Genomic DNA, 121812 nt, shown 5'->3' on the forward strand with positions numbered 1-121812 from the left:
ATGATGAGTGAAGTTTCTGTTGCATTGATCTCTTCTAGTGCTTTTTGTTCTTTACGTCTGTGTTTTGTCTGTGACTGGAGTCAACATATAGATTTTCCTTTTTCAACAACAGATATAATCACATTTCCTTCAGCTGGACTATGTAACATTAGTTTTATGAGATTCAGAGCAGTTATGAGAAACAGAGTCTTTGCTTTGAGAAGAGCATGAAAGGGGCATATTATGAGAATCCTATCTTTCACATCAATCAGACAATTTGTTTTAAATGATTGAACATTTTCTAATATTTCATTTTAAGTTTCTGGTTCCACAGATTACTTTAGAAACAATTACGCAACAGAATATAATAAGTAGTTTTCACAATAAACAATGGATGCATTGCATGGGAAATGCATATGAACTGTGGCTTTGCAGGAATCCAGAGTATCCTGAAAGAACAAACACATGCACAGGGAGAACATGCAAACTCCATGCAGAAAGAATCACAGCTGACCTTATTGTCCAAAGACTGGTCACATGGTTTCAGAGTATTTGTCTATGGGGCTCTGATGTTAGAAGCAAATAAAAAACAGATTAATTTTTAAACCAGTTTTGATGTCATTTTCATCATTAGAGCCCCACAAACAAAAACACTGCTCTACAAATAACAGTTTTCAATTCTCAAATAGCTTTCTTCTGTACACCAGCTGCTTTAAGTAGTACAGTTGTGCCTCCAACCAGCAGACAATAAATGATTCAGTAATACTTTAAAATGGATTTATATTTATTGAAGCAGTGCTAAAATGTCTTTGGACAAAAAAGTAAAAATTTCAATCCATTACTGGACTTTCTAAACATGATGATTTCCAGGTTTTTACTATGAATGATCAGATAAAAACACAGGTAACGCAATCCATACTCTACAGCTTAAAGGTTTTCTTTTTGTTGGTTAGTTTGCTTGTATCAGAAATAGCAAGAGGTTTCAAATAACTCATTATAACTATAATGGTAGGGCATTACTTTTAAGTCAGCATGCGTCATCTGCCATCATCATCTATGAGCTTTTCATTTTTATTTACTCCACCAAAAGATGTGTTGTGGTTATACAATCAGAAGCTTAACCAAAAACTGCTTTTAAATTCTTTCCCCGCATGGTAGAAAAAACATTATTTTCACATCTGAAGTCTACAAGCCCCCTGATTGGACCACTCTATTCATCCAGCTGTTGTGAATCACAGACATGCAGACAGAAACACACAATTTGTGACAGACGGACACTCAGACAACATCACTTGAGCTTGTATTTATATGTAAACACTCCTCTTGTGCAAATATTAACTTGCACTCCTGTATGAAATGGATAGCATTCACTTTGCAGCAGATAATACATGAGCCTGTACAGCCCCAGATTGCTTACAGGTCAGTTCAGTTTGTATTCTGAATCAGATTACAGTATTTAATTTGTTGATTTGATAAATAGAAAGAAATCTACCTGTAAAAATATGCAGCAGGATGAACGTACTCATCTAAGAAAATGGGTTTCGGCCTTTTTAATCCAAACACATATTGTTTGTGCTTGTCTCGCTCCAAGTTTACCACAGTTCTGGCAGTGGTGCATACACACCTCTGTGCATATGCTAAACGAACTTTAGCTGTGGAACCAATGAAACAATCCGCTTCACTCTCGGCTTGTCTTGGCACCGTCACATATAAACTCTAAACTGTTATCCGACATTTTTTAAATTCTAACATTTCTGATAATCACAGCAGCCGTGACTTCAGCTGGAACGTTCAGTGTAAACAAGCTCAGGAAATGAAGCTGACGAAGATGGTGATGTCCACTCATTTCCAGTAAATGAGTGGACATTTTGGGCATAGGAGTTGTTAACCCTTTGTAAATCACTCGTTTTCTGAAATACTTGCTGTTTAAGACCTGTTGTAAATATTCATTTATTGAGGTTTTTTTTTTTTTTTTGCTCTTTTTATAGGAAAACTATTTTCAGAGTTTGATGGTTTAAAATATTGTAGGAAATTGTATTTTGAGAAGATATCTGGTTTAATATACCCAACTGCTTTAAAAACAATCCGATTTAATACTTTTACAGTTTTAGCAACTACGTTTAAATGTAATGCTTTTCACATGTTTTCATGGTAGTGTTTGTTTTCTCAGATGTTTTTCTAATCAACAGACCTCAACAAACCTCTCAGAGAAGCCCACCCAGCAAACTAAATGTTGTATCATGTAAGTGCAACTTCTGCTCTTAATTACCCAAATCTCCAAACATTCTGTGTCTCAGTAGCTCAACCCAGGCGATGCCAATTTCCCGTGCTTTGATGATCAACCACCGCTTGATGGGAATAACTGCACGAGTTTTGAACTAAAAAGATAACAATGACAACACAACACAATGAAGCATATGCATCTAATTTGTTGTAAGAATACAATGAAGATTAGACAGATTTACCTGGTAAAGAAGCCCATTCTAACTTGGGAGATCCAGAGTCTAATGGGCCTTTTCAGCGTTCAATGTGATAGAAATCAAGTAAGAAATATATTTTTCCATTTTCCACAATGATAAATGCAACAACCGTCTTACATACTTTAAAATAAGGGAGGAATGTGTAATTTAAGAACAAGTAGTAAACCAATGAGGAATACAGAATCACTTTCCTAAACACTTTCTATAGGTTCTGGTAGTATTTCCAAAATCTAACAAAAACACTGGTGAAACACAGAAATAATTTGATTATTTAAATTTTTATCTCCACTTGCGTCTTTTGTCCCATCTGAATTTTCACCAGAAAAGGCAGAAGTTTTCATTGCTGATTTTATTGCAGGTAAGCAATGATATACAACAAAACTGCAAAAATAATGGCAGTTCTTACCCTTGCATATTGCTTTAGAGGTGGAAAAATACATCTAAAAGACGTTTGAACAAATTTAGCATAAAATCCAGCGTAAAAACTCCAAGACTTGTGAAAACTCGCTTTTTGAACATTCAAATTTGAACTTCAAAGTTTTTCAAAAGCTTTTAATTTGTCCATTTAAGCACCCCTAAATGTGTATTTGTTAAATGAATCAAAAGAGGAACATGTATAAAAACAACATGTTCCAAACATCTCAAAGCTGCCTGTTAGATGTGTTACAATGAGATTTTGGCTCTTGTGTCTTAGTTTGAAAACAAGCTTCCTGTTTTTAATTGTCTACACAGGTGGGCCTCTGAGTATCCTTTGACCCTGAGGGCCTTTTAAGGTTCCCATTATAAAAGTCAAAGGTCAGTTTTGCGCTTCAGGCTAATTGATTTTAGTGAGCTTACCTATGCATATGTGCTCATGAATCACAGAAATCACAGCTAATCAGTGTGATTGGTTCTTTTGGATGTGAGCCCATCACTCCGCAACATTTAAGGCTTTGATCATTAATCGATGGATGCTGTAGAAACAGTGCAATGAGAAAGACTTAGTGAAGAGGCTTTCTGTGCATGTTTATAGTAAATATTAAAACTATTGAGTATGACATTTTAGAAGAAAAAACGTTCAGACATTCAGGCAACACTGGGGATGAAATCTTTCTTTTCAGTGACATAATCAGAGCCAGATGGTGCCGATCTTCTCCCCTGCTAACCTTTGACTCCCCCTCTCTCTGTCTCTGACTCCTACACTCAAGGGACAACAACACAAATCAAGGAGTTGCTCCTCGATCTACTGAAGGAGTAAAAATCAGGAGTTTGAATTAAGTGTATGATGATTCAAGGAAGCAACTATGACCTCTAGATTAAAAACCAATAAAATGAGGAACGAAAGATCATATTAGATACCTGGGGGTGAAATTCAGAAAGACTTTGGGATCATTATGAGTCTTATAAAGTTTGAGATACAATATTCAGTTCTATGTTTTTTATTCCTGCTATTTATGCCATAAACCCTGCTACATAAAATCTGATGTAGCTTAGTGTTATCAGTTCCACTTTGACCAAGTTACTGAAATCAGTTATTGTTATATTTAACTTGATTTTAGTCAGGAAAGAGTAAAACCTAACATATTACAACACTGCGGGTCATTTAATTTGTCATCAACACAACATGCCGTCATGGCAGATTTAATTCAAAAAGAAAAGTTTCCATGCGTGCCGATGTAGTCACTGGGAAAGCTAACTAAGTCATTTGATTGTGTCATTTTTTGAACTCCTTAAGCACCAATAACTGGAACTTGTCATTTTCTATCTGGCTCTATCACTCTCTTACATAATTTTGGAGGAATGTTTGCCTTTTTGTTTCTTCCAGGCTTTACAGTGGACTCCTGGTATTCGTGGAGGTTAAGGGCCGCAACCATCTGCAAATAACTAAATACTTAAATAGCTCAGAGCCCCTAAGTAAGAATTCTTACAACTGCATATCTTAATAGTTTAAACACCACATATACCTCAATAAGCATTAATGCACACAGCGGAAATCATCTTGGCACTGCCGCAAAATTTAATATCTTCAGTCTTCCCCATCTCTGCTCTTGAGAGTATAGCCAATCTGCATCAAAAATTAACTGTGCTAATGAATTGGCTTCTTTGCAAGCACCAGCCAATAGTGTGTCTACACACAAATGGGTGAATGTGTGAATACTGGACAGCGAATAGGCTGGGATACATTGTACTTCAGATTATCCAGTTTTCCAGACATCTTTTTACTACCACAGGCCCGAATGTTCTGGACCACAAAGCTGCCAAAAATCCTACTTTTGAAAATCTGAACCTACCAGCTAATGATTAGTAAACCAAGAGTATTTCATTTGCAGTAGATGGTTGCTCATCATCCCTGTATCTGCAGCAATAGGGTTCTTAATTTTTTTCCAAGGCAATAATATATGTCAGGACGTCTCTGAACAGCTCTACATAACATTTTATTCATAACATTTTATGGCACCTCAGTAATTTTCTTGTAGATTTACTTTTGCATTTGGAATCAATAACCCAGTTTGTTCCAGTCTTCTATGATTTCATATTCGACTCACTGACTGCAAAGTATCTAGGTTCTAAGGCAGAATATAAAGGCAAGGCAAGTTTATTTATACAGAACAAGTTATACGTAAGGCAATCCAAGAGGTTTTACAGGACATTAAGCAAATAGGATTGAAAGCAGATAAAGCATAAGCATAAAATCATTGTGTTTAAAACACAAATAAAGGCATAAAAAAGAAAAATACATCAAAGAGTTAATTATTCAGATTGTTGCAGTAGACAACAAAACTGTTTGTTCCACAGCAGAGGAGCATAGAAACTAAATTATGAGAAAATCTTCAGACCAACAATTCTGCTTGACTGTTGTTATGAAGCATTAGAGGATATTATGTACTGTGTTTATTTTTCAACAACAGCAAAAAATTAGTATTGTGTTGTGGTGAAAATCTCTGTTGGTGTCTCTCTAATAAACATTGTTTTGGAAGTCTTATCACAGTGTTTGCAACTTTGCAAGAGAAAGTTGTGCTGTAATGTTCATTTTTGAGTGAAACGATTGTACAGGTAACCCTTTGAGTTTATAAAAGCAAACTTTTAAATTTAATATGCTAACTGAGGTATATAGAGTCTAACATGCAAAATTCAACACAATTAATAAATACTTTATCTTGCAGGAAAACTAAATGTTCTTGTTGCCTGTACACAGTAACTGCTCACTGTACTATGATGGACTTTATTTGAAAAAGGCATCACAATTTTCCCAAACTGATGGACAAAAATGATGGCTGCTACTTGCTTTCTTAATTATTATCAAAACAGCAATAGAGTACTTATTGCTGTTAGGGGTTTTCTACGCTCTTATATGTATAGTCATAATCTGGCACCTTTAATTTTTGTTTTACACACATTTTTCATGTTGATGTGTGCATGCTGAAAACAAAATTGTATTAAATAATTGTTATGATTACATTATTCTGACAGAAAAATAGACATTGGTATTGTTCTTGTCAGTTACACTTAGCTCACCACACTCTTATTAACCACAACAAAGTTTTCTGCTTCACTTTAATCAATATTCACACTGCTATTACTAAAAGCATTCCAAGCTTTTCTGCTTGGAGTTTGTAATAGCCATAAGCTTAAAGGGCAGCTTATATTTGTATTTGGGTTTAGATATGCATAACAGCTGCAGGCGCCATACACAAATTGATGTTACTATTATTGTTCCCTCTACGGGGATGTGATGACACATGGTCTGCTTTTTATCTGAGTTGAATGACATGTATACTGTATGAACATTGTGAAGCAAGTGATTATTTTTGGCCATATTTTCTAACTCAAAGCTGGATAAACTTGAATTCTTGATGGATCTAAGCATAAAAATGCTGTGATGAGGGAGGATGGGGCCTAAGGAGACCAGCATCCTATATTAAGGTGTGCATAATTATTAGGCAGCTTCTTTTCTTGGGGCACAATAGACCAAAAATGGACCAGATGAATGGGTCTGTGCCTGGATAATTAAAAGGGCACTGAGCCCCACTTCAAAGCCCATTCTGCTATAAAAGAAAAAAATAAAAGCCCAAAAAGAAGTCATAATTATGAGATCCAAAGTTATAATTATGGGAATAAAAATCCTAATTTTGCGAATTAAGGTAAAAAATTGTTACTTTTCATGCCATTATTACAAGAATAAAAGTCATAATTCAAGGTCATGACTATGAGATAAAAAGGCATAAATATGAGAATAAGTCTCAATTTTTAGGTTTTAAAGTTTTCAGTTTTTGAGATTCAAAGTAATAATTATGAGAACAAAAGTCAATTTTGGGTTTTAGACTCATAATTATAACAAAGAGCATAATTTCAAGGATAAAAGTTATAATTTTGAGAATAAAAGTAATTTTGAGTTTCAAACTCATAATTATGAGAGAAAGTCAAGCTGTTTTTGTTGTGCGTCTTGTGTTTATGACTTTAAAACTCAAAATTATGACTTCCTCTTCAGCTTATATTTTTTGTTCAGGGCAGAAATGGCCTAGTAGAAACAGTCCAAGCGCCTAAAATAAAATAAAAAAAACAAACACCAAGCCATTTCTGACTGTAAGTTAATGTGTTTTGGAAAGTGAGCCTTTTCAAAAACCTCTAATTTATTAAATGACGATTTACACTGGCACATTACCTAGCTACCCCAGCTTAGCTTTGCACGTCACCTAGCAACGCAAGCAGAGCTTGAGTATGTTTGGTCAGCTGGTTTAAAGTAGCTGCTGGAAAAGACAAGTGTGTGTTAAACTGCTTATTTTTAATTAAAGTGACAAGACGCCTTAAAACAGCTCATTCTGAAAGGAGCTAATAATGGGCAGGAAAAGAGCAAAGTGAAATCTCATTATCTGAGAAAGATTTTGTGCAATCATGGAAAGAACATGACAGAAAACTTGGCTGTTTTCAACTTCGGCGTTCCTTGATATCGATGAACACTCTGTTCCTACAGCAGTGCATTGTTTTCCAGCTGAACAGAAGAACATGTCAAGAAGTTAACATTTCCATCTCTGCTCAGGTATGCAGCAACTTGGTAAGACAGCATCCATTAAGCCTTATTTTTTATCCTACCCTGTACTTTTCACCGAAAATATAGATTTTTGAACCTTTTTTTATTTACTCAAGACATAAAAAGCATTTTCTTCAGTGGTTCCCTTTCTTCAGGCACAAAAACAATCCAATCCAAATGGGCTCAGTGCCCAACGTCAAGCAACAACAACACCGCTAGCAATCAAGAGAAATAAGTGGAGGGATTAAGTGTTCTGAAGAGAGGGGAGGAGAATAAGGTACAAGCCTCTTCCAACTAAAATAGCAACTGGATCTGATGGCTGGCTGCAAACAGATATAGAACAAGACACAAGGTAGGTGCAGACTAATCTGAAAATAGAAAAAGAGTAAAAGCAAATTTTGATTTATTTCCTTTACCTTTTTGTACATGATATAGAAACACTTGTCCAATCAATTCTGAATGTAGGCTTAATCCCCAATACCTTTTTGATTATAGTGCATGAAACTGTGCTGAAATATATGATCTTACATCTCTATCAGGTGACTGCACTGAGCAACATCTGGAGTTTCATTGTGGAAATCTCTTCAGTCTTTCTTGACTGATGTTTGTTATCTTTGGTCTTGGCCGCTTGGCCTTCACAGCTGTGTTTACAAGTAGCATGCTATGTTCAGATTGTCCACAGATGTTTTTAAAAGGCCAGCCCATCTGAGGAAAAAGCTGCAAAGTGTTGATCACAGAATCAGTTAAGCGTATGTTTTATTCCTGAGAGATTTGAAAAATGACATTAAGAACATAAGAGAAATGAAAGATTTGTTAGGAAATGAAAGTCACTGAAGATAACTTTGTTCCACCCTCCAAAACCATTTTTGCTGGTCTCACTGATATGGAAATATTTTGAGACATTTTGAGCATGCACTTGTGAACTTTGGGGTTGTGTAAAGCCAAGTGAGATGAACCAAGCGTCCTGCTGCCTATCAGGGCTTTTAGGTTCTGTCTGACGAGAGCCAGATCAGAACTAGGAATGCGTCAAGGCAGTAACTGCTCGTCAGAGAACAGCAGACACATATGATTTAGTAATAGTTTTGGAAATTATAGCAGTAGTCCTGCACTGTATGTTTTCAAAAGTCAGTTTGGTTTATATTAACAACTACGCTCTCTCCAGAGAAGGTCTGTGAATGTGTCATAGCCATAAATTTGAAAGCTTAATAACCTCCACTGACTCCTCTGAAACAGGTTACACAAACTGCAGAGATATAACCTTCAATCCACAGAGTATTTGACCTGCATGACATGAGTTTGATATTTGCTTCAAACTCCACGGGTCTCATTTATAAGTGTGATGTACACAGAAAATTGGGCCTGGAACTGACCTCTCACTTTCCACAGAAAGGTTGGCATCTGTAATAAAAAAAAACACACAAATTTGATGTGAGAATGTCCGGCTCACACAAAACTATGCTAAAAACATTAAAATACCGTGGTGATGACATTCATGCATAAAGCTGACAAAAAGAAAAAACAAAACACAACACAGAGCTGCTCCACGATGCTGCCACCAAAGGTGGTGCAACTCTAGGATAATAGGCTGCCTGATGATTCATATGCTTCCCATTCATGTATTTTAAAATATTCCTTCAACAGGAATCATCTTTTATTAGCTAATTATTACATTTTTATTAGAGGCCCCTTCCACATTACCTTAAATTTTATATTAACAACACAATGCTTACACCCAGACTTGGCTCCTCCCTGATGTAAGATGGAATTGCTGATGTTGATAAAACTGAGTAATCAGTTATACCGGCTTGTGTTTAGGAGTCGTAGGAGGTTGATGCTTGGTATGCAGCTGAGATATGAAGCAGAAGTTGAATATCCTTAAGTGCAAAACATTTCAGTGCTGTATAATTTGCACTGCAGCCCTTTTACTGGTGGGAGGACACTAAAAAATACATAAAGTTTAAAACCTCTCTACAAAAATAACACATTCAGACAGACAGAGTTCGGATGGGTGCTTCAAATGCTTGGATTTCAACAAAATTCTAGAGTTCTGTATCAAGTAATTGAAAGTGCTCGATATTCTATGGACACAATTTTGTAATAAAGTCGTAATAAACAATTAGAGGATAAGACTGAAATCAAGTGATCATGTTATGCTTAAGAAAAACACAAGCAGGTCTGTTCAATATAATTAATATTTATAAATTTTAATGACTCAATGAATCCTTGATCTGCGTGGGTGAAATAAGGGTTGTCTTATATTTTATACATTAAAGTTATTGAAGTTGGGGGATTTTTTTCTTAAATTTGTATTTTGTTCTCAGATCAGTCAGGTGTGTAAAAGACAATTTTCAAAGCATACATTTTTTTATATTTTAGTTTACTTTGTCCCTGCTATTTAGAATACTATCACAACACATTGTTAATAACAGCAATAAGTGATATAATATAATGGTGACATTAGTTTATTTGTATTGTTTTTATCTCCATAGTTTGGTGCTGGAAAAGTTTGAAAACTTACCATGAAAATGCTTGAAGAGAGATAAAATTTTACAAAAGTGTACGAAAGCTGAAATGCTAATTGCAGACATGCATGCTCACTATAGAGAATTTAAAAATAAACAACCATTTATGACTTGTGTTCATCCCAAACTAGCCATTTAGGCAGTTTTGGCAGTCATGTTGAGCATTTTTTACTTCCTTTAGTTTATGGCCAATTTACTTTTTCCAATGTTTCAGGTCTTTTGTAAAAAGTTTCAGATAAGAGGACAATCATATCCAAAGGCTCATTTTATCACAACTGCATCATCTCATCGTTGTCAAGAATTCACTTCTTTTCTAATTAATCTGTTAATTTTATCTTTAATATTTCATTTTAATATGAAGTGCTTGCAGTAATCAGAACATGAGGGAAAATGGTTCATGAAGACTCCCAGTTTCTGTTTTTGTCTGTGCTGTAACTTTTTGTTTGTGTGAACCATATGTCCCAAATTAATGAATCCAGGCAGTAAACTGAGCCCTCTTCACTCTGTCACTGCTTCTTGTCACAGTAGGATTGGCCTCAAACTCTTTCTCTGAGCCTCCCTCTCCATCTCTTCTTCTCCTTACTGAGTCGCTCCCCGCTCTGTTCTTTCTGTTTTTGCGCAAGTGTCCCAGTTATAAAATTGCTTACATCCTACTCAGTCTGGGGCTGGATTGAAATTTCCCATAGGGTATGTACCAATATGCAGAGAGCACACTTCGACAGATGCCATCAGAGAACAAGCATATGAATTACCAGGCAGCCTGCCATCTTTGAGTTCAGACAGAATGGCATTAATACCTGATTACGATCCAAACAACAACACAACAACAACATGAAAGCCAAAGCAACTGGGAGCAGGTAAAGGTTTCATCATTTATATATTAATGGATTAACTAACAAAGACTTTTCCAACCCCCCAAACCCCCTCAAAAGTTAAAATGTCACGGAAGCTGCCAGCATTCAGAGGACGTTTGGGAAAAAATAAAAAGGAAAGAAAACAACAGAAAAAAACTAGGGTTAAGTTGTCAGCAAATTACATTCCAATAAATAAAATATTTACAACTGCTGACCATAACTAATTCAAAGGCTTTGAGATATTCATGACTACAATTAAAGAAAACATGATTCCTTTAATTTCAAATAGTGGTAAATATAGGCATTACCTAATTACCTGAGCCTAATTACCTTGAAGGTAAACTACTCTCATATTAACCAATGTGCAACAATTTTCTATTTATTATGACAGAAACTATAAAATGATTCATAAAAAAATAATTATCAAACAGAATTTAGTGAATTAGGCAACTTAATAGACTTTTTATGCATCTTATGAAGTAGCTTTTGCAATAGGATCTAAAGCTAAATCAGTCTGCCACAGGTTTTATCGACAACAACAAATTCTTTGGCATGAGCATCACAACGTAAATATACCACAGATTAGTGCTGCTGCTGTGGAGATTAACTCACTTCGGTGTGCTGGATGCTTGGAATGGCCGCTATAGTAGGGGAGTTGAACTTAACCACTTGAGGGCATTTATGTGTATAAGGGTTAAATTCTAATATGCATCATCAGTCATTCACACAATTGTTACTATATAAACTTGAAGGACTTTTTCCAAAAATGTGCCTAATTTTTTCATGTTAAGGTGAAGCAGGATTTTAGAGTTGTAAAATAAATTTTTTTTTATATTAATATATAATTATTATTATATAGTTATTGTTTATAGTTGTTTTTGGTTTAAAGCACTTTAAACTGTCTTGTTGCTGAAATGTGCAATACAAATCAACATGACTTGACTATAGCGTAGTCCACAGTGACACTAAGCATTTTGGAGTGTGAAAAATAGTCATAATTAATTTTTTTAAATAAAGAAAGAAATTAACTAATAAGAAAAGAAATTGCAGCTTATGTTTTCTTAACACCGTTTGACTTTGAAGAACCTCAGCCATTCGCAGTGTGTCAGCATATGTTTGGTTGTGCTTCTTCCTTTCTTTTACATTTCTCTTTCATCATATGTGTGTTTGGTCAATAATAAATATAACATTTTTATCACACCTTGTTTGGAAAGGCTCTCAGTAAAGGCTTTGATGGATTGCTGTGTTCTATTATAATTAGAAACAGGCTCGGTAAAGAAAAGCCTTAAAATAAATGATTGTGTTTTTTTTCATGATGCTACTTTCTTGACCATCCTGTCCATTGCCCCTAGTGTCACACTTGCGTTTCACTTGTTTCCTAGATTTCAGTGTGAAATAATTAGAATAAAAGATGAATGTATTTTACGGCTTCCAGAAATAAGAGAGTGTACATTTAGACAAATATGTTGGATTTAAAAATTAATAACTTAATTCTGAAGAGGATTTGAAGAATGTACAAATGAATAGTAAATCCTGACAAGTGTTTTAATTTTAAATCAATGGCTCCACTCATCCAGCACTTTGCTGCATCAGCCTTTTCGAAAAGCAAGACACATTGTAGTGAATCTGAAAGCCTGCTTCCTGCTCTCAGCTCCCATCAACATAGATGGTCCATTTTGAAATCCATAACGCTCGCTGACGTAAGAGTACTTGACATTTAACTTTTTTTTCTTCCCATCCGTCACTCACGGATCTCGTCATCTCAGGGAGCGCCCTCTCTGCTTGGGATTTGTTTGGCTTTGTTTGACATGTTCTTCTGTTTACTTTGGTTTGTTTTTGTTTGTTAGAAACTCGACGAAGCAGCGTAACCTGGTGTTGTAATTTGGCCGCACATGGAGCGCGTAAAAGTGAAGACTGATCGATTGTGAGCGTTTGGTTTTTTGTTGCATTTTTTACTTCCCCTCTCTCAAATGAAACAAACATTAACTAAAGGTCTCCTTTTCTGAAAGTCTGACCTTTGCAGCTCTTTGTGTGAGGAAACAGTTGCGTGTAATATATGCAACTCATAGATGTGACTGAGGAGGGGGGCTTTTTGAGGAGGCATGAGGGATTTAAGGAAGGGGGCATAGTAGTGGAGCACTGGGCTCCCAAATGCCCCCCTATATCTGCGTGTGCATGCGTGTGTGTGTGTGTTGCTGCTGTTGGATATGGCTGTCAGCAGGCGGTGCCTCTGAGAGAAAAGGGAAAGGAGGGTGATGTTTCCAAAGGGGGCCCAGTCTGTTACCGAAGGGAGGTGGAGACTACTATCCCACCCAGTCAAAGTGTCTTGCTGGTGCTCTCTCTCACACACACACACACACACCCACAAGCCTGCACACCCATGCACACACACTTAGACATACTGCAAACTCTCCACAGGAAACTCTGAGCCATAATGTGAAGGCACCTCAGAGCAGACGGGTGCATTGCTCAAACCAAGTGGGATACGGCGCAGCTTTGATAGTGCGTTAATTACTCATGTGATGTGATACAGATGTCTGGGGGCTTCAGCTGAAAGTTTGCCTGACGGTTTCCAAGGGGGCCAGGCAGGCGTTTTAGAAGCGGTAGGTGAAAACCAAACGTATTTATTATTTATGCATGGATCAGTTTGTGTACTGTCACAGATCCCAGCAGTGTCATGCTGATGCTAAACTGTGATGCTACTTGAAGGGCTGGCTGCTAAATAGTTCTTTGTGTACTTGGTGACAGCAGGGACTTTGAACAGGAAGAACTTTGGGCTATAAGACTTGCCTGCACCCTGACATGATGAAATGGGCTTCGGTGTGGATCTAAGAGTTTGAAACTTTAACAAGTCTTTACTAACAGCATAGTGTAATGAACTGTTCAGTATTTTTCAGGAAATTTGTTGACTCTTTTTTTTTCTTTGGTGAAAAGGAGCGTAATCCAAGAGGAAGTTGAATGTGTTGTTTTTTTCTTTGTAATTTAGCCTGCTTTGTATTTGAACTTCAATGCTTTTGTTGCTCAGGTTACATTTATTTATTTAAACAGCTTTAAACCATATGTTTAAAGCTTATAAAATCAAAAACAGAGGCAGAATGTGGAGCGGTGGGAATCAAGAAGTGCAAACCCGAGAAATGGACATCGATCCAAACAGGACAACATTACAGTCTGAACTGAATTTTCATACAGGAATGAGTGAGAGCAAAATATGTGCTCCTTACACTCGGTTGATGTCTTATATTGAATGTCTGAGTATAACTATAGGTGGCATCTCCCATATGTGAGCCCGTTTGAAGACTTAAATATGCTATCTTCATGAAAGTTCCTGATTGCGACAATAATGCTTCAAAATGTATTCTAAATGAGTATTTACAGCTCTTAAACCTTTTTAACTTTTGTCTTTTTACGTCAAAGTTCCATATATTTTTTAATGATTTTTACTGATATACCAACAGGAAGCAGTGCATAATTGCAAAGTGGTAGGAAAATGCCATGACTTTCCAAAAGTTTAACAAAAAAAATCTTAAGAGTTGCCCCATTTACTGTTCTGCAACTAAATCAAATCCAGAGCAACCAATTGCCTTCAGAGTCTGCCTGTGTGCAATCTATCCTCAGTATACAAACATCTGTCCGATGAAGGCCTGGGAGGTTTGTTCAAGAACATTAGTGATCAAACTGTGTGAAAGACAAAGGAACACAACAGCCCTGGGTTTTTCCAGGGTTAGGTTATAATTGATTGTGAATGATATCACAAACTTTTAACTGCTCAGGAAATACATTCCATTCCCCAATTCAAAATGGAGAGAGATTGCAAACCTGCAAAGCTAAGGTGGTTCTATTCACTTAAGCTGAGAGGTTGGGTAAGATTAGCGTTAATCCGAGAAGCCGCCAAGAAAGACTTGGTTTACTGGAGAAGCTTTGGCCTTCTGCAGAAGAGAGACTAAACTTTAAAAAAAAAAAACAGTCCAACTCTATGTATGGTAGAAAACAGTCACTGAAATAAAACTGATAATACTACTCTCATAGAAAAACATAGTGGTGACAGTATCATGCTGTGGGGATGCTTTTGTCACTAAGGATGTGGAAGCTGGTTGTAGGTGGGAGGTGCTAAATACAGGATGATTCTGGAAGAAAACTAGTTGGTCTATAAAGGTGTATGTCCTTCCATTTTACCACAATGTAGGACAAGGAGATAAATTGATTTAATCAATTAATCAAATTTACTGTTTCCGAATACTTCATTTCTGGGAAAAATCTGGATTTTGTTTCATAGATGCACTCCTTGAAATTCCATTGTTTAGAATGTTGTTAGTCCATCCAAGAATTACGATCTTTTTTTGACAAACAGATTTACAGTTTCTGTAAATTTCAACTCAAAATTTAGGTCAACTCACAGAAGGAATGATTGAAATAAAAGTCAGATTTGTAAGATATTGTCTGTCATTTGTATTTTTTAATTACAGGAAAACAAAATCAATTAAATTCACAAATCAAAGTTTGAAAAAAATAACACGGAAATTTTATTTTTAGGCTATATCACTCAACCACTCCACAATGTAGAACTTTGTGTTAGTCTTTGACTTAAACTCACTATTAAATACAATAAAGTTTGTATTGACACATTGTGAAAAAGTTTTAAAAAGGGTCTGCATCTCAAATTTCTATTTACTTAGCTTTTATTCTTTAGTTTTAATTGAAAATGTAACCTGTTCTTCTCGTTTCTTTTCATTCCAGCAGTGACATATTGAGGCAGTCTTCCAGTCAGTGAAATCAAAGAGCTCGATGTATTCGATAATGGGGACCGCAGCCCGGCATATGCTCATGCTAATGGCCTGCTTGGCAGCCAGAGGAATGTGCCAGATAAAGGAAGCGGGAGCCGAGGACTCTCTGCCAGTCATCCACTCCACCCTCCAGTCTCCAGGTCTCCACAGCACCGCCAGTCCAGATCTGCCTTCATTTGTCCCAGGAGCTCGGGTGCAAGCTTTGGGATCCAGCTCTGATAATAATACAGTCTTGAAGAGACCAGTTTCACCTCCAAAGTGCCTTGCATATCCCTCAATTAGCAACTATTTTAAGTACATCAACACCGTCATTTCAGTTATCGTCTTTGTGGTCGGCCTGGTCGGAAACGCCACCCTCCTGAGGATTATATACCAGAACAAGTGCATGAGGAATGGGCCCAACGCCCTCATCGCCAGCCTTGCCCTGGGCGACCTTATCTACATTTTCATTGATATACCAATCAATGCGTACAAGGTAGCACTCTCACTCCCCTTGCTGTTATGTGTGTTTATGTCTGTTCTTTACTTTATCTTCATAGCCAGACTGCTGAGTGACAGGTTGCACACTGTTGATATGATGAAAAGCAACAACAATGAGGGAGACTTGCTCAGATAAAAGAGGAATATTACAGACGGGAAAAGGTGGGGGAGGCGGTTTAAGGGAGACGGGAAAGCGTAATCAGTCGGAGGGTCGTTATCTGTTTCATGAAGTCAGATAAGTGATGAGAGGAGAACGGATATGACTGTTTTAAATAAACACAAGAGTCAGGCTGGAGCCATGAGACAAGCATGCCTCTTGTCTTTTACTCAACTATCACACAAAGACTTCTGTTAATTCTTCACTTGCAGTACTGTAAAAAGCATTTCCACCCCTTACAGATTTTTGGGGGGATTTTGGTTCTTATGTAATGATTATTTTGCAAAATTCATAGTCCACTTCCATTTGGGTTCCTACTGCTTCTAAAAACAATAAGTTAAATTTTTGTGGTGTCTGGAAAATGATTAGTTTCATATATCTCCCAATTTTTGAGTGACACTGTGCCGTTACCCAAGAAGAGCTCCAGCACCTTATCAGCTGGTTTTAATGCTGTGCAATGGTTGCTGGAAAAATACCATTAAGAAACCACTTGGAGAATTCTTGTTGATTGTGCAGAAGGCTTTACTAGTGCTTTTCAAAGATGTATGATTGCTTAATTGTGCATCTGTTTACACCCATTTATACTTGCAGGTGTAAAGTTGAGTTAGAAAGCAGCAGCTTATTTGGATTTAAAGTGACAAGAGAGAAAAATAACAGCTCAATCTGAAAGGAGCCCGAAAGACACTAAATTGGGCAGACTAAAATCTCATAATCAAAGAATGATTTTATGCAAAAAAATGCCATAGCCCATAGACCAAACCTAACCTGTTCAAGAAAGTGTAATCAATAATCTCAAAATATTGCAGATAATCAAACAAATCAGACAGAAATAACCGGAGTAAATACAAAAAGCATTTTTCAAAAGATAGGTAACCTAAGCTGGACCCATGTTTGACTTAGGAATTAACTGGTATGAGCCAAAATATTTGGTTCAGTTTCACTAACAACTCTACAACATAGCCTGTAGAATCAAAAAGGCACAAAACAAAACCTATCTTACTGCATGAAGTAGGCTAAAAGATCTCAAATAGCAACACATCATGCCTCAGTCTAAAGAGCTTTAAGTATATTTAATAAAGTCACCTATACTCATCTGGTTTTAAAGGCTTGAAAAATAATTTAGGCTTTGGATCTGTAGCGAACCACAGTGAGAGCCAATATCCATGTGAAACAGCGGCGAACTTTCCCAGGAGTAGCTGAAGGACAACTTCAAAAGTGCTTAAGTCACTCATTCAAGAGGTCACTAAAGAAACCAAGAAAATCTAAAACACTGCAGGCTTCACTATCAGTGATCATTGTTTGTGCTGTAACAAGAAGAAAGAGACAGAAAAAGGCCTCCAATGGATGCTTCGTGGCTAACACCTCTGCTAACCAACAACAGCACAAAGATCTGTCTCACCTTTTCCTTTAAAACATCTTAATAATCCCTAAGACATGGGGAAATAGTTTATGGACTGATGAGACTAACGTGAAGATTGTTGGGAGGTGTAGCGTTAACTTAAATAAAATGTTAATGCTTGAAAACCCCCATCTCCAGCTGAATTCTCCAAAACGTGGAAACCAGTTATTAGGTTTAGAGACCAATTACTTTTATGACCATGCTCTTTTTTACATCTTGTATTTTTGTACTTTTTGGTGATCTGAAACAAAGCAAAAGACAGAAATCTAGTCTTTTAGGCTAGATTGTTGCATCTAGCCTAAAAGATGCAACAATCATTTGTGGAAATCTCCACATAAACTATGTGGAGAATTCAGTTTGTTCAGGCTGTAGCTTTTTCATTCTCGTGTTTGTGTAAAGTATTTACCACATAACAAACTTCAGTCATTTAAAGGCGCTGATTTATTAGTTGCTAAGAATTTGCATGAGAGTAACAGATTAAATCAGTTTTTTTATTTAGAAAAGTTTCTTTGTGGTTTCAAGTGACTCACGGCCCTGTTGTTTACTTTTACAACCACTTGAAAATATGAAACATTGCGAGACTTATGTGCTAAACAGTTGCAGACCCTTTTCAGCCTAACTCGATTTATGCCAGTAAACACTGTCAAGCTTTGTGTAGTAATAAAGAGCGATGACAGGATTGAGGGATCAGTCACACCGATCTCTGTGCAGCCACATTAAAAGAATGTCGTTTTGCACAGAGAGAAGTCAGGAAAGCCACCTGGTTAAAATTAACTTGGGACTCTGAGGGGCACAGCGACTTTGTTGTCTGAGCAACACATGTGCGAAAAGGAAACAAAAAATCTTATGGGGGGAGCAGTCTGCACACAATGAGTGAGCCACGTCCACAAGGTTGCAACCCCCCTGCCTCTTCTTCCTAGGGATAAGGACACAGTTTCCGAAAACACTCTTCCTTTGTTTTTATGTTGAAGGGAGGAAAGTACCTGAAAAGAACAAAGGTAAAGTTGCTATGAAGATGTCATTGATGTCATTGAATATAAACTTCAATGATATATGGCACAGAATTCAGATGCCTACAGTTGAACTTTAGATGTTAGTTTGGCCAGTTTGACTTCCACACACCATCTTTTCCCAATGAGCTCTGTAGTTCCATTCTTGCTTCTTTTACACCACTCCTTGTAACTTCTAGTAACTCTACTAATTTAACCGGTTACAGCCACAAACAGCAATGCATTTGGATGTAATTTTAGTTAATATTAGATTTCTGAAGGCAGTTGATTGCCCTGAATCTTTTTAGGAGAGGTCAGAGCACAAGGATCTAGTTACAATGCATACAATTAAATGATTACAAATAAACCTTTACAATTTTGAAAACCATTAAGTTCCCCTTCACAATGATGCACTGCATTGTGCATACAACTATACAAAATGCATTGATATTTATGGTTGAAGCATGGCAAAATGTGGAAAAGTTCAAGATGGATAAACTCCTCTGCCAGAAACTCTAGTCTGAAAGCCAAAAGAAAAAGTTTGAGACTACAATATGGGCCTGAACCTGCAGAAAGAACAGTTTGACTAAGCTTTTCCCTATTTTCCTGCTGAACCATTGTCATTTATATAAGAATGTCCATTTAATTATATTTATTTAAAAAGACGTTCCCTTCTCTATTAAATTCTTTTTGTTAATATGTAACTTGTCCTGACTTCATCAAACATTAAAACACACAAAAATTGACTAGAACAGAAAAGAACCGTATCTTTCCGACTGTTTTGTGGGGTTGTTTCTAACATAATCCCCAGAATTTTTTGGCATTTCAAGAAATTCCTTGGCATCAGCTTACAGATTGGCTCCACTGCTATAGATTTTATGACTACACATCAAAAATATGGTGCAGTGACCCAACACTTGGTTCATATTATGCTATGCAGACAAAGGGTGCATTCACAACAGCCCAGTTTATTGCCCTTTAATGCAACTCTAGTTCATTTGCCTAGGTAGTCAGATTTGTTTGGGGAAGTGTGAATGGAAAATGTAACTAATGTGGGTCAAAAAAGTGAACTCTGGACCACCTAAGTGGATATGTGAATGCAAGCGGACCAGATATCGCTCCAAGAGCAGGAAGCGGACTGTAGACCAGGGGAATTCTGGGTAAATGCAACCCATAAAAGACACGAGTCTAGCACTAGCGGGAGAACAGGCTTGTGGTCTATTACCAGCGACAAAAGAGAAATCCTCCAAATCTGACGTAACTCCATTTTTGTTTACATTTTGTGAAGGAGGAAGTTGAAGTCTTCTTCAGAGGGATTTGTGTCATTTCCTTCAATGATTTTTGCTGCAACTCCATCACATGAGAGGGGGGAACTGGTTTTACAAAGAGTTTGAATGGTTTGAGAAGGTGCAGTGTGAACGCGAACCATCAACTGCTGAAAATGTAATGAATGTTGGAACTTTGGCCCACAATCAAACCAAGTCTACGAGACCATCCAGTTTGAAAACACCCCAAGATGGCAGTAAAGTTAGGCTTATTCTTAATTCAGCTAATCGTTAACTGACAGCTTGGAGACACTCATAGCCTTCATGTTTAGGAGTGACAAATGGAGCTATGGCAAAATGAATTTCTCTGCTCTTATTTAGTACCATGTGGTAAATTGTACACCCCTTTTACAATGTTTATTTTTCAAAAATGCTTTTCATTTGGGTCCAAATCTGGAGAAATTAAGCCCGTTTTGTACATCTAATTCTTTCAGGTCTATAACGAACAGATATTTGATACAGATTTTTTTTTTTTTAATCAGTCAATATCTGCTGAAAAATAACCAGCTGATTGTGTAGCATTGTTTAAATAATGACTCTTTCCCACAGCTCCTGGCATCCCGTTTTCCCTTTGATGACCACTGGTTTGGCCTGTGTCTGTGCAAACTGGTGCCTTTCCTACAGAAGGCCTCCGTTGGCATCACAGTGCTAAACTTGTGTGCCCTCAGTGTGGACAGGTCAGTGCTGTCAGACTCCTCAGTAGCACAAACATATGAAAAATATTAACCTTAATGTTATAAAATCTGTTTGATATGCTGGGAAAGTGACAAAGAAATTAAGTTTAAGAAAAAAATATTTAATCCAAATGCCTTTATACTGATGTTTAACTCTCATGGTCTTGTCTCCTCATTTGTAAAGATGCAACATTTTTTTGTTGTTCTCAAACAAAGATACTAATTACTGCTCAGAATTTATGCTATAGAAGCCAGATTTTAGAAAACAAATTATAAGTAATTTGATTTATTTGGCAACCCCTTGTAATTAATCCTTTTTTCACATAGAGAGGAAATGCATTGCTCAAGATTTATTTTTGCTTTTGGCTTATTTATTTAAGAGACCACATGGAAAACATTCCTTAACAATGACAGGAAGACTAGATGATCACTTTCGGGAAAGCCATTGACTCAGTACTACTTATGAGTTTGGTCTGCTGAATTACAAAGTATCCTTTTGCTCCTCTTAACCCCTCTTGCATCAGTTGTTTATAAGATTATCCGAAACTTTTGGCACCCATGATAAAGTGTACAATGCTTTAGAAATTAAATTGCCGCTATGGACACTTTGTTCCAGTTAGTAAAGAGATGCACAGATGGGGACAATAGATATTCTGGGGGAGGCACAACAAAACCAAAATTCAGAACAAAGAAAGAACAAATAAGTAAATAAAAAAAAGTTGTAACTTCTTGAAAAATATTGCAGCTTTTTTATGTGGGGATGGAGGTTTTCTCAAAATTAGCACGACTGGCTGGTGAGGCCAAGCTGCCAATCTTTGTTTCAGTTCACATCTTAGGGCACCAGAAAAATGTAGATGACGTATATTTTGGAAAACTGGAGAGTTACAAATGCCATCTACTGTATTTGTTTGCACTTTGCAATTACCTTTAAACAAATATAAAGCATTTTACTCTAAAACTGTATTATCAACTAATATTTGTTGTTAGTCATATAAAATGTTGTTTTAAACATCTTCGGTGAGAAATTTGGACATTTGGTTTTTGCAGGAAAAGAACATGTTCTCCTCTCTTTCCCATTTTAATTAGTATCCAACATAAATGTGTCTGTTATATTTATATATCGGGAGTGAAAAATTATTGGATTCATAATGAAAAGAATATTCTGATTATCTTATATAAGGTCAGTTAATTTTTCTTGAATTTTTTCCACACTATCTAGATACATTCCAATTAAAGATTGCATTTTTCTCCTTTTTTAGTTGTGAAGCTATGCTTCTGCACAATATGGCTTTACACATCTTTACATGGAGCACTACTATGCAATATGCGCACTTTGTGAAAACAACTTTACTGGCTGTATTGATAGCCAGCATGCTAATGAGTTTGACAGTGCCTTAAAATATTTTTGTAATGAATAAGTTATGGTCTTAAGTGCTGTTGTTCATTGGCATGTCACTTAATGCACTGTCCAGCTTCACAGATGCTGTAAGAGATTCAACATTCTCCAAAAGGCTCAGAGGTTCAACCAGCCAGACAGTTTTAATAACTTCCATTATGAGGAAGGTCCAGGAACTGTTCAGTTGCATTCACAAGCACATCATCTCAATTTGATCCTGGAACTGCATAGCAAGTCTATTTGAGTACATATTACAATCTATTTTAGTGACCTTTGCATCATTTCACTGCTACAAGAAGAGGAAAAGGTGGATACATTTCCACTTAGTGAAATATAAATGCCGCCATGTTGTTCAACAGGGAAATTCAAATGTATCATGAAAAATATATTATTTTTGCCATAAAATCTTGATGCACGGTTTTACTAAAACATTTTGACAAATGGTTTCCATTAATGAAACAAACAAGCAAACAATTTATTTAGTGCGTGGCAAACACAAGCCAACACACAGAGACCTCGCTGCCAACATGGGCCAGCCTGTTTGGAGGCTTCACAAAAATATAAATATTAGATATTAAAAATAAACAATTGATCATCTCGCCTCATAAATTCCTAAAATTCTGATTGTCTGCTGACTGAGCATTTTGTTGTGTTTCGCATGCTGGCAGGCAGGAAGTCACTTTTGTTAGCTTTTGCATTTAATAAACAAATGGCCTTTTTCAGTGGTGTTCATGAGTCAGTGACTGAAAACAAAACTAATATGAGATTAATTGCAGCTAAAGTGGACATAAAAATCAAACTTATGTGAATTTAAAAGTTAAAGTTTAATCACACATTGTAGATGGAACATAATAATATAATGGATATGTGAAGTGGTCACCCCAGGTCATTGAAACCTTATAGGAAACCCACATTCTCACAAATAAATTAAATCTTAACCTTACATTTCCGATATTCAGATTTGAAATATCAGATTTATATTCATCCATCCATTATGTTTCGCTCAATCTTGTTCCTGAATAATAACTTTCGGCTAAATTAACAGAAGCAGTTTATCATGAATAACCTTTTGGTTACCCATGTGCAACTCTGACTTTCGTCTTTGCATCTGCCTGTCACACAGGTACAGAGCCGTAGCATCCTGGAGCCGAGTGCAGGGAGTGGGCATCCCTCTCCTCACCGTCATCGAGATCGTGACCATTTGGGTGCTGTCGCTCATCCTGGCCGTGCCTGAGGCCGTTTGTTTCGACATGGTCACCTTCAACTTCAGCAACACCACCTTGCGCACTTGCATGCTTAATCCACAAAGCGATTTCATGAATGTAAGCCATTATATTCCTTTTTTTCTGTTTTCAATTCAATTTGAGGTTTACAGAAAAAAGTATTTTAGTTGGCTGGTAACTTGGCTTACACGCAGTGTTTCTCAATTCCGGTCCTCAGGCCTCCCTGCCCTGCATGTTTTAGGTGTTTCCCTTCTGCCACACACCTGGATTGAATCTTTGGGTGATTAAGAGGCTTCTGCAGTACTTGGCGGCTGCAGAAGGCTTCATGCAATTATTTGAATCAGCTGTTCTGGTATAGAGGCACATCTAAAACATGCAGAGCAGGGGGGCCTGAGGATTGGAATTGAGAAACACTGTAAGTGATCTGAGGGATGATGTTTTAAAAAGTTGATTTTTTTTAATATAAATTTTGATTTTTCTGGCCATTAATATGAAGGTCCATTTTTACATTAAAGAAAAAAATAAAAGCCCAACAGATAGTCATCATTTTGGGTTTTAACGTTATAGTTTAGATATAATTATGACATAAAGTCGGAATTTTGACATACAGTGATATAATTTTGACTTTCAAGATTATAAGAGAATCAAAGCCATAATTTTGAGGTAGAAAATCATAATCTTGACTTTAAAAGACATAATATTGACTTTCAACATTATTTATGTAATATAAAGTCAAGATTTTGACATTTAAAGTTACAGTTATGAGCTATAAAGTCTGTTTTGAGATCCAGCATCACAATTTAGACTTTCAAATTTATAATTATGAAATTCTAAGTCATGATAATGACATACTGGAGCAAGCCTCCATAGAAAAACAGTGCAACTTTCTATCTCATAATTTTGACTTCGAAAGTCAAAGTTATGATTTTTACTCTTGCAATTATTACTTTTGTTCCTGTGAATATGTTTTGAAAAATCTAAATTTTATGATTTTAAATCTCGTAATTATAACTTTCTGTTGCACTTTTAATTTTTGTCTTTAGTGAAAATGGACAGTGTTTAAGGAAAAACTGAAAGATTATCAGAAAACATTGAGAACTATTTATAAAAGATTACACAACTATGTGGCTTCTTGTACATGACGTAAAAAAATAGAAATGGAATAAATGCTACACACTTGTCTTTAACACTCCTATTAGTCTTAAGCTGCTTGCAGTGCAGTGTACTTTGAAAGCAAAGTACACTGCACTTGACAGTGGCGTAGAATTTGATGATTGGGAGAAGGCCACCCACCTCAAAATTGTGCCGAGGCTCTGTGATTCTCGGTTGTTGCAGCAATAAAAAAAAAGGGGGGGGAATTTTCCTCATACTGCAGTTTCACCTCAACATTTAGCTTTCTGACAGAAGAGAAGCAATAGGAAACACCAAGTTCAGAGAGTTTAGGGTCTTTGCCTACAGGATATCCACTTACAGTCGGTGTCTCTTGTTGCACTACAAAATAAAATTTTAAAACCTAGATTTGGTGTGATCAGCACTCAGAGATACTGTATGTCCACAAGCAAACAAACAAAAACAGATTTTAAGAGATCTCAAATGATTGGTAGTACAAAAATATTAAAATCAATTTAAATTTATATTTAATTTTAAAATGTTTGCTACACTCAGAGGTATGTGTGGGCAAAGTTTTCTCCCTTAATAGGACACATTCACCAGATTTGGATTCTACCGCTTCCTATGTTACACAACCTTATGTTATAGATGGGTCCACTTACACTGGCACGGTTTCTACTCTGAGGTAGAAACTAAAACAGACCATTTAAACGTTTTTTATAGACCACTTTAGGTTGAAGCTAATTTAGTTAACATGCAAATAGTGAATACATTCTCCAACTGCTTGAAGTGCAGACTCCAGTAAACCTCATTTCAACCTTCCTGTAAGTATAAATACAGAAAAACTCTCACTTTCTTTGAACATTGGAATTTCTAAAAAGAAAATAATAAAATAGCACAATATTTCAACAATTTTTTTCTTTGCTATTTGACCATTTATGAAACTAAAAAGCCAAGACAGTGGAGCTCTAGTGTACAATGGTAGATATTTAAAAATTTGTAAAATAGAACTGAAACATCACTGGACACTGGACTGAAGAGACAGAACGTCCAATCCTGCACTGAAACTACTTGAAGTGAAAGCTAACATGTCGAGTAATGACTCCATCATTTTAAAGATGTAATATTTCTTTGAAATAGGAGTGTTTTTTTTAATGGACAGCTGACAGCTGACATGCATCCCGGTTGTGTTTGGAAGCTTTATTTCAGTGCATCAATGCAACACTGAAGCAAGCAGTCAACTCCAATATTATGTGGTTGTTCAATAAACAACTGAAATTGCTATCCACTGCAATTAAATAAAGAACAAGAAAGAAAATGTGTATAAAAGATATTTCAGTGTTGGAAAATTATCAATTTCAGCCAACATTTTGAGTAAAGTCTCACTTTCAGATTTGGACACAGTAATTTTTCTTCCTTGTTCTCTCTCTTTGTGGTTGTGGCCTTTCCACATGCCTGACACACATAATTGATTGCAGGCCAAGTGCAATTATGGGGGCCTTGGCCCTCAAGTAGCCACATGTGCTTTCCCACACACTCAAAACTGCTGTAATCTCTCCCAGATATCAATATAGTGCCAACGTCTGTGAATCTATTATAGGGTAATTGCTCGTTTTACCTTTGAATTCTCTACACCCTGCATGATATATGGGGTGGTGGTTGGGCAGTGGGGGGTACTTTGATTTAGGATGGCAAAATTCCCCCCATAATGATTGATTTATGAGTGGGGCTATAAAGTAAAACGACTATCATATAAGAAGGCCAGACAGGGTCTACTCAGTTTTGAAGATAGCACATTTATCATACCTTTTTTAGATCCACAGGCTTGTATTATACACTGCATAATTGGAACCAGCTTTATTTGCTACTTCTGAGCAAAAATCCCATAAACTTCACTTCACATCAAAACAGCAGCAACCAGACGGCGTTTTGTGGGTATCGAATGCAAAAGTGAGATATATACTATATCACCATGTCACTGTGAATAATGGTCAATTTTGACTTTCAGAAGCATTTAAATATAGTTTCAGGTACAGTATAAATCGTAGCTGCATCATGAACATAGTTGAGTTAGGATGTATTCACACCTGACACATTTAGCCCCCTGTAAATGAATCAGAGTTTGTTTCCCCATTGGTTCAGACCTTTGGTGCACATGTGAGTACAATCAAGCAAATCCTGGTGCGGACCAAACTACTGTACCACTCCCAAATGAATTCTAGTGCAATCTGCTTTGGGTGTGAACACAGATTGGCCTTAATCCAGACCAACTACAGGAATTATATGTCAGTATGGTCTTCACGAGCCGCTGTTGCCATCTTGCCCTATTCAGCTTGAAGCTGAATTTGCAGATGCTTTTCCAAAATTAATATCACACCACAAACCTGTATTGTATTAGCTGTTCTTGACACAGAACAAATATGTGCCACAGAAATGGGCAGCACGCAGGACTTCTGAAGTTAGTTTTTTCCGGGTCTGTGATCTGTCCCGCTCTTCATCTTGTCTGTCTAACAGGAGCAATGTTTGTCACCCGTGTGGCTTTGCTTACAAATTTTGGTTCGGATGCTAAAAATCTCAATTTAAATGCAATCCACATCAAATGAAAAAAATTAAGTCCGCCTTTGGTCCTGACCAAAGAACTTTTCTAGTGTGAATATGCCCTTAAAGTTCACATGACTACTCTTTGAGTAAGGATTTGTGTAAAACATTAGCTGTGGTGATGCTTTCAGCCCCACAGACACTCAATTCTAAGGTGACCAAACTACTGTAAACCTTGAAATAAATGCAGTTCAAATGTAACAGACTCCATCACTGTGTTTGCCTCTCTCTAGTTCTACAAAGAGGCAAAAGACTGGTGGCTGTTTGGCTTTTACTTTTGTGTACCACTTATCTGCACTGCCATCTTCTACACTCTCATGACCTGTGAGATGCTAAACCACCGGAATGGCACCCTCCGCATCGCGCTTAGTGAGCACCTGAAACAGGTTGGGCAATACTCTGATTTTGTCTTCAAATAAACTACGACTCTACACTTCCTCTTTACCAGGTGGAACCTTATCTTTTGTTTCTCTTTGCAGAGGAGGGAGGTGGCCAAAGCTGTCTTCTGCCTTGTGCTGATTTTCGCCCTCTGTTGGTTCCCATTGCACCTCAGCAGGATTCTAAAGAAGGTGATGTACCGCCCGACAGACAACATGCGCTGTGAACTACTCAGGTAATTTCTTACTGGAATAACTGTGCTTAGACCCGTTTTGGGTGTCTTGATATGGCTGTAACATCGTTTTGCATCTACCTTTTCAGGCAGTTGAATTGCATATTTTTTTCCTTTAACAAAATTAGTTATTCATTTAAAAACTACACCGTGTAAAACAAAAAATTAAAAGTTATCCAAAACATCACCTGTCCAGGATGTATCCTGCTTTTCTCCCAGTGACCGCTTGACTGTGCAAGGATAAGTGGATACTGATAATGGATGGACGGATCTAAAACATTTTCAGTGCAACAAAAACAAAAACTGAAAAATGTGTGGGGCAGCTATGTTTTGACGTCACAACTTTCACAAAACAGGAGTTCTCTAAGAGATAATACTTTATGATCTTCAGATATGTTTATCTTTTCAGCTTCCTGCTGGTTTTGGATCACCTCGGCATCAACCTGGCAACAATCAACTCTTGCATAAATCCCATCATTCTATACTTTGTCAGCAAGAAGTTCAAAAACTGTTTCAAGGTGAGGTTCTCTCTTATTACACATATTTACACATACGTGATTATGTGTAACATATAACCCCCCACATCATGTTTGTTTTGAGCTAGACTGGTCTGTAGCACAAACAGTGAATTCAACCCTCTTGTCCATGACTCAGAGGCCTCGTAGTGATGACATGCCATGAGCAAAAAGCCAAAGCAGCCTGATGATATATGTAGTCACTTCACAGGCTGAGGTCACAGTCTGTAAATGTCTGTCAAGGGAATGTTACCCAAGATAAACCTTTGCCTGACTTTGGAGGTTAAAGGGGCTTTGTGGGAACAAACAAGAGATAAGTCCACATATGGAAAAACCCAAGGATAAATACAGCCATGCTAAAATGTACATTTTTCTCTTTTTTATGTTTTCCAAGTCGTGCTTGTGTTGCTGGTGTTACTCTGACAACCAACTGAACAGCATTGGACTCGTGAATGGTACCAGTGTCCAGTGTAAAAGTCCAGAACCCAACAACCTCCACACTGACAAAAGTATCAGGAAAGACAGCAACTGATTGCTCTCTGGAGGTTTTAATGAGTTCAAAGTGCAAGTAAAATGTAAATATGAAAATACAAACGTATATGAAAGCATAATTTGGACTCTGAAGGAACAAATCCATCTGGAAGAAAGAATATTTGGAACTGGAAGACAACGAATAACCAATGGAGTGACTTTCCTGAATCTCACAGAAGGGCCAAGCTTCCTGAGAAACCCCCTCTCTGTTTCCACACCCACAGGCAGTGACACAGTAGCCTCAGAAGAAGAGAAGGATGATGAGGAAGAGGAGGAGGACTCTTTAAAGGGATACAGCTGAACTCTATAAATTAATCTCTGTCAGGACCCAGGCGTGCTGTTCCTGTAAAGGGCAGCACCACTGGGAAGGATGCAACAAGAACGAAAAGGCTGTCTGCTGGCGGTCGGAGAGAATGATGTTGAGACACATGTACATGCTGTTCCCAGAAGTTTGCTACTGACTGGGATTAATAACCAAACAGGCATGTTACTGACTCAAACGACAATAATCGTCAAGACTGAAGGTTTGCAATTTATTTGACCTATACTCACTGCATTTAGCTGGATACTGTTCTTTTTTATCCCTCAAGATTTTTACAAAAATAAAACTGTGGCAGAAAAATAATTTAAGTGTAATGTGAACACAGACCTGTGTATAGTAAAAGTAAAGGGTTACAAGATTTTGCAGTACTAAGAATCTTCCCAAGTAACTGGCATAAATCTGCAAGATTATCACTTACAACCCTGTTATTTCAAAACTCTTCTTAAAGGCTATGTATATGCAGTCACTTTTACAGCTTTTTATTTTAGTTTTGGGATTGTAGCTCATGCCAGTAATATTAATTTCCATGTATAAATCTGTGAAATATGTGAAAAAAGAAACAGTGCAGGTGAAAGTTGCTAAAGACAAAATAATGCATCCTGGCAACATTTCTAGATTGAATGTGAGCTCATATAGTGATAAAATAATGCTTTTTATAGCAATTGTCCAGTACAAAGTCAGAAGTTAGGAGACATATTTTGTGAGAGACAGAAGCCTGGAGAACTAATAGACAGGCACCCTGCACAGGGATTAAAAGTGTGCTATGGCAAGAGCAGTTCACCCCACTAGCAAATGGCCACTTGTGTCAAAACTAGCAAGTTTCTTCTGACTTTTTTACTTTAACCAGCTATGATGTGGTTGTGTAAAAAATACCAATGGAAGCAGTGTTACCATGTGCTTAACTCTTGATTGTTTCAAGGAAACCACCAATAACGCCACTCACACTCCATAAGTCCATCTACAGTATGTGTCCCTTATAAACTAATGCTGGACATGTGATGGTTGAAAACCAGATCTGGAAGGAAAATACTAATAACAGATCAGATAGTAAGTACAATCGAGCACTCATTCATTTAGCTCAGACATTGAGAAAAAAAAAACTTGTCAGTGTGCAGCTAATTTTCCTTGGGTATGGGAAATCTTTGGAGCAAGCGGTTATTGATTTCATTTAATAATGCAATCTATGGTTTATTAGTTCATGTTTGTACTGAAAGCAAACAAAAAATAAAACAATGCTTCTTTTATTGAGAGAAACTTTATGCTAACAAACAACGCAGCTGCCTGAATTGTCTGGCTGCTGAGTCTCCTTAAGCTATCTAGTCTAGTTGAGTTGTTCCCTCTCTTGAATGTTGGTGTAAAAGGCATTTGTACTGAGAGACGTTTTGGTAGGTGACCTAGAACCTCCCCTCGATTCGTTCATAAATGTATACCACTGTTCCCGCAACAAGAATCTCTGGGTAAAATACAAGTGCGAACTTTAAACGTTTCTCTTTCTTGATAATAAGCAGCAACACATCACAACATACTTTGGTTTTCCAAGAAAACAAACCATTTTCTGTTCAAATCATTAAGAAATCTATACTGAAAAAAAGACAAACTAGCTTTTTAATCACAACACTGTGAATTTTACCATAGAAATGCAACAGTAAAGGTGTCATCTAGGCTTGTATAACCAAATGAACATCAATCTCTTTAATATCCTCACTTTTATAAAGTGTTATATCATAGTTGTAATACGTATTTTACTCAGGCAACATTAGCTTCATTACAATGCCATTATGCTACAGTCATAAGATAAATTTTGCTTAAAATCCATACAAGCACCAGTTAAAATAAAGAAATGTATGGTAATTTATATGAGAAGAAGTAAGCTTAACTAAAATATGGGTTGGTTGTGTAAAAGGAAACAAATAGCTAACATTTATCAACCAGAATCGCATGTAAAAGTGAAAGATTTGACTAATTATCAATGTTGTGCACAATGTAATTATATTTTGAATTTGTTTGATTCAATATAAGTACAGTGGAAAACCAGTAAATCTGGCAAGGAGTGAGGGATCAAAACCGTCTGTAAATGGCTAAAACACTGGAAACCCTCCTAAAAAATTTTATAGTACAAACAAATATATCTTAATTAGAATTTTTTTTCCGCTCTGAGGGTACAGCCAATCACTGCCAAGGAAGATGAAAGTGGTTCCTGGATTGGATGCTTAAAAACCAAGAAATAATGTATTAAATAAGTATTTCAGCTTCCCCAGTTGCATTTTTTTCTGAACATTTTTTTCTACAAAAAATACAAAAATCCAATAGCTGAATGCTACATAAATACTTTGGAGTTACGTTCCATTGAAAAATCTGCAAGTAAAAAAATGCAAATAGGCAGGGGTTCACTCGTACTTCCTTTGTAAGACAAAATAATGGTAAACTTTACATTTTTGCCACTTTAGCTACAATTTCAACATGAGACTTGGAACAAATACTCACCTACTTAACACAAAAACATTAATGTTTTCTGTAGTGATACTACTCCAGTCAAAATAGCTTCCTTAAACACTGTACATATACTTGTATTTTCTTTCATTGATATGTGAATAAATCTAAACCTGTGAGTTTGAATGTATACTTGCATGAATGTGCGCCATTACTTGCACACCTTGGGTGTTTTGCACACTTGTGTACAGAAGAACAAGCAATGTCTTTTAGTTGAAGTATTACATTTACCACTATTCATCAAAGCGATTTGTGATAACCTGTGATCAGTAATGTGTTTTCATTGTTTTACATTCATGTCAGTGCTGCTGCTTAAGCCAATAAATCGCTTTTATCTTCCAACTGTTTCACCTCTTTTTTATTTTATTTTATGAAGATGTCATGTTGGTTTGTCAAAGAAATCAAAGCGTCTTTTCTGTTTCTCATCTGTGTCTGTGTGAAAGAGGCGTCTGGGAGTGATTTAAAGCGCACTGTGACCTACTCCGAAACTGAGCCCTTAGGGTTGCTAATGTCAGCAGAGAGGATGTGAACCGCTTGGATGGTGGGAATTTGATACTTGTAATTCACTTCGCATTTCTCCCGCCCAGACCAACGTTTGACCACAGAAAGGTTTGCATTAGTCTACTAATGTCATAACAGCATATTAGGTGCCTCTGAAACTGAGTAACAAAGAGATAAGAACTTTTCTTTCTAGAAAATAGTTTTCTAGACACTTTCTGCATCTACTTTAAGTGTTAAGCTTATTTCTATATTATTTTTCTCTCAAAAGGAGACATTTAACAGCACGATGCATGTCACCTATTGGTAAGCCAGCAGGTCGTAGTAGCAGTTACTTTATCAAACTTTGTTTTGGACATGAGCCTCAGCCAGGCCATAAACATTTTGTTCATAGAAAATCGTTCATTTATCTTATCCCAACCCTCGAGGACCTGTTACTCAAAACACTGGAAATCACTGCTTTGTACTCCATGATTAAAGGAGGCACAGAGGAAGAAAAATAAATATACAAATAGATATTATTCAACTGAAGCATTGGAGCAAGGCTGGATAGAGGTGAAGCCGAATGCTCTGAGTGTGAGAAAAGCCTAAGGAGAGGGAGAATGATTTATTTCTGGAATTTGGTGGGAACCTTGCTTCTTGCCAACAATGAATTGAAATAAACCCTAAAACAAATAACAGGGGATCTCAAAAGGCCACAGAGCTTCTCTGTACAAAGCTCATAAAGATTTGGTTGTTGTTATAATAAATTTGGGCGACAGCAATAAATGACAGCCGTAGAAAATAAACAATTAGGCCCAAATGCGGATGATGTTGTGTAACATGCCTTTTTTAGCTCTTGATTTGGAAGATGTTTGGGGGGAAAGAAACACTGTATCAGCACTTACTTCACATTACCGCAATCTCAACTACAAAGAGCCAAAGGTGATGGAGCACATAATGTGAGGAAACCTTTTCCTATAGTATCTATTGCAGCTCAATTAAGCTTTGCAGTTGTATTGTTTTTTTATGTTGTGTTTTGTTATAAATATCTTTCATTGATAACTAGGGCTGAAAGAATTCCTCGAATGATTCGAGTACCTCGATTATTAAAATTCCTCGAGGAAAATTTACCTGCCTCAAAGCTTCGTTAATTTATGTTTTATTATTTAGCGCACTGTGTTCCGGCCAGAACATTATTTGCGTTGCGCGGAGCTCTGACTTCCGTCTCTGAGTTGTTGATGAAAGCTAAGTGTTAGCGGCATAACGTCCAATATTCAAGTTCGGCCAATGGGGATTTTATTGATCCATGATAATGTCCGGGTTTTCATCATCTTTGGTCTATTTCCTCCCCTCCACCCCCATCTTATGTTCATACGCCTGCCCGCCACCCACTCCAGGCGACATTTCCCGTATTCTCAAACCCAAAGCTTGACAGGTATGACGCAAAGTGAGAATTCATCTATTAAACTGACTGAAGATGAATACATAAACTAAAAGTTGGATCATAGAAATTTTTTATAAGCGTATTTGTGAGCCTGCCTCTTTATTATTAAATTGAATAGAATTTCAGATTTGTGTATAACTTTTCTTCAGGTTAACTTAGGAAGTGAGCTATTATTGTTACAGGTTAGTTTCCTAAACTACAGAAAAGTAACTGTTAGGGAAGCTAAAAAAAGAAAAACTGGACTGATGTTAATATCCGATAGTAACACTGGTGTTATGAAAGATTTACCAATATTTTATTTTATAATTTTTTTTTATCCGATTACTCGATTAATCATAAGAATAATCGACAAGATTACTCGATTACTAAAATATTTGTTTACAGCCCTACTGATAACGTCGAAGCTTGAATGTTAAACATTTTGCTACCAGTGAGGAATTTGGCTTTCATTTAACATGTTTATTTTAACTGACTTTGGTGTAAAATCTAACGTTATCCATAAATAATGAAATAATAATATTTTTTCATAGTTTATTATTAGTTTATTTGAAACATGCAATTTGTATGTCATTTGAGCAACGTCATAATATTGTCCAATTGGTTTGGTTTGACTATGAATAACTGTAAATAATACCAAGGGAAAATATTAACAAAATTAGTCATTTATAAAATTACCACGTCAGAGCACCATCTGATTATGAGGTAATACCCAAATAGTTTGTTAATTTTTATGAATGATTGCTTGATAAAGCGTAGATGTTAAATAATATAATGAGTTTAAGTTCAACACTGGAACTTGAACAGCAAACTACAAAACTAAACACATACAGTAATAATCAATTGCTCGCAAAAACAGAAGAATTTATTAAGAATAATTCAAGTTCAAATACTTTAATCAAACTTTAATCATTGAGACAGTAAAAACTAGCAAAATATGGAGAACAGGCTCACTAGAGATTAGCACACTCTGACTGTAACGTTTATAGGACACAGAGGGATGTAGGGGGTCCTGTTGTTGTGACCTAAACATAAGAGACATGAGCCTCAAACTTAAATGTTGAGGATTTGAAGCAGCTGGACAGAATGTGGTACTTACTCAAAATAAACTGTCCCCTCATCTGGGAATGTTACCTCTCTAGAGAACTAAGGAGGATACATGGGGCACTTCAAGGACAGAAACAGAAAGCTTTGTCCACATGAACTTTTTATTTTTAGTGCTCCTAATTTATAAATGATGCAACTGATTTGAGGTTTCAGCATTCTATTTTTTCATGAGACACTTTTCACATACACCAAAATAAAGTGCCAGTGTACAATTTTTATTTTCATGTTCAATGTTCAATTAGGTGACTGTTATGAGAAGTGAAATTGATTCTAAGACTTTTTCCACTTAGTTATCTGACAGTAAACGCATTTTCAAAAAATAAATCTCACATTAATCTGTGAAGAAAAATCACTTTCAAAATGACAAGTCTGATTTAGTTGAAAGGTAAGAATCTATTATTTTTTTTTATTTAGCAACAATCACATTTGGACATATTGACAAGGTTCACCTCCCAGATTTCTCTTCTGCTTTTGTTCCAGAATAACATGATGAATTTCACTGAAACATTCCCACTAAGTCAGAACATTTCCCAACCAAAAAAGGCCGACATCTTAAAAATAAACAGACAACTGTTTAAAAATTGCTGTGTTTTGTAAATGTTTAAGGAAGGAGGTGCAATTTAGTTGATAGATTGTGTCATGATTTAGACAGGATGTCTCCTCCTTTTGCTCGACATTGATTACTGTTATTCTTCAGACCCATCCATTCTCTTTATCTATTTATGCACATTTCCTACAAGACGCGTCCTGTAGGAGCTCCTATGTGATTCAGCCAGACGTGAAGGCTGCCACATCCTTCATGCCAAAATGTGCATGTGGGTTCGATCAAATGCAACATATGTTTATCTACCCTGCCCTTAACGTCGCTGTACACTGTGTGCTACTTCACACTGACAATCCCTCCAAGCTATCAGCCATGGACTTGTGGAAAGGACCATTTCTAATTTATAAAAGCCAAAAGGATCGATTCAAAATTAATGAACAATCTGTCCTGTAACAACCAGTGATTTCAGTGACTGTGGGGCTGAGGAGATGTGGTGCAACAGTAAGGAAAGTTCTGCCTCCCCTCATATTGTACAAAACTGTACGTGCAAATGTATTTATGCATGCACAAAAAGGAAAACAGGCTGTAGGCATGTTCAAATTGCACAGTGAATGCTCTAGAAACCTGTATATTCTAGGCAAAACACTAAAAGCGACTAAAGAAGTCACAAAGTTGACCATTGTCATGTCGTCAAGTATATAAAAAATATATATTTTTACTTCAGTTTATTATATGTCCAAACTTCTTGAAAACATCTAATTTTTTATATTAATTTCTTAAGTTCTAAACCTAAAGTGCAATCTAGCCACAGTCTGATGAGTATGTTTGTGGAATTTCTTACTCTCTATTTGTACAACTGTGCAATATCTAAAGGTTAAGATAAGGAATGTTTAATTGTCTCAGTTATAAATGAATGCTGACAGAACATGAGGCCAACCAATACAATGCTGTTTTGATCCCCACTTGGCCTTTACAGAATTATATCTAGCTATTAAAATGATATTTATTTAGTTAGGGGAACAAAAATGCTTTAAAAAAATAAAACAAAAACTGCTGTTTGCTGATGTTCATACTGGTCCAAGTATGAACTTATATACAACAAGTATGAATACATATATATATATATATATATAAGATTTAGCAATAAAACAAACATTCATTCATACTGTCACACAGATCTTTTAAGTAAGCAATACTCTTTTGTTGTTGTTGCCAGTTTTAAAAACTATTTTTGTATCCAAGTAAAGAATTAATAACAACAACAACAATAATAATAATAATAATAATAATAATAATAATAATTCAAATAGAAATAAGAAATGTAATTTTTAAAGTTGTTTCTCTTTATACCCAAAATTCACACTGAGAGAAGAAGTTTATTCAATGTGAATACCAGCATTTAAAAATAACCACAATGCTAGAAACTTAGAACTGCCGAACGGTTTTTATATGTATAAATACTGACATCACAGTGCCATCTAGTGGTTGCCGGCAATAAATGGAAAACAGGTGCAACGTAATTTGACAAAATGACTGGGTTCAGTCCATTTTCTACAGCGGGTGTCTGAGCCGGTAGAAAGGGAGGGGCTTACCTCTAATGGAGTAGAAGAGGAAAGAAGAGTCACTGAAAGAAGGAGGTATCATCTTTGACCTGAGAAGCAGATCAGAAGCAGTCCAAGTTTAATGTGTCATTTCACTTGTTCCTAGAATAAACATATTACAATGAAGAGTATAAGCAGCTGCTTGTAGCTGAATAGCAACGGTCATTCTGAAGATTTCCCGATTTTGCTGAAATTGTCATGTCTGCAAATTACATATACTGTATATCAAGTACTCTCAGGTCACATAACCTCATTAAATCCATAATGAGAAAATGTGAAAATTCCGTATTTTAAAGACTGAAATTAAACAAATAACACAAGCACAAAAATAGAAAATAATCTGACATGAAAAACCCTTTTTCAAAAGATAAGGCTAAGATGGAGCGGCACTGAAAGCAGCTCTTTAAACCATTCAGACTACGAACACAACAGAGACACAATCAAAACTGTCAGATGATTTATTACCCGTGATAATAACTCAGAAATAGTCCAAATAGGATGTATTTTTATTTCTTTCCTACTTACGGAAAGTTTCTGTTTATATCGTAGGTTTGTGGTGCCTAAAGAAAGATATAAAACTTCAGATATTTCACAAAAAGATACTAACATTCACGGAAAAACCTCACATAACCTTATATTAAAGCAGAAAGTACGGCGCCCACCGTAAGAAAGGCTTGCAGTATTCAATTATGCTGCATAACTGACCAGTACAGTATTGCGAGGTAACGCAAAAGGTTTTGCGAGGGAACGCAAAAGAAAAAAAATTTCCCATGTCCCCTAGGGGGCTCCGTACTAATGGTAGGTCTGGGAAGTGAATAAATATTTTTTGGCCATCGTTAATGCAAAATTAAGCTGACTGAGTGATACCTTAAAACCTTTCAGAAGGTATTTTAAAATTGAGCAAACAAAGGGCACATAAGGTCATTCATCAAACTGAGAAGAATTACAGTCTAAAAATAATACTGGACAACCACATTTCTACAGTCCAAGAAAAATACTGGAAAAAGAGCAGCACCCTTTCCGCAGAAAAACCTCTCCAAGTACACAAAAACAAAACCACAAAATAGGCTAATGAAACTGCTGTCGCCATTTTGCCTGCCCAATCACCAGTAACAGGTAAGTAGACCAGACTGGATTGGTACTGCAATATTTGACAACTAACCAGTTATGCGAACCACTCTAGAAATCAGTGTTGTATAAAGTACTGAAATCTCAGAGTCAAATGAAAGTATAGGTACCTCTCCAAAATATGACTTTGGTAAAAGTCCAAGTCACTGACTGAAATGTTACTTAAGTCTTAAAGTATCTGAAACTTCTTGTACTTAAGTATGGAAATTGCTGTAAAAATGGATGTACTCAAGTAATGTAATGAAAAGTATAAGTAAAAAGTAAAACAAGACAAATGCAGTTTGAATGACATTTTTTATATTTTGGTAAACTTGTCAAATACACTTAAAATAATGTACACAAACAAGTGCAGGCAAAATAAACCTGCTAATAGATTGTTCCAGTTTTAAAGAGTAGCACATGTTAATGGTTTTGAACTTGCATGCCTTTCCTATATTCGTTAAATACAGTCTAAATTGCTATGCTATGGCTTGACCAGAGGAGTCTAGGTAGCCTGCTACAGTCAACATTAGGCCTCAGTTAAATACACCACGTGTGGAACTGAAACAATGCCAAACAAAGACATTTATACAGGTAACGTTATGCTCAAGATTTCTCAATAGTGCCTAGTGACCAAGCTATAGTTTCTGACACAGGAGGATTATAACCATTTCATAAGACGTTACCTCGTTGTGTTTCTTCAAGTTGGGCAGGGAGTTTTTGTAAGATAGAATTTCCACATCTTTGGGCAGGAATAACATAAACTGCATGCGGTACGACTAATCTTTAACACCCACGAAAGAGTATATTGTGTTTAAATAAGGCCATGGGCTCTCATCACCAGCTGGTGGTTCAACTGGAGCCACCAGCTGTCGTTGTGGTCTCCGTCTCCTCCTCCATGTGACTGCTGCTGATTGCAAGACTTGCTTTGTGTTTAATGGGAGACACGAAACAGGTGTATCCTATTGGTGGTGATGAACAAGCCCAGGCAAGTAGGCTACCGACTTTGTTGCGGTCAATCAGTAGGTGGGGTCAAAACACTTTGCGTTTCTCTCTCTCGCTTTTTTGTAATGAGTAACTAAACCACACATTGAAAATGTATCGGAGTAAAAGTACGCAATTAAGTTCGGAAATATAGTGAAGTAAAAGTGAAAGTCATCAAAAATGTTCATACTCGAGGAAAGTATGAAGTACTCCAAAATATACTTAAGTAAAGTAGTGAAGTGTTTTTACTTCGTTACTATACAACACTGCTAGAAATAAGTGCTGTCCAAGGTTAACACTGGAAAAAGAAAAGGGAGCAGCAGACTTACCACAGAAAAAAAGGAAGACAAACCTTCTGGCACACAATCAAAACAGTGAAGTCTAGGCGAGTGAATCTACCGCCGCCATTTTCCCCACCAATAAGTAAAGTAAACCAGACTGAGGTTAGTGCAGCAATATTTCACAATTAATTATTGTAACAATAACTTACTGACAAAATTAAGATACGATCGGTTTTCAAAGAAAAGAGGAAGAGTCCCGTGGCAATGTTCTCCGGGTAATTGTCCGAAGAAATGGCGGAGCCGCGAAACAGGAAGTGTGGGCACGCAGCTTCTTCGTTGTCGTCTTCTTCGTTTTCTAGATGTTAATAGCGATTAGCAAACATTACTGCCACCAACAGGTAAGAAATTAAAATAACTGCAGGATTAACAAGAAAGAAAATCTTAAAAATTAATGAATTTCGGGGGGAGACGATATCACTATACAAAGGAGTTCTTTGTAGTGCCTAAGGTTGTTTGGAAAGTTTTGTAAAAGAAAGGAAAACCAGATAACAATCAAACAATATTCAGAAGTGAGCACTTTTTATAACAAGAAAAAAATAGAAATTTGGTAAATAAATAAATTAATAAATAAATAAATAAATAAATAACAGCTTTAAACGTTTTAATAATATGAAAACTTTTGGTGAACATCAGGTCCGAATATTCTAGGTTGGACTTTCAGACTACGTTCACCGGACGTCGTTCAAAGATTTGTTTGCTACCTGGGAAATAATTAATTAATTGCATTTATTATTAATTAGAATTAACAATAAAACATTCTTATATAACACTTTCAAATATTTATATTTGATCAAATTTATTTGGAAAAACGATAGATAGATAGATAGATAGATAGATAGATAGATAGATAGATAGATAGATAGATACATAGATAGATAGATAGATAGATAGATAGATACATAGATAGATATTTGTTTTTTTGCCTCTACTTTACTTCATTCGGCGAATTGACAGTGTCCAATCAAATTGAATGGCGGAAGTGTAAACCAGAGAAACCCGGAAGAGGATGTTTAGTTACGGTTACTACTTCATAAGAAACTTTTAGTACCTACCAACGTTAACTTGGTTTAAAGTCTGTTATTATTTTTTTTTAAAAAAGTATACAATGATTTTGTAGTTTTTAATCCGACGTGTTTATTAGTCTGTAGCTTTAACTCGTCCAGGAAGCATGGATCCTCGATCGGTTTGTTTACATGGTGAATCAGCTGACGAGCTAACGTTAGCAAACTTGAGTCACATGAGTTGTTAATAAAACACCAGCTGCACCTTCTTAGGTGAAACGCGGAGTTAAAGAAGGACTTACCGCGTAGATGTAGAATAGAAAGATTTGCTGGGAAAGCACTAAGTGAGACATTTGGGGTATATTAATGGGAGACTAACTGCTACAGAAGGTAAAGGCTTTAGCTACAGGTTCCTGTGTTTGTCATCGGATCGGGGGACTGTTTTAAAGGCCCTGTGGTGACTGCATGACAAGATGCCTTGCTCCTGTGGGGACTGGAGAAGATGGATTCGGCCGCTGGTCGTTGTGTTGTATATTTTGTTGCTAATTGTCGTCTTACCGCTGGTCATCTGGGAGCTACAGAAATCTGGGGTAAGTTCATTTTCATTGTTCATAATTATTTCAACCTAATAATTAGGTTCCCACAACACATTATATGCAACACGTAATGGTTATTGTGATACAAAGGCTTAAGAAACATATTTAATAAACAGCAAATTAATTTAGTTGTACGTTTTTAAACATGGAATATTGTACCTTTTTACTGTTCAATTCTTTATAGAGTAGCACCGGTGTAATTAGTCAGGCAATCTGCTCAGGTAGTCAGCTTCTTAATAGACATGCTGCGTGTTTTCTGTTGTGTTAAACACAATTAAGTCAAGTTCATTTGTACAGCACATTTCATCAACAAGGCAGTTCAAAGTGTTTTACATAATAAAAACAATATATAGTCATCAATTATGAAATAAGTAATAACCATTACAAATATTAATAGTCAAAATATTGATCAATGATCCAGTTACCACTAATCAAAGATAACTCTAATCAGGTGGATTTTTTGTCTTGATTCAAAGGAACTCAGTTTCAGCTGTTTTGCAGTTTTCTGGAACCTTCTTCCAGATTAGAGGAGCATAAAACTGAATGCTGCTTCTCCATGTTTGGTTCTGGTTTGGGGAACGCAGAGTAGACCAGAACCCGAACACCTGAGATTATGTGTTAAAAAGCTTATACATTTTTAATCTGAAAGTTTTCCAAAACTCTTTATCCTTTGAAGTTCAGTCATCAGCTGATGGCTAGCTGTTGCTTTGCTAGTCTGTATGTTATGAAAGCTGACCCAAATGAAAATCTGACTCACTATATTTCTATTTATGCAATTTTCTTCATCTAATAACAGGTTGGAACTCACAACAAAGCATGGTTCATTGCTGGGATTTTTGTTTTCATGACCATACCTATATCATTATGGGGCATTCTCCAGCATCTGGTGCACTACACCCAACCAGAGCTCCAGAAGCCTATTATCAGGTAAGACATGTCTGCTACAAAAACCCAACAAAGTACTGAATTTTTTAAACAATATTTTTACTATTCTCACAATTGTTTTTATTATTTCAGGATATTATGGATGGTCCCAATTTACAGCTTGGACAGCGTGAGTCAAATTATTTTAAAAAAAAGGGGTTTTTATTTGACATGCATAGTTCTTAAATATGATTATAAGAATAAGAAGTATGACATTCTCTGCAGAATTGCCTGAGGCAGTTGTCTTTTGTTTTTTCCAGTGGATTGCGCTAAAGTACCCCAGTATAGCAATTTATGTGGACACGTGCAGAGAATGCTACGAGGCCTATGTCATCTATAACTTCATGACTTTCTTGCTTAACTACCTGGAGCGTCAGTATCCCAGCTTGGTGATGATGCTGGAGGTCCAGGAGCAGCAGAAGCATCTCCCACCGCTCTGCTGCTGCCCACCTTGGCCAATGGGAGAGTGAGTTCCATTAATAATAAAACCAGTTTTACAGTTGTAACAAAAAAATATGACGCTTCCCACTGTGATACTATTAGTTAAAGCAGTGGTCCCCAACCACCGGGCTGCGGACCGATACCGGTCCGCAGACCAATTGGTACCGGGCCGCGCAAGAAATAATGAACTACTTCCGGATCTTTTATTTTGAAAATCCTAAACCGGATTTTACCTGTTACGTCTTGCGCGTCAAAGTGGAGCCAACTTGCAGCAGAAACAAAACAACATCGGAGTACTGCTTATTAAGTAATCATAAACAAGTGTAAATAACTCCTTAAACAAGTTTGATAGTCTGGTGATTTTCCACAATGTGACGAAGGAACGATGTCAGCAACTTTAAGAGAGACATTAAAAATGGCAGTCAATCAATCTGGGAAGGATCATAAAGGCAATTTCAGAAAATTTTGAACGCAACAGAACTTTGGTTTAATTTGGCTTATTGCAGCCACAACACCTGGACATTTTTCAGGTAGTAACCATGAACTTATCAGTTTGTTATAATCATTATAAGGTTATCCATGTGACTACTGAATTTGTTAATTGAATAGTTTGTTGTTCATGTCAGACAACACTTCACACTTATTGAAGACCACCTGACTTTTTTAATGTAATATTTAGGTCTTGTATGTGAAACATTTATATACATTTTAATAGACTAGGCTAAAACTTTCCACATAGCATTTGCTGATACATTTATTTAATTTTATAATTTCTAATTCAGTTTGAATATTTCTTACTTTGTGTTTCTGATGATTTTTACGAAGGCTTATGCCCATTGGTAGTTTGGCCTCGTCTTTAATAACTTCTTCTCTTTTCTTGTTTAACCAGGGTGTTGCTGTTGCGATGTAAACTGGGAGTCCTGCAGTACACGGTGGTAAGACCCGTCACAACAGTGATCGCTTTGTAAGTAAATTCTAATTTTGTGGCACCCTGTCCATTCTTAACTCTAATTATTTGGCATGTGATATAGTGATGCGTGTGTTTCTTCCTAGGATCTGTCAGCTGTGTGGCGTTTACGACGAAGGCAATTTTAGCTTTAAAAATGCTTGGACATACCTGGTTATTTTCAACAACATGTCACAGCTGGTAAATATGTTGCTGTTCTTTCAAATAATTGGCTGTTTGAAACTTTAGGTTTTTGTTGACATTTCTCATTTTGTTCCAGTTTGCAATGTACTGCCTGGTTCTGTTCTACCGGGCTCTGAGGGATGAGCTGAGTCCCATCAAACCAGTGGGGAAATTTTTGTGTGTCAAAATGGTGGTGTTCGTCTCTTTTTGGTAAATCTCTCTTTATTGCTGATATTTCATGTCAATGTGTAGATAATCTGTATCTGTTTGAGGAAACCGAGGCTTTGTAAATGTTCCCAGGCAAGCTGTGCTGATTGCTTTGCTGGTAAAAGTGGGAATAATCTCAGAGAAACGTACCTGGGACTGGCAGAGTGTGGAGGCTGTTGCTACTGGCTTACAGGTAGGCAACATTGTTAAAACGCAGCTGAAATACCTAATCATTTAACACTGTTGTGAAACAAACCAAGCTGCATTGTTTCCTTCAGGATTTCATCATTTGTGTCGAGATGTTTCTCGCAGCCATCGCTCATCACTTCAGCTTTACCTACAAACCTTACATCCAGGAGGCAGAGGAGGTCTCCTGCTTTGACTCTTTTATGGCCATGTGGGACATCTCAGATGTCAGAGCAGATATTTCTGAACAAGTTCGTAATGTTGGTAAGTCCTTCATGTTTGCTGATTTGCAGGTGCATCTCATTGAACTAGAAAATTATGAATCAGTGAATTTATTTCCATAAACTTATTCAATGTTATAGCTCATTATATAGAGTCATAACACAAAGTGTGATGATATATTTCAAAAACAATGTTGCCAAATTCTTTGATTAAAATGTGATTCATTGCAGTGAGTTAGTTAATTCCATACCTTGCAATTAACGCAGAGATTGATTCTCACCACTAATTAATATACAAGCAATAAAAAGGGATTTTTAGTCCAGGCACATGAAAAAATTCGAATGTCATGAAAAAGATTTCATTACAGAAAGTGAGACTCGTCTATTATATAGATTCATTACACATTGCGTAAAATATTTCAAGCCTTTACTTTTTGTAATTTTGATGATTATGTCTTACAAAGAATGAAAATCCAAAATGTACCAGAAAGTTAAAATATTGCATACAATCAATAAAAAAACGTAAACAGAAATGTCAGGCTAATTTATTACTGTTATTAATGTCTTGTGGTAGTAACAAGAATAAGGTAAACTAAAATATAACAAAATTTTATGTTCTGAAAAGTCTCTCACAGACGCTCTACAACTGACTTGTTTGAGAAAGTTACAAAAAAATCTCAAAAAAATGTCTTATGTTTTTTAGGCATTCAGCTCATATAAATAATTTTGGTAATTCAGACTTAAAAAGCGAAGTTTACTTTGATTTAACTTTAGATAGTAAGAAAAAAACCTTATTAAATATCTGGTTTCAACTATAAATAACTCTTTCCAAATGTAGGTTTTAGTTAACGTTAGATTGAACTTTATTACCAAACTGTGCAGTTTGAATGTCAAGCACTTTTAAGGACATCATACAGAGATCAAGCACTTTCCAAACTTTGAAAACATTTGTTTGAAATTCAATCATTGGGTAAATACATTTTTAGGGTTGAATTAGTGAAATAAATTCACTAAGATGCACCTTTTCTTCAGACATCTTTGGAAACAAGTTTCGTAAAATCCTTGAATGTGTTTTCTTTGTGGACTCGTTTCCAGGAAGGACAGTCATGGGTCGCCCAAAGAAGTCGTATTTTGGCGAGGCGCAGAATGACAGTGAGCGTTCTGGGCTTCTGTCTTCGGCGTCTCAAGATGCCATCACGGAAGCTGCAAGCAACCAAGGTCAGTACGAGGGGCTTGGAAGAACCCTCACACCGCATTCCTTATCGGCGCCAGCAGGGTTGGACTCGGCTGTGTGGGAAGAAGGCCATGAGGCTAGAACTGACTCAAACCAAGATAATGTAAGGACGAATCACACCAAAGAACCAGAAGAGGCGGATCTCATAGTCATCACTTAGGTTGGTCTATTGTTATATGACTGGGCAGGTCCCAGGTCCAAAGCTTAGGCAAACAAATGACACTAAAGCTGATTGAAATCAGCAAGACATTTTTCAGCCGGTGAAAAATGAAAAGGACCTCTCCGTTAATGACAGCTGTATGAATGTTCTATCGAAGATTGGGTCTTACATGTGTTATCAACACGCATTTTACTATTTTATATTGTATGAGGAAAGGGAGAAAAAGCTTGTGCTCAAAGTTCCCACAATAAATCCATTATAGCCGTTATAAAGCCAAGAGCATGTCTGCACCCAGGATTGTTTCTGTAGCCTTTCAAATCATTCTTTCTTAGCAACGTCTTTATATGAAGTCCGACAGATGAGCAGCTTTCAAATGTTCTTTTTATTAGGATGTTCTGGACTTGCAGGGCTTTATAGCATTCAGGAGGCTACATTAAGGTACTTAAAAGAGAGTTATTATGTAAAGTTGACCTTTAAGTGCTTTATATCATGGTATATTTCCTCATCAAAAACCTACTCGGAGTGTTGTCTTGTCTCTTTCATACATGTTTGAGCAATTCTTGTGTCTCCCATGGCAACTATTTGGGGGTGCCTAAATGCTTGGTCATAGCTCTTCTAGACTAGAGACAACTGCAGTTAGCAAACATATGGAACCGTGCGTCTGCTGAGCTTTTGCTAACTACTCCTCCACAGAATGATTATAGACAATATAATAAAGGAGAATTGTTGTCATGATGTCCTGAAGGTAAGCTGTCAGAGAAGGAGCTTTTTAAAGAGACAGATTCCAATTTTAAAATAAAAATGTTTCCAGATCAAGGAATGAAGTAAAAAGGCAACATTTTTCTCTGTGTATGCAAACTGTTTGCATGGGTATATTAGAGCAATGCAAGATGAACACACTCAGTGTGTACTGCATTTTATAATGGTGTCAGTAGATACAGAAACACTAAATGTGAGAACATACAGAACTCAACTTGAAGTAGTACAATCAGCTCTCTGTAGTTCAGATACTATAAATGCTTTAGTCTGTACAACTTCACATGTAGTCAGAATCTGATTCATTTTTCCACCCTGGAACCTCTTTCTATTGATTTTTCTCATTAGTTTATCAAATATGGGCAACACCAATTCATTTTTTTTTCATAACTACATCTTCAATAGATGTTTTTCCCTTTAATATTTTAATTATTTTTCCACTAATATGGTGATTATAACATGGATTTGTTCAGGCCTGCTGACGACATTATTTTCAAAATAACATACAACAACTTGACGTCTATAATCCTGAGCTCATGCATGTTGTTGCCTTTTTTTTATACATAAACCTTACTGGAATATATCAAATCTGATGTAAATACTACACTCATGAAATGTAAAATGTAAATATCAATAAAAAATGACCAAAAACAAGTTTTTCATTGTGTATTAAAATAATTCCACATGTATTGGTGAATACACTGCAAAAACACAAAATCTTACCAAGTAATTTTGTCTAGTTCCACTGGCAGATTATTTCACTTCTAACTCATACCTTTTCATCAATTCTAAGAAATTATTCACTTAAAACAACCTCCTATATCATTCTGAAAAGTTACTTGTAAGTTAGTTTTGTCTTATTTCAGGTGTACCAAGATATTTGGAGTAGATATTAGACCAAAACTACTTGGTAAAATTCTGTTTTTGCGGTGCAGTTTTCATAATAAACATTTTAACATCTGGTCCATAAGGACAATTTCAATGCCACAGTACATTTTGTATGTACTATGAAACTATTCATACATAAACATTACTAGAAAATTCTATCGCAGTTCCATCACAAGGGCACTTAAAAACTTTGTCATGCAGGTCATTGCTAAAAAAAATCTACAGCTTAATATTTTACCAGAATAAAAAGAAAAACGTATCATAATAGATTTCCTGCAGTCTCTGTAACAATGGAGCTCTCCTAAAAATGTATAAAATGACGATACCACATAGGTTTTAGTCCATCTGCACAGGAGCGTTGTCTAAATGAGCGGAGATGGAGATGGTGCTCTTGTGCTGCTTCACAGCTAGACGGACCCAGTCTCCAGCTTGGACTTGCAGGGGATCCTGCAGAATGGCAGCGGCCTGCTTCCAGTGGGAGTTCCGGCTGAGGGTGCTGACGCTGACATCCGGGTCCAAATGGATCTGGTACCAGAAGGGAACCGCAGTAACCCTGCCTCCAGAGGTGGTCTGCACCTGTGTGGGATAGGAATCAGTGCATAGTGGGAGAGTAATTTCACTATAAAACTGTTGTTTTGGGATAAAAACTCCAAAAATAAATGACTCTCTTGACACCTTGGGCTGTATCAATAATGCATGTTTTACCTTGACTTCCCTCTCAGTGTAGTTTTTGTTGACATCCATGAGGTCCAGAACAAAGAGCTCCAGAGCCTCACTGAGATGTCTGCACTCCAGAGTGGAGAAATCCAAAAAAACATGAACCGGAACCTGCAAGATGTGACATTTCATTTGGAAAAACAAGGAGCAGGTTAGGATGTATGAGCTTTCTCTAATTCACATGGGAGCAAAATTACACACAGGGCTGGTAAATAAATAATATAGGAACCAATTCAAATACATCTTATTTCTGACACAAACAGTGGGCAAACATCCAGCTGGTGATTAAAGTTTAAGTTGCTAAGAAACATTTATCCAAATAGTAGTAGGGGGTGTATGTAAATATTTGAACCCAAAATCTCCAAATGCATATAACATGCATACAGAGGATGAATGCATGTAAACGTCTTGATCTTGGCTGCTGTTTCAGATTATGAGCATATACTCCTTATTTATGTAACTTTCTCTAATGGAGCAAAGATGTGTTTTATGTGATAGTAGGGCTTAGATGTGCCTACCATTGATGGCTTCAAAGAGAAGACATCTGCTAGAACAAACAGCCGTCCCCCATGAGAGGTCAGCAGACTTACGAGCGCAAACATGGCGCTGGAGGAAAACTGGGATTTCCAGACCAAATAAAGAAAAGGAATTTGTAGGAATTTGGCAGCTGGGAAGCGCAAATCCAAGAGGAGCAAAGAAAACACAATTCTAGACATCAGTATTCTGGGAGAATTGCTTGCTTAACTGGAAAAGGCATTAGTTGAAATATGGTTTTCTTTGGATATTGTAGTGCAACAGTCCATTTACTTAGAGTGGTGTTAAACCAACCACAGAAAATCCTGCATATGTTCAATAATATGTGTTAATGCTGATTATTCAACCTTAAGAAAGCATGTAAAAATGTAATCTCGTAGTACTAACGAATTAACTGAGCACTTCCGAACATCTGGTCTGTCTTAAGGCAATATATATAAGGTATACTGAAAAGTCAAATCAGATATATACCCTAAACATTGTTTTAAATGGGATTATTAAAATAGCTGCAACCATAATTCCCATGGTGCAGTAATGCTACTTCTCTAGATGGAAATGTTTTTGATTATATGTTTTTTATATTTACAACTGACTCTTAAAAGTTACTATTTGCAGACTATGCTACCTTTCTTTCTTCATTTTCCATATTTATACAAAAAAGGTTCCAATCATTCTACAAAATAGCTTTTTGTAATAAGAGGATTCACTTTGTTTTAAAATCTGAAAATAGAAATAAATTTTATTTTGTTAGCTTTCATAAAAATGTTTAGAAAATTGTTTTTTGCAGCTCTAGGCAAATGTTATTTTGTAGTAGAGGGGACAAAAGAGGTTCTTTAAATAGAAAAGTCATTGACCTCTGGCTTAGAAAAATACACAGCCTAAAGTAGAAAATGCTTCAGCATTGCCTTCTTATACACACAGCACCATAATCTGGAAATCATCTCTCTTTGTAAGTCAGCCTACTGTGGATTGTTTTGAGGAAAATTTAACAAAAAAACCATTGGAATGTCTGAGATGCTAAATATGCACCACTGCTACTTTATCTCTTGCTACACTATGCAACTCCTTTGTCTGCTCCGATGAAGCCTCAATCACCTCCAAATTGAATGTTAAGTGTTTCTACTTTAACTGATTCACCTGATAATATTTTAGGTATCTCAGAGCACAAAGAGCTAGCATTCATTTTTCATCTTCACCATGATCAGGAGTTCGGGAGAGAAAATAAAACTAAACAGTGAGGTCTATGCACCTAGTGTGTGAAACCAAAGTCAAATTCTTTGATTCTGTCCATAAACTTGGTCAATAAACCTCAATCTGATTCTAAAAAGTTATGTATCCTGTTTTAAGGAAAAAATAAATTCTATGTCCATCATTATTTTACACTAAAAACCTTGACCAATCAAAAGTCAGACATGACAAGACTTAAAATTCACTATATGCATTCAATTTCCCCACATTTGGTCAAACGGTGTTTTCAATACCCAAACATTTTATGTCAGCGTAAGGAAAAAAACACGAGGCTTTAATCTAATTAATAACGTATGACTCAGAATAAAAAGTGGAACAAGAAATTATCAAAAATCATCTTAAAAATTGAATGCTGAACTGAAAATGCAACTTTAGGACCTTTACAAGCAAAGTAAACATTTTAAAAGTTAAAGCCAGTTGATGGAGGACTCTAAAGGAATACTTACAGTGAACTGATTAATGAAAGGAGCAATATTAAATCCCAGAGTAGGTTCCCGGCCCTGGACAGCACTTTCCAGCAACAAAGTGTCAGACTCCACAAGCATACCGTATACAACAATCTTCTCTGGGAAAATACGCCCTCCTTCTTCCAGTAGAAACCTAACATGGTAAACAAGAGAAAAATAAAGAAATGCACGTCTTTTACAAGCTTTTTATGTCAACATTCCTGGAGTGGAGTCCTTTTAAAGCGACTTTTTAAAGTATATTTACAAAATTTCATCTATGGAGCCTTAAAAACTACTGAATGATCAAAAGACGGACAGACAACTTTCAGACAAGTGGTGTCCAAACTTTTGCAACAATTGTCCAAAGTACTCAAGGGACAAAAATTTTCTTTTCCCCATTTAAAAATCCAATTCTTTCTCTTGTACCAACACAATAAACTAAACCTGCAATATTTTATGTTTGCCTTAATATTATTAAACCTTTTGCGGTAATTACTTTCGATTCTGCTGGTCTATAAAATGTTTTTAGCTTATTCACATGTACAAAAATGAGAATTTTCTTCTAAAACCTTTGTTGTATTTACCCCTGCATAATATATCGCGGTGTTCAAGTCGAGTAAAAAGTGGTTGGATGTATGTGGCACGACTGAAAATAGAGGGGAAAAAAAGTAAAAAATGAAAAAGAAATTGTAACATGTTCTGTTTAAGAAGATATAACCTTGTCATTAAAAATCTCATTCTAAAAAATGTCAGGCGAAATTTGTACCATACTCGAACTGTGGTTGGGTCCACACAAAATTATCCCAAGGGCCATAAATTGCTCCTAAGCCGCACTTTGGACACATCTGATTTATACATGGGATCTAAAAATATATTTACATTTATATATACATGTATAACATAAATACATTCCATACTTTTGCACAGTGAAAATAAACCCTGACAATAACATGATAATCTGAATATAAGCAAAAAATGTGACTCAATTGCTTATTTTTAAAAGCGAAACCAAAAAAACTGAAACAAGGGGCGTTTTTATCTTGAATTGAAGCAATCTGAACACTCAGGCACACAGATTGGTCATATTTTGAAGCTACTGTGGACTAAAACAAATACTCTAGTCCTGACCTGGCCAGGGAAGCTTTCTCCATCAGCTTCTGCCTAACGAGCCCACATGTTTCCACGCAGTCGAGGATGATGGCGCTCCACAGCTTCTCATGGGACGGCCGCTGTAACATCCCCTGCTCGTCCTCTGTGTGGTTCAGCCAGAACTCCAGATGCTGCTCAGATACGTTGTTGGAGCGAGCGAGTCTCCTCAGGACGTTCTGCTGCTTGCTCTTCTCCACAGTGCTGTAGGCTTTTACTTGACCCTGGTGGGCTGCGATGAGGGAGAGCAGCGAGAAGCCCTCAGACACATCCAGCACGTAGAGCAAACTGCTATCCGCCACAAGGGAAGCCGTGCCAACCGTATTTCGATTTCGATTTTTAACCTTCAGTTCAGAGATGAGCTTGGTCAACGCGGTGCAAAAACTCTGATGGTAATCCTGATTGTTTAAGAGCGCCATCTCTGAATACTCCAGCATGCAGAAGTCTTCGGACTCACTCTGACTCGTCTGGAGGCACGCTAATTCGCTGCACAGTTCCACCTCTGGGTTTGGGTTTGGGATAGATTTGAAAGAGTTGGGGAAATCCGTGCGCTTGTCGAGGTAGATTCTGTGACCTTCTCTCAGTACGGCGACGCAGCTGAGCCTCAGGTAGGTGTCTTGGCAGGAAACTTCAACTATCAGCTCATCCAGAGGCTTTAGCCCAAAACCTGCAAAACGGAAAACAGGGAAAACATTTAACTTCATCTGATTATACAGCTACAAAATTAAACATAATATATTTTTAATCTACAGTCAATTAGGACAGAAACTAACGATTATCTTAGTTATCAATTAATCAATATAAAATTGCCACATTCTGATGATTTTTAATTTAACCCTTTTTTATGCAATAATGGAAATACATTAAGAGATGAAAATGAACAAATAATTCAAGAATACTGGCAAAATCTCATTTTATATATGAGCAAAGTTTAAAATGATGTTTACTTCACAACGGTAGCAAAACATTTTTTTTTTTTCATTTGAAAAACATTTTGAAAACCACATATCCTTTTCATTCCACTTCACAATTCTGCACTTCACAAATGTTGATTTATCATTAAATGAATAATTAAATGAATTTGATCATCCTCATTGTGAAAAGAGATCCAGGAGAGCAGACAATGAGAGGGCTCCTACTGGGATACCATCTGTTCACGTCATCTCGAAGCTCGTCAGACGTATTTGGGGGAAAATGCAGATTTACTGCTCATTAAAATTTCATAAACACTAAAGAGAGTCGCAGAATTTCAAGGCGTGCTGGGTGATGGATGTTTATCATCCCTGGGAAAGGTGGCGCCTCCTTTGAGCCCGTTTGAACTAATTAGCAGAGGAGAGACATGCTGTGCAGTCTGGTCTGCAACTGGGACATGTCACCTAATGTCAGCAGCTCTTCAGCTCGGCGCTCTCTGAAATCACAACAAAGTGAATCAAAAGGCCTTTATGTATCAAGATACTGTACAATAGTCATCTAATTTTAATCTCATATCTTTAATGCAACCTTTTAAGATTACAGAAGTTACTGTAACCGGTGGCTATAATTTTAGCCATTTGTACAAGTTTCCAAATGAGTATAAATGAAGTTCAAATGTTAAACCAACATTCTGTTTGATTTCCAATGATTTCAGAGAGGAAAATCTGTGGACATTGTCTTTTCCTCTGATGGTCAACAATATGTTTTCTGAAAGTTTCCCTTTGGGTTTTCTTTACTTTTTTATTCTGTTTCATTTGAGTACTTGATAATTTCCATTTAACTCTGACCTTCTACTTGTAAAAAGGCTCCTAGGCTCAAGAGATGAACTAGTGCCATGTTGAAACATAACAAAGAACCTATTTTTTGGATTATTGGATCTTTAGACACTTTGATACCTGTTACGCCTCCATCTTGACTAAAATATGTGAAATAAACCCCCCAAAGATCAAAGAGCACAACAAAAGTTTGAAAGATAAACAAAAAACGCATGAAGACCAGATGGTGATAAATAATAAAACAAAACATATACTGTGAAAACATAAAGAACATTTGTCCATCATACTCATTGCACTGTGGACAGGGTAGATGGCTTGCTCCCAGCAGGTGTCTTCCTGCGGTCCGGTGGACAGACTGTTCTCCTCGTCCAGGTGGAGCTGGAACCAAACAGCCAGAGCATCCAGCTCTCCTTCCTGAGTGACGGGCAACCGCATCTCTCGCACCTCCCTGGAGCTCAGGCCCTCCAGTTCCTGGGAGTTTCACAATCATCAGAATCAAAGGAGAGACCAACAAGACTTTAACTAGTATTCAAAACAAAAATATCTCCAAAAGGGTGGGTAGTGATGGATTTTATAGACAATGGTGGTCTACACAAGCACAAATACTGCATTTAGTTGTTGCAAACTCTTGTTCAAAGTGGGTGATGTGGACTTAAAGTTTAATCACAATAAAATTGATAACTATTTATCACTTATTTTCAGGCAACTCTGACTACGTATCAGAGCAATCATCGCCCCACAAACACAAATACTGCTATTGAAAATCTCAATGTCACATACTCTGACTTACTTCCTATCTCTGAAATATTTTCTAAATTCGTCTAATATACTAAAATATAAGAATAATATGTCTGAGATGGTCTGAGATTTTACGATCTGTTTTTGCTTCAGAAAGTGATTTTTCTGTCACCTGAACATTGTTGAAGTCTATGGTGAGGGCCGTGAACGGCTCTGTGAGCGCTCTGTATCCCCCAGTCAGCCGGCTCAGCCTCTCTGTGGTGTACGGCTCTGTGGAGTCATCCTGCTCAGGGCTGCAGCTCACCAGACTGCGGAGTTCCCCTGCTGCCGCCATGGACAGACCACCCACCTCTGCAGCACACCACCTGAACCAAAACACAGAGACAAGCAGACAAAACAATGTGTGGGGAGTTCATCTCAGCATGCAATGTAAGACATTTCCACTGTGCATGCTGGTATAATCATTTCAAATAAAATTGAAGCATTTTGACATGATTGCTGTTTGTAAAGAGCAGGGTAAACAAAGTGACCGCAGGAGTTTACCTGTGATGCCGGCGGATCTCCAGGCACTCGACGGCCATACAAAACACAGCGGCTCCAGCAGGGATGACCCGTCCTGTGGCAGAATCTTCTCCAAACTCACCCTCACCCCTCTGCAGAAAATAGTCAATTAAACGTGAACCTCAGAGGAAATCAGGTCCGTGCATGGAAAACAATTGCTGCTTCATAGATTTCTTTTTTTTTCGTCCCCAACCACAAAGCTGACACATCTTAGTGGAGCGTGTTAAGACCATACTAGGGAGAAAAGACATCAATCAGCACTGTTCAGAAAAAATACCCCAACAACAATTAGGCTGGAAACAAGAGAAAGACTCAGACTCTCTCTAAAAAAACATGGAGCATGATCCTAGGTTTGCCTGAGGTTTGAAGTGAAAGAACAAGAAGACTTCTGGAACAATAACTTTTTGACAAATGAGACCAAATTAGAGACGCTTGGCCATAATGAAAAGCTCCATGTTTGGAGAAAACCAAACAGAGAATACATGCAGTAACAACTCCTACAAATAAACTATTATTAGTGGTTGAGTGCTGCTGACTTGGGGCTTATTTCGCAGCCACCAGACCTGGACACCTGACCATAAACTCCTCTGCATAAAGTATTCAAAGGTAAAACGTGGCACCATCTGTCTTGACTGCTGGAGCTTGGATGAAACTGAGTCATAAACATAAAGTGATGTAATGGCCTAATCAAAATCCAGAGCTCCACCTGATTGAAATGCTGATTAATGAGCTGTGCAAAAATTAATGTCTGCAGACTTCAATGAACCAAAAATAATGGGACAAAATTCCCCCAGAATCACATGAGAGGCTGATCAAGTCATGCAGAAATCTGGTGAGAGTCACGGCTGATCTACAACCTACTGGGGTGTCCAAACTTTTTGTCCTGAGGGCCAAATTGGCAAGTCTGAACTACTGGGGGGCATAAAATTTATTAAATTATACATGCAAAAATGTGTTTATTGTGATTTATATATATATTTTTTTTTTAATTTTCCCTTCTGAACAATAAACCGGATTTTTGTGAAATCTGTATATCATTAAAGATCCAAAACATAAAGAATCTTATTAAAAGAAAAACAGATAATTTCCAATTTGTTTTCCAATTTGTTGGCCGAAGTTTTTACCATTCTTGACCTGTCATCAGAGGCCAAACAAAACCATTCAAAGGGCCACAAACCCCAGGCCACACTGGTGGAAGCTCCAACTTGAGAAATTTTAAAACATATTTGTAGACAAAGGTATTTTTATCTTAGACAAAAAATTTATATATTATTTGTATAGTTTTGGCTTAATTACTACTACAGATATGTTTGGGTTTTTTTTGGAGTCTGAATACTCCAGTTATCAATTAAATTGATAACTAATTTATTCAACAATTATTTCAATAATCTGTGAGCGCTCTGTATCCCCGAGGCAGCATTAATCAGATTTATTGCGATTAATTTGATTAATTGTGATTAATCCGATTAATCGTTTCAGCCCTGCAGAAATGTGTCATCGTATACTGCCTATCTGAAACTGTTTTGCGTTCCAGGGACTTGTGGCATCAAAATTAAAGTTGTCCTTATTCTGCATGTTAAGGCATTCCACTCAAAATATCACTTAAAAGATGACCTTTGCTCTGTACAGCGTTACCTTTGGAGGCAGGAGGAGGTGGTGCCAGGCATGAATAAGACTCTCTATGATGCCCTCTCCAAACAGCCCTGCGTCCACAGTCTCAGTCACCACCAATGAGACCCTGAGCACAGACAAAAAATTAATATGTGGAGTAATGTCTAAAAATTCAATATCAGCAGCTAGAATTTCTACCTGTTTGGGATGTCTGTTGGTACTTCCATCTCAAGGGACTTCTTATGGAGGATTTTGATGCTCCCCTCCATCCCATTAGCAGCCACCACCTCGCAGGCCAGTTCATACATTGTCTTTGAAAGCTCGCAGGCGTACACCTCAGCAGCACCAGCTTTCTTAGCACACATACTAAACAGACAGAAAACAGGCATCAGAACTGCACTTTTTGTTGTATCTGATTAAGTTACTTAATCAGTTAGTGATTTAGGGTGTTTTCACACCTGATAGACTGGTAGACTGGGTTCGATTGGGGACCAAAAATGTAACATTTGTTACATTTTCAACTGCGGTGGTTTGCTTTCACACTACACTGTGTCCAAACTAATTAAAAACCCTTGCCTGTGATGGCACTGGACCAAGAACTACTGATTACAAATTTATTGATGGAACTTGACTTAATGTCATGTTTTGATTGTTGATTCTATGTTTACTTGTGTTTCTGTGTTTGATACAGTATGATGTAAAGCACACAAATAAAATTTGATTTGATTTTGATTTGAAGGAAACGATACAAAAACCTATGAAGACACTCAGTGAGATTCCTTCTTCACGTGATGTAAACAAAAATGGTGTAGCAACAGATTTTAGTGGTTGCAGAACTTCTCTTTGTCTCTGGTAAAATACTATGAGCAACTTGTCCCACTAGTGCTAGACATACGGATTTGTTTTGGTTGTATTTACCCAGAATGCCCTGCACTGTAGTCTGCTTCCTGCTTTTGGAGCCAGAGTTCACTTATACCAAACCAAGACGTAGGTTGTTTATTTTTTGTTGTTGGCTCTAGTGGTTTTTATTTGAAAGTAGTTTGACAGGAAAGAGGGTAATGAGAGAGGGGAAGACATGCGGCAAATGACGCCAGGCCGGGAGTCAAACCTGCGACCACCGGCACGAGGACTAAGGACTGTTCGCTTTTTAAGACAACTACAACTTTAAAAAATGTTCAGGTCTTTAAATTGTGACGGAAAATGTCTCACCCAAGGATTCCAGTGCCAGTACCTATATCGAGTACAGTTTTGCAGCCATTCTGAACAGCCTTCTGAATGGCCTGCTGGTACTTTCGGTTCCTGCCATGGTCGTTGAGCATGAGGAAATGCCAGCGTTCCACTAGCCAGTTGGCAACACGGTAAAAATTCTCTCTGGCTTCTGGAAAGTCTGGCTTCATCTTCAAGGCCTTGTGGAAATGGCCCGCAGCTTCATCTCTAAATCCCATTCTGTATTGTAAAACAAATGAAATTGATCTTGTTCAACTGAATACTGCTGCAAATATTGATAAAAAAGTCATGAACATGTAATCATGTACCGGAAAAGGTGTTCTCCCATGCTGTTGAGGATGACCTCATCAGCAGGGAAGATTTCCAGAGCTTGTTCGTAGCAGTCGAAGAGTTCCTGAATTCGTCCCACAGAGTCCAACTCTTCGGCCCATTTAAACAGAGTGAGCCTGAAAGAATCCTGAAAAACAACAGCTCTCTGTATTTAGTTCCGCTAAGCCATGTGAACACAAACACAATTTCTGCAAATGGTGAAGAGAACAGAGTGAGAACCACATGGCATGAAGCTAAGACAACATTTCTAGGAGCTGCGTATATAATCATTATCCTCAAGAAAACAATGCTGTATTTTCAACAAATAAAGTTTCCAGTCAAAAGGTGCCAAAGAACATCTAAATTAGCTATCGCTTTGCAAACTCCCCCCCACATTTTAGGAAACAGTGAAGCATTTAAATATGCACAGGTACAGTAGAGGATGCAACTATGAGTAACAGTTTTTCAAAGAGGTACTAATGGTTTTTAGCCATGTTGGGTGTCTCTGGGCATAGTTCTTCTATTCTCAACGGAAACAAAAAAAATAATGTACAAAATTAAAGATATACATTTCCGTTTATATCATACTTCATAAATCTAATTTGATTATAACCACAAAATGTATGCAGGCTGGTCTAGAAAGTATTATACGCATTCTTCACCTGTGCAAAGTCCTTGAAAACAGGTGCAAGGTTGAGCACAAGTAGGTAATGGACGAAAGCTGTTCCATAATCCTGGTTGAGCAGAGACTGCTGGGCGCTCTCCAGGGAACTGGAGACCAGCTGGTCCCTGGCAGGGTCCACTCTGCGTCGCCTCCGGGCCCTCCTCCCATGCTTGGGCCTTGCACTGGTATTTGGCATCCCTAAACGGAAGGGAAAGTGAAATACAAGATTTCAACTTGCTGTAACTTGCTTTAACTACTTTGCCGGTGCAAATACCATGTAAGGATGCACTCAGATTTTATATAGTTATAGAAATAAGGATTATATTTACTTGGCTTTAAAATAATATCGCCTGCTCACTTTCTAATTTTAAGCTAGTGTCTCTAAAATATTTTTAGTGCTGCTCTGCAGTAATGATTAGTTCAGTTCCGGTTCGGGTTGCAAACTTGAACAGAAACCAAATCAGTGCATTTTAAAGTGAATATTCATTATGCCATCCCATCTTATATATTTATGTTATTGCTGATATCAGAGCACTTTCGGTTCTGTTTCCTAATATTCAGAAACGTGCAACACTTACTCTGAGCAGAGTTAGATTCCAGGCTAGTATATGGGATGAAATTGCAGCTGACCAGCAGCTGCAGCCAAACACAGAAGACTTATTAATGTTGACAGCACGCAAACCCGACCATGACGTCCATCAGCGGTTAGCCTCACTGTAAACTAAAAATAACCCTGACAAACAAAAAGACAGAGGCCGCGTAATAATATCTGCTGTGAATATCACTGCAGCAGTTTATTTCCGTCTTTGGTAATATTATAGTTTTAACACTTATCTGGATGAAACCCGAAGCAGGTTTTTAAAATGAATCACATTTACAAATATCCAACTGAGCGGCGCAGCTGTCCGCTTGAATAGCTGCTCGGTAGCAAACATGTCTCCAATTACACGTTCCGTGCCTTCACTAACAAAGACGGATATTTACTTGCCTAAAGTTAAAAAAAAAGACAATTTTGCTAGTAGAAGTGTGTTTATAAAGGATTTATTTATTTATATTTATCTACATATTTATCTACAATAAACGTGTCTATCTTAGTTTTGTCTTTGATGACATTGAGATATCGCAATTGAAAGACAAAGAGTACAATTGATCAAGATGGTTCAGTTTTTAGAAACGTGATCTGAAGGAGCCTCGTTTCATCTGAATGTGCCCAAGGTCGCATAGCAATAAGGGCATTATCTCAACAGCAAATGACTGATTGGTTACAATTCATAGCCGTATTCAATATCTTATTAGTTAGACATTCAAATTCTGCATACCATTAGTAAAAAGCAGTTGTCTTAACGACACACACCCATGTTTAAATGCTAGGTTTGAGACTTACACATAAAGAATGTGAGAAATAATTTTGAAACTTTTTTTCTGTACTCATAGTATAATATGCTTTGATTAATTTTTTAACATCTATCTATATTTTATCCCAATTGTTATTCTACAGCACTATGTAGTGTTAATTTAGATTTAGATTTACTTTATTGAACAGACTCGTGGTCCACAAAGATGATACACAGACAACACAACATATAAAGAATAAAAGACCAAATAAAATAAAATAAAAATCTTATAAAAGACTTGCATACCAATGTTTCCACAGAGCCGACTGGTATCTTAGCGCACTGAAAGAGGGATGTGACTACATGTTTGTGTTTTATGTAGTAAGTAGTGGAGTTGTGCCATTTGGGTCATTATTCACAAAATAATTTTACTGAAAGTTTGTGATTTCTAATAATACTAATATGAATACAGATCTTCTATTGTGAAATGCCACCACCCTATATTATTTCAGTTTGGTTTTATAAATGTCTATAAAAATGAACTTAGAAATTGGATCAAACATTAAATATTGCACCATATGACAGTGAACTACTTTCACTTCTATGCATATTTTGCAAGAATAACAGCATCCAAATTTGACATGCAACGTTATATTTGTTTTTATATGATTATTCAGTACTTACTCCAGCTATCTAGCATTCATGTATCTTTTCATTAACTGTCATTTTGTGTTTTTACTGCTCAGATGAATAATCTAAGCAGCTGTATTGACACTACTTTTTAGCAGCCTTCTGGGAAGTACTTTATGTTAAGTTGCTATTTTTTGTCTGTTTTTTATATTTAAAGTATTTATATTTAATCTCGGAATGACTGAAATAAATGAATGGTTAGTCGCCAGCAAACACAAAACGGAAATACGAGTGACTGAATTCGCGCGCACATGGACATACTCTTTGAACATGGCCGCGCATCATTTGTAAGCCAGCAAGCAAGGCGCCGCACAAGGAAGGCGAAATGTATGCTTAATTTCGAGATAGAGACCCACACCGACCATGTGATTAATATAAACATAGCAGAGGTGTTTCCGTACAAACACACACACACACAGAGAAAGGTTTTCTTACATGTTGCTTGTTCTCGATATGCATTTATTGTTCAGTGCTCCCCTAATGACCACGATTACTAGCACTAAAATAAACATTTAAATAGATTCATCAACGTTAGTTGAACGCAAACTACAGTGGTAGCATTGTTGCCTTGCAGCAAAAAGGCAACAGACTAAGCAAACTTAGCCTGGGATTTGTTTCTGCATGAAGTTTGTAAGTTCCCCTTGTACATGAATGGGTTGTGTCACAGAGGGACACATATTTGCACACACACACATATACACAAAACTAGGGACAAGCCCCAAACTGTGGAAGGAAGCGCAGTACCAGAAGAGAAACCACGCAAGCATCTATCAAACATTTTACGCGCTAAACACCTCCCTTCTCCACCTCCCCATGACTTCAACCGGGCCAACCGCCGGCTGGCTGTAAAGAGGCGCACCTTATTAAGTTTTCTACACGCTCTCAGATGTCAGACTTTCTCAATCTGTCACTTTACTAGGTGGAGTTCCTTTAATGGACAAAGGGAAAACGAGGCACCGCATCCGTTACTTTTTAAAAACATATATTTTAATTGACTTTCTAATGAGTCTCTAACTTAAAGGCTCGCTGTTGAACGGTCCTACCTGTTCGCCCTTCGTGGTTTTATTTGACAGCGGTGGAGCGGGGAGCAACACCCATGCAGCCGAGTCAGAAGTTACAATGCTAACAACTGTTAGCTGCTGCTTCTGCTACCTCACAAAGCGATGGTCCATCATTCTGACCTGAAACCTCGGGGAAAAACAGCGGCGGTGTGATCGCAACCGTTTGTGTTTTCACAGCTACAGAGTTTACGTAGCTTTCTTTTTTCTCCCCTTTCTCTTCCCCTCTTCTCCTCCGTCGTTTGGAGACGAAGCTGTCACAGAAATGGGACTGGCCCCGCTGGAATTCAGTGAGTGCTATCTGGACAGCCCCAGCTTCAGGGAGAAAATCAAAGCACAAGAAACTGAGCTGGACAAAACCAACAGGTTCATCAAAGAGCTCTACAAAGATGGGAAGAACCTCATCAGTGCGACTAAACGTAAGTTTCCAATCATAAGTTTGTTTGGAATCAAGCTTTTGTTTTACTTAAGGGTAAAACTAACTTTATTCTTTTACTGCATCATGCTGTGATGAGGTGGCTCGACTGACAGTACAGCTATTGTTAATGAATGTAGTCATGTATCTGATCAGATCAAGGCGTTGTCCTTTTTTTTTTTTTTTATTCGTGTCAGTATTTACTCTGTCACATGAAACCGAATTTCAAGCAACTATTAACTTTTAACAGTTACAGACACCATCAAGTAACAGGTTTCTGTTCTTAATCTAATCTTGAAAACGTGTTTAATATTTGTGGTACGCTGGGTGAAAAGTCATCTTAAATCTGCTGGGCAACTTACTGCAGAATAATCAATCAGATAGTTTGTCACTTACTGGAGAACATGTCATGATGTGACTTTGTTTCTTTTGCTATTTTGTTGTAAATTGTTGTTAAAATCTTCAACCTCAGATCCACCCCCCCCCAAAACAAGTTTCCATAATTGATGACATCATTAGCAACACATCAGAGCTTATTTTAGAACATTCAGCTTCATTTTTCCAGTTTATTTGCTTCTTTACTTGTATTTTTTAAAGCTGCTGCTAAAACCTTGAGCAGTGTGGGTCATCCGTTGAACTTAGCAACAATAAAACTCATGAAAGTTCTTGGAATAGAACTACGGTGGACTGGATTAGAGATGAACCAAGTAGGCTTTTCCTTGCCAAGGAAGATTTGTTGTTTTTTTATTTTTATTTTGAGGACTACAACAATAAAACAAGTACTTAGTTCAGACGCAAAAGAAAATTAAGGACAACTTTGTTGCTACATTTCGTAAAATTTCAAACAAACAAATCGGCATTGGCCAAAATCGGAATGGGTGATCAGCCGGAGAACTGCAGTCAGTGCACCCCAACTTAATATTTGATTTTTATTAAGCTAAAAAAAGGTGTATGAAAGTACAGCATGCTGGTGCAAATGATGGAAGAGTTTAGTGTTGATCCATTTTTTTTCCCATATTTGACAGTTGATTACAACCTGCCGGTTTATGTTTATTCTGAGATGTCATTTCAGAACACACCAGAGAAAGGTGATAAGGCCACAAACCATTTTTCATCCAGTCAGTTCACACTGTTGTGATGTCATTGACCCAAACATGCACAAAGCAGAAGTAATTGCAGGGTTTTCTAGTGGACTTTGCGTACATTTTTACTGTCAGCATCTACATTTCCATTGGTCGTATAATTGCACAATTTGACATTTTGAAAATAAATTTGCTTAAGGGAAACACAGCAATTAAAAAAAAAAAAACTAATTTTTTGATAAAAAGTTTTTACACTAGGATGAGGTAATTTTTTGGCTGCATCAAAATTTGTTTGCTTCACAAAACTACAGTGGAAATATTTCACATTACATGATCATATTGCCACTGATGCAAACCACAAAGACAATGACGACAGGAAGTAGTTGGAGGATGATGGCACGGCAGGGATTTTTTGAGATTTAGTGTAAACAAACTTAACCGCGTGTGATTCTAATTTTCTTTCTTATTTAGGCAAGGTAAATTTATTTATGTAGCACATTTTCAGCAATAAGGCAATTCAAAGTGCTTTACATGACTTAAAGGGAAATACAAACAAATTAACAAACCAAAGGAAAGAGCAAAAGAAGAAAAATAATCTAGCAATGTTGATCCAAAGTATATAAACTAGATGCCTATTTAATGGAAAGACTGAAATTGCGAAATTGTTTTTTCGACATTGGCGGAAAACTGACAGTTTTGCTCACATTTGTAATGGAAACACAGCTATTGTGAATTTGTTAAGGAAAATAAAAATGCACACTTCGGTATGACAAGATAAGTATCATCTTATTTACTGGAAAATGTCTTTGACTTTTCTATGTTTTCCAGACCTGATCCTCATGGCACACTACCCTGGATGTTTTAGATGTTTTCCTGCTTTAACAGACGTCATTCAGATGATTACAGTTCAGCAAAATCCTGTTAATCAGCCATCAATTGATTTAAGGTGTGCTGAGACTGGAAAACATCTAAAACATGCAGGGCAGTGTGCCACCAGGACCAGGGTTGGAAAACACAAGTTTAACCTGTTTTTTTTATCGTGCATTGAAAAATGCTGGAAAAACTTGGTGGCTCAGTCTTGCCCTATTTATGTATCCTGGTCTGTTATAACCTCAAAACATCAGCCATGCTTACTTCTGTAAAACCTTCGGCAGTGTGTCTGCAAACATGTGACTTATGATTTTCATTTTGCCTGAAGCGCAGCATGCAGTTATTAAGTGAAAATTTTGACAAACTTAAATTGTTTATTGTTACAGAAGGTGACTTCAGTAGAATTCCAGCAGCATAATTAAGGATGTTAGTATAATTTATCATGACAGAAAACTTCTCACTGAAACAATGACCTTGGCATAGATATAGATCTCTTTAAGCACATGGGCACTTAGTGTTTTATCAGTTAGGTTTGATTGAACTGCAAACATCTCAGGTTTTACAGCTCAACAACAGTTAAAGACATGAAAGCATTAAATAAAATGAAGGCACTCCACTTTACGTGAAACCTGTTTATTTCAGATTCTACAGTCACCTGAGTCATTTTTTTAGATATTTTTGCTTAGCGTCACTCCTTCAACAGATGATCCTTTGTTACTCCTGTTGTAACTTGATTAGGAAATGTTCAGCTTAGCCTGCAGCAGCTGTTGCTCTTTTTCAATCATCCAATTCTCCGCTACTAGCTGCTGTTTTCACACTCGGCGTTCTCAAATTACATGACTTCTTATTCATTTTGTATGACACATCATTTCAATTTTATAGTAATTTTATTAGTGAAAGGAAAAATGGTTGTGTTTTTAAAGTTCTGAAACTTTACATGTTTTCTAAGAAAAAAAGTGTTATCATCCAGACACTATTTTATTTAGTCGCTATAGCCATTACGTATATTTTGCAGTCTTTTTTGCAGCTATATGCTTCTTTCAGAGGAACTCCCATGGAGTGATGAGGCAGATTTTGGCTTCCAGTCACTGGCAAATGAGCTGATATTGGTTCAGAGTGTCAGACTATGTTGCATAGTGTCTCGTTTCAGGAGGACATGCCATGTCTTGCATTCCCTGCTGTATGTGACTGTAGCTTAAATATATAATCCCAGCTTCCCTTTTTTCTTCTTCTTCTTCCTTTTTAAGTGTTTCCTAAAATTTGCCCCGAGATGCCTCATCTTCTAATTCTCATTAGGTTTGTGAAAGTTTATGAGAATGTCAATGAATAGGAAACTCTGGTCATGGCCTCCCACTGGGACTATTGCAAAATCAGTTAAAGTTTCAGGAAGGAACTGATGTTCATCTTCTTATGTGCTGACATTAAATTCTCTGTGTCAGTGTTGTTGCCAAAGCTGAGACAGTTTCTCTAAAAAATGTCAAAAACATTGCATTATATTGTTTCATTGCTCTCATGGTGACACATTTGTCAGTTTTTTTCCTTTCAGTTTAGCAGCTGTAGCTTTCAAATTAAGAATTGCATTCTCTTTTAGTTTTGTTTTTGAAACATTAATAGATAAAAAACCCTTAAGCAATGCATCTTATAAAGAAACAAAATCTTAACTTTGAAAGATGTGAACACATTATTTTAAGGTCATTCTTGAATGTGAAAAGTGGATGTGAAATCTTAAGATCTTGCAAATATGTACTTTGATGTCATATTTTGTATGGGAACGGTGAATGTTTTGTTTACCTCCGGATGATGTCGGGTAGATTTTTATTGAATAAAACTGGAACCCAGATCAGAACCTTTTTAATATGTTGACATTAACTAGAAATATCCATCCTTCATTACCCACCCAATCAGCAACTTTACTTAAATTCTTCAACCATTCATCCAACCACTTTACAAACCTAGTTTGACTTTCCACCTGCCCACTTTATAGCCCATTTAACTCATTTATCTCCCCACTTTTGCCACCCGTTCAGCCGATTGAACCACCTGCTCTACCAAGCAGTCTATTAACTTTGCCCAGCTTCTTTTTTTATCCACTTTGCCTGCCTCTTTACCCTTTGACCTCCCATCTTCCCACTTTACACACCCACTTGACATGCTCATCAATCAGCATTACCCCCATTTACCTGTTACTAACCCTCTGTCCACCTGCTTTAGCCACTCACCAGCTCCCTTTAGCCATTAAACTCCACCTGTGTTACCCATCTGTTTTACTGCGTAAGCCTCATACCTTACACATGTACTTTAACTATATAGTCACCCACTTTACATACCCTCTATATTGTTCCCACCAAACTTTATGAGCTTCTGCATCTCAGACACTAAAGATGGAGTTGTATTCTAACTAACATCCATCCAAATGGCCAAAAATTGCATCCAGGCTTTCCGTTGTGGTTACGATATTGAACAATATTTCAATCTACCTACCATTTACCTGCCTAACCAAGCTACTTTAACATCTTAATGAAGAAAATACAGAAATATTTTCCTTTTTTTTTTTTTTACAATATATTGTCATTTTTAGTTTTAATCTCCATACATTTTTAGACTGATAACGAAATGTGAAAAACGCAACCAGAAGATCTAAAATCTGCCACTTTTTTATAAATGAAAAAAATCCCATAATGTGAGGGTTGTAACACACATATTGAGGGGGTTTTTTGTTGCCCTTTTCTCTCTCTTTTTTTTTTAAACCTCTGGTTTTTAAGTTTTTCACACATCCTAGTCCCAGTCACTGCTCAACCATGAACTTGACTTTCATCCTGATTTAAAATTACTAAAAGGCCTTTCAAAGCAAATATTTGTAAACATAAGTATAATAGTCACATTTAAGAGAAATGTTTAACCCCTTCAACTAGTTTTAGCATTTCTTTCCTCACAGGCTGGGACGTTCATAATACGTCTCTTTTAGTGAATCAAGCCTTGGGTCATTTTGAGTTGAGTATAAGCAAATAACAGTGTTGTTCTTGCACACACACTTGGGGTGGAGCTCAGCGCCAGCCTAGCTGACATGTGGACATTGCTCCTACTGTAGAGTCCCGTATGGCCATGTATTTGTTTCTCCTCTGCACAGATCATCCAGATTAACAGAAAGTTTCCTCCTTTAAATGGATGCTATAATTTGCATGTTTGGATTGTTGCAATGCTCATTTCTATTGGTGTGATTTTCTGTTTCCGGCCATTTTTGTTGATTAAAAAATAGGTTAAAGTGCCAAGCAGAGAGATAAGTGTGTGTACCTGCAGTAAATATTGACTCATTTCAGGGCTTTTGTGAGTGTAAGACCAAATTTGCATGGTAATGTGTTTCACTTTTTGTTTGACCTCAGAGTAATCTAGTGTTTGGGCAGTGAGAAGCAGAGCTGTTATCTCCCTCGGCTGCCACAGCTGAGAGGATGTCCCACTACGGAAAGTCCTTGGTTGTAGGAGGAAACTTTGAAACCTGGCTCTGAGCCAGAGAGTCATGACATGGAAGTGCCCACTTGTACAGGACGATGCAGATGGGCTTCTGTTTCACAGGGTTTCCTCCATCTCCTGTCTTTACCCTTTCATTGTTTTCTAAAGCCAACATATTATTTCTTTTTTTTAATGCAGTAATATACTCATTAATACTTTGATGTTGCTCTTTAAGGGTTGTTATTGCTGAAATAAAATCCACAAGAAGACATAACAGATTGTTGCTGTCAGGTCTGCTTCTGAACGTTTTCAAGAAATCTGGCAATTTATTTAGTGGATTTGTCTTTGAAAAGGCCGGTCATTTGATGGTCTCCTTCTCCTTGGCAGACAGGTTTAAGAGTAGCCTGTCAGGGTGCGCTTTGGCAGCCTGCTCCTGTCTGTAATCACATTACTTGTTCTGCCAAAGAGCCACATCACAATCTTTCATTAAAATTGCATTAGCTCAAGATGTGAGCTCATTTGGGAGGAAGGGATTTTATCGCTTTCTGGGGAAGAAGCTCTCTATGAATGCATTGCTTCTTCTTTCTTGGTGCAAATGTGCACAAATGTTAATGCATAGGATGTTTTCTAAAATGCCATCCTGATTTTGTAATCAAACGCTTGGTCAGGGCTAACCGGATGCAGCACTCTGCAGCCTCTCCCTGCACACTTGTTTTGAGGATCAGGAAGCCATGAATGAAGTAATGCATGTTTAGTGGGCAGGGAGCTGAGGGGGCAGGGACACGGTGGGAGGGGATGTTCGAGCCGGCTCTGTCCGGGCCAAAGGTTGGAGTTGAGTGGAGCAGAAATTTAGCCTGGAAGAGATGGGGAGAGTGAAACAGGAAGTTCTGTGGAAAGGTCCACTGTGGAAACACAGAGGGCAGCTCTGACCTCAGTGGCAAATCTGATCATGCTGTAGAAATCATAACAAACAGCCCGCCTACTAGTGCCAATTAATACACTGCGGAGTATTTAATAGCGGCTGCTCTTTCACACGGACTTGCATTTTATGTCTGAGGTTTAGGAAAAACTTTGGTGGAGCATCCATTACATAGGATGCTGTTTCCTGCTCTCGAAGTTGGACATTATGAAACGATGGGAATAAGACACTACGCCCTCTTTCAGTATGTTGGATTTTGCAAATTATTTAATTATTTCTAAAACTCTGACCTTTGCAGAGTTAAAAAATTAATAAATATAACGTCAAGAGAACAAAACGCACAACAGCTTCTACCCTGTCAGTATTCAATAAACAAAGATAAAGCAAAATTAGTTAAAAATTAATAAAACATGTTTGGAAAGAGTTAGACAGTGGTTCAATAACTCTAGAACCGCCTTAAGCATTAATAACCTGAGCTTATCAATATGTCAGGTTATGATTATGGAGGAAAGTTAGTCCACATTTTTATATAATTACTTAATTTTCTTGAGGATTGTGGGAGTTTTTTTGTTAAAACTCTTTGAAGTTTCTGCCACAGGGTATCAAATAATTTTTTATTAAAATCATAAAAGTGTGTTTTGATACGTGAGGCATTTATTGATGAAAAAAAATAATCTGAGTTCTTAGTTTTTGTTAGATTTAATGAGTAGCAAAAAGTCTTCATTATCTGACCTGTTCACCAGTCAGAGCCGATCAGAGAATTTTGTTTGTCAGATTGTTTAATGGAGCTGTGCTTTTTAAGTCCTTCCTGTGATGTTAGTTTTTATTTAATGGATAATGTCTGTGTGATTTCTGTGGTTTTATACACATGAGGTTAGATTTAATTAATTGCAGATCCTTTAATTATGCCCTGAGAAGTAAATGCTTGGTGTTGAGACCAGGTTTACTTTCTTTTTTCTAGAACTATAGTTTCATGACTTTTTTTTATCATCACTTCAATTCTGAAATTCTTTTTTAATCCCAGAGGAAAATTAAACGTTGTTGTAGCTCATATTGTAAATGGTATTCCAAAATGTGCTGCTGAGTTTACTTTGTAACACGGCTGCAAACGGGGAAAGTCTCGTAATGCAGTTGGTATGAGCAGACGGGCATAAATCGAAGCGTAATCAAAGCACAATGTCACGGCAGGCATGAAGTGAGAGCAGAGCATGTGATAAATAACACTCCAGGCTAGAATCGAACTGGTATGGAGCATTTATTTAGCATCTGCACTATCTGCTTACTGTCAATTCAACAATCAACACAAAAAGATCCATGTCCTGTTGTTATTGCACAAAATATGCATTTATGGTGTGTAATTTAAGTATAAATTAGATGGTCTATGCAACATTTTTTGTTTTATCAGTTTGCCTGTTGCACTGTGAAACATTTACTTCATCAACTTACTTTCAGAGTTTATAGCTGCATGTTTTAGTTAACATTGATTTGGTATATTTCAGTTTTTATCAATAAAATCCATCTTCTGTTGTAGCTACGAGAATGTGAGTGTATATTTCAGAAACCCCCTTTTCTGGGAAACTAATGTTTAAGTGAATCGTGACGACTTGGGGCTGTTTTTTAGAGGAACATTGCTTTCAGTTTCAGATAGAGACGAGGTGGGGTCTGCATGAGTCATGCTTCGAAGCCTGGACTCTGGGGCCTCTCTGGTGTTCAGCCTAGAAACTAGCCAAGTTTGACAGTTCCCAGGTTTACTCTGAAATACCTTGCTTTAAAAGGCAAAAATCAGAAGAAGACTTTGCCTTGGACTGCTATGTGCCCTGGAGTGTGTGGTATTTCTGTCTTGTAATGCTCCTTTTCTCTTGGAGCGGCTCTCCTGTCCATCTTTCGCACATTTGTGTTTAGGTCTTAGCTGTTGCTGTTTTCCTCTGCCCTGCTTGTTGTCTGATTCTCATTATTGCTGGAGCATCATAAAAATCAAGTAATGCTCATTCTTCATGCTTTATGTCATAAGTTTCATTGCTGGGTTATATTTTAACAGTCCACCCTGGTGCAGTTGGGCTTTTTTGTGCACTTTGGGCATATGGCTTTCATAAAGAGCCAGCATGTTTATCCATTTACATAAGTGTTGTTGGAATGCACTTAAGTAATGTTCAGAGATGTAAAACTCAAACCTGTTTTTGATAAATAGAAAAATAAGCATGGAAAAAACAAAAACATATTGCTTAATATGTCTGTTCTGCGCAATGAGCGAACTGTTCATGAATCTCTAAAAAAACTGGTACATTTCAACAACATAGCGAGTGACGCATAAGCTTGTTGATTCACAATCGTGTGACTTTTTTTTTTTCTTCCTCCCCTCCAGGGGGTCTTTTGTGGGCTCTAGTGTCCCTTATATGAAAGTAGGCTGACAGGAAAGGGGGAACAAGAGGGGGGAAGACATGCGGCAAATATCGCCGGGTCCGGGAATCGAACCCACGATGGCCGCGTCGAGGAGTCAAGGCCTCCAAACGTGGGTGGCACTATCCCCGATGTCACCACGGCACGCCCAATCATGTGACATTTTAATGTTTTTTGGGGGGGTTTTTTTGGTAAAGTGCGTCAAGGTTCAGATTGTTGTCAAAACATGTTTTTACCATGTTGTGAAGCAGCTGAAAGGTGGCTAAAACAAGGACTGTAAACAGTTCTTCACAGCATTACAATCTTAAAATCTGCCATGCTGTACTGTATGTGGTCTTTACAAAGTATTGGTGAGGTGTTTTTGTACACATTAACGCAGTGGGAACTCCATTGCATGTGATGAAGTATGAGCTTCCTGATTGTGTCAAGCATACACAATAACATCCATAGTGATGTTCAGGTGGTTTATTATCATGATGGCAGCATTAGAGGTTCTGGGCGGAGCATGTGGGAGAGATCAGATCATATTAAACATGTGGGACTCTGTGCTCTCTCGTGTTTCTGATTGAGAATTTAAAATGGGAATGACTATGCTTGCTTCCTGCTTTGTCTAAGACCTCATCCTCTATACCCTACAGTAGTAATGATCCAACTCAGTTACAATTACTGTAAGACTTTTTCAGCTGCTTTTCTGAGTTTAAAGTCAAAGGCTACAACATGCTCCTCTGATGCTTTTCACCCTTTTCAACTCTATGCAATTGTAATGAAATGAAACATCAGACTTATATAGGGTTCTGTTACTACATTCAAAGATGCTTTACAGTGAAATCACCCATTCATGCACGCATTTAGACTCTGATGATGTCAAGTAACTAGATTGTAGCCACAGCTGCCCGGGGGCAGTCTGAAGCAAGGCTGCCATACATCAGTGCCATCGGACATCCTGATCGCTACCATCACGCAAGATAGGTGAAGTTTTCTCCAAGGACACAATGACAGAGATGAACCAGCAACACATAGATTGCAGGACGAACTTGTACCTCATAAACATTTACCTGTTATTTTCTGCTTTTCAACACACAAAAACTATGACATAAGAACAGAGGTGAAAAAAAGAGTGAGAGAAATTTCAAACATTATCAGATATTACACGTCCTGTTCACCACTACTTTTGACTTTCAAATTGCTTGACTGCCTTTTCACTTTATTTATTGACAGTTTGTCAAAATAACGTGTCACCTGTTTGTGTGTGGCTGCCGTCATTCCACTTACTGTGAATAAAACGATTAGAGGAGGCTCACCTTTTATGGATTTGCCCATGCCAGTTTGGATTCCTGCTGTCTGTTTAGTTTGGATCCTCTTAGATTTACAGTTGCTTCAGATAAAATGGATACATCCATCTTATAAGTGCCTCAATAATCACCTCTGTTGGCAGACAAATGTTTGCCAGAATACTTTCTGTTGTTTAGATCGATCAGTAACCTTTACCAGATTACTGAACTGGAAAAGGTTATGGACAGAAACAGAGTAGATTTAGTGTAATGTGTTTTATTGTCACACTGCTTTATCATGTTTATTATCTGTATCTAAAGAATGAAGGAATGTGGACTTTTTCTTTTGTCACATTAAGATGAGGTGAAAAATCCCAACTGATTATACTTCGAAAGAGTTGAGTATATATTTATAGTCAGGCTTTTTGCCAACAATTCCCTTGAACTAAAATGCGCTCACAGAACATTTCCTCTAAAGGAATATTTAAAGGCCTTATCAAAACACAAATACTTATAAATGCTGCAGTACCAAAGTTGGCCTATTGTTAAGGAAATCTCCTCAGCTTCCTGTACAACAAGAACTTTACAGACCTGGTATTAACCGGCATCATGACTGATTCTAGTTATAAGCGGAGAGCTTTAAGCATGAGTGTTTACACTTAGTTATTTATTAAAATTTGAGCAAATATCACTGTTTATTCTTTAGATCCTGTCCTGGGAGGAAAATCTAATGATTTGTGACTTTGCACAATTCATTATAATAATTCCTGAATACATCATGTGATTTATTCAGATGTCGTTACACTCACTCAATTGTTTTCTGTCTGTACTTCTCAGTACCTTTATTATTATTTTGGTCTCATTTTGATTCACAGACATTTTAAAAATGTTTTGTGCATATAGACCTTTTACAAATAATATATGCATTTTTTTTTTGTATTTGATACAGTAAGCGTGCTTTGACTATATCAGTAACAGCCTTTTAAATTTTCAAATGCTGGAAGTATTTTCTTCACATGACATGGATGTATGCATGTCATGTACGCATGTTCATTTTAAACAATGTATTTTTGTGATGACGGGAGATATCCACATGATATCTCTTCTTCTTTAGGGGAGTCACATCAGGCTTGGATTCAGAATGCTAAACTAATGCAGATAATAACCCCAGACAACCTCTGAAGGCGGCCTGTGCGAAGCTGTCCTCAGTTCACTTTGGTTGTGTTCAAACTTGTATGATTAGATTACCCAAGACAGATTATTGGGCCAGCACTGAATGGGTACTTAAGGAGGTTTAAAAGTTATTACTAAGATAAAATCCACCCATCTAGTTCCAGACCCTGGCATATCTCTCACATGTTTAGCCCAAAGAATGCTAAGAAAAAAAAATGACAACAGTAAATATAAATTGGAACAGTGGAATTATTTGTAAAAGATTTTTGACTGTAGTCAGTGTAATAAAAGTCTGTTATTCCTGTAAACCAAAGGCCAAAGAACATGAGTACTTGTGCCATGATAATACTTTTTGTTGTCTTGGTTTGTCTGGAGTTTTGAGAAGATCTAAGATTGTATTTTATTCTTAATTTTTTAGCAATTTATGCTGGTTTCGGGAACTATGCTGAAAGTGTCTGGGGTGCACTGACAAATCGGCCGGCCGATACATCCACGTAAAAGCAATTTTATGCACCAACCTTATCTGCCTCTGCAAGATTCTGGAAATCAAGCCAACTTTTGCTCTGTGAGAGAGGGATGACTGGTCACAATAGTCATCCCACAGAAAAAATCGATATCTGCAAAGATTGGAATCAGGAGGTCAAGATTTTTAAAGATTAGTGATCAGCCAGAAAAAAGTAATCGGTTGAGCCCTAAAATTTACTGATGTTGAGTTTGACATTGTATACTTTCTCCAATAATTTAGGTTAATCTAATTTACTTTATTAATAAATAACACAAAGATCCAGTAATCCTAATTGATACAATGTTTATTAGTGATAAGTATGTTTTTTTGTGTGCAGAAAACATAATATTAAGTTCAAAGTTCTCTACCATAGTAATAATACAGTTGGATAGGTGTACATGGTAATCTAAAGTTGAGGTCTTTCCTTTTATGTTTACAATTTGCATAACATATGGAAAATATGTTGACAGCTGTCTTTGGTAACATTTGGCTTGCAGACAGATACCAAGTTTGCTCTTTTTTGTGGTATCATCATGTGTGCTTAACAGGATGTAGCAGAACATAGTCAGACAGGATGTTAGCATTGTGGTCCAAACACATCAAACCTCCTTTTCAAACACATTAAATCTCTTGACGGTAAATGATTTCCTAGCATCGACTCTTAGCACAATATTTGGTTTAGTAAAAGTACTGTTGTATGTTCTTATAACTGTGAATGTATTTTTTTTTTTAAATAAATTTGCACCTATTAAAAGATTTTGTAATTATGTTTTTCTTTGTTCTGTTTGTGACTACCTTTCAGAGCTCGGGATGGCTCAGCGAAAGTTTGCCCAGTGCCTGGGGGAGTTTCAGTTTGAGTTCATCGGCGATGCAAAAACTGACGATGAGAAATGCATTGGTGAGAGTGGTTTCTCCCTTCTCCTGTGATGACAGAACTAACCACTGGTTTTGTCACAGTCTTCATAGAAATGCACTTTAAATGTTTGTTTACTCTTCTTTTTCCACCAGCCAATTAAGGACAGCCACAACTAGAATTATTCAACCCCCACTGCAATTTCCTTTATTTATTTTTTAGCTAGTTTTTTTTTTTCATCTATAATATTTTATCTTAATTTTACCCCACTTTGAATCAGGCTTCTAGAGAGATTAACAAAACTAGCTGAAGCTTGCGATATTAAAAAAAAGTACCATATAAATTTCTTATTACAATATTACAAGTGATTTTTTTCATAAATAAGCACAAAATGTAACTTATAATGACGACTGCAGTCTTAAAGATTTCCAACCTCTTCATGACCAGCATCTTCCGTACTTAAGACATTTTAAGTATGATGTAATGCTAAACTAAGACAAAATGCTTGTAATGTAATTTTATTTAACTAGTTAAGCTGTTGTTTCCTTTTTTTATTGCAAACTCTTAAATAATTTAGATTCTTCCCTGGAAACCTCATTTGCAGCAGATGTTCAATAATATTTGTGAAACTGATTGATGCTCATAGCACAGCTGAGATGTATTTGAAAAAGAGACAGACAGGATGACTAAGTGATTCTAATTATTGTTTTTTTTTTTGCCTCTATAGACGAGTCTTTGCAAGAGTTTTCCATGTTCTTGAAAAATCTGGAGGACCAAAGAGAGCTGATGGTGAGAAGATTTAAACTCTATTTACAACCTTGGCAAAAATAAGTGTGGGTTTGAGACCAGATGCACACAATGTTTTGCAATTATTCCTTAACTGCCCACAAGTGTAATTTTATCAGTTTGTGTGCGAATTAGACTTGACTCAGCAAAGTGTTTTTTATAAGGTTATAAAGAAAAAGGGTTGGTGGCAAAAGTAGAAGTTTGCTTCCTATAATTTAAATGTTTTGCTTCTCTTTGTCTCACTTTGATTTACACATTGAGTCATATTGACACATTTTGACTTCCTTCTCACAACATTCTGTGGGAAAATGTGGTTATGTGGCAAATATGATTACTAAGCTAGAGCTGGTCTGCCCATTTCTTTTATTTGAGACAGAATAACAGGAATTATTCACCCTGCTATTAAATTGATATTATACTGAGTATTAAAGTTAAGTGTACAATTCCTTATTTAGATTTGTTTCATACATAGACTTAAATTTTGATGTTCTGTTCTTTGTAGTGTAACGCCACTATAACAAATTAGCTTAATTATTGAGAGGCACCAATCTGATATTGATATCTGTATCAGTCTTGATATTTAAAAACATTTCTAGATTGGGTATTGGTGAAAATGTTGCAGTTTTATTTTTGCATATTTGACTAAAGTAGTTAATCTATTTTTGCCAGATTATTTATTTTACATTAACGATTACAATCCTAATTGCACTGAATAAACAAATTAAAGTTATGTTTTGTTTTTAAGTTAGACTAAGCTTATGAAACTATTGGTGTATTTAAGTGTGCTGTACTGGTCCAGAGTTATCAAAAAAAATTCTAATTCAGTACATCTATGTCTGTGTTCAGAAAAAAATAAAAAATGAAAAAAAAAACATTTTAAGTCAATTCAGCACTGTTTTTCTTTATTAGGTCTGTACTGGCAGGTAGTAAACAAAACAGTGGATTTAATTAGGCAGGATTTGTAAAGTAATGTTACCTCAGAACTTTAAACTGAAGGATTGGAACATATAAAAATTTTAGCAATTTTTAAAACTGGAGCTACGTAAAACTTTGGTGTACCTTTATACAGTTAACTATTTGTGCAGACGCACCTCACTGGTTTATTGGTTGAGTGTACCAAGGTGAGTCGAGTGGCTGCAATAAAAAGAAAAAGGCAGAGTACTGGAATAACTTACTAGCTGCTTGGTATATTGGCCCACCTTCATTGTAAAGTATTTATTTTCAGTACAGTTTAACATTTAAAGTCCATGTATTTTTGAGCTCCATCTGATTCTGGAATATGTTGCTTTTCATCTTATATATTTTCTTAAGTCGGACATGCTTTCTGTGACTTTGATTTATTTTTTTTATTTTTTTAAATTTAAAGTATTAATCATGTTTACCCACCTGGCCAGTTCACTTGTCAATTTAGAGAATAATCATTTATTAAATATTTTGGATAATAATGGCATGTTAGAATTTACCTAAATTACTATTTGTTAAAATATATATTTTATTTTTAAGAAGCTACATTATATTTAGCTAGAAAAACACAGGTATATATTTATACTTTCTTTAACATTTACCACATTTAAGCTGTATACATATCAATAATATGTAGGAATTGATTGCAGTTCATACCTGAATGCACATTCATTTGTGTCTCATCTCTTCTGAGGACTATGAGATTCCTTTTACTATTGAATAATCGCAAAAAGTTTTGATACACACTCAATATATATTTTTTTGAGTATTTTTCATACTCGCATCATTCAGGTGACACAGTGAACCAGTTCCTCTGTTATTGCTCATGTTTGAACAGTTTTTCAACTACCTGGGAGTGGCTGCACAGATGACTGCATCCCAGTTGGACATTATAAACATCATAGGTTTACATAACAAGACAAATCTCATAAGGAGCAACTGTGAGCAAGTCCACAGTTCTGCAACTCCTTACTCATAAAACTAGCATGTGACTAAGGTAGCAGTGTTAAAGTCAGGTATTTTAAGAGCTACTGAAATCACACCTCAGGTAGTTAAGAAGCGGAAGTACTTTGGAGTCATTTGAAGACTTTTGTTTAGTGATGGTTGAAGTTAGTGACACTTGCACATTTCTACAGTGCCTGAGATTTTGTGTAAAAGTTAGTTTTCTGGGTGAGGTAAAGGTCAGAACCCGTCATCAGTGGCTGGCTGATATGATTGTTGTGCCAAGTAGACCACAGCGGTAAGCACTGCTCAGCACAGAGTGATGACATCACACTGCAAACAGAGGAAAGCAGTATGCATGTGCAGACATGCCTTGCAGCTAGCGCAGCAGAAACGACACAAAAACATTAACAACGGGTTGCATGCCAAACTCACTGTTCATGTTTATGTAAAATTTACTACTTTACATAAACAGCCATGAAAGCATCAATTTTTATTTACAAATTTAGTTGTAAATAGATTAAAAAATGCAAATATACAACAGAAGTAATTGAGTTTGTACAGTGTAGGCCTGTCACAGTAAAAAAATGTATTGCCCCAGGAAAGAAAAAATCTATAACATTGTTATTTTGAGATAATTTTCAAGTAATGTAATGGAATAGTAATCAAAGAACATATTTTCAAAGATAAATAAACTTTATATTCTAATGAACATTTAACACTGAAACTGAAAGACATGTTAAATATCTAAAATACATGAACAAAACAGAAACACCAAATAAAATGGAAACTGAAGTCTGTAAATAAAATTGTCCTTCAGAAAAGCACTAGTTGAAAAAACTAGAAGACTGAAGATTTTTGTCATCCAGTTTTTGTTAGAAAGAGACAGAAAAGAGAAAAACAATAAATCATTCAAATGGAAATTATTGAGCTTGTTTTAATTTATCAAGATATTAATTAATTTATTGATTTATTGATTTATTGATTTATTGATTATTGCGACAGGCCTGTTAGTGCAGTGCCTTGCAAATGACTTGATACCTTTTCAACATTTCATATTTTTTGTTACACTGAAACCAACAGAAAGCAGGATGGATTTCAAACTTTCATCTGCTGATGAAAATTTGAAAAGTGGGATTTAGATTTGTAGATTGACCCCCAACACTCTGATGCAGCAAATAAAATCCGGTACAACTTGTTGCCTTCAAATATCACATAATCAGTAAACCCATTTATAATTTAATAGCAATGTTCATAAAGCTATTATGGACCTCAGAGTTGTGTTGGAGAACACCAGTAAGTGAACAGAATTGTGAAGACACAAGAATCACAGCAAACAAGTCTAGAAATGCACTTTTGAAAAGGTTTAAAGCTAATGGCTAATAGCTAGCATTTGCAAGGCAGCCAATCCAGGCGCGGCATTAATTTTCCTTGGTCCTGATTGGCAGATTTGTAGGTGGTGGATATTTATATAAAATGTTGAAAAGCACCACCATTTGGTCTATCATGTGTTGTTCTATCACTTAAATTTCTACTTTAAAATTTTTGTACTGTATAAACCAAAAGGATTTGGTTTCCACTGTCTGTTTGAGTTACTGGAAGTGCTAGAAAGTAATTGTATTTTATTGAGATAAAATAATATCTGTTCTGACTATAGATGCGAAACATCACAGAAACTTTAATGAAACCCCTCGAGAAGTTCAGGAAGGAGCAGCTCGGTAACGCGAGGGTAATGTATGATGATTCATTGCTTTTTCTCCAAATTTCTTAATTTTAGTGGATCTCTTTGAATCTTAATAATAACCTTTTAGATTGCTTGTCTGCTACAATTAATGATTAAAATAGAGACCAGCTTTATTCTTTTGAATATTGTTTTTCCTAAGCTAATCACATTTTTTTGTGTTTTTTCTGGAAGGCGGAAAGAAAAAGGTATGAAAAAGAAACAGAAAAGTACTACAGCTCCCTGGAGAAGCTTTTAAATTTGTCGGCAAAGAAGAAGGAGCCTCAGCTGCAAGAGGTATTTATCTTTCCCAGAACATAACAAAAAAAAAGAACAATCTTTTGTAAGTTTACAGTTAGGTTTTTTTGTTGTTGTTGTTGTTGTTACACTTGCTTGTTGACTGTGTTTGGTTTTCACTGACATGTTGGACTTGGGGCTATTGCTGCTTTCTGCAGTTTCTGGAGCAGTCGTTGCTATACAACCTTTAGTTGATTATTATGAACTGCTTGGAAACCAGCAGCGTTTTATGTAACCCTTCTGACATCTTGTTTTTGTCCGTCGTTAATGCCATGTTGTTTGTATTGGCCAGCCAGAAAGGAGGCTTGAACTTGTGAACATAACTTCGGCAGCCTGTTCTGTTCTGATCCAGTAGCTTCCGTCACACATTATAAACAGACCTAACTGCACCAATACTTCATTCACGACATTCAAGATAATCAAATTACAGAACAGTTATGTTGTCATTGACTCCACCATGTGAACGTTCAGCTCGTGTGTTTTACAGGAACTAATAGTGGATAAGTCGTGGTTCAGTAATTGTGGATTTATCTGTTGAACGTAACTCCAAAATATTCTAAAGAAAATGCAGCTTGGAAAGCTCAACTACCTAGGCCCCATTCTTCCTGACATGCTATTGGCTGGTGTTTGCAAAGCAGCCAATCTACGAGCAGTGTTGATTTTCCCGGGCACTGATTGACTGTGTACAAGAAGACTGTAGAGGTTAGCTTTGGTTGTAGTATTAAGATAGTATTCTATGTGTATCAATGCATATTAAGGTATATTTTATGTTTGAACTATTAGTAGGCAGTTGTTTAATAGCAGATCGTTTTTAGAGGGGGTTTCAAATATTTATGGATTTGTAATGTACTAATTGATATTTTGCAAATTATATTTAACTATCAGCATATTTTATTTCTTGCTGTAGCACAGTAGTTGTCAGTAAGCCTATTTCTGCCCAGTTTCTCATTGTAGTGCACTGTTGTTTATATTAAAATCCTTTTCATTGACAAGAGTCATGGTTTCCAGTTCCCAGTCAGGAAATGGTGAATTAAATCTGAGGTCTGTGTAATTTTTACTCATGGTTACTCATAGATCCACTAACAGACCCCTAACTTGCTCTTAATCTTACTCTTGCTTGTGTTCCTGCAAAAACACACACAATTACAGTTATTACATTGGTTGTCCAGGATCAAAATTGTAAATATATTATAATTTTACCCATCTCTTTGTACTTTGCAACATTTTTAATGGTATAAAAATGTTGTTCAGGGAAAAAAACAAATGGATACAAAAAATAGTTAAGGAAATATTAATAAGATTTTGCGACTATACACAACAGCTACATTTTAAGGTGTTTTCCAGATTTCCAGTTTCCCGTTCATTTAATCTTTCTGGCATTTTTTTGAAACTTTAAAGTTCACTTTGACACCAACTACTGGAGCTTGTCCCGTCCTTGGGAAAGCACTCCTTAATTTGAGCTTCCTTGGACGTCCTTCTGTCTTTCCTGTTAGGTGCCTGTGTGTGTGCATCTCTGATTTTGCTTTGCAAATTAGGAGTCTGAGGCAGTGTGCTGAGGCAGGCCTGCTATCTGAAGTTATTTTTATGTGAAGTTTACTGACAGCAGTATGTTTACCCACTGCAGATGTGTTAAGGAATAATTCAATCCCATACTTTAAGGGCAAAAGAAGTCGTACAGTTCTCCAAGCAGCAAGCGTGTGTTTCTTCCTTTCCTCCACATGTCTGTAATTATCATGGTGTGTGTTCTCCACCTCTCCAGGCAGACAGCCAGGTGGAAATCATGAGGCAGCACTTTCAGGAGGAATCACTTGAATATGTGTGTATGCTGCAGGAGATCCAGGAGAGGAAGAAGTTTGAATGTGTGGAACCTGTGAGTGGCTAACCAAACTCATGCAGTTTTGATTAGCATAGCAGTGATTCCTAACTTGGAGAACTAGAAACTGAAACTGTTTAGCAGATGTGATCCATCAAAACATCGATCCAACATCATCCATCCATCCATCCATTTTCTGTACACCCTTGTCCCTTAGAGGGGTCAGGAGGGGTGCTGGTGCCTATCTCCAGCTAACGTTCCAGGCGAGAGGCGGGGTCACCCTGGACAGGTTACCAGTCTGTCGCAGGGCAACACAGAAACCGATCCAACATCAATCTAGTTTAAGTTTTTTAGCCATATTTAGACAGTTGGGTTAGACAAGCAACAAATTAATGCTTTATCACTTATAACTGATCAGTCATAATAAAAATGATTAGTTAGGTTGAACTTAAGTCTTTTAAATCTTGTAAAGAATATTAACATTTTAAAGTTTGTCCCCAAGTTGAGACTTAGAAACATGTCAATTATGGATAGAAAGTCAACATGTCATAAAACAAAATCCATCTCACAATACATCACAAACATATGTACGTAACAAACCCACCCAACTTAAATTATTACTCAAATATAGGATCCTAATTTTAAAAAGTGTTCTACCGCTGTGTTTTTTTGTGGGGGGGCGGGGTTTACCCCTCCAGGGGGTCTTTTGTGGGCTCTAGTGTCCCTATATGACAGTAGGCTGACAGGAAATGGGGAAGGAGAGGGGGGAAGACATGTGGCAAATGTCGTCGGATCCGGGAGTCGAACCCGCGACGGCCGCGTCGAGGACTCAAGGCCTCCAAATACGGGTCGCGTTAACCCCTACGCCACCACGGCACGCCCCCGCTGCAGTTTTTTTAAGAAACCACTTTTAGAAGAAACTGACACACAAATGCACAGTCACTGAAAAATCTTCCTGACCTGTGATGGATACATCCGATCTCATAAATTTATATAAAGTAAGATGTGACACTGTAAATGTTTAGTTTATTTTTCTAATCGGTTAGTTTCCTACAGTAAAATTGTTATATTTGTTAAATTTGTTACAATATAGTGGGAAACTTTATTAACTCATATTTGTTTCATATTTTGTAGATGCTGGCATTCTTTCAGACTGTATTCACCTTTTATCACCAAGGATATGAACTTGCCAAGGACTTTGACCATTATAAGACAGATCTGCAGATCAATATTCAGAATGTAAGAAAAAAAACTATCCTGGATGAATAAATTATTTTATTTGCTATTGTTTCTGCTTTTTATGAATCTTAACAAAGAAAAGAACATGTATATCATAAACGTCCTTTCTTTCTTGTTTTTGGTTGAAGGTCTAATTGCTTGTTTTTGTGTTTTGTGGCAAATTTGATCAAGTTCACAGTGTTTTCAGAAAAAAACATGTTTGCTTTGAAATGCATTGGCCTTCTATTAGGAAGGTCATCCTACACTCACTTCCTGGAGTGTGTATTTGCTTCCTCTCCCACCCAGACAAGGAGTCGATTCGAGGGCACACGGTCAGAGGTGCACGAGCTGATGAAGCGGATCAAAGACACACCACAAGAATACAGACAGACCAGCCCCATCAGTTTTGAAGGATACCTTTATGTGCAGGAAAAACGTAAGGTCATATGAATAAGCAGAAACTTAGAAAAAACATATTTGAAAATAAAGTGACTTGCAAAAGTATTTCTGTTCAATCAGATTTACTTTTAGATATTTTTTCACATCACAACCACAAAAGTCAGTTTATTTTAATTAACTTTACACTCAATCATCAACTGTGAAGTGGAAAATGTTTGGTGTGCATTTGTAGTCAGCCCCAGAGTCAGTGCTTTGTTTAGCCAGCTTTATTTTTTAGCAAAATTGCTCATTCTCAGACAGAGTTGATTGAATTCATTTGTGAATAGCATCATTTTGTCCTGCTGAAAAGAAGCTTCCGCATGATACTGATATCAATATGCTTCACCATGTAGATGCCGTGTCCATGCAATGTATTCCATATAGATTTATTTTTAGGTTGGTCTTTGTGATAACTGTTGTGAAAAGGACTTACTACCTGAGCTATTGTATAACAATCAACCCCAACACAGGTCAAAATTTATCTCACAAAATTCTGTTGTAACTTGTGAAACCCAACAAAAAATATTATGAAAGACACCTTTCACATTTAATTTTTCTGTGTTGTATAATTTGTTCAGGACCACCCCCCTTTGGTTCAAGCTGGGTCAAACGCTACTGTACTTTTGTCAAAGAGCAGAAGATTCTGCACATGGTGACTTTTGACCACAGATCAGGTGGAAAGATTGTGAGTAGTCACAGTATGCAGTGCTGTTACTTATTTATGCCACACTTTTTATAAATACAAGCTATTGCTTTAGCATTGTAGGTATTTTTTTTTTAATAAAAACCTTTCAGAGTGTAAGTAATAAACTCATTTTAGGGTGAGACGGAGTCCGTCACACTCAAATCCTGCGTTCGCAAAACGACAGACATGTTGGACAGGAGATTCTGCCTTGAGCTGGACATAACAGACAGGTAAGATTTCAATTCAGTTTATTTTTATAATGACATGAGTCGTCTCAAGGCACTTTAGAAAAAAACGTTTTCTATCTCAGGAAACCAAGCAGATTGCATCGAATCTGTAACTGTGTTTTCATTATCTATGAAACTGAGCAGATTGGAATTAATGGAAACACGCTAACTTAAAAAAAAATCATGTTTTCAATAAAAAGTATGTTTTTGCACTAGGATGAGGTGATTTTTCAGCTGTATCAAAACTGGTGTGTTTCACAAAAATGCAATGGGAACATCTTTAATGACTTGCCGTGTGAGTAAATGTATTCATGTACGATTTTAATTGCTGTTCTTGTTTAATGACTTGGAAAACACAGCAATTGCAAAATTGTGTTTTTTCAGCATACGCAGAAAATTGCAGTTTTGTGAACATTTTCTAATGGAGACACATCTATTTACTTGTAGCATTCCCTCCTTCTGGACAAGCATGTAGCAACTGTAGATAATTGCTTGCATTGTGTTGTTGACTATGCAGAAATCCTGCATGCATGCATATCGAGCATGCATGTGGTGACAGTGGAGAGGATAGACTCCCCTTTAACAGGAAGAAAAATCCAGCAGAACTTGACTTTATTAAGTCAGAGCATATTCACAAAAAAGAAAGAGAAGAACTGATGTAGGAGCACTTAAGTTAAAGAAAAGTAAAAAGTTGATAGCAAGAGAGGGAGAGCAATTCATCTTGGATTGCAGAACATGTAATAGCAGGACTTCTCACCTGCAGTAACAGACACCCATTCAGTCAAACAACTTAATTGTGCCCAGCCTCCTTTCATACGATGAGCAATGCCCCTTATTTAGAATGGAAATTTGAGTGTGCGCATCAATTCTGACTGTCACGAATAATTTGATATCCATCTGGCCTTACATGATTATGGATGTCATAAACCAGTTGGAGAGTCTGAGAAGGCGTATGTTTGTAGTTACAGTAAATTCAAGGGGAATGTGTCCTTGGCAGCAAGTGTTTATTTTTGGCATGCATAATGCTAAGCACCCTGAATGTTTCATCCTGACACTTAAATAGCTGAGTGTCTTGCTGTACTGTAACTCAAAGACTATTTCTGATGCTAACGTGGCATGCCTCTCTCACAGGCCTGGGACGGTGCTCACTGTGCAGGCGCTGTCAGAGGATGACCACAAGCTTTGGATGCACGCCATGGGAGGGAAGGAACCTGTGAGTCAACCTCATGGTGTTATCATATACATCACACACATGCCACGTTTTATTCTGACAGAACAGACTTTTGTGGTTAACTTACTAGACAGACTTGTGATGCATTTATATTTAAAAACATAGTTTTTTTTTTCCATCTAGCTCATTTCTACGCCCCTACAGCATTTAAATAAAGGGAAAAAATTTTTTTTGCAAGTAGTTCAAGAAAGTCAGAGTTTATACTCATAAACAACATTACAAAAAATGAAATAAATAAATGTAAAATCACAAATAAAGTATAAAATGCTTCCAGATACTTTTTTCTTTGCATAAATAATTGCCTAAAATATGTCACAACTCTTGATGTCCATTTGGATGGACATTCAACTTTAAAAAGGATCCTATTATTTAAAAAGGATTTTAAAATAACTTCAAATTTGTTGATCTGTTTATTTATTTAAGGATCTCCATTAGTCAACCATAAAAGAGACTATTGTTCTTGGGGTCCACACAACAAATCAAACTTTTACAAACCTTACAAAAAAAACCATGATGAAATACCTTAAGACAAACAAAATCAAAGCACAAAATTCAAATCAACCACCTCAAGAAACTGAATTTTAATTTTTACTAGCTTTAAGCTATAGTCGTCAAGATTAACAAAGCCGACCACTTAATATGTATCAATCTGTGTTAAGTGTGTGAATTTATATATAACATATGTCCACTTTTTGATGGCAATTACTAAAGAAGCATCAGTTGTTTTTTTTCCATTAAAGAAAGTGCTTTTCTTTTTCAGATTGGTTGCTATCTTGGAAGAACTCTCTCTAAGGAAAGAGGAAGTAAGTTTCTAGCAGCACAAGGTCTGAAGGCTTTAACAGTATACTAAATAAATATTCTTAAACTTTTATTTTCCCTAACTTGTAGTCGATGCCCAGTTGGATGACGTGGGTTTAAGTTTTTTGAAGAACTCCATCACTGCAATAGAAACGAGAGGTGAGTACAAAATATTTATAATCATTACTTTAGGACAAGGGTGTCAAATTCCTGTCCTAAAGGACTTGTGTCGTGCACTCTTTTCATGTCCAAGTCCTGCTTATTACCTAATTATGAGATTCAGGTATTAACAGATGCATCTAAAAGTTGCAGCTTTGTCGGCCTTCGAAGACTGGAGTTTGACACCAGTGGTTTAAAGGCTTTCAGTTGGATAAATTTATCCATGGAAATCTGCATTAGTAATCAAGGGCAACAGTACCATTATCCAGCAAGTGATTTATCAGAAAACAATTCAACTAACAGCTTAATAAATGCATTTAGATAAATATTATAAATGTTTATAATATTTATAATATTTACATGTAAATATACATATAAATGTAACATATTACATGTTACATTTAGTAACATGTAACATGTTACTAAATGTTACATTTAGTAACATTTAATTACTAAATGTTAGTAATTAATTAGTCCCAAAGTTCCAGAATTAGATAATCTGAAAAGTCAAATAGACCCCAGCATGTGATTGGTCACCTTGTCTTTAACATTTTAAACCCACCAACTTACTTTGATGGACCATTACATTAATCAAACATGTCCTGCATTAAAGTTTCCATTAATTATTTCCACATTTTATTGATGAATTGGTTTTTCTTAAATAATTGTAAGTCAATGTTCTTTTTTATGTATTTATTGTATGTATTTGAATCGTTTTATGTACCATACTTATTTCCTGAATAAAAACACTTTTGTGATTCATAATTAGTTGTCTGTGGATTGTCTCTCTTTGATAATTAGTTGTCTATGTAGTGTGTCTGTTTGTACACAAGGGGGCAGACCTTCTCCAACTATTAGAGAACATGAAGTGAGCAGGTGCTGCAGGCAGCTTGCCTTGTGGATGTACAAATTATGTAATTCATCTGTTTGAGATAGTTTTTTCTGATTCAGATTTTGTTTCAGTGAGCTTGTTTAAATCTCCTAATAGTATCATCAAGGATGACAAAAGATTTGTTTTTTAAGCATGTTTCTGCATCTTTTTTATTGTTTTTATCCTTGTTACTCAATAGGTATTAATGACCAAGGTCTGTACAGAGTTGGGGGTGTAAGCTCCAAGGTCCAGAAACTACTCTCATTAATGATTGGTGAGTAACATCAAGCATTTTTCATCACTGTAGTCAACAGATGTATTTTTAAAAGGCTTTTAATGACATCTTTGTTTATTTTCATGGAGTTAACCTGCCAATATAATTGATCTGTCTATTTGAGGTGATTGCAAAAAAATATGGCAACTGTCTTAACTTATTTGTACCACTTCTCTAAATTGCAACAAATGTCAGAGTGATTCTTTGCCTTGCTAAGACATGTTACCACCCCCCATCACCTTTCCAAACACCCAGACACGGTCCGTCCAATTGGTATTCTTGAGCTTTTTTGGGTTTTGCTTCATCAACACACCACTAAGCCAGCTTCTCCCGTTCTCGTGGCAGGCTCATTCTGTCAGTTGCCTTTCTCAATCACCCTTATGTCTCTCGCTTGTCTGTATTCCCTTTCAACCAACTCCTTACCTTATCCTCTGTCCTTTCTATTGCTCTCTGTCGGCTCTGTGGTTTCCTGCTGTCTCCAGCAGACACCAGCTCACTTTCAGCTCTGTGTTCAGAATGACAACGAACTCAGGCAGCAGCCAGACTGTCTCAGCTTCCTCTCTCAAACCTTCTAGTCTGCCAACTTGATTCATGCTGTAGACACCATTAACACTTTGCTGCAAAACTTTGAGAAGTTTTACAGCCTGATTATGGTGGAAGTTTTGAGCCTTAGTCTTGGCGTTCCACTGCAGCACAGATTATTGTGAGGGAAAGAAAAATACATGGTGTTTGTCCGTCTTCTCAAGAGATGCGTAAATAAACTTTGTATACATGAAGCAACTCCCATTGAGTGGGTGAAACAAGCTTTAGACCCTGAAGAAAGACTTGAGATTCTTCCACCATACTTCATTTCATCTCTTAGTCATAGATATGGCCACAGTCCAGTCAGCAAGGACACGCTGATTTATGAAAAAATCTTCTCCCGTCCTATTACAGTGCAAACAAAGAAAGCAGCCCCGATTGAATAACAGGCTGTAATATAGCAGGAAGAAAACTGTTAAAGTGAGCTTGAATCTGAGTCTCTGGTTTAAACAGACTGGTAAACAGCAATATTTTACAGCATTTTTCTGTAAAAGTAGCTGAAATACAGGTTTTCTACAATGAACTGAAAAATAAAATGGAAATTTGATTCTTAAATTACAAAAAAGATGGGGTGTATAGATACATCCAGCTAAAGAAATGATAAATGATACATAGAACAAGAACAAGATACATAGTAGTAGTGTTGTTAGAAAAAAGTCTAGGTTTCATTATAATAATAGAATAAGCTCATTGGACATTTTATGAGGTACATCTTGTCTTCAAAATTTATCTAATTCATTACAGCACAGATTTGAGATGTTGGAAATATCTGAAAACTCATTTGAAATTGACATTTTAGAATCAGTTTCTGCAGATTTGTGCAGTGTAATTTGAACTTTGTGAGATGGTGTATTGCTCCATGTAATACATGGAGTATTACATGTATTACATGTAATACTAGTAAAATAGTTGCTTTACTACTTTTTAAAGTAATAAAGCAATCACAATGCTACATTGGAAACATAAACGTCCTTTATTTTTTTTAAAAGGAATGTACTGAAATTCTCTGACCTTGTAAAATCTAAACCTATACACCTATACAAAAAAAAAAAACATGAGCTTCCACACAATATTAAAAAATGTTTTGTGACAGAGAGAGGGGTTATAATTTAAGAGAAGGACATTTTAAAACCAATGTGTGAGAACAACCAAATGGTACAGTAGATTGGTAAATATGTTTTATAGGATGGGTGTCTTGAAAGGTTATTGTTTTAGTTAATGTTTGAAATAGTTGAGCATTGTATGACAGGAATGTGTGGTTTAAGTTTAATCTAATGTGGGAATATTTTAAGATGTAGGAGAGCAGCAGAAATTCATAATATGTGTTATCTTCTACCTGCTCTTTTTGAAAAAAGAACATTTAAAATAGGCAGGCCTATTTGTTTTAATTGTTTCTGTTCTTGTTTCTTATTTTTGGTAATAAATACATAAAATCCTACTCACTCCTGTCGTAAAGGAACATGGTTAGCAACAAGACAAAGGTATGCTGTAGCATTCAAACAAAGCTCCATTAATACAAAAACAGCCAGAGGTTTGCCAGATAATAATCTCTTTACCATTACTCCACCATTATACCTAGAATGCTGCAGTTGCTGCGGATATATTGGCTGTACATTTGTGATGTGACTTTCTCAATCCAGCACAACCAAAGATGCTCTTTTTTCAGATATGGTGACTGGAGATCACTGGATTGCAGTGATCTCATTTTAATGTTTAATAAACCAGTTTGAGGTAATTTGAGCTTTGTGAACTTGACTTTCTTCTAGTGAAATAGAAGATTGGTGCACCAGAGTAGAGTGTGGTGTCGAAGCCATGTTTAGTTATTAAGGGTCTGCCAGGAAAATGTGTCCCACACCATCACACCACCAGCACCCTGAACTGCTGATGCAAGGTGGGAGGGATCCATGCTTTCATGTTGTTTATGCCAAAGTCTGACCCTACCATCTGAATGGTGCAGCTGAAATCAAGACTCAACAGACCCAGCAACGTCTTCCCAATCTGTTATTGTCCGATTTTGATTAGCCTGTAGGAATTGTAGCCTTCATTTCCTGTTTGTAGAAGAGCGGGCGTGGTCTTTTGCTGCCTTGGTTGAAACAAGAGATTATTTGAGCTGCTGCATCCTTTCTATCACTTCAAACCAGTCTGCCCATTCTCCTCAGGCTCATGACACCAACAAGCCATTTTAGTTCACATAACTGCTGCTTACAGGATGTGTTCTCTTGGCTGTGTGAAAACCCGAGTAGATCGCAGATTCCTGTTCCTGTATGACACCAAAAACCCCACGCAATGTTCAAAGTTACTACAGTTTAATTTCTTTCCCAATCTGAAGTCTGTTTTGAATGTCAGCAGCTCATCTTTACCAGTTCTACATGCCTAAATACATCGAGTTGCTGCTGTTAGATTTGCCACCCAGTTCAGGTTTAATCAGTCCAAGAGTGATGCATTGGATGTAATTGGAAGAGAATTAAAGAGAATAAAATAGTCAGTTATAAGTGTTTTTAGAATTATTCAAAGTTTTCAACTGTATGTAGGTGGCTGTGGTCCAAATACTGGCCATCCTTTCTATCTAAAGTTGGACCATTTATTTGAAAATTGTATTCAAAAATGTTATTTTTGTTCATTAAATATCTTCTTCTTATGGTGTTAAGGGGCTTCATCTCTACAGTAGTTGTTCCCTTTAATTGTTCTCATTATGCTGAAGTCGTCACATGGTACTTGTTACTTAATGTGAAATAATAACCAAGATGAATGCCATGGTTTGCTTCTGTACTGTACCTGGCATTGCTGCTCCATCTGTTTTTTGGGTTGTTTTTTTTTTTGAATACCTGGCCTGACTGTAACAGGCAGGTCTATTAGTGCCAGAAGAGTCTGTGCAGACCCCATCAATCCTCAACACAGAGACACACTCGGCTTCAAATATTTATTTCCAGAAGTTGACATTAGACAGGTCATTTTTGTAGAGAGTGCAGCCAGAGAAACCCACAATCCTGCCTGCCTGCCTGCAGTGCATAGATGAAATAAGGAGAAAAAAACACACTACTATCAGGCCAACTTCCACCTGTCAGTGTGACTCAGGCCTCTATGCATGTTTTCTACTCAAAACACTTCACTGACTCATTGCTCTTCCACATCTCCTCTAATTTGTGAGAGCTTTCCTTACGTATGACTACAGCTCAGTGAAACTTCAGCACCACACACCTCTTAAGTCCCTGTGGAGCCAGCGAAGTAGTAAGGGATTAATTAAACTTATAATGAGTATAGAACTAGCCACTCTCTGCAAAACTGCAACTTCTTTCTGCATCCACTGGGAATACAGCTGGTCCCCAGAGCTACCAACAATGCTTTTATCCTCAAATGACTAACAACATGTTCATATTTATTTTACTTATTTGAACGTTCTGGGCCGGCCACAAAATAGGCCACAGTAACTCACGTTGCAGAATACTTTTTTGTACTTTTCAGATAAATAAAAGTAAAGATTTGCTTAATGTTTTGTTTAGATGAGAAGAGTAACGAAATGGACCTATCAGCCAGTGAAGACTGGGATGTCAAGACGATAACAAGTGCACTAAAGCTCTATCTGAGGTAAGATTCAGTCATATGATATACAAATACAGGCTCATATATGCCAGTTTATGCTTTTTAACATATTCTGAATTTGAAAGTATACCAGGTGATGTTATGCTTGATGGTAAGTGGGATTTTTCATTCCTGTTACCTTTTAGGTTTTACAGGGATTAGCCTGAGTTAAGAGTCTTGTCCTCATTATGTCTCTCTGTGCTACTGTGATGTTTGCGCTCATCTAAAGCCTTAATTATAACCTTATTCCTTACATCACGTCGCTCTACTTGAATTTCTTCCTCAGCCTAAAAGTTCATCACTTTTACTTTTGCCTGCAATTTTCCCATCCTTCAGAAAAGGTGAAGCTGGAACAATTATCCCCCATTACGAGAATAAATCAACTCGCTTAAAATCTCCTTTCCCCTCCTTTTTATCTTGCCACAGAAATTAAATAAAACATTTTAAGCAGGTCCAAATGTAAAGAAATAAAGTCCATTTTGTGAGAATTTCTTGAAATTTCATAAAAGGCATAAAATGTACAGTATTCTGATATGTTGGAACCTGTTTGTTGCTTTTTGCCTTAGAGTCATCATATAAGGCTAGTAGAACAAATTTAAAATTTTAAGAGACAGCAATTAGCTCAGTAGACAGCAGAAAAGTGGCTCAGTATGGGCACATTTTCCTCCGTTTTAAAGATCACATCTGGTTTACAGGCAAAGAGTTGTTTTTACTGCACATGTAAGTTGTTTAAGCTTTATTTGGACTTCAGGGTGAACTGAACAAGGCCTAATAAATTCTTTCAAGTGAAATTTAGTTGGCACTTTATGCACTGTATCACATGAAAAGAAAGACCTTTGTAACTTGCCGCTCCTTTCTTTAAGGTAGCAGTTACAGTAGCGTCAAAGCAAGATGAGATTTAGATAGCAGTGCATGAAGGCTTCATGTTTTAAAAAACTACATAACTACTGTAAATAAAAATTATGCCACTCTGCTTTTATTTTTTTGCTCATGCTTACCCCTGCATTGTGATTTTAAAGGTATTTTAAAAGCACTATCAGTTTACAATCTTGTAATTTTACCGATATTGTTTATAGACTTCTAAGAATACAAGAAAATCCAGTTTCTGACGTTATCAATCTCTTTTTTAACACAAGTCATTAGATAAGTTATTGTCACATTGTCCATCCCACAAATTGCACACTTCGTCTAGGTTTATACTCAGCATAAATGGTTTACAATTCACAAAGATTCAAAATGTACTTCAACAATCTAAGGCAGTTTTATTTGTTCTTGAAGGATGTAAAAGAAGCAAATCAGAGGCCTTGTTGGTCGAGGAAAATTAAAAATAATAAATGAGTTTTCACTCTGAACATCCAGGTGAGGTGTGTAAATGTCTACTTCTGTTAGTTAATCAGGCATTTTTTCTTTTCTAATTTATATTGTAGCCTCAGTTTATGTAGCCAGGTTGGCCATGCAGGCATGTGTGTACAGGTTTGTTCAATTATAGCGAATTTTTGACCGCCCTCCCCGAATAAACCACGTTCTGAAGCTGCAAATTGCTTTTACAAGAAGTGAAATGAACCTCAGTTTTCCAATCAGTTCTAGACTTTTGGTTGCTGATGATTCCAACCCAAGTATTCTTTCCTACAGTCATATGTTACCATTTTATTAAGTCATATTTTCTTCTAAGTTAAATTAAATTGCATTGTATTATCAAATAGTCATTTTTTAGGGCTGTTCTAACCTACCAATAGTTAACAATTAGTTAATAATAATGTTTTATTATATTTATTATTATATTATTTTATAAATAATACCAAAGCTGGCTAATTAATCTGAAAGTTTAATTAACGTTTATGCTATAATGCTACTTCTACTAATAATAATATTAATATTCATAATAATAATGGAAATTCCATCTTTCTCCCTTATGCAGCAGTGTAATGATACTGCTGTTTTCCACTGGTGTATTTGCAGAGTATGACTAAGTTTTGTTGATATTGAGAATATGCTAAGAATTCAAACAAATTCCAAAGTGTTTTTAAATACATATTTTTTTTAAAGCTCTAATTAAACCTGTATTGTTGCACCTGCTGGAGTAAAGCAGGTCTGATGCCTCAGTTTTCTCTTTAGCTAAATATTTTTGGCTGTAATCCAGCTGCACTGTGAATGTACCTTCAGATGAACTTGGTTATATCAACCCGTGTACCTTGTAATTCCATCTCGTGGCTTAGTCACATTAATCACTGCTGTGTGCAGCCACTATAAAACAATGTGCCGGCTATTTCTGTCCCCTCTGCTCATTTCTTCTTTCCTTCTCCACCCCTCCCATCCCTCCTTACCCTCTCACTGTCTTGTTGAAGGAGCCTACCCGAGCCATTGATGACCTATGAACTTTATAAGGAGTTCATCAACCCAGCAAGTAAGTTTCAGCATGCCAATTTCTTCACCCAGATGAAAACTATGTCTCAACAGAACAGCAGATTATGCACTATCTCTCAAAGTGACAAGATCAGGACAGATAATTTTACACATTTAATATGAAATATACAAGGGATCATTGGGTGATTATAAAACCTATTGTTTCTGTAGCCAAACCCAGAATTGCAGAGGAATTGTGTAGTGTAGTCCAGTCATCCAAGGCTGGCATATCTGATTACAGAGGCTAGAAGTTGATTCACTACAACACAGATGTAAAACAGTTCTCCGAAATTAGTTAGTTATATAACCGTGCTCCTCACAAATTCATGAGACTTACTTTGGTGTCCCCCAAGGCTCTATTTTAGGCCCCCAATACTTTTTAATTTGCACATGCTGCCACTTGTTCATCAGGAGGCATTTAATGAGCTTCCACTGCTACACACAAATATCTTTGTATTTCCTAATGATCCCTGGGCAATAAATACAGTTTTTTTTTTATTTTGTCTTGGATATAAACACCTTGATGGTAGAAAACTGTCTGCAGTTCACCCAGAACACAGCTCAAGGTTAAATCATTGGACATGAGGCTGAGAGAAATTAAAAATCCCTTTAGAAACTGGGTTCTTTTCAACCCAGCACTTAACTTTATTCCACATGTCAAATGTATAATTAACACAACATGCTAGTTTTTAATTTTGCAAGGTTGTTGGTTTTAATTTCATACAGCACTTTTATTTATGATTAGTATGAAGGGTGCTTTAAAACGAAAAGTTAATAGATTTGATCCAAATATTGGTTCAGTGATTCATAGGAAAGCTACATGTTCTAATTAACATGTAAATTAATATGCAAATAAGATATGCATATGAATTTATTTATTTGATTTTATTCTATTTTTTAGATATTTTATATTGTCATATTTGACTTCAGAAGTTTTACTTTATCAATCTAATTGTCCTGAAAATTAAAATTATTCATATTTTTCTATAACTTTTGTTAACAAAATCTGCATACCTTTTACAACTTTTATAAATAAAGATGATAAGCTACTGGAGGTTTTAGATCGTAGTTGTCCAGTAACCTTCAGCTGTGAAAACTGTAGTTTTTCTCCCACCCACACAGCATAATTTTGCATGAATTGCCTTCAAATCGAGCCAAACTTGAGTCTTATTACAACAAGTGCTGTAATTGGATCAGGTTGATGTTTTTATCAGGCACTCGCAATGCCCTCATAACGAGGGGAGGAAAAATGGATTAGCAATGAATTATTTATTTATTTTTCTTATTTTTTTGATGGATGACAGCATCCATAAGAAGCTTTTTTTTCCCCACATGTTTAAATCCTTGTCGTTCCCATAGTAATGATATTTAGTGTGTCTGTGTGCGCTGCAGCGTGGGTGTTCAGATGCTCACATGTGAGGAAATGTTTAAGACATGATCTTGGAGGTTTTTATGCAACCTTTTTTTAAGACGATAGCGACAGCAGTGTAGAGCCGTCTCCCTCCTGCCAGCAATTTGGACTCTGCTGCCAAATTCAGAGAAGGTTCAGGTTCAACTCATTGCACCTCTTTGCTTGAACAGGAAGGCGTCTTCTTGTAATCTGTAATTTTTCACACTAAGGGTGATCACTCCTAATACGGTGTTCTGAAAAGTCTGCTTCAATTTTAAGTATCTAGATGAATAAAAATAAACATACTTTTTTTTTGAAGTGATAAAACTTGCATTTTCTTCTCTCTGATTTATCTTCTTCAACTTCAGCTCAAAATCTGTTTGTGTGCAGCTCAGATAAACTGAGTATTCAGCATTGAATCGCCTGTTTGAAGTGTAATATTTGATCTGAGCAGCTCTGGCTGTTTGCCACTTTAAAAATCCTTGTAGTTTAAAATGAGTGCGTGGCTGTTTTTTTTCTTCCTGCGTTTTGAATAGAGGGCGGCAGTCCTGAGTCTCGCATCCAAGCCATCCACCACTTGGTCCACAAACTACCGGAGAGGAACCGACAAGTCCTCGGGCTTCTCATGAAGCATCTGGCCAAGTGAGTGGTCATAGTTCACCCAATCTCCGCCTCCTCTCTCTCAGTTCTCTCTCATCTCTTCATGTCTGTCTCCTCGTTCTCACTCCACATGCTTTTTCTCTCCATCTCCCTCACTCCCACTCTCTTCACTCCCCCTTCCCTGCTGTCACTCCATCTCTTCCATGTCTGCTCACTGCTTGCTAACAAATTTGACTTTTTTTGCCTTTTCTTGGGCAATTTTCATGCAAGTTGCTTAAGGGGGGTAATTATATCAGCTTATTGTACCTGTTTACCATGCCCATTTGTTACCTCAGAAGAACAATAGTCAAAGTGGAGCTTTTATTTATTTATTTTTTTAATCAAAGATCATTATTTTCACCTCTGGCTGGCCCTCTATTATGAATCACTTATTTAGCATTTAGATAAAAGGAAAAGATTTAGGAAATGTTTGCCAACATTACAAGGTTTTACCTCAGCAAGCTTTTTATAAACTAAATATGAGCAAATTGAAGATAAGTAAATAATCCCTCTTCCCTGAGGCAGTAGAAATCTGGTGAGTCTTATTTCATTGAAACCCGCTGTAGAATCAGGCTCTAGTTTAGAAAAAAAAATAAGGCAGCGCTATTGAAATTGAATTTGGATTATCCAGCGTGAAATTCTCCAGACTGGAGACTTGAATATTTTTCTAAAGTTGGCGTATGTGCATGTCCTGCAGGGGAAGGAAGCAAAGCCAGAATTTCACACTCATATCTGAAATGGTTGCAGAGATGTTATAAATGTGAGTGTCACCAATGTTTTTGTCTTCAAAGCCACTCTTTGAAGCTATTTAAACTGTCTCTCTTCAGCTGTGACACGCATCATCTTGTTTCGAGTGTGAAATCTCTTCACCGGTCTAGATAACTTGAATTTAAGGTTTATTTCCACTCCTATGACCATCTTGAAGTCCTAGTTTGGAACTGGATGTTCAAAGTATCTGTATTACTTGAGCTTTTCCACATTTTTTTATTTTACAACCACAAACTTTCATGAGTTTAGTAGGATTTTTGTGCAACAGACCAACACAAAGTAGTGCAGTGATGCTTGATTTTGTATTCATCTATCTTCTCTCTATCTGTAAAAAGAAAATCCAATGCAAACTATTTCCATTGGTGATCAAACAGCATAGAGACTAGCTGAAAATATTCACTTCTAGAATCTGCCCAGAAGACAAGTCGAAGTCAAATACTCAACAAATCTGGCCTTAAGAAGAGCAATAAAAGCAAAAATAATTGCTAAACACAAGTCAAATAATTGCTTCTGCAGTTTGCCACAAGACATGTAGTGTAAAGAGCAGACGTGTGAAACAATGTTCTATGGTCAGGTGAGACCATCCTTTAACATTTGGTAAGCTTGGAAAATAGCATATACCAAATCACCCTGAATACGTCATTCCCACAGTCAAATATGGTGGTGACAGCATTATTATATGGGATTCTGTTCTGAAATAAGGTTGGGAATAGAGGTAAGAATTAATATAAAGATGGACCGAACTAAATACTGTAAATCCTGAAAGATCTTTTCAAACTATCCAAATTTCATAGAGAATCTGTGACAAAACTGGAAATTTGTTGGCGTCTTTTGGATCACCGTTAGTTGCAGTTCCCTGCATCTACTCTTCCTGGGGTCCACACTTTCAACTTAAACAACTAAAATATATGGCATACATAGCAGAAACATATTCAAAACAAAAAAAACTTAAAAAATAAAAAAAATTCAAAATAGAGGCCATAGATCAAAACAAATGAATTATACTATTTTGAAAAAATTCTACAAAAGAACATTGACTTCAATATGTTAAGCAACCCATATATGGAAAAACATACACAAGTATATGATACCATATAAGATTAAGAAGGAGTAGTTTAGTTAATAGTTTTTCTTGTAAATACCTTTTTGAAGCAGTTTTTCTTTCTTTTGCATCTCCAATATGTGTTCAGTTATGTGTTACATGTGAACATAACACTTAAAAGAATTTGTATGAATTTTTGGAAGTATAAATCTACCTTCTCTATATTCAAACTGAATCTGAGGTATTTTACAGAGAAGAATTGGCAAAATATTGGTTGGTTGAATAAAAACAAAAAAAAATGTATATTACACTTTTCAGATTTTTATTTGTAAAACAGATATTGTTTTCTTGCATGCATCATTGTTTTTGTATGCCGCATAAAGTCCTCTCAAAAATTACTGAAGTTTGTAATTGTAACGGGATCAAACTTAAAATAGGCAAAAGATATTACTTCATTAAAGCTGACCAGGGGTGTAGTCCTATCATTAGTAGAGTAGACATTTACACTTTTTATTTTTATAAATAAAACTCAGCCTCATGGTGCAGTTAGAATACATAACTGAGCAAAGTTGGATAATTTATTTCCTAATCTAATGATGTTGCTATTTGGTTGCAATTTGTTTCAATACACAAATTCGTCTCCTGCAGAGTTCTGTCTCTTATTTATGTGGCATAAAGTTGAATTGGGTTGTTGGGTTAAAATGTTAAAGTATCTTTCTTTTCCCTCAGCGTTGCAGCTCACAGCAAACAGAATCTGATGACAGTCGCCAACCTGGGCGTGGTGTTTGGTCCCACGCTAATGAGGCCGCAGGAGGAGACCGTCGCTGCCATCATGGATCTCAAGTTCCAAAACATTGTTGTGGAAATCCTCATTGAACACCATGAAAAGGTAGCACAGATTTATCATTTACTTAGAGCAGTTTTCACTTACAATAGCACCTTTTATATGGGATGTAACTTAAAACTTTGGTTTTGCAAATAACTATTTGATCCTTTTCTGATTTGAATGGTTACCTCACAAATGCAGTGATGTGAAAACGTGTTTCTCCCCTTTCTCATTTCCTAATTTTTTGCATGTTTGTCACACTTAAATGTTTCAGAACATTAAACCAATTTAAATATTAGTAATAGACAGCACAAGTGTTTTTAAATGAAGGTGTTTATTATTAAAGGAGAAGGAAATTAGAAACCTGTATGGCCCTGGATGAAAAGTGATTATCCCCTCAACCTAATAACTGGTTTAGCCTCCCTTGGCAGCATCAGCTGCAGCCAAGTATTTGTGATAATTCCTGACTCGCCACCAGGTAGGGCTGTGTGTCTGAGTCAGACGGTTTCATGCCCGAATCAGGCTGAGTGACGTAAAGTCATACCATTTTAAACATCTAGGAGAATTCACCTTCTTAGGCACCGCTCAGCCTAAAGAGGCCAGTACTGAGATGGTTTTAGGCAAAATAATGCAAAACTAAACAAATTTACACAAAACTGTAAAAATTTGCACAGAAACATAAAGATAGTACCAAAGTAACCAATTTAGGCAGTTTTTCAGTTTGGGGATTAATTAAAACTTTAAACATCTCCATTCCTGACCCTTAGAGGGCGCTCTACCCTGTTCTCGAGGTCTTGACTTTCTCATCTGATCTCTCACCGACACTAAATATAGATAATTTGAAGTCTTCCTTCCCATTACCAGCTTCTACATTGAAGAGTGTTATTATTACCCATGACCCAGTAGTGCTAAAGGCAGGGTCTGTTCACTGATCAGATTTGTTTTTCATTCTGACTCTGCTGTCACCACTCAGGGCCAATCAAACTGACATGCTGCCTATTCCAGTCACCAGCCTGCTTGTTGATGCATCTCTTGTGGGAATGTTAGAATGGAAGAAACCGATTCTTTGGGTAGATGTTCTTTAGTAACATCATTAGGGTAAGGTCAAGGCTGTCTATAATAAATAAATACATTGATTGTAATTTGTATGCTACAAGGGCGCACGACAAATTGTCAGAATTGTGGCTGGGCAGTAAAAGATATAATACTTATTAATCTTACTGACATAAAGTATTTTTTTCTGTTTTTGGATAAACAGACAATAAAACAATTGGGTCTTCATTTATTTCTAAGTGAGCAAACTTACAAAATCAGCAGGAGATCAAATAACTGCATCCCCCACTGTACGGAGCTACTGTGAGACTTTGATTCATTCTGGCAGTGCAAAATTGTCTTCATAATTGTTCTTCAACTTGGCTCAAAGCTATTTTTACTGAAGGCAATGTGTCCTGTGAAACTCAAGATGAACAAAAAAATGCGGAAATATCAGGTGACAAACAGAAAGCTGCATGAGGCGGCTATGTTTACCACCTTTGTTGACATATAATTACTTGATACTGAAGGATAATGAAGGTGCAAGCAAAGCAAAAATATGTTTCTAAGTCTTGTTTTATTTTTATCATGTTAAGTTATTGCTGGTGACAAAGAAAAATTACTTATTTGATCAGAAACCCAGATTATACTTGACTTTCCTCTCTCCTTTCGGCTGCAACAAAATCTTTCTGTTTTGAACAAATGTTCAGGAAGTGAACATGAATTATGTCAAATGTTGTAAATTTTGTCTGATTCTGTGCAAATAATAAGTAATATAAATATTCTTCAGGCACAGCAGTAAGAAAGGTACCAATTGAAGTTCCTAAACTTGCAAAACTTTTCAATCTGGCCATTAGGGGGAGCTCCAAGTGCTTAATCTTGGCTGCTACACCTGGTGTTCCAATAGTTTGATTAATGATCAGATAATTGTGTATATTTTCTGTATTTCTGAAATTCTCAGTCTTTCTGAATGCAATAATTAAAAAAACAAATGTAGTTGTGACCCCCTAGAAAGCCATTAATCTGTTGTTCCTCAAAAGGAGATGATTTTGGTCCAGGTTTCCAATCTGTTAGGAAGGGCACTTCTTCCTTCACAGAATCAGATGAGAACCTGAGCTTTTAAAAGTTTTTTCTTCCTCCCCCTGCCTCTTGGTTCATTAAATTGAAGATATGCGTTGTGTATAATATTTTTACCCAAGCTCACAAATCCAAAATTGTTTGCGAGCCCCACAGAAGGCAGCAGAAAACCAGCAGGGTATATAAATGTGCTAAAGCATCAGCAGCCCTGTGTACGTATACAGCTCCACTCTGAATCTACCCAGTGTCCCCGACGCCGGCCTGGTGATAAAAGATGTAGTGTTAGAATGCAGCAAGAGCATTTTGGAAAGTACAGCATGTTGGAGCAAAGAAAAGCTGAGCAGACAGACAGACAGACAGACAGACAGGCATTAACTTTCCTCACAGCTGAATCCCACTCCAGACTGTTGATACCCCCAGATACCAACACTAGACTCTGTTTTACATTCACCTCCATCTGCAGAGCGAAGCAGCAGAAACTCTCAGCCATATCAGATTTCTCACTTCTTTTTTTTTTCCTATCTGCCTCTTTTCTACAAACTTTCTCTCTCATGCCTTCCCCTCCTCTGCGTCTCTCTCGTTCACACTCCGTCTCACTTTCTCCGCCACTTTCTCTCTCCTCCCTTCCCTCTGCACCTCCTTCTCCCCCCTCGTCTGTGATCCTTTCCGAGGCTCTGCTGAGACTTCCTCTCCTCTGTAGCCCTATTCTCTTTCAACTCCACATCTAAAGTTTATATGTAAACATGGTCCAGTGTAAACAGCCTGCACCACTTGGCCAACCTTTCTCAAGTAAAAAAGTGTGTTTATTTTATTTCTCGCTCTTTCAGAGAGTGGGTCAATTTCTCTGAGGGGAAAAGTCACCTTAACTTAGACCCAGATTTTTGAATAAGGTGTGATTTATGGTCTGTGTGGAGCTGCTCTTGTTTTCTCCTTTTTTTAGGGAGAAATAAAATCTTCTTAAGAGCAGTATATATTTTTTTTGTCCAGTCAGTGTGCTGTGCAACTTTTTCTGAGAGCTGTAAATACTTTTTCCCCATCTACCACAACAGAAAGACTGAGTTTTCAAACTTGTGAGGTCAGTTGAGGATGTGCTGCTGCTAATAGAGTCTCTGTGCGATGCATGTTGTTTGGTTAGATACTTACTCACGTGTGCATTGCAGATCTTCACAGATTCTCCAGAATTAAGCCCTCTATCACCTACTGGCCCAGTGTTATCTGCTCCCACAAGGCAGTCCAAGAAAGTGAGTCGACAGAATCGGCCCTTAGCCGTCTACAATCCACAAGTCCTTGACATTCAGAATGGTAAGAGATTTCTGAGGTTCTGTCTGTATCTTTTCACATTTCCTGGTTTGTTGGAGAGGTCATGAAGGGTCACTGCAAACATCACATCATATTTATCCAATTGCACACGGTAAAATAAATAGCAAACATAAAGATGTATGCTTGTGGAATACACCAAGAATTTGTAACATTATGACAGCTTACATTGGTAGTGACTGTAGCATAAACTGATTAATCAATTGTTTTTGGTTTTTAAAGATCTAATTTTTAAAAAATCTGGATTTTTTCCCCCCACCAATGCTCTTCTTGATTTTCTATAGTTCAGATGGATGACAGCACATCCAAAGCCGCCATCTTGTTTGACAACCGCATTTTACATCTTCTATTTATTTTGATTTTGAATTCACTTCAACTCTACGACAAAGCATAACTGCTAAGTTTTGTTCGTTTGCCATGTTCTACATAAATAAAGTCAACTGACAGAGTTGAAATAACATGAGAATAAAGTGTTAATATTACCAGAATAAAGTCGTAATATTAGGAAAATGAAGTAGTAAATTTATAATAACGCCGACACAAAAAATTACTTGTCCAAGCTTTTCTGCTTATAATTTTAAGACCTTCTTCTGGTAACATTGTGTCTTTATTGTGCTAATATTATGACTACATTCTTGTAACTAAATAAAAATTACCGTAGCCTGTCCCAAAAATGTACAAATGTTGTAAAACTCACAGATGGAATGACAGAAATAAAAGCTACTAGTTGAAAGTATTTTCTGAGAACAAAAAAAACAAACGATTAAAATCATAAATCAGACTTGGGAGGAAATAAATTGGAGGTTTTATTTTTAAGCTATATTGCCTTGCTCTAATGTAAAGGAAACAACTTTAATCATTTCGTTATTGTGGCACCTGTCAGTTGATGGACTATATTATGCAACATGTTCATCAGCGATGTATTAAAAGCAAGAAAAAATCTGGCTGCTGGATGAATGTCTGAAAAGCTTTATTTTAATGTTGTAAATTTATGTATTTAATCATGTAATTCTTTTTCTTGCAAATTTACAACTTTTTTGACATCAAAATCATCAAAAAGACATTACATTTTTCTTGGCACAAGTCTTCTACTTTACCAATTATTTTTTAATGTACAATGGCCTTATTTTCAATTGCATTACGATCATAACAGTAGAAAAATAATTTTAAAAAATAAAATAACTTACTAAAAGACAGCGTTTACTTGAGCTTGCAGCTAGCTGCGTTTCCCTTTCACTTCCTGTAAGCCTTAAAGTCACTCATTCAGGCCATTACACAGTGCCTACTACAAATAAGATACTAGTTACACATGACACACTAAACTCTGCCCCCTCCTGTCTGTAATACCGTGTAGACATAATTGCATTTGTGGCCTTTACGTGCCCTTATGTACTAATGTTTATTGAAACAGGACACTATAAGAAGCTCCCACAGGGGGTTGCATCAGGAAAGCAGATCAACCGACCTGCTGACCCAAAATCTAGCTTCTGCAATTTCTGATCCAGGGTCAGTCGAATCCCTCTCCCCCTTGTCTGCAACACCAAAGGAGTCTAAATCTGCTTACCAGATTGCCTCTGTCTTCTTTGCACCAGCTTTAGTGTGGCTTATTTTAATATCAGGAGATGGAAGGCGTAATCGTTTTTTTAACCTTTGTGTTTTTTTATGTGGGTCCAACTTAATGAGGTCCAAATCAAATTTAAGGGTATTGAAAGGCTGAAGAGCAATGCATGCAGATGGCTATTTTTTTTTTTTTAAATCAACCTGCAACTATGTTGGTGGGGAGAGAACACACAGAGTGTGTAGAAGTGTATTTAGTTCACTGTTTGTGTCAGAAATACTTACAGTAAATAATGAATTTTGGAACAGCTAAGGCAAATATTTTATGTTGCTGTAGGTTATCAAACTGCATATTGTGTCTAAAAATCTGGTGAAATTTGTGCCACATGTTTTCCAGTGAGTGAAACTGTTTTGAATTATCAAAATGGAAACAAATTTGAAATGTTATCAAGTTTTATATTCACAACAAAACAAAATCAAATCATGCTACAATAAATAAATGAATAAATTATATCTCTTTTGACCAGATTAGACTGTTTAGTTATTTCTAGCATTTTTACTGGCTGTTACATTACATAGAGGTGCAATAATTTTGAAAACCACTAAAAAGTTCAAGAAGTGAGACTCATGTTCTATGCAAAGTGACATGTTTTATGTGGGAGCTAATACTACTTACATCTAACACAAAACAAAATATTATGTTTCTCAGGAACTGAAAATATTACAAAAAACCATTAAAATTAGATTTTTAAAATATATTTTATAAATAAAAAGTTGAGTGGAAGGTGAAAAGTTTGAAGGTTCTCTTCATGAGGCCTGGAATGTTGCTGGAGTCGATTCTTTAAGATTCAACATTCACAGACTTTATGGACTACAACTCCTGAAAAAGACACAACATCAAGAGTCTTTTCTGCGCTTTGCAGAAAAAAGCCTGAACCTCAGTGAACCTAAGTTTTCTTTTCAAATAGTATAGTAATAAATTTTCCATTGTATTTTAAGATCAAAGTCTCGAAAGTTTGGTGGGAGAGTGGAGAGTCACAGAATCAAAGTTGCTTGAGTTATGGTGAGCGTTTTCCACTGTAAGTGATTGTGCACATCTTCACACTTCCTTCTGCTGAAGAGTTTTATTGAAATGTTAATTTAATTTTTCCAGCAGCACCATTTGACTGCCAAAAGTACCAATGCCTGCTTTATTGACCATGATATCACTCTGCTTGACTAGCCAACAAACTGCTCCAACCTAAACCCCAGAGAGAATCTACTGGCTGCTGTTCAGAGCAGACGTGTGCAGCTTTTACACTCCACAGAGCCTTTTTTACCTTCACTTCAGCTAAATGAAGCTCATTTAGATTCATAAAGGACATGACCTGTTCAAAAAAGAAATATTTGATGATTTACTTGATATTTACTTTAGGAAAATAGGTTTCATTTTTAAAGGACCACCATTTATTTCTGTTCTTTGGTTTTAAAATGAAATGAAAAACATTTGCCAAACGGGGATGAACAAATTTTTTCAGTAGGATGTTGATATTTGTTGAAAATGTTACAAATGCAAATAATTTTTCACTCAATGGCAACAAAGACCAAGTGTTAAATGCATAAACTGGACATTAAATTGGATCCCCACCTATTTGCTCTTTAGTATATTTTCCAAATTATGCATGGAAAACTTGTCCATTTGCAATTTTTTGTGGAACATCTCTAAAATATTGAAAAGAAAGATATTTTAGCATTGGATGCTAACATGCTGAGATGCAGTGCTGCTTGAAACACTATTGGCTGCCATTTGCAAAGCAGCTAACGCAGGAGCGATAGCGTTTCTACTGTGCATATTAATGCTAGATATTTTTAGCTTTTGAATTATTAAAATAGGTCTAGTCATTTTTAGAAGGGGGCTCAATTATTTGTGGATTTTAGCTATTCATGGTCTCTATCCCCTGGAAATACCTGGAGACCGCTGAGAATGGACAGACGGAACAGAAGCCAACTTTCCTGTATTATCAATGCTTTTAAGTTAGTGTTACTAAAAAAAATTACATTCTCTCAGATTCCATTTTCATTAGCTGAACTATGATCACCAAAATAAACGTGTATTGGTGTGCAGTGTAATAACATTTTTGAATTGACTTACTTAAGTAAATGAACTGTTTCACATTCTAATTTCAGAGGCACCCATTACATCAATATTAGAAAGACTTTTTACACTGATTTACCCATTTATTCAAATCAGGAATGCTCGATTGAGACATCATGAATTTCACCCATCCCATTCTCCATCATCTCCATCATCTGGTATAGAAACAAATGAACAAAAAAAGGAGCTATTTAACTATCCATAGGCCTTCCACAATAACAAATTTTACTGGACAAGAAATTGTCCAGAAATTATTGCAAAAAAATAAATAATATTGTTGCATTGAGACCATTTATTTTCAAATGATATATTGATAATAGCATAATAATGCAATTTTGTTCTCTGGGAGACCAATAGACATTACTTTTATAAAGAACACCTCACAATGCAACTGGAAGATGCTTTAAATATCTAAAATAAAACACAACCAGAAATAAAAATGACAGACCACCGAAACCATAAATGAAGCATAACGTCAAGTCTCTCTAAACAAAATTGCCTGTCAAAAAATTTTCATCATAACTTAATAAGTTCTCTTTTTCTAAGAGTTCATCTAACTTGTGACTCTAAATGAGTTTTATTTAGTTGATTTATTATGTGATTAACTGAACGATTAATTGCAACAGGCTTAACTATAACATTGTTCCACATAGTTAGAGTATACTTCTATTGTTTACGTGTTGAAAAAGAAGTTTGTTTGTACTTAAATGTTTTTTTTAATAAATAAAGTGGATAGAAGAAGTTGGTTCTCCCAGGTGTCGCTTAGGTTGCTGCCTTTGACTGCATCACCGGGAACACAGTGAACTTTGTTATCTCGCTTGTTTTGACAAAGGTTTGGTTTCTAAAGACCCCTGATGATACACTGTTCCCTTTGTGTTGATTAATTATTCAGCTGCTTTATCAAACAAGCTTTCATCACTGAGCTGTATGGGCTAAGTCTATGTGGAATACAAACAATAAAAACATGTTATTAACAAACTTGTTGATTAGATGGAGATTATTTGTTCTTATTGTCTGTTTTTGTGTTTTCGGCAGCGGGAGACGGTTCCGTCTTGACAGCAGATGAAACCTCGATGGGCAGCAACGAGTCCGTGTCGTCCCAGTCGTCGTCGGCCTCCACCTCAGAGCTGGAGAAGGCAGACCACCCAACGCTCACCGCCAGCCTCAGCTCAGGCAGCAACTCTCGGTAGGGGCTTCTCTTTACTTTAACGCAATTTCTGTGGCACATTTTTCTGTTATTTTTTTTGCTTTATTTTACTGTCTATTGGGTTTTATCCTGTTTTATTCTGTGTGTTTTTGTATATTTTATTACTGTAAAGTACTTTTAAGTTGTCAGTATTATTTTGTATGCAGTATTTTTAAAAGTGTGCTGTAAATAAAGTTTAGCATTTAACATAACCATGTAAATGGTGGCGGTGAAATAAAACTTCAAAAAACTGATTAACAGAAATCAACAATGCATCTAAAGAAATATATTTTGCCGTTTTTCAACGGTGGCTTCATACAATACAAATTTTATTATTTTGTATGAGCAATTAAAAATAAATACGGTTTCTAATACTAATTAAAAAATAATTCATAGCATTAAGGTGGTCTGCCTTACTAGTATGAATTACTCTGCAATCAGCGGGCATAGAAAACACATGAATGCTATTTAAACATATAAGCAAAACTGTGTGCTCATAAATTATTTAAATACTGTTTTTTTTGTTACCAAACATCACAAGGAGTCAGAGATGGAGACTAAACACCACCAGTTATAGACTTCCATCAACTAATAAAAATGTTTATTTTATTTTTTAACTCTACAGCTGCAATAACATCTGTATTTCATGAAATTGTCTCAGATCACCTTTTAATGTTGGTTTTGAGTTTATTTTCCATGTAAGATTATCCTGTGAAACAAAAAGTGTAATTAGTTTTATCTTAAAAACAGAAAGCAGTTTATGTAGTTTACAGCTAAGACCATTTACCGTGCCTCATGTTGTACTTGAGGATTGGCCATGTTTGGGGAAGAATAAACACAGAAATGCACATTTAGAGTACAAACATTTCGTAGCTTTGCTTAAACTTTTAAGAACTTACAGTGAGAAACAGAGGCTGTCTAAAGCAGAAAATATCATAACATCATGCCAAATGTGCTGACTTTGAACACTTTATGCACAGGTGGGTGAGGTCTCTGCTTGGCCCACTTCTACTACAAGGCTAGAAATATTTTTGGTTCACTGATCAAAGATTTCAATGAAACATGAGAACACGACTGTTTACCAAACTGTTGGGTTTCTTGCAGTTGAAACAACCTTAACAGACTGAAACAAATTTTTTCTGGTTAGAAATTGATTTTTGCCTTTAACTTATAGCAGAATAAAACCTCTTACTTGGTTCAGATTTATTCTGCTGACAAATTTTTTTTCTTCTTCTTCTCATTCCTTTACTTTCCAAGTTTTCTCTAAAATTCAGACAACTTTTTTCAGGCTAAGAAATTTTTTCTCAGACATCTGACAGAAGACAAGTTTTATTTCTTTACCAAGGTAAATTTTCTTTCTTTAATTTTTTGTTCATGTTTTCATAGTCCTTGTTGGTAAACGTTCTTCACTCCAGTTGCAGTCAATTGTGTTTTCATAAAAGTCACAGAAAGTTTGTTGTCCTGCTTCATAAAGTTTCATTTTGCTTTGAGGATTGTAAACTAATGACTAGCTGAGCAAAGCAGAGCAGGTCACATTACACATCTGCAGCAATACAGTCTCCATGTTACTGTTACTGTCATTGTTGATGCAAAAAATGATTGTTGGGCAGCAAAATAAGGCAATGATATACAGTAGTTTTACAAGCTGTATAATTTTTGAAGCAGATGTTTCATAAAACTAGCTGGGCAAAGAGCAGGAATGTGATTCGCAAGGACTTAGCAGAGAAAATCCGATCGAAGCATCAACAGAGATCTGGATTAAATTTGCGTTGAAATTCTGATACAGATTATTTGAAAATGTAGAGATCAAGAACCTGATCAGTTATCTTGGATACAATCAGGCTGAAGAAAAAGAGAATTGTCATAGTTATACACAAGTTAGCATTGATTAATGGTAACCTGTCATATTCTGATTCACCAAAGTGTCATGGCTTAGCTTACATCTCTGTAGCTTTTCCATTCTATCCTCAGTCCCTCCAAGTCCTTGGTTCCTTTTGTTGTTTCCAGGCCAGAACTTGCTTTGAATGCTGATATAAGAGATGAATTATTGGGTTATGCTGCAGATGTTAGACTCTCTGCTGTGTCATGTCTACAGACTCACCTTGAAATAGACTTCCTCTCATTCATAGTCCATTCTCCCTCTGCTGGAAAAGAAAAAAAAAAGAAAACTAATCCACCTCCCGACTTGACAGGACCGAGTGATTTCTTTACTCTGTGACCTCTGTGTGGGGCATGTCTTTGGAGTTGCAGGAATAAATGGACAAGACTATATATTTCTTATGTAACCTACATTTTATTTGTCTGTGCGTGTTTTTTATGCTTTCCCACATATGTGGCATCACGTCGGAGGACGGAAGGAGCGAGCGGGAGGAGGTTGTAAATCTCAGGCCTTATTTGTTTGGAAGACAGGTGGCCGTGCGTTGGCCGTGTAAATTGTATTGACATTGGAGAGATATTCATCTTGTTTACCCTTATAGCCGCAGCCCCTGTCCCTTTATGAAGACTTGCGCCATATGTCACAGGGTGTCGCCCTGGCTTTGCTCTTACTCATAAATCTGAACATGTGAGAGGGTGAGACCTGTTAGCACAGCAACTCCCTGGCGTTGGACCCAGGGATTCAGCGTGCAAAGCGAGCAGGGATTGCAGTTGCTAGATTACTTCCATGCAGTTTCAGAAATGTGATATGTGTAGTCTCCTATTCCCAGAGGCGCATCTGGGCAACAATTTCTTTTTGTTAGTTTTTTTTTGTTGTTGTTGGTTTTCTGCAAAATCTGCCTGGTCCTACACAGGAGGCTTCCTCATTCACAATATCTTACTGTAACTCTTTTTTTGTGCTCTTGCTTCATTTATCTTCTCTGGCATTTTCAATGACTCGCCTCATTTCTCTTCTTCTCCTCAAATTCAGTCACAGCTTTTCTCTGCTGCCCCAAGTCCTCACAATTTGGATATTCAGCCATTTTTTTTTCTGTTTTTCCTCTGGACTGTCTATCCTGCCTTTAGATCTCCAGGCCTTTTGCAGGCACACAGCTGTGGATCATAAGATTGTAGAACTGAGCTGATTTCCTGCCCACCCAACTGGCAGTAGTTTTGATCCTGGTTTCTACTACAGACGGATATGAATCCCACCACTGCCCTTCTTCATTTGTGAAGGCAGTCGATAGTCCCGCTCATCCCCACGTTAGCTACATGCAGGATCAACAAGGCTCTGACGCTTCACGTTGGAATCCTTGCAGTAATGAGAAGCCAGCAGTTTGCTTGTCTGCAATCCCTCCTGCTTCTGAATAGTTGTTGGAATGATGGCAAAGAAATTGCCATCATCTTAATCTTATTAATACCATAACAAATATTCTCGAAAAGGTTTGCAATTTCTACAATTTTGGTCTCTCCCAGATGAAGGAATGTGGATAAGAACAAATATAAGAACCAGTTTTATTTGTTTACTGTCTAACGTCACACAGTTTGGTAGACTCTGTTCGATTGGGGACCAATCAGCTGGTTTAGTTCAATTTCACACTGCACTGTGTCAAACTAACTTAACCCTTCGAAAAATTTGTTTCTCCCCTCGACTGTGGTGGCGCTGCACCACGAACCATTGAAGGGAATTACACAAAAACATCTGAAGAAGACATGATAGAAACTTCCTTAGTCACAAAACATAATTAAAAATGGATTGGTGTTAGATATTAGTGTTTGTAAGATGTCTTTTTTGTCATTGGTAAAAGACCACATGCCATTTCTCCCACTGGCATGTTTGTTTTGGTTGTATTCATCCAGAATGCCTTGAACTGTAGTACACTGCCTGCTTTTGGAGCGGTCTTACATACGCATTCGAACTGCGCCAGAGCTCACTTCAACCTAACCGATATTTAGGTTTTTGGGCGGACCACAGTTTGCTTTACTTTTTTGGTCCTCATCAGAGTTTAGTCTTTCACATCTCCCCAAACGAACCGGACTTTCTAGACAGACAAACTGGAGTTTGATTAAAGTGAACTAAACAGGACTGGTGTGAATGCACCCTAAGATCTTCTCTTATTTTCTAATGAGTCCCTCGAGATGCTGACGGCAGAAAGCTCAGTTTAAGGGTTTATAAATAACCAGCAAACCACGTAATCCTCGCAAAGAGTCAGAACCAAGTATGATCACCCACAATAAATCTTTTTGGTTGCATTTTACACTTATAGTATTTGTGCAAAGTTCTTACAAGTTTTTCTATTGTTCGTAGAATCTCACAGCATAGGTTGGTTTTACATTGTCATTTAAAAAATGTAATCATTAAGTCAAAAGGTAAATCTAAGGTTTACATTTACAGCGAATGCTTGTTTAAATTAGAGAATGATCAATTATGAAAGAGTAAAATAAAAGTATTTACTCTGGGAAACTGTCACAAAAACTTCCATTGATTATTTTGGTATTGCCTAAAAGTCTAGCAAGGACATTTTGAAATCTTGAGAAAAGCATTTGAAGTAGGATGAGTGATCAAACCTGGAATGTTGATGTGCTTTAGTTACAAATGGTTTTTTTTTTTTTAAATCTTGGCCTTGCCTGTGTTTTCAGTTTTATTTCTTGTCTGTTTAATCACATTTACTAAATAATCTCTGCTTTGTTTGTCATGGGTGAAATCATCAAAAAGCAATCTAAAGCTTGATGCTATTTCTGTGGGAGAGACAATTTCCTTTGCCTGGCTTTCGCTGTAATTGTGAAGACAATTTTGACTGAAGTCAATTTACCTCTCATAGATTTTAGGACTTTCCAGAACATTAGGAAGGCACCTGTTCGATATCCCCTGTTTATTTTCAAATTAGTCAAATACAATTTTCTTTCCTTAATCAGTTTTACTTATCCACTACTAAAGATGGCGATGGAAACATATATGACATACATTTTTGTGCTTTCATTGTGTGATTTACCTTCAATTACATCTGTTCACCTTGAATTGAAGAAGATGGAAACATGCTAAAAACTCTTTCAATTCTAAGATTGGACATATTAGTCAATTTTGTTTAATTGGGAAAAGCAACACCCAGATGCTGCTAGTAAAATACAGTACACTTGGATGACTGTTTAAATTCATCTGAAGCATGCAGGTGTGAGTTAACACAACGTCTAGGTGTGAAGCGATCAATGGCATCAATCATTAAAGGATTATTGGGTTGTTTCCAATTTATGACTCTAGAAAGAGAACAGTGATTCAAGGGAAGACAGTTGACCCTTTCACAAATTATTTGCGTCATAAACTCACCAAGATGAACTAAAAGCTGGAGGAAGTTAACACTGTGCAAAAAATCAGCATTGCATTCTTTTCAATACAGTAATAGACTAACCAGGTCCTGGTTTCCCAAACGAAAATCGCACTTTCTTGCTCTTCTCATCAGAAATTATTGGTAAATAATTATTTAATACTGACAAAAAAGTACTAGTTTCATTAGCAAATTATTTCACTTATATGGGAAAATGTAAAATAATTTGCCAAAGGAACTAATACTTTTTCATCAGTATTAATCAAGTTTATTTGTATAGCACATTTCAGCAACGTTTTAAGGGCTTTATTTTATAAAAAGGCAGAAGTGTCGTCATTACACATCAAAATGTTGGTTAGTGTTTTATTTATCATGGAGCAACTCTAAACTGGTGCGATTTAGTTGTGATTTAAAGGAACTCGTTGAACTCAATTAAGAAATTGTTGAGCTAAAACAAGCTTCTATAGATTACTGAAAAGTTACTTGTAAGTTAGCTATGTCTTATTTCAAGTGTATAAATATATTTACACTTGAAACTAGACCAAAAGTATTAGTTTTTTTGCAGTGTAGTTATTGGTTATCTCCCAGTGCAGTTCAGATGAACCCACCTGGTTTTAACTGCATGTAATTCAGTTCCTCTGCAAACGGGTGAGGTGTTAGTGCTCCTCTCCCCCTCCTGGTTGTGACCCAGGGAGACAGTGATTGTACTTGGGCCCAGGTTAATGAGTGGATTTGCTGCACTGCAGCGCACTGTCCCCCCATGCTGATGTGGAGCAGCTGAGCACCACAGCACTTCCACACTGCTGCAGAGCCATAAATCACCCACAGTCAGGCCCAGACTGAGCTGAACAGCTACCGCTGGGGATGGACACTGAGAGAGAGGCAGCAGAAGAAACGAAAGGCAAGGAAGCAATGCAAAGCGGACAATGAAAGTGTGAGCATACTACTGCGTGTTCACCTTCACAAAATACCCTTTAACGTGTGCTCTCTCTCTCACCGCTGCCACTGCCAATGAGCCACTATTCACAACATCCTCCCCACCTCAAGCCCCTCCTCAGCTGCTCCCTCTAATTGGCTTTATTAGCGTCTCTATGGGAGCGGCAACTAGAAGCAATTTGCTCATTATGTGCTGTATTAGCACTGGCCCTGGGGCAGGCATGCAACACAGAGGGAAGCCTGGCTGCACTCTGCCTTTAACAGGACCCCTGCCTCTAGTCTTTCCAGCAGCTACAGACCTGTTGGCCCCAACAACAAGCAGTTGTCAAGCACAGCTACTACTACTGTACACCAGGAACACTTTGAAGCTCTGCTAAAAGGGACATTTCACCTTTTGACTTTTTAAATAGTGTTGCACACACCCAAAATAAATTCAAAAATAAGATTTATCTGATTATCCCACTGTAATAATAATCAATTTAATGATAATATTATATTTAACTGTTATCTGGTACCTCAGCACTTTATATTTCCTGCTTTACTGCTGAAAACGAAAAATCTTTTTCTCCAACTTTGTTTAAAAAATGGTTCTGCTGCATTTGTTCGGTTCTGATCAAAGTTTGCTGTTCTTGTCCCAGAGGATTCTGTGGAAGGTTTGGCTTAAGAAGCGGTGCATTATTTTTACACCCTGTGAACAATAACTTTTCTGTTGTGATCAATTGCAGATCTCTGCAAGCATCCTTTTCTTCATCTGGAGCTTCTGGGGACAGTCTAACTGCTGCAACAACAGCTGGTACTGACAAAGAAAAGCAGGAGCAGAGGTAATACTTGGTTTTAGTTAATTTATTTCTGAATTCATTATGATTATCTCTATTAAAACTTCTCGCTTCATATTTCTGGGTCAACATTATAAATTTAGGCTCAAATATGTACTGTACATACAGTGCGATTAAAAAGGTATTTACCGCCTTTGCAGTGGAATACCCAGTGAGAACTCACACACACACATGGAGAATGCCCAAACTTTGTGCAGGCTGGGATTTTGAACCCAAAATCTTCTTGCTGCAAGGCAACAGTGTAATTTTAAAGAAAAAAAAAACAGGAGAGATATTTAAGGGTGCAAAAAACCTCACAGCACTGCACGTTAGAGAAAATCCACCATAAATGCTGGTTTTCCAATTAGCTGAATTTGTTTTGTTGTGAAATCATTCCACTCTGGAGTAAGGATTGTTTAAATAAATCCTTAAAAGCCCTACATTAATTCAACATCCATGGAGAGAAGCTTTATAAGGCAAACTATTTGTTGAAGTGTTTGTATCTCAATATTTCCCCTCCGGTTTTCATTCACTCCCTCATGCTTTTGTTTTACCTTGAACTTTATCTATGACTGCAATTGGAGCAAAAGCTTCAACCCTCCCTCCTTCTTGAACACAAATAGTCCCTGATTAAAGATGACAGAAGGTGCGTCTCTCTGAATGACGACTGTCTGCTTTGGAATAAAATATTAAATAATTTTCAATGCCATCAAATTCTGCCGAGGAACATGCAAAGAGGTCTATTCGGTCCATTAGGGCTATTTTCATGTAAATGCATGCCCTCATTTCTGCAAAATGCCGCTCTACATTCTTGTAAAAATCTCCATATGAGGGCTCTGCTCAACGTTATTGTATTGACAACTCTGTGACCATGCTTTTTTTTTCCCTTGCAGTTTTTGTGCCTCCTTTCTCCTTTTTTCATCCTGCGTTTTTGCTGCCCAGTGCAGAGAATATGAAATATTTATCAGGGCATCTTGTGTTGAAGCCAAGATTCAACATAATAATGTTGCCGAGCTTTCGAGATAATAGTTTGCAATGTCGTGCAAAACAGGTTTCCTGCAGGGACAGTTTTTATGTTGTCAGGGGAAGAAAGAGCATAAATATTTTTTGTCAAAAAACTTTGCAGCGTGATAAGTATGCTTTGTTTGACTGCAGTCTCTGATATCAAACTGATTTAAAATTCACTTTCCAAACTCACAAATGTGACTTTGAAAAAGCTTAAGCACCGTCGAGGGAGACGTATGTTTGACGTTTATTTGTGTGTATAAACTCTCTTTAGAATCCCGCCGCCGGTTTTTAATTATCTCCCTTGATGGTTGTCGGCAATGTGTCCTGATGTGTTCCTGCTGTACCAGACCTGCATCAAGCACGTCTCAAAGCGTGCGCATGCACAATGCAGCATGCTGTAGGTGTGATTTAGCTCATTCCCCACTCTGTCTGGGCTACCAGAGTATTGTACCAAAGCCTCTTCTGTTGGTACTTTTTTTGCTTATTTTCCAGTAAAAGCCAATTTTTGCTGTTTCAGACTCGTGCGTGAATGAACGGTTCAACCTGTGCCCAGATTGAACCGTACGGTAATCCTCCCCAAAGCCTCCGCCAGCTCGCTGATTGCCTTCATTTTTCAGTGTCACCAACAGGAAAGCCAAGGCAGTGTACCCATGTGAGGCCGAGCACGAGACGGAGCTCTCCTTCCAGGTCGGAGCAATATTCAGCCATGGTGAGTGTTATCTCCAACTCCAGTCGCTCACTCACAACCTGCTCTGGAATATTGGATTTAGGCAGGAGGAAGGGAACTGGGCTCTCAATCTGATCTGAAGTTGGAGGGAGTGATGAGGACAGTGACGGGGAGTCTCCAATCAGCTTTAAACACTTCTATAAGAGAAAATAAATGCTTGTTTTTCTTTTCATTTACCAGAAATTGGGTTGTTTAAACAGAATCAAATGCTTTCTTTGAGTTCCAGCAACTCTGTTCACACATTCTTTTTATGATTTGGGATTATCCCACTGAAGCTAATTATTTCCTGCTTGAATGAAGATGTTCTGTTTCTGATAAAAAGATTTAAGGACCGAAAAGGGAAACACTTTAATAAAAACAAATGCTTGTTAAACACTGAGAATCTGTTTTGGGTTCATTTATAATTTTCAGCAAACTACCAAACAATAATTTTAAGAGATGATAACTTAAATTATTAATTTAAAGGGGACCTATTGTGTAAAATTCACATTTTGTACTTTTTTATATTTTCATTTTGCCCTCTGCTTCTTCTTAAAGTAGTTTTTTTCTTTAAAAAAATCACCCAGCTATTTTTTTGGCAGTAAGTTAAAGCTTTTTTGTGTCTGGAAAATGAGCCATTTCAAAAACCTTTGAATGTAACCCCACCAAAGCTCAGTTTGTCACCTAGCATACCAACCAGTTGTATAATTGTGCATCTCTTTGTAGCAGAAGCATAAACATTGAGTGGGGGGCGTGGCCAGCAGCAGCTTATTTGAATTTAAAGTGACAAGAGGCCTTAAAACACCTCATTATGCAAGGAGATCAAAATAAGCAGAACAGAGTAGATTAAAATCTCATCATCTAAGAATGACTTTGTGCAAAAATACATGTTTTCTAAAGCCCATAGACCTATGCTAACCTGTTAAAGAAGCATAGTAGGTCACCTTAAACAATAATGGCTGTAAACCAGGAAATGTTTATATAAAACATAAGACAAGTTCTTATGGTTAAACAATATAAGAAAGGAGAATGACTGAATTGAAATGATTAAACTGCATAAACTCAGGGTCCTTAAATAAATGTCTGATATTCTCACTATCTAACACTGAGCTCTTTTGCTTTGTGTCTGTTCCTCACCCCCCTCGGTGACGCTCTCCTGCAGTGGTCCCGTCGAGAGAGCCTGGCTGGCTGGAGGGGGAGCTGGAAGGAAAGAGGGGCCTCATCCCTGAAAACTACGTGGAGATGCTGTAAAAAAAAAGATGACGGAGATATTTATATAGCGTTTTATCACACCAAGGATTCACAGCAGAGCTTCTCTCTAAGTAATAATATCAGACATTTTTACAGGTAAATCATCCCAGACTCCACTATACAAACTTTGACGGCCAAGTAGACATGACGACGCATTTTAGAGCTTGTTTTAGTTAATTAAATAGTCAGGTGTTCACATTGAGACGTTGCATTAGTGCAGTAGGGTTTGCTTTACAGTGTTCTGCTGTACATTACATGCTGTAATCGTAGTATCCAAGGAATTTAGCAGCAGCACCAGAGAAAAGGTGTCTGCCTGAGCTCACTCTCCTCTGCCCTGTTATACATGGTATCCATGAGCTCAAAGTCAAAGGGAGATCCTCGGAAAGTCCAGCACTCAACCCGCTTTAGCCTTTTACCCCTTCCAACATAAATTGTAGACCTTTATTTTTTACTAGATTAGAAATACCTGCGTGCCTTAATCACAGAAACACAGAGTGGTGTACGTCTGTTTACGGGTATGTCTGAAACCAGTTGGAGTGGAGCTGCTCTCACCAATAAAATGTTTTATTTGCACCCTTTGTTATTAGAATGAGACACGTTGCCGCTATAATTTAATTAAATTGGCACATTTATTGCATGAGATTTGTATTTCGAACACACTTTGTTCTCTGTTTGTTGTTGATGCACTTAGTAAACCAGTGAATTTGCCTGATGATCTTTCATGTTGAACACTAGCAATTATCAGGGTCATCAGAGACTGAAAGCCAAGTATCTTTTTTTTTCTCAACGTTGCTCCAGTTCTGAGCAGAAAAAAAATTATACACTCCAACAAAGCTGAATTTTAAAGTACCTCAGAATATTTTACGTTTTAAACTTGCTGTGTTCGTGTTGGAGATATAAAAAAGGTTACAACAAAGTACATTTCAATCTGTTGTGTGATAGACTGGTTTTATCTTTTGCTTAGACTGGTTTCAGTCTGCATATATGTAACATTGCATTTTATCTCCCAAGTTCTTGTGCTAAACACTGTAATTTCTCTGTGAGCTTTGGTTTAGAATGCTGCTTTCAGCTGTGGTTGCAGTAATTTAAGATGATTCTTGGTATTATTGAAGGCCTTTCACTTTTTTCTACTTTGCTGCATCTTGTTGATCAATGTTAAAAAAATAAAGTTTTTTTTTTCCTTTTTGTTCAGTGTATAAATTTAGGTCCGTTTTTTTCTTATCAATTAAAATTTATTTTACAAATGATATATTTTGTTTTTGGTTTTGTTTTGTTTTTATTGAAACAAAAATTTCCAGACATTTGTGGTTTGTTTTTAAATCAGTTAATATATTTTACACAGTTGAAACCAGAAGCTTACATACAATGAATAAAAAGACACAAACACTTTTTTTTCTCACTGTCTGGCCAAACTTCTCTTGTTTTAGGTCAGTTAGAATTACAGAAATGATTTCTGTTTGCTAAAAGCTACAGTAATAAGAGAATATGTCTCTCATTATTGTCTAAATTAGATTTATTAACGTCTTCAAAATCAAACTTTTACATACAGAACGATTTGTAATGAGGGAAAAGCCCAGACGATGTCATGGCTTTGGAAACTTCTGATTGGTTAATTGAGTTAGTTGAAGGCACAATTAACTCACTGTCTCTGGTTTCAGTCAAAAGAAATGAGTCAAGATATCAGAAAGAGAACTGAAGCTGCAGCATTCTGGTTCACCCTTGGGAACAAGTCCTACATCCTTAAGGTGCCTTGTTCATCTGTATAAACAATTACAGGAAGTATAGTCATGATAAGAATGTCCAATTGTTATAGTACTCAGGAAGGAGAGGGGTTCTGGTCTGAAATGTACAAATCGACCACAGAACTAAAGCCTAAGACCTTGTTAAGTTGCTGCTGAAGCTGGTGAGACCATGTCATTATCCACAGTGAAACATGTTCTGTACCGACATGAGCTGAAAGGCCACACGGCAAGGAGGAGCCCATTAGTCAAAAAGAAACATAAGTAGCCAAATTGTGCTTTGTACAAAGAGAGAAAGAGCTTCATTGTTAAAGTTTCCAGTGGTCTCATGAAACTGCAGTGGAACTGTTTGGCCATGATGACCATTGTTACATTTGGATGCTTGTAACCCTGGGAGCGCCCTCTCAACTTTGATATATGTGTTGGCCCCACAATATGATGTTGTGGGGCTGTTTTCCCACAGGAGGAACTGATGCACTTCATTGAATATATTACATCAGGGGGAAACATCATGTAGAAACACTGAAACATCAGCTACAAGAAACCAAGATATTTTTAAAAGATTCAAATTCAATTTTGTTATCCTGTGCTAACATGGTGGCAAGGAGAATCTCTGGGGTTTTCTTTTTTTTTTTTTTTTTTTTTAAAGCATACCTCTAGTTTTGTCATTGAGTACCAATCAGGTAGGATACATGTGTCTGAATAACGTTTAATGCTAACATGCAATGGATTTGAATTACAACTGTGTCATCGGCATAGAATCGGAGAGATGCACCATCTGCAGCAAGCCCCATGTCATTAACGTGAATTGCAAAGAGAGTAGTACCCAACACAAAGCCTTGAGGCACACTCTGTGACATCACAATAACGACAATTGAGGATTTTGACACACTTGAAACCAGAAACGTAGTTAGAAAACTTAGTCTGAACTGCCGATTTGAAAAAGTCTGTGATTTGATCCACAGTGTCAGTGCTACAGAAAGTACCACACAGTAATCCTTGGCATTGAAGGCGTTTGCAAAGTAATTTAAAACTTTTTATGAAACAATACCAGTCTATGTTGTTTTCTGAAACCAGGCTGACATGTGGAAAATACTATTAGAGCCCAAATGTCTCTTTAATTGGTCATTCTCCAGTTTCTCAAGCATCTTGGCTAGAATGTAGAGTCAGAAATGGGTCGATAGCTGCTTTGTGAAGTGGGATCACCGCCCTTTTAGTAAAGGTAGTACAAAGGCTCTTTTCCAAATCCGAGGAACAGTATTGCTTTGAATAAAAATATGTGACACTGGATGAGCTGAGACCTGCAGCGAGGAGCGAGGTTATCAGGACAGGCTGATTTCTATAAAACTTCACAGACAGAAATGATGAAGTTAACTACACAGTAATAAGTCGGTTTGTGATGACTCATTCGTTGCATCACCTAAGAGGCTGATTTACAGCTACACTGAGCCAGCTATGAAGTGAAATGCAAGTCTTACTTTTTAATGTCCAAACACCTAAAGGCTCCATCCAAAAAAAAAAAAAACTCTCCGTAAAAGGATTAAAATTAGATGAGAAATCACTAATTCTCTCCTCAGTGAAACAAAACACCCATCCATGTTAATTCTTACGCTTCATGTTTGTAATTAACACAGCGAATGGCCTCCTTTCACAGTGCTTTGACCTTTGTTACATAATTACCAGGAGGCAGTGATTTTAATGGACCTCCTCTATTTGGTTACATAATCACACACGTAGCGTTTCAATGTGAGGAGTTACCAGCTACCTGAGGAAACTGCGACGAGAACATAATGAAATGAGGCAGGGCTAATGAGACGGGCAAAGTATTCCTCCACACCGCCCACCCCACGGGGCCCTTCATCATCTCCCCTCTGCCAGGATGTTGCTGAATCATAAAGATGTCCACCCCGCCTGCCTCTCACTTCGCTTTGGACTGAAAGCATGCCACGTCTCTGTCTGTCCTCATTTCTCCCGTTTCCTCTGCCTACCTGCCTATCGCTATGTAGTATTTATCCTCCTTTTTTTTCTGAACTAGCTCTCATTTCTTCACCTTCCTGCTGCTCTTGTAGACACTTTGACTTGAATTTTGTTCATTCACTTCTCCTTGTGAGTTTTGGGAAGTGAGTGATAGTGGTACTTCAAATAATTCAGCTCCACTTTTTAAGCTTTTGAAGTGAAATCACTTGACGCTGTTGAATCCATGCTGATTTTTATGACCTTTGCATGCCTTATTCCAGATTTACCACACGTCTTTCATGTCAAGCTCTGTACTTTTTCAAGTTGAAATTTCCAAACTTACTAGTCATATTGTTGAGCCCTTTTTAGAGAACAAATGCATCACAACAATTTGAAAGGTTGATGTATGCATTAATAACGGTTGGATAAATAATACATTCATTTGCAGATGGATGGACAGTTTGTTGAAAATATAAAATAATTGACAGGTTGATGGATAAACAATATTTATACAGTTTAATGCAATGAAGAAATTGAAAGATGGGTGTATAGTTAAATATATGTGGTTGGATTAACAACTATACAGTTGGAAAAACAATGAATAAATAACAAATGCACAATATTAATGAAATTATATAAAAAAGATAAAAAGATGGATGGTCAGAAAAATGAAAGGAAAGTATTGGTCAAATAGATGGATGTATAAATGGACAAAACAGTGGATGATTGGTTTGATAAATGGATGATAGAAAGGAAGAAGACCAGATAAATTGATGAATGGAGTAAAATAATAATGCACAGATGGAAGGATGATTGGATAAAAAATGAAGGGGTGCATGGATGGAACAACAGACAGATGAATAAATGGAAAGTAGATTTGACTGAAAGATAAAAGGATGGATGGATATATGGATAAACAGGATAGAATGAGATGGTTGGATGTATAAATGGAGTGGGTGTTTAGTTTGATAAATGGTTTAAAAGATTCATAAATAATGAATGGCTTAATGAAGTTAAAGAGTGATGGGCAGATATGATGATTATTATTTTCATTCTGCTTCTCTAAGTTCCAGTGAAAGAACCTTTTTATGCTCATGAGAAAAATAAGACATACTGGTAACATTGAACATCTTTGACATTGAAAGAACTGTAAAAAGCTCTCTCACTTTTTTAGCAACTTTACTTATCTTTAGAAATGCATATTTCTCACATAAACAGTGAGACAGAAATAAAAATCTAAATATGCAGACATGTTTCCATAATACATTTCCTTTCCCCTGCATACTCAGTCTTCAGCTCTTTACTCTTCATGACTGTGAAGGAAGCCTGTATATATTATGTGTTGATTAGATGTAGGTGGGGGCTGCACAGTGGCGCAGTTGGTAGCACTGTTGCCTTGCAGCAAGAAGGTCCTGGGTTCGATTCCCGGCCGGGGTCTTTCTGCATGGAGTTTGCATGTTCTCCCTGTGCATGCGTGGGTTCTCTCCGGGTACTCCGGCTTCCTCCCACAGTCCAAAACCATGACTGTTAGGTTAATTGGTCTATCTAAATTCTCCCTAGGTGTGAGTGTGTGTGTGAATGGTTGTTTGTCCTGTATGTCTTTGTGTTGCCCTGCGACAGACTGGCGACCTGTCCAGGGCGTACCCCGCCTCCCGCCTGGAACGTAGCTGGAGATGGGCACCAGCAACCCTCCCGACCCCATTAGGGACAAAGGGTGAACAGAAAATGGATGGATGGATGGATAGATGTAGGTGTGTTTGCGTGAAACTCTCCAGAGTCTTGTTCATCTCCTGCTTCCTGGTTCTGGCCACGTTCCAGCTGTCCTCTGCTTCCCGTGATGCAGTGTCCTTCAGCCTTAAAACACACTGTGACTCAGCTTGGATCAAAGATTCGGAATCGTATATCTGCTACTGTGAGAAAATGACGCAACTGGACAATATGTCTGAATTTCTCCAAATGCAACTGCAGAGCTAACGCTAACTTAATACTTTCTGGTGTCTCCCTGCGTTTCCTTCAGGGAGCAAAGCTCAAATATAATCATAGTAAGACTTGATGTATTATTGAGGATGAAAACTCAGCGGGAATTCGCAGAAAAGTGAATTTCATACATAAAGGAGAGAGTGTAGAGAGGAGGGAAGGGAAAAAAAAAAGCCTCGGCTCAGAAAGTGGGCCACAGAAGCTGCCATGTGCGCGGGTGCAGCCGTGAAATCAGCCTGATCCAATAGATTCTGTTTATCTGGCACGACTACAAGTGAAAGCAATTGGAAATCTGGGGGAGATTTGGAGAAGGCTGTGATTCAGAGAGAGGGGGGGTGAATGAGCAAAAAAGTAATACTGTCTGCTCTCCAGTCTGGCAGAGCAGGCGTTTGTTCAGATCAGACCTTAACAAGGTTAATGGTGATTTTTCTCCACAGGTTCATTTTAACTGTAAAAGCCTCCTGCCTTTCTTTTCCTTC

The 121812-nt window shown here is 36.9% G+C and overlaps 4 protein-coding genes across 5 annotated transcripts; 3 read left to right on the forward strand and 1 right to left on the reverse strand.

Moving 5' to 3' along the window:
• Nucleotides 1-13179: 13179 nt before the first annotated feature.
• On the forward strand, nucleotides 13180-31785 carry ednraa (endothelin receptor type Aa). The gene is made up of 8 exons (XM_028018132.1): nucleotides 13180-13446; nucleotides 15578-16099; nucleotides 20524-20651; nucleotides 23168-23366; nucleotides 27209-27361; nucleotides 27455-27588; nucleotides 27995-28103; nucleotides 28495-31785. Exons 2-8 carry the CDS (start codon nucleotides 15626-15628, stop codon nucleotides 28630-28632), a joined length of 1335 nt encoding a protein of 444 aa, XP_027873933.1. The 5' UTR covers nucleotides 13180-13446; nucleotides 15578-15625; the 3' UTR covers nucleotides 28633-31785.
• An 8242-nt stretch (nucleotides 31786-40027) lies between these two features.
• On the forward strand, nucleotides 40028-46557 carry tmem184c (transmembrane protein 184C). Its single transcript, XM_028018835.1, has 10 exons — nucleotides 40028-40639; nucleotides 41442-41572; nucleotides 41663-41699; nucleotides 41830-42035; nucleotides 42900-42974; nucleotides 43064-43157; nucleotides 43237-43349; nucleotides 43440-43539; nucleotides 43625-43796; nucleotides 44849-46557. Exons 1-10 carry the CDS (start codon nucleotides 40523-40525, stop codon nucleotides 45145-45147), a joined length of 1344 nt encoding a protein of 447 aa, XP_027874636.1. The 5' UTR covers nucleotides 40028-40522; the 3' UTR covers nucleotides 45148-46557.
• Nucleotides 46558-46730: 173 nt separating this feature from the next.
• Nucleotides 46731-60920, reverse strand: prmt9 (protein arginine methyltransferase 9). Of its 2 annotated transcripts, none has more exons than XM_028017557.1 (13): nucleotides 60808-60920; nucleotides 57739-57938; nucleotides 57076-57224; nucleotides 56750-56986; nucleotides 55739-55906; nucleotides 55565-55667; nucleotides 53912-54021; nucleotides 53541-53733; nucleotides 52918-53101; nucleotides 50865-51549; nucleotides 49737-49890; nucleotides 47497-47619; nucleotides 46731-47367 (listed from the first exon to the last, which is right to left on the reverse strand). In XM_028017557.1, the coding sequence occupies exons 2-13, from the start codon at nucleotides 57934-57936 to the stop codon at nucleotides 47128-47130; spliced, it is 2544 nt and encodes an 847-aa protein (XP_027873358.1). In that variant the 5' UTR covers nucleotides 57937-57938; nucleotides 60808-60920; the 3' UTR covers nucleotides 46731-47127. The 2 variants fall into 2 exon arrangements, with proteins under 2 accessions (XP_027873358.1, XP_027873357.1); XM_028017556.1 differs by lacking the exon at nucleotides 60808-60920 and adding an exon at nucleotides 58319-59188.
• A 135-nt stretch (nucleotides 60921-61055) lies between these two features.
• arhgap10 (Rho GTPase activating protein 10) lies at nucleotides 61056-116847 on the forward strand. The gene is made up of 23 exons (XM_028017558.1): nucleotides 61056-61241; nucleotides 73704-73799; nucleotides 74482-74543; nucleotides 78103-78174; nucleotides 78361-78462; nucleotides 80222-80332; nucleotides 81410-81514; nucleotides 81800-81929; nucleotides 82510-82616; nucleotides 82752-82846; nucleotides 83975-84056; nucleotides 84835-84877; nucleotides 84963-85031; nucleotides 86102-86176; nucleotides 90259-90343; nucleotides 92683-92741; nucleotides 94667-94772; nucleotides 97309-97468; nucleotides 100675-100816; nucleotides 105558-105708; nucleotides 112607-112702; nucleotides 114322-114413; nucleotides 115573-116847. The coding sequence occupies exons 1-23, from the start codon at nucleotides 61088-61090 to the stop codon at nucleotides 115659-115661; spliced, it is 2283 nt and encodes a 760-aa protein (XP_027873359.1). The 5' UTR covers nucleotides 61056-61087; the 3' UTR covers nucleotides 115662-116847.
• Nucleotides 116848-121812: the final 4965 nt, after the last annotated feature.

This window comes from Xiphophorus couchianus, chromosome 5 (assembly GCF_001444195.1).
Source record: "Xiphophorus couchianus chromosome 5, X_couchianus-1.0, whole genome shotgun sequence".
NCBI lineage: Eukaryota > Metazoa > Chordata > Actinopteri > Cyprinodontiformes > Poeciliidae > Xiphophorus > Xiphophorus couchianus.

Coding starts and splice junctions, on each gene's coding strand:
- ednraa (XM_028018132.1), top strand. CDS start 15,626: ATGTATTCGATAATGGGGACCGCAGCCCGGCATATGCTCATGCTAATG. Junction 23,367..27,208: donor CACAAAGCGATTTCATGAAT/GTAAGCCATTAT, acceptor GCCTCTCTCTAG/TTCTACAAAGAGGCAAAAGA. Junction 28,104..28,494: donor AGTTCAAAAACTGTTTCAAG/GTGAGGTTCTCT, acceptor ATGTTTTCCAAG/TCGTGCTTGTGTTGCTGGTG.
- prmt9 (XM_028017557.1), bottom strand. CDS start 57,936: ATGCCAAATACCAGTGCAAGGCCCAAGCATGGGAGGAGGGCCCGGAGG. Junction 57,225..57,738: donor TTTTCAAGGACTTTGCACAG/GTGAAGAATGCG, acceptor GTTGTTTTTCAG/GATTCTTTCAGGCTCACTCT. Junction 53,734..53,911: donor GAGATCCGCCGGCATCACAG/GTAAACTCCTGC, acceptor GTTTTGGTTCAG/GTGGTGTGCTGCAGAGGTGG.
- tmem184c (XM_028018835.1), top strand. CDS start 40,523: ATGCCTTGCTCCTGTGGGGACTGGAGAAGATGGATTCGGCCGCTGGTC. Junction 40,640..41,441: donor GGGAGCTACAGAAATCTGGG/GTAAGTTCATTT, acceptor ATCTAATAACAG/GTTGGAACTCACAACAAAGC. Junction 42,036..42,899: donor CCACCTTGGCCAATGGGAGA/GTGAGTTCCATT, acceptor TTGTTTAACCAG/GGTGTTGCTGTTGCGATGTA.
- arhgap10 (XM_028017558.1), top strand. CDS start 61,088: ATGGGACTGGCCCCGCTGGAATTCAGTGAGTGCTATCTGGACAGCCCC. Junction 80,333..81,409: donor AGTTTGAATGTGTGGAACCT/GTGAGTGGCTAA, acceptor CATATTTTGTAG/ATGCTGGCATTCTTTCAGAC. Junction 90,344..92,682: donor GCACTAAAGCTCTATCTGAG/GTAAGATTCAGT, acceptor GTCTTGTTGAAG/GAGCCTACCCGAGCCATTGA.